Source organism: Anastrepha obliqua, chromosome 4 (genome assembly GCF_027943255.1).
Source record: "Anastrepha obliqua isolate idAnaObli1 chromosome 4, idAnaObli1_1.0, whole genome shotgun sequence".
NCBI lineage: Eukaryota > Metazoa > Arthropoda > Insecta > Diptera > Tephritidae > Anastrepha > Anastrepha obliqua.
The window spans coordinates 111,341,714-111,453,776 of NC_072895.1; the positions used below are offsets into that span (position 1 = coordinate 111,341,714).

Here is a 112,063-nt window from a genome sequence, read left to right on the forward strand (position 1 = left end):
TAGTATTACTTTTATTTATTTTTTACTGAACATTTTTTAAAGTCTTGAAAAAAGAAAGGAAAGCCGAAAAATTTTCTAAGAACTAAAATTACGCTCAAATATATATTTTTTTTTCAACCCATACATACATACATACACGTACTTATATCAACAACGCTCATCAATCAGTTTTCACTTTCATTATTTTTCTTGTATTTTTTTTTTTTTTTTTGTTTTTCAAAAGTGCCTTCATAATTCACTTCACTTCAATTCATTATGGAAAAGCAACAATAAAACCAATATCACTTGTACAGACAATCACTTCGCCAACTGATGACTTGTAAAAAAATTCCCATCCAATAACACAAGCAACAACGAAGAACACAGAAAAACGATGAAAATAATTGGAAGATCACCAGCAAGTGCTTTAAATTCTGTCAGTTCGTTTATTGGCGTTGCAGCTAAAAACTGATAGCATTGTATTTGTGGATACTCCCTCACTTACGTGGAACCTCACCTATTTCAGAGCATTTCAAATGCTACGTTTTTCCTTCTTTTTTTTTGCTTTTTTTTCGTTTTTGTTTGTTATTGCCTTGTGGAGATCGCGCACCTGACCTGCAACGCGCGAAAGAAAAATTCCATTCCATTGGCGTAAACTTCTGCAAATGCTTTAAGGGGATTCGATGAATCGCTATGGTTACTCTTGCCATTAGAATTGTTCATGTTTATGTCTTTTATTTTTCTTTTCAGTTTTGTTGCTATTTGCTGCTCTGACATTTCGCTTTATGATTTAATCGCATTGCGACTATTTATTCAACTTATGCTCAGCCCTTTTGCTTCACTTCGCAACTTGGGTTGATCTTCAGTTGAGATCATCAAAGAAGCTCAAGTCAGTGTGGCTGTACGCCACAATTATGTAGACGACAAATGGCAATAAAATCACATTTTCAAGCATAGGAACAGAGCTACCAATAATAATGATGATAGTAATAATAGTGGCGCTGGTAATTGGTGCATAAATCAGGTGATTGTAAGTAATGAAATATTCATTTACTTTTGATGAAAACAAAAAATACTTTTTGGAGCAAAAAATAGATAGAGCTTACATCGAGTATACTCTAAATAAATTTAAAAGTAAACACTGAAAGTTATTACTCCTAATAGTCATTAATTTTATTTTCCAAATGGTTTACTTTGTTAAACCAATAAACAATTTATATCTGATTTGATTGAAGTTTCAAATAAGAAATTTATTCAAATATGTATATAATAAAATCTAAGGGTTTCGAATGCAGCACGTAATTTCGAAGGTTGCCAAACCAAAAGAATACCCTTGCTACCACTTTGACAGGAAACAACTTTTCCATTTATGTTAACGGACCTCTAATGAATACCTGCACCGTTTTAAGATGGCAGACAGCCCTTTCTGTCCAAACTGCTGTAGTACTGACGAAAACGAGGAGCACGTGATTTTTTATTGCGACCGCTTCAGAGAAGAACGAGCTATTCTCGAACAAGCCCTGGGTCATCAACCATCCCCCAGCAGCCTCATACAAGGCATGTGCGTAAGCAGCGGTAAGGAGATAAGATCACATCGCGACTGTTCCATGTTGATTGGTAGCGCAGAGCGTTGCAGCAACAGCTACAGCAGCAGCAGCAGAGAAGTCGGACAGTTTCTAATGAACCGACGACAAGCACTAACTTTTGAGTGAAAGGCTCAATACAATATCGTACAGAAGACAAGACGCTAGTGGGTTAAGGGGACATATACCTGTAAACGGCCATATTTTCTCTGATTTTCATTAAAATTATTTGAAAAAAAACGTCAATAATTTTTTTTTCAAAATTGGCATATAGTTTATTTATACATTAAAATAATTAATATAAATTTTTTTTATTTTAATCATTTATAATGACAGATATACACTCAATTCTTCCAGGAAGGTCGCAGCGGGGCTTCTGAATCGGTGGGCATTGTAGCATCGGCGTCAGTGATCTGAATACAAAAAACCAAAAATTTTGTTTGTTTATTAATGTCATAATTTCTATTTATATGAATTAAAAAAAATAAAAAAACAAATTCGCGGAATAAAATGCTTCAAAAAAAAAGGAATTTCAGAGCGAATTTTCCTACTATTTTTGCTTCAAAAAAATATTTTTTCGAAAAATTTTCGAAACATTTTAAATTCACATAGAAAGCAATGTCATACAAAAGATGTGTGCGAAATTTCAGGGAGATCGGTCAATAACTTTTCGAGTTATCGTGTACGCCAATTCAAAAAATATAGTTTTGAAAAAAACGCGTCTAAAATTTGAATACATGAAAACTCCTCTCCTAGTGCTCGAACGCAAAGCAAAGAGTCGTCACGGTTGACGATCTATAATATAAGAAATACTTAAATTTACGTTACAAAATTTTTTTGACATATTCTTAAAGAATTTTATTAACATTTTATGAAAAAAAAATTGTTTTTTCGAAATTTTACAGGTATCTGTCCCCTTAATATAACACTACTGCAACTTTTCCGATGTCTCCTTCACTTTAGAACCACCTATAAACACAGTGGGAGTAATTGCGACTATCGACGGTGTATCGCCTTTAAATGCTTGCAAAAGAAAAACCTGGACGCAGGCACCTCTTGGGTATTCGGACATAAATGCGGCTGTATCCTGATGTTATACTTTTGTGGTCCCAGTGTAGAATTAGCCGAGGTGGAAGGAATGTTATAGTATTAGTGGTAGTGTGCCCCACATACCATTGGTGGGACAGCATCTTCGAGGTCTTGCTAGGCATACATTTTGACATAAATTAGACATTTTGATCGGAACCAACATTAACACCGATAACAATGTCAGACTTCAAATCCAACGGAGAATGTATCTTGCCAACAAGTGCTACTTTGGACTAAGTAGGCAATTTAGTAGTAAACTCCTCTCTCGATGAACAAAACTATCACTCTATAAGGCTCTCGCTTCGACGATGACAGTATTCGATGACACTTTGAAGTGTTTAAGAGAAAGATTCTGCGAAAGATATTTGGACCTTTGCACGTTGGTGACCGCGGGTATCGTAGGCAATGAAACAATGAGCTGCATGAACTTACAGCGAAATAGACATAGTGCAGCGAATAAATATCCAGTGGTTTCGTTGGCTGAGTCAAGTCGTCTGAATGGATACAAACGCTCCGGCTCTGAAAATATTCGATGCGGTACCAGCTGGTGGCAGCAGAGGAAGACGAAGGCCTGCGTTAGAAACAGCAGTTAGAGAAAGACTTGGCTTCATTTGGTGGCGGTTAGAGGAAGAAACGACTGGTGCGCTTTGTTGAACTCGACCAAAATCGCGTAAGCGGTTATCACGCCAATCAGGAGGAAGAGAAGACAGTTTGGTATCATTCCATTCTTCCACCATAGCCTTATACCTTATACCTTGCCTTGCTTACACTCTATGCCATAGACGAGCTGCAGATAGACCAAGCATATGTTTTCCTTAAACTGAGACCGACTGGCTACCATCAACGCATATTGATCAACTGCCTGATTAGCTCAAAAAACTAATTATAAACGGTATTCCTGTTAACTCTAATTACTCAGCTTGCCCTGAGTTGGATGAGACTGTAGATTGTTTTTTTATTTTTCTTTTCTGTTTAATACACTTTTGCTGAGAAAGAAACGTTCAGAAAAATAAAAAATATGGAAAACTACACTCGCGAAGTCAGATAACAAAGATGCTAAGGGATGGCATCTAAGGAACAATTAGAGATAAACCAGACCTTTGGGCAGATTTCATTACACAATGAAAGTTAGCGAGAAATCAAAGTTATCGAGAAAGGTACTTGAGGAATTATTAAACGAATTTCAGATTATTTTGGCATTGCACTGACTATCAAAGTAAAGAATTTTTAATACACGTAAATTGAGGCTCAACGCGGTACCCAAATGAAGAACAACTACCGGAACTCTATGGTATTCAAGCGAACTTATTGCTGAGCAATGCATGAACGGGTCATCCCATGGATTCAATCAATTTGAAGACCAAAGATGGGTAGAGGAACGCAAAGAAAAGCACTTTCTAAAAAGACCTGAAAGAAAGCAATGAAACTTCTCCGCGAGCTGTAAAGGATTCAGTTACGATCCTCGAGAAATTGCTCTTAAATGGACAAGCAAAAAATTACGATGCTTGGTTGTGCTGATCATAGAACAGGAGTTTGTTACGAAACACTTCTACGGTGCGAGTTCAGATTTCGCTAGATCAAAAAGGCAAATTTTTGAGTCAGATGTCTGCAGACTGAACAACAAAATTGGCATGACAAATTTTTCAGACTTTTTTAATGCTTGAGTAAAAGCAAGAAAAGTATTCCTTAAAATGTTAGCCTACTGTCAGTTGCTCTTCCCTCTAGTTTGTTAGATTTAGTGCCAAAAAAATCCTTTCACAGTTTCTGCACAAAATTTCGAGTCACAGCTGGGCACGCATCAGCAAATCTTAAGTTCCATAAGCACTTGATTTTGCCTCTCTCTTGTGTTAGTTTTATCAAAATAATCTCTAAGAAACTTTTATTCTCTAGATTTTAAATATTGAAAAAAATGTAAATAAAAGTAAATAAATCGTTAGGATTTTAATCGCCTAACTATGTTTGTATGTACATATTTTAAAAATATCTTTACACTTGCTATTTTCTTTCTTTTTTTCTACATATTTTCTTTATATTTGAAGGCACGCCCCTTTTAAATTCACAATTAACAAATAATTACAAAAATATTCAGTACTTTTTTTTTTTAATATTATCATCGTGCCTAACTACAGCGGCAATATGACTCTATTATTCACTATAATTTTTTATTTTTTATATCTCGAAGTATTTTTATTTTTTGTTTTTTTTTTTCGAAATTCACTGACAAACTTCACAAACTTCAGTATTCAGTTGGCTTTCGGTTGAGGTTTGACAAGCCCTTTTCCAATGCTTCGTCTTTCTATCCGGCTGGTTAATATGTCTTTAATGGCTCTTTTGTCTAATACCTTTTTACTATTTAGACTTAATAGTGTAACAGAAATTAATGCATACTTGCTAAAATATGCACATCTATCCTATCAAAAATGTTGTGAGCATTTTCGTGGGTAACAAGTTTTTTTCCACATACACACACACACACGAAGATGCGCTGATTTGAGGTGCCACAAACGCTGCATTAATTACTAGTAGAGCAGGTAACCCAGTGAGCCATTTTTTGCAGATACCTTTTAATTACTAAAATTGTATTTACTTTTATTTCGATTTGATTCATTTTATTTTATAAATTTTTTTATTTATTTCACATTCTTTAATTATTTTATTTTACTTATTTTTATCTTTCTTAATTTGGTTGTATATATTTTTAATTCATTTGGTTTTATTATGGTTTAATTTGTTTAATTTTATTTGATTTAGTTTTATATAATACATATTAAAAAAAATTTTTTTTTTCTGTTATATTTTATTTTTATCTTACAATATGTTACTTAATTTTATATAGGTATTTTATAATAAATAGTTTTATTTTAACTTTTCCATTCTCGTTTTTTTTTAATATTTAAAAACAATTTAATTAATTTTATTTAATTGAGATTATTATTTTATTTTATTTCTCTTCACTTTATTGTATATATTATTTTATTTTTTATATTTTTTTAATATTTAACTTTTTTAAATTTCATTTTATTTTATTTTTATCTTATAATCTTTTAGCATTATCACTATTTTTATCATTATAACTTTTTTTATATTTTTTAATTTTTTGTATTTTGTTTTGTTTCCTCTTATATTTTTTGCATCCCAAGAAAGGAGTGATTTACCTACATTAATTGGTGACAGCTTTGCTGCTAGCCAATCATTTATAACAGGTACAAAGATTACAATTAAATATATGTATATAAATATTATATAAAATAGTTAACAATTTTACAAACAAGAAAAACGGTTACTGTAAAAAGTTTCGGACTATATGACAAGAATGGAGTAAAGCTGCTTTCTGCATGTCGAAAATTAAATATTCTGGGAGTTGAAGAGTTTTCACGTTGTCTGCTAAGTTTTTATGCACTAGTCCGTGGGCTGAGATGATAATTGGTAGTATGTGCACCTTCCTTAGCTGGCGTTTGACATCAACTCCCAAGTCAGAATATTTGGATATTTTTTCTGCATATGTTTTTTGCATGTTTTTGCAATATCAACTATATAACCAGTCGCTTGAGATTTATCAATCAGGAAAATATCTGGCCTATTGTGGTCTCTTGCGGCATTTGTTAAAATTGTTCGGTCATAATATAGAAGGTAGTTGGAGTCTTCTTGAACAGGTTAGGGGTGTATCTTAAGTATGGTATTTTGCTTGGATTTAAGTTTTTCATCTGTGGTGCATCCCGCTAGCACGTGGTCTAATGTCTCACTCCGACTATTGCATCTCATCGACTGGCAATGGTCGACATGTGGGCTCAGCAAGTCTTTTCGATATACGCCGTGAGCCGTTGACAGCCATTTCAGACCATCTTTGGATCTTTTCATCTATTGTGGTTGCGTTCCTGATTTCTTAAGATTGATTCATCCGAATTGGTGTGTAATTATCATCCGTAGCAATTGCAGCCTTGTGCAGATCGGATTGGGAACACTTATGTTGGAAGTATGCTCTTATGTTTAAGATAAGTTTGTCATGCAATGCTCCAACATCAATCTGTCCCCTGCCGCCCGCTTTTCTAGGTAGCATCATTCGAACGACAGAGCTTTTTGGATGACGTGACTTGTATTTAGTCATAATTGTACGTATTATTCGTTGTAGATTTTCTATTTCAGTAGATGACCATTTTACAATTCCGAAGCTATACGATACCACCGGGACGACAAATGAATTAATAATGTGGATTTGGTTTTTCCCATTAAGTTGAGTTTTACAGACAGCATGAAGGCGTCTTTTAAATTCTGCTATCCGATTTTTCCTCATTTGCATCGTATTTATGCTGTTGCTTTGCATAACTCTAAGGTACTTGTATACCTCTCCTGGTTCCATTTCTGTTATGTCGAGTCCACTACTTTCCGCAGTTACATGTCGAGAAACCACTTTACCTTTAAGTATTGTGATCTTTCGGCATTTATCAAGTCCAATAGGCATTTTAATGTCATTGGAGAAGGTTTCGACACATCTCAAAAGCTTATCTAGATGTTTGGAATCGCTGGCGTAGAGTTTCAAATCATCTACGTAAAAAAGGTGGCTCAGTCGGAATCTTCCAGACTGTCGGTGTTTTAATACAAACCCATGTCCCGTCTCATTCAGGATGTAACTTAAGGGATTCATGCTGAGAACAAACCAGAGCGGACTTAACGAGTCACCTTGAAAGATGCCATTTCGAATGTTTATTTCGGTTGTGTAGTGAGAGCTTTCAGGGCCAGGTATTTTTATTCTTGTCCTCCAGCGTTGCATAACCTTTTCTAGAAAGAGTATGATATTGGGATTGAAGTTGTAAATACGAAGTCAGGAGTGTGGAACCGAATCGAATGCTTTCATCCAGTCAATATAAGCTGGATAGAGGTTTCTATTCTTCTGTTTAGATTGCCCAAGGCAACTTGATCTATAATCAGTTGTTCTTTCTGCTCTTCTGCAATCAGATTATGTGTTTCGATATGCTCATAAAAGACGTTAGTTATGCACGACGTTAGTATTTTGTAAATAACTGGCAGACAGGTGATGGGCCTGAATTTATTTTATTTTTTTAAATTTTTTTTTTTAATTTTATTTTTTTTTTTTAATTTTATTTAATTCATATTTTTCATTTATTTTATTTTATTGGGCTGTTTGGAAAGTAATTTTGTTTTTTTGTAGTGAAAATTAGATACGATCTTCGTATAATGAATAAATATTAAATTAAATTATACATTGGCCATTCTGATCCAACACCTTTTGCCATCTTTCTGGTAGTAGCATGATTCCACGCTCATAAAAATTTTGGTCTTTGCTGGCAAAAAACGGATCCAGTTGATTTTTGAAGTGTTCATTTGAAGTAAAGGTTTTACCGCCCAAAAAATTTTGCAGTGACCGGAACAAATAATAATCCGAAGTGGCCAGGTCTGGAGAATATGGTGTGTTTGGCAGTATATCCCATCCAAGCTGTAAAATTTTTTGACGAGTAACCAAACTTGTGTGAGTTCTCGCATTACCTTGGTGGAACACTACTACTTTTCTGTTGATTAATTCTAGCCTTTTCTGTTTTAGTGCATCATTCAGTTTGTCCAACTGATGGCAGTAAACTTCCGAATTAATTGTCGTGTTATCCGGTAAAAGCTCAAAAAAAGTGACTCTTTAAAATTCCACCAAGCAGACAGCATCGTCTTTTTTTGATGGATATGGGCTTTTGAAATGCTTTGAGCTGGTTCATCTTTTCTGCTCCATGATCTCTTGCGTTTGGCATTGTTATACTATATAACCCATTTTTAGTCCCCAGTAATGATGCGCTACAAAAATTGATCATTTTCGTGCCGTTTGAGGAGTGAAGCACAGATGTCAACGCAACGACACAAATTTCTCCCCGTGAGGACATGGGGAATTCATATATCGGGCTTCGAGGTTAAGCCCAATGCCTTTATCGCGTCTTTATCAGCTTCACGACCTTCCAGAACGTGGTGCATCTTCGACATCAAAATTGCCAGATCGAAATTTTGCAAACCAGTTCTGGCACTGGCGTATTGTCAACACATCTTCTCCATACACATCGGCTAATTTCTTTCTGGCTTGAACAGCATTTTTACCTTTTCTATAGTAAAAAAGTAAAATATGTCGAAAATGCTGCCTATTGCTCTCCATATTTAAAAGGGCACCGACCAAAAACTACTGCGTAAAATCAATTGAACTTGTTCACACATTAGCCTTGCTATATCAGCTGTCAAAACATATAATGATAATACGAATTAAGTGTGAAGTTAGCTGTCGGGAAAAAACGAAATTATTTACTTTCCGAACAATCCAATTTTTTCTTTTTTTTATAATTATTTTTCAGATCATTTCAATTAATTTAATTTCTTTTTTTTATTTACTTAATATTTTTAATTTTCCTCAAAATTTTATATTATATTTATTGTTTATTTTATATTTTTTAATTTATAAGTATAATTTAATTTTATTTTATATTAGTTTTATTTAATTTTTTCATTTCACTGAATTTTATTTATATCTTATTTTTTCATGGCTTTTTTATTTCAGCTCAATTCGTTTTAATTTATTTTATTTTATTTTGTTGTATTTTATTTTATTTCATTTTATTTGATTTTACTTTATTTGAGCTTAATCCATCGCGGCTATTGCCGGAGATTACATATCACGGATAAAATTTTCAAGGGATTGTGCTCTGGTGAAGCGTAGTCCAAGTTCCACGCCCATGCGATTACTATTGCTTAAATATTTAAAAATCTACGAACTATTGCACATGTGTCTAGTATGGTCGACTTCTGCATGTCTTCTAAGAGGTGTTGGCAGTCATACTTCTTCAAGTTTTTTATTAAATGCTTAAGCACTAATCCAGTGGACGATATAATTATTGGAATTATATTCACTTCCCTCGCTTTGTACATCCGTTTAAGTTCTATGGCCAAAGTTGCATACTTCGATATTTTGGTGGAGTATGTGCTTTGGATGTTGCGATTGAGGGGCACCGCTATATCGATTACTTCGATTGTTTTATTTATCTTGCCGAACAAGATGATGTTGTTGGCGGCTGCGGTTTGATCTATAGAAATAAATCTGTCCCAGTACTGTTTAAAATTTCCATTTTCCAATATTGCCTTTGGTTCTGCTTGTAAGAGACCGTGCTTTATCGCAAGTTGTTGGTGGAGGATCTTTGCTATATTGTTATGTCTCATGACATATTCACGGGGGGCAAGTACGCTACAACCAGCAAATAAATGGTCGATTGTTTCACCGTAAATGCCGCACCTTCGGCACCTATCTTCTATTGCCTCGCCATGTATCGACCTTCGGAAATTCCTGGTTGGAATAACTCGGTCTTGGATAGCGATTGCGAAACCTTCTGTTTCAGAAAATAGCTTTCCTCTTGTCAACCATAAATTGGATGATTGTGCGTCTATCCATTCCATTTCGAGATCATGCGGATGGGCACCGTATATTGTTTTTGCCTTCCATGCTGCGATCATTTCTGCAGGGGATTTGACCCCCTCAGGTACTGGGAAATCCTGCTCCATCAGACTTAGCGGGGTAAAGCCATTATCTGCCATAGCGATAGCTTTAAATTGATGGGCCTCGCTGCTTAGAAAATGTGTACGTAGCTTTAAAGTTTGCGAGAAGTGTAGACGCGCTATATTGATGATTCCTCTCCCACCAACGGGGGGAAGCGATATTCTTTCCACAGCACTTTGAGGGTAATGACTTTGGAACTTTGTAAAAGTGGTGCGTATCAGCGTTTCAATCCGAAGGATGTCTGTCTATACCGTTTTATTACTCCAAACGAGTATGTCAAAAGAGGTATGGCCCAGGTATTGATTGCTTTGCATTTATTTCCACGGCTCAAACTAGTTTTCAATACAGCTTTCAAACGTGCCTCAAATTTGTTAATGAGGCTTTGCTTTACTAGCGTGCGGTTGATTCCTTTAAGTTGCAGAAATCCTAAATATTTATAAGATTCATTTAAGATTATTTTATTTTATTTTATTTTATTTACATCATATTTTCTTCTTTTTTTACTCAACTTATTTAATCTAATTTTATTATTTACTTAATATCTTTTTTTATTTTCTTATTTATTTAAAAATATAAATTTATTATTAATTTTTTTATTTCCCTTTTTTCATTTTGTTTTATTTTATTTCTTTTACTTTGATTTTTATAATTACTTAATATTTTTTAATTTATTCCATTTATTTCACATTTTTTTTATTTATTTTATCTTTTTTAATATTTTTGTAAAATTTGTTTATATTTATTTCTTTTTTTCTAATTTACATCTTTTATTTCAGTTCAGTTCATCTAATTTCAGTTTTTATTTATTTCATTTAACATATTTTTTATTAATTTTTGTTTTTTACTTTTTACTTATTTTTTTATTTCAGTTCAATTCATATTAAATACTTTAATTTAATTTTATTTGAAACCATTTTGCTTTTCGAATTAAATTTTTTTTATTTTTCTACCTTTTGGTTTACGTTCATATATATTTAATGTAAAGGTGTAAGAAAAATTGATGAATCAATTAAATCTTTTGCGACTGTCGTCGAACACAATTTTTGTACTACATTGCTATTGTTTTTGTCACTTTGCATTTTGGTGACTTCATTTTCGTGGTAATTGTACCCTCAAACAATTTTGGCATTTAAATTTCCTGATATTTTTCTTGTGTTCTTTGATTTTCATTTGCTATTAAATACCAGTTGGTTGTTCATTTACTTATTTTTTTGTCATACATTTTTGTTCCTTAAAATGCCACTTTGGGTGTATGAATGTTGCCAATCATATGTTGATGTAGAAGCTGGCGCAGCTAAACAATTTTAATTGAAATGTTAAACCAATTTGGAAGTAAAAATTTATCAGTTATCGTTGGAAAGAAAAAATATTTTCAATAATTATTACTATTTAATAAACAGAAAATAATTGAGCCTCAACAAATTTTGAATACAGAGATTGGAAGAGTTGTAAATGATATTTAATTATTTGATATTTTCAAATTCATATAAGCGTGAGTCACATATTTGGGTACTGTTTTGTAGAATTGTTTGCGGAAAATTTTATTGTAATCAAACTTGTGAATTTAAAATTTTGTGGTATTGAAACTGTACTGGGAGTTTGGGAGTATTGCCAACCAAAATGTCGCCTTCTGAGCATTTTATCAGGTGGTTCTGTAAAGCGAAAATTCTTTAAAAAGTTTACCAACGCCTGCCAAGGAGCTACCCCACTCTTAAATATTCCTTTTTTTAAGTTCACTTTCAGCATCGAACCACGGATCTACTGGCTGTATGGCACGTTCAAATATTCTATGTTGGTCGTGAAAACATTTCCATATTACATATTACACATTACCATAGAGAAAAAAAACTTCACGACATGCTATTAATTCTAAATTTGTAAACAATTAAAAAGGCTTAGTAAAATGCAAAATCACCCAAATATTTAAATTTTATTTAATTTTCTTTTTTTTTTAGGCACTTCTTTATTAGTTCTAAATTTTTTTGCTACTAACACTGTTTGCAATTTTTTTGCTTGTCTTTTATTTAAAAAAAAAGTATGCGAATTTTATGCCACTAAGTTAGTTTCATGAAAACTAGGCTAGGTGAACCGATGTGTGTAATTGAGTTCGAGCTCCAAGACCGCAATTGTGTATGTGTGTGAGGGGAACCAAATACTTCCAACAACCAGGTAAATGAGCAAACCTTATTGTGCCTATTCTTATAAATATTTTTCTTTATTTACTTTCATTCCTTTTGTATGCTTATTAACTCTATTTAATTATTTGTTGTTACCGCCTCTTTGACCTTTGTCTGGCTATGTTTCTCTTCAATTCTTTGTCTTTGAATTACAAAAGTTCAAATGCGCCAATTCAAGGAAATACTTTATTGCCTTTTGTCTTTTTGTAGTTACTTCGATAAGCTTTAAATTTCGATTTCGTTTCGGTGTTGGCCAAACCTAAACCTTGCGCGTCTTTGAATCATTTATTTTAATTTGAAAATTTTACATTTTGGTAACTTTTGATTTATTTTTAAATATAATTTTTTTTAGTAATTGTGTTGAAACTTTAAGGCTTCCATTTTCTTTTGCCTTTCTTTATTCCTGATCAATGCCTTTCATTTATTTACCCTTTGGGAATTGCTACAAATTTTATTTGTATGATGGTGTTGTTGGTGGTCAAGATGAAACATCTGATTACTTTTTATGCCGGCTGGTTGCACGATTTGCTTTGGAACGACTACTTTTGTTTACTTTTTCATAAATATTGTATGTGCTGAGAGGTCCAGATACACAGTTAAGTTTACTTTTTAAAATCTTTTTAGGTGTAGAGAATACATTCAAGAGTATTATAGCCCCATCTATCCTAAAAATATGAAACTTACTTGGCATCGAATCAAAAGTTGTGACAGACGTAGATCCAATGCTGAGTTCCACGGTAGGACGAACTAAATTTGTGTAAGTATTTGTGGAATTTATGGAGGTAATGAACCGTAAATGGGTAAGCATAAGCTTAACCTTTACTGTAGATAAAAAGCATATCCTTCAAAGAAGCAGAGGTAGACCAGTGCAAACTCATCTCTGTACTGAAAGGTTAAGTTGAAGAAGAATTTGGTACGATATCTCGGATTATGAATGGAATTAGGTTAGGTTATATTAAAGGTTTGCACAAAAATTGGTCCCCGTGTTACCATAGCACAGAGAAAAGTTGTGGAAAGAGCAGGACAAGCATATAGGTGCAGAAAAGAGGGCTGTGAATGCAGTAGGTGACAGAATAGATGACAGCATACAAATTATTGGATCAAATTTCCAACTACCAATAGTGAAATAATAGTAGCAAAAGAGTTATCGCAAAGGAAGTATAAATTTTCGACCGCTATTGATGCTGAAACAGCTATATGAAGGACAGCTAAAGCGATACTGAAACCAAAACTCTATGAAGATGAGTATATGGTACTAATCGAAAAGGTAAACCTACTCTGAATTTTGAAGTCACTTGTGATGACAGAGAAATATTCACAAATGTTGACATTAGTTGGTCTAAATTCATACAAAACCCGATAATAAGGAAAAACTCACAAGTGAGCCTGAAATTACAAAAAAAAACGAAGTAAAATTGTGCGCACTGATGACTGTGGATATATTAGGTTCATAGCGCTTTTACCGAAGACATTTCTTTGAACAAAGAACAATAATTATATCAACAAATTAATCAATTACATACTCGCCGTTGCTGTTTACAATCTCTTCCCACTTCTCGACCAATTTGTTGATGCCGTTCCGACAAAAATCGCCTGGTCTGGTGTCAAAGAAGTGATTGAGCCAGTTTTTAAATACCTCTTTGTTATCAAAGGTAACGCCATTCATATAGTTTGAAGGGGTGCGAAAAAGATGGTAATCGGTCGGTGCAAGGACCAGAGAACACGGCGAATGCTGAAGGACCTTCCATTCGACCTATTGGAATGGGGGTTTTACGAATTGTGCAGCATGGGGCCTGGCATTGTTATGGTTTGATCACGTCGATCAGATATTTTCAGTTGAATAGCCTCATTCACGCGGTGTAGTTGGGCAATGTAGAGCTCCTTGTTGACCATGGCATTATTTTCGAGCCAGTGCTCCATGGCCTCCCAGTTTTACCAAACACATATCACCATCTTCTTTGGATGAAGATCCGGCTTGACTCTCTGCTGCGGCGTATCTTCTGGAGCCACCTACTTCTTTCCTTGCTTCATACTGATGTATAACCACTATTTCTCACCTCCTGTGACGCCGTTTATGACCGTTCGATGGCGGGCGAGATGCTGAGAAGCAATTTGAGGGTGACTTTCTATGTTTTTTCGTTGACCTCGCGAGACACCCGGTCTCCCACTTTTTCGGTAAATCCCGTTGAGCACCTTCTCAAGAATCGTTTTATATTCGTAGCTCTTTTTTTCCGCGTCAGTTCACGACTGGCTTGGCAAGCGTTCTCCTTTAAAAGTGATTTGAGGCATTCTTCATCGAATTCAGAAGACCTTCCGCTGCGGGACGTGTCATCGACGTCAAAGCCACCATTTTTGAACTTTGCAAACCATTACCGTGCTGTTGACTCGCCTATGACACATTCTCCATGCACGTCGCAAATGTGCCAGCTTTTTGACCTCGATGAAAAGCAAAGAATAGCAGGTGTCGAAAATGTTGATTATTGCCTCCTGGATATTCCATTTCTAAGCCTCAAAACTAACAAAATATTCTCAATAATACAATCAACATAATTTTGTAGTACAGAAAGAGTTCTATCGAATGAATACTTACCCTTTGCCAAACAGCAAAAAAATAAAATAAAAGAAAATATAAAAACGCTATGAACTTAATCCCCAATCCATTTTATACATCCAGCAGAGGCGGTTAATCTCTTGATTATTAGGTCGCAAGCGGGAATGTTTAAAAATTTTTAGGAAAAATATTTGCTAAGAGTAGTCAACACTTGGTGCCGATTGATAATAAAATATCGCGTAAAAACTATGAAGAGGCAGCTAAAAACTAAAGTTATGGGGTACTAAAAATGAGGCATGCAAAATCTTCTTCTTCTTAGCATCTCTATCTATGGCTACCTCCTTCCACCGCCGCATGTTTAGCTTTTCAAGGTTAATGTCTTCGAGTCATCTCTTTCTGGGGTGTCCTCTGCTTCGGCCTCCAACGGGGCTTATTTCAACTGCCTTTCAAGCATGCAAAATGCAGTGTCTGAAAACACATATAGGGTTTTTCGATAGGTGCGTTTCAGGGCGAACGACGCAATATTTTTTATTTTTCGCTTGTCATTTGTAAACTTCACTAGTATACATTTCATCGTGGAACGCTACACACTTGAGCAACGATTGCAAATCGTGCAAATGTTTTATGAAAATAATCGTTCTGTTGCTGCTACTTTAAAAGCATTACCGCCATTTTACGGTCCATTTAACAATCCATCCCGTTCAACAATCGACCGTCTAGTGAAAAAATTTGTATCTACGTTTTCGCTACATAATGTTCCGGTGCCAGTGAGAGCAAGAAGTGCACGAAGTGTTGAAAATATTGCTGCCGCCAGGGCTTCAGTTCAAGAAGACGCAAATATGTTTGTAAAAACTGCGCGAATGCCCAATTTTCATGTCTCAATGCTACTATCAAATATTTTTTAATGAGTTTTAATCACTTTATGTGTTACTCAAGGGTGTTATTTAAAGGGTGTGTAGGTCAACTACTTAATTTTATTATCTCATTTGTAATGAGTGTGTCGGAAATAATGCTCCATTTTAGTGGTTCATTACATTAAAGAAATACTTACCCTTTGCCAAGCAGACAAATCGTTGCAAAATAAAAAGAAATAAAGGGTGGTTAAGTTTCAAGGGCCGGTGTCGATTTTGAATAAAATACAATTTTTTTTAGAAAATTATTGTTATTTCTCTTTATTATGATAAAATTGGTATACTCAATTATGTATAGGGCAAAATATTGGCCAAATGGCCGCCGTGGCCTCGGCGGCACACCTCCATCCGATGCTCCAAATTTTCGATGACGCTGAGGCATAATTGAGGTTCTATGCCGTTAATGTGCCGAATTATCTCATCCTTTAGCTCTTGAATTGTTGCTGGCTTATCGACGTACACCTTTTCTTTCAAATAACCTCAAAGAAAGAAGTCTAACGGTGTCAAATCACATGATCTTGGCAACCAATTGACATCGCCGCGACGTGACATTATTCGGCCATCAAATTTTTCGCGCAAAAGAGCAATTGTTTAGTTAGCTGTGTCACAAGTGGCACCGTCCTGTTAAAACCACATATCGTCCACATCCATATCTTTCAATTCGGGCCATAAAAAGTTCGTTATCATCTCACGATAGCGAATACTATTCACAGTAACTGCCTGACCGGCCTCATTTTGGAAAAAATATGGCCCAATGATGCCATCCGCCCATAAACTGCACCAAACAGTAACTCTTTGTGGGTGCATTGGTTTTTCGGCAATCACTCTTAGATTTTCATTCGCCCAAATGCGGCAATTCTGCTTATTGACGAATCCACTGAGGTGAAAATGTACCTCATCACTGAAGATGATTTTCTTCGAAAATTCGTCATTCACTGTTGCTATTTCCTGCCACCATTCTGACCATTGACAACGCTTGAAATGGTCAAGAGGCTTTAGTTCTTGAGTCAATTGCACCTTGTAAGCGTGTAAATCCAAGCCTTTATGCATAATGTTCATTAACGACGAGCATGAGAGGTGCAATTGTTGGGCACGACGACGAGTTGAGGTGGACGGCTCTTCAACCACACTATCGCGAATAGCAGCAATATTTTCTGCAGTACGAGCTGTACGAGCACGCACTGGTGTTTTCACATCTCTACAGACCCGCTTTGCTCAAACTTTTGCACAATTTTTCCGATTGTATGCACATTTGGACGATTAAATTGACCGAAAAAATCTCGAAGTGCGCGATATGCATTTTGATTTGAACGCCCGTTTTATAAACACCCATAATAAGCCTGAATAACTTTAATGTGTTGCTCGATTATGTATCTTTCCATATTTTAAATCGAGTTAGTCTAAAATTGAAAAAATTTAAATGAAATGCAGGAAAAAGCTTGACGTTTAGGTGTGGTTCTCATTCTGCATCGGCCCTTGAAATCTAACCACTCTGTATAAAAATGCTACTTCAAAGAAATAATCCCCTAAACTGGAAAATGATTCCCAACTGTTTACAGAACAAGAAACTACTCATAAAAAGAAGTATTGCATTTTCTTTAAACAAACCTAACTACGCAAATGCTCCTACTGCCTTCATTTCATTAAATTATTATTTTTTTTTATAATAATTTTACAATTTACACCACCTCCATTACCATCATTTCTCACATCATCTTAATCATCAACAGCCTCTTCATCATTATCATTAAACCACAAACTTGCCACCGCCGCCAAGTCACGATCCATTGTACAAGCGTTGCTACGTGTAGTTGTTGCTGGGAAAGCAGAGGAAAAAAATTAAAAAAATTTACAAAGGCAAAAAAACAAAGTCACCATCAAAAATTGCAATTCGCCCGCTAGACAGTGTGTAACAAAGGCACGAACAAAACAAAAGCAGCACAAGTGACGGCAAACACCAATATAAAAGCAATAATAAGAATAATAACAACAAGGTGCCAACATATAAAATCAATGCAACAGTAACTGAAGCTCAGCAATAACAACAATTGTAAATAAGTGCGCATGCACAGTTCGCATCGTTGGAATTCCGGTAAATGATCAAATAATCAATATGTAATTATACACACACACATACGCACACATACTTGTAAAATGCCGTATAATTGCATATGTAAGTACTTAAAATAAAACATACTTACATTTACATATAACTGCCTATACTTATATTTCATGTAATTACGCATACAATGTGGTAGTTGCAACCATTTGACGGCGATTAAGCACAATTCATTTGTCAACGATCGCTCTTCGCGGCGTCGATTGCGGAAGGGTCCACGATTAGGGGAGTTGTGTAAATTATAATCGCCACTGTCATGGTAATGATGATTTTTTGTAACGTTTCGAAAATGCTGATTGGTAAATGTCACCGCTTTATTTATAAAAAAAAACATGTGTTATGTTTCGTTAACGCATTTTTCGATTTTAAAGGGAACTGAGACATACAAATATTTCGTGGTCACCCTTTAGTCACACGTAGGCAGTATTCAATATGATTTTTTTTATTAATTTCTTGTATAGATCAGACATTGAACTAATGAGAACACTGCCTCCATTTCTGGTCACTCAACTGAGCTCAACAGAACTTTTATGCTGATTATATACGAAATAAATTAGTGGAAATGAAAAATTAAAGAGATGCCAAATGTCAAAAGTAACATTTCCGCAGCCGTATTATTTCAAGTCTAATTGACTGCTCCGCCGCCGTAGCCGAATAGCCAATTCGTACGTGGCTACTAGACGATGTGGTGGCCAATGTGGACATGAAACACCAAAATTGTAGAAAAGACCACCACTATCCCCCGGTGGGCAATAGCGCAGCTCCAAGTGTATTTCTACCATTTTCTTATCTACATATTAAACGCTTCATTTGTTTGAAGGTAGTAAGTAGTCTCGTCAAATACTAATTTTTTATAGATATTTTTTATTTTTTGCCAGAATGACAAGCCTACAGAATAATAACACTGGTTTACAGCCAAAATGCACCAGAGACGCCGTTATGAAATTCCTATGTAAAATCACCGTCTGATTCCGAAAATCAAGGTTATTTTTTATTCTATGGTAACGTTTTTGAGATATTTACGAATTACCGTTATTTCAAAAAAACAAAAAATTGGGCCCACTTAATCATATATATCTCGAAAACGAATTGAGCGATTCCAAAACCGTTTAAAGCTTTTAAAAGGTAATAAAATTTCCTATAAACTATGTGTAAAACACTTTTTGCTAGGCCCTGCAGATTCAAAGATAACGAACTATCATAACGGATTTTTTAAATTTTTTTAGTAAAAATATAAAAAAAATTGTACTTTGAGAGAAAGGATCTCGAAAACTTTTTACTTTTTCGTGTATTTTTTGTTTTCACTCTAAGCTCTGTTTTATTACAAAAAAAATAAACTTTGATTAAACAAAATCGATGAACTAATACAAAAGTTACAAGCATTCAAGTAAATATATCCATATAGTAAAACTTAAGTATCCTACAAATAATAGCATATGTACTGTATGTATTCTGTCTTAACTCTATGATCTTATTTTATAATTGAAAAAGTTATGTGTCTTGTTTTGACGCTTATTTATATAAGGATCGGTTTCTCTTATGAGAAACCAACAGTAGTCACCCATCATAGTGACATCCCAGAATCCTTGATACCGACTTTCAATCATTTTCATTTGCTGGTGAAACCTTTCGCCATGCTCGTCACTTTCGTCGCCAAGATTTTGCGGGAAAAAATTTAAATGGGAGTGCATAAAATGAATTTTTAAAGACATATTTACTCCTGAAAGAAAATTAAAAAAGGAATTAGATAAATACGTAAGTGACACATTAGCATATAATTTTCTTAGGCTGGGTTAATCTTCCAATTCAGAACAAATTTTGGTCGTTCTTGTTTGTTCGGAGCAGGGCAATAAATTTAGATTAAGAGCTATATATTCTCATGTAAATTTAAAAATTTGCTTTAAAATTTTTTGTTTAGTTTTAAAGTTAACTGAGAAAACGGTCTTATATACATATATATATATATTGTATATATAACGGTCTTATATGTGTTTTTTATTTACCCATTTCCGCATTGTTTTTTATTAAATCGTTCTCTATCAGCTCGAAGGACTTTTGTGTTTGCCTAAAAAAGAAGTAACGACCTTTTCAAAAGAGTCCCACGCCGCTGCCTCCACTGGTGACAATAGTTCTTTGAAATGGGTATTGACCATTATTTTCCTTATTTGCGGCCCCACAAAAATCCCTTCCTTTATTTTTGCTTCTGAAATCTGTGGAAAGATTGTTTTCAAATAATGAAAAGCTTCGCCTTCTTTGTCCAAAGCCTTGACAAAGTTTTTGATAAGGCCGAGCTTGATGTGGAGCGGAGTATGAGTATTTTATGTTATGCACCCCAACTTGAAACGCGATTCGTTCTGGCCAATCCTTTATGATGTAGTGGTCTTGACGTGCTCGGCTATCTCATTTGCATAGAAAGCAACAGTATTTTGTGTATCCAGGTTGTAGACCACATAGCTTTCCAACGACTTTTAGATCGGTACATATTTTCCAATCATGTTCTTCGTATTTAATTAATTCAAGCAATTTTTGCATTGTCTCATATGTTTCCTTCGCATTTACTGCATGCGCGATCGGGATAGATGGCTTTTGATTGCCAATATGCAATAATACGGCCTTTAAACTTAATTAATTGCCGTCTATGAACAATCGCCACTCTTTTGAATCATATGGTTCACCAAACTGTTTAAATAGACCAGCAATGTTTTTGCAATAACAAACACTGTCCTTCTTCGTATAGTACTGGGAGAATTGTTCGTGACGAGTCATATAATATGTTACCTTAACACCGGATGAAACAAATTTAAATTGTTGCATACGAGAGGCGTGTAGTTTGGCCTTTTCTTTTGACAATTCCAAATCCCTTATCCAATCATTGAGTTGTGCTTGTGACAAAGGGTTTCTTTCGTTTTCCGTTTGCAATTCAGTACAACATGATGCCGCGTAATCAGATACTGCTGTTGACAATGAAACTGGAGCCGAAACTAAAGTTAAATTTGATTCTGGCAATGTAGCTTCCGTTGAATTTAGTTCTGGTAATGACACTGTAGATACGCTCGCATAGGTTACTTTTCTTGACTTTCCAACCCCAAATACTTTTGTAGTACAAATATAGCAGTCCGTTGAATGGCAAGTTGGTTCCCTCCACTTCATTGGTGTAATAAATTTCATATGTCGCCTAAATAGATAGTTTAAGAATCATATGTACATATGACAGAATCATATGTACATATGCTACTATTTGTAGGGTACTTAAGTTTTACTATATGGATATATTTACTTGAATGCTTGTAACTTTTGTATTAGTTCATCGAATTTGTTTAATCAAAGTTTATTTTGTTTGTAATAAAACAGAGCTTAGAGTGAAAACAAAAAATACACGAAAAAGTAAAAAGTTTTCGAGATCCTTTCTCTCAAAGTACAAATTTTTTTATATTTTTACTAAAAAAATTTAAAAAATCCGTTATGATAGTTCGTTATCTTTGAATCTGCAGGGCCTAGCAAAAAGTGTTTTACACACAGTTTATAGGAAATTTTATTACCTTTTAAAAGCTTTAAACGGTTTTGGAATCGCTCAATTCGTTTTCGAGATATATATGATTAAGTGGGCCCAATTTTTTTTTTTTTTGAAATAACGGTAATTCGTAAATATCTCAAAAACGTTACCATAGAATAAAAAATAACCTTGATTTTCGGAATCAAACGGTGATTTTACATAGGAATTTCATAACGGCGTCTCTGGTGCAGAAAAAAAGTTGAAATTTGTGATCCAGTGTAATCAGTTAAACTCTTTCATTTCAGATGTCCTGAAAAGCCAAAATCCTGTTGACAAGAAGCCTATATGTTTTTAAGGCGCTTACTTTGGTGCCACACTACTACAAAAAAATATGTAAAAAAAACTGTTTTTGTATACTATTTGATGTCAATAATAACATACTATAAAATCAAAACGATAGCATTTTATTCCCTTAAAAAAAATTCATAAAAACTATCTATAAAAAATGAGTATTTGACCAGACCACTACCTGAATCCCTTAGGATCAACTCCATACAGAAAATTTTTGAAATTTTCTCTTTGTTTTCTGAATTTTGAAACTCTTACGCTACTCCTAGTAGAAATCTTCAACTCTTCCCACTTGAAATCTGTTCCATTTTATAGACACAAGTCTACAAACTGTTTTCCGTCATCGAAATATAATATTAATAATTAATACATTTTTCTGCAGTATTGAACCACTTACAGTCAAACACTGTTTCTAATTGAAATCTGTTCCGCTTTATAAGTTCTTCACAGTTAAAAACTGTTTCCAGTTGAAATCAGTTCCACTTTATAAACGTTTCCTCTTAGAAACTGTTCCCAGTTAGAAACTAGTCTCAACTGTACAATTAGTTACTGTTCTCAGTTATCATACTTTACCTACTGACCACTTCTGCCCACCAAATCTTACTCAGCCAAAAAACTTTCTGCACTAACAAACTGTTTCCAATCCATAAATGTTTTCAGCGATTAAAAACAAAATCTCTTATTGGGCTTACTACTGATTTTATTTATTTTATTTGAGTTGATCACAGTTATTTTTTAAATGCCGATCACAGTAAAAAAAACGGTTCCCAGTTTCCTTTTCTAAATTGTTCTCAAAGCTAACAAAATGATATTCAGTTGTGAATATTTTCCAGTCATAAACTCTTGCCAATTGAAATCTTTTCCCCTTTATAAACTATTCTCATTAAAGACACTGACTCCAGTTCAAAGCTCTAGCCTAGTAACTGTCGCTTATCTACTGACTGTTTCTAGGTACGAAATCTCTCTCAGCCAAAAACTGCTAGCCAACAAGCTATTCCCAGTCAAAAGACTCTTGCAGCAACTTAAACCAAATCTCTTGTTCAGCTTTATCACTCCTTGACTACTGTTTTATTTATTTTATTCTTTAAAAACTGATCACAGTTAAAAAATTCCTAGTTAGAAATTGTTCGCACCTAAAAACTGTTCCCAGTTAAAATCTGTTCCCATTCAAAATCTGTTGCCAGTTAAAATCTGTTGTCAGTTAAAATCTGTTCCCCTTTGTAAACTGTTCTCACAATCTAAACAGTTCTCCCCATCGACAAGTTGACACTTAGTATTAAAACTTACAAAATTGTGTCCAGTTGAGCCTCTTTACAGCTAGAAACTGTTTCTATTTCCAGGCTGTTCCTCTTTATTAACTCTTCTGGCTTAGAAACTGTCCCCAGTTAAAAACTCTTCCCAACAATGAACTGTTCTTTTTCTACTTACTGTTCCTGCCTACGAAATTTCACCCTTCCAAAAATTGTTCTCAGTCACCAAACTCTTTCAGCGATTTAAAAAAATCCCTTATTCAACTTAATCATATTTTGACTACTATTTCATTTTGTTCTCACGACAGTCGGTACTACGTAACCGGAACGGCCCAGATTTATATCCGGCAAGGACTGTCACTTCAGCAGCATTACTCGTATATGCACGGGAGATGTTTATACTACAACAACAACAACAACAAAAACTATTTCATTTCGGTAAACTCAGTTTAGGGTATTGAGAGATTATTTCATTCAAATCCACATCCATTATATCAGTTTGCTCTAGATAAGGAATTTATATATAGATCAGCTTTAGTTTAAAATTTTCACTTTAAAAGGATCACAAGATGACTCAAGATGAGATGATCATCTTATACTGAGAGGTATTTAATAGCATCCGAACCTTTATATGGCATGTCACTTCATTGAGATCAGAGGGATTGTACAATAATAATATATCTCCGCCCTAATAGCAACTCAGACTGCTTACACACACTTACTGCACACTTACAATTTCTTAATAAACGGAGCTTCAACAGTCGTATCGGGCCAAATCGAGATCTACAAGGCAGCTGAATTTACAAGGGAAATAATCACTAATAAACACTCATAATTCTCTTGATAGTTAGGCAGCCACAGAAGCCACAAATGCCCTTCCAAATGGTTTACTTAAATTTAATAAATATCGAAAACTAATAAAGTCTTAAGTTAATTTCAGTATTTGTATGAGATTAAATTTTTATAGATAACACTTATTATCCCCTGACTAATACTTCTTCCTCAGCATCATCACGATGACGCACACATTCTCTCATAACTCAAACTCAGAACAAATCTAATTCAAATCATTTCATTCAAATCCGATCAATCGGATTCATTCAATTTTTATTACTCCCAAATGATGATTTTGCTCATTATGCTGTACTCGTAATTGAAGATTTTTAAAAATAGTTATTGTCAAACAAAAATTTTGTATAAATATGGCTTTCAAGGACCCACACCATATCCAGCATATTGCTAAAATTTACTAATGCTTATTGACAAAATTAATTGGCATTCCCCAGAGTGAAAGAAAAATAAGAGAGAGAGAGAGGGAGAAAATGCCCAGAGTACATAATTCAGAACAAACTACCTTCTTACTTAGAATTTTCAATAATAATAAGAATGAGAATGAGTGAATCTCTATGCAATTCGCAATGTATGTAAATTCATGCGCTTCACAGCACAAATACACCCATACATGCATGAATATGCATTAAGTATTGCACAACAGATAGTTGGCAACACTACCATTGTTATAGGCAATAAAGAGGAGCCATACCACTTGTGGCTGTGCGATGCTTTTGATGCAAATTCTATAGAAATAAAGCGCGACGCTTAACCAGGTGATTGAGTGGATTTTGCTATGTTTGCTATTGTCGTTGAATTAATTTTTTGCTGTTGTTGTTGTACTCGTAGGTGTGTTGCCAAGTTTTTGTTGCCAATTTAGACTCAATTTTCAAGTTGCCGTTGCTTCTGTTTTTATTTTGTTTGCGCGCTCACAACAATACTGATCTAGAAGATCAATTGTAGTGATCTTGCTTCTGCTGCTGCCACGGCATGTGTGTGTGTGTTAGTGTGAATGTGTGTGTGAAACTAAGTACCCCTACACACATGCATATGCTTATTTGAAAAACGAACGGTGCTTTAACGCTCACCATTCTGTAAGCTACGCTTGGATCAACGTCAGCTTCGAAATTGCAGTCGCCGTCGCTGTCGCTGCTGCTGCCAACTTCAATTGTTTGATACAAACAACGAAGAAGGCAAAGAAGAGCGCACCTACTATGTGAATATTTAGCGGTGAGATGCCTCAGCTGCTCCTACTAAGTACTGCTTGATGTTGTGTATGAATGTTGTTGTTGTTTTTGTTGCTAGCACTGTTATTGTTATAATCCCATTGTGTGGTGCTGGCATCATGCTTTGCTGTTGGCGCTTCGTTACACTTGTCGTTGTTGTTGGCGTTTTTTTATTTGAAGCTGTTTGCCGCTGCTCATTGTTTTTGCGGTTTCGTTTTTCGTTTGCTCATTTATTTGAGCCTCCCCACCCCGTTCAGGCAGCTTCAATTATTTTCATTTCATTTATTTGCTGCTAATATGTGAGCGATGCTCATCGTCGCAATTGTTTGTTGTTATTGCTGCAATTGTTATTGCTCTGCTTATTGTTATAGCAGTTGTAGTTGCTGCTTATTGTTGTTGCTATGCACATTTTGCTACTTTGCGCTTCAATTGTTGCCTGTCGCTTGCTTAGTAGCTTCGCTTGTCTGCCTGTGAAGATGAGTGAGCTTTGCCGCCATGTCCCGCCAAGTGATCAGTCACTATCGCAGCTCTAGATTGTTATTGCCTCTCTAAAAGATATACACTTTTTTTTGCAAATAGTTAGTTGGCAACGCGTTGGAGCTGTCGCCGCTGCATACAACTCAATGCTGATGCTTTAATTTATTTTCATTTTCTTTACCTCAGTCGCAGTCACAGTCGCAGCCGCAGTCCTAGTCTCAGCTGCTGCCTCAGCCGCTCATCTGCCGTTCTGCTTTTGGCGCTGTTGCAGCGTTTCTCCTCAGCCTGTTTCTGCTTTGATGCGTTGTCGGGCAATTGTCGTTATAAATAGCTTTGCATCGTCGTGTGGAACCCTAATTCATAGCGATCGTGTGTACTAAAAAGTAGCAGCGCTGCCAAACAAAAGACTTAAGTCGCAAACCCGGTAAAGAAAATAGCGAAAAACGTTGAAACTGGAAAAATACAATTAATTAAAATACAAATTTACACTTACATACTTTACTTGTGAACTGTGCTAATTTTGGCGGTTGCCGAAAAAATTGCAAATAAGTAATTTGCGTGAGAACAGTGAATTTGAACAAAGTGAAGTGAGGAGCTCAAACGAGTTTTGGCATTTAAACAAATCCAAGGATATTAGTGCAAGGATAATTTATTTTTTGCTGAAAGCGGACCTTCAGTAATATCTTGCTCGGACTGTTTGAAGTATTTCGTCAACACTTTGAAGTTGTTCCAGCATAAATTTCTTGGAAAAAATTAAAAAAAAAAACCTGAAAAAAATGATGTCGCTAAAATCATTGCTTTTTATTGTGAGTACCAAAGAATATTATTTATTATATTAGTTTTATTTCAATCTTGTTTAGGGTATAAAAGGTACTAGAAAAAGTTAGAAATTGTTTTTAAAAAATTTAAGTAATTTGTTTTATTTTTATAAAAAAAAGGTTTGGTTTTTAATGTGAAAAAGCAAAAATGCAACGAATTTATATCAATTTTTTTTTTCAAAACAAAAATGTTTGGTTTTTTTCTAATAAATTGAACTAATTAAAATTTGTAGGTAATGAAGTAATCTTTTTTTTTACGAGGGCCCCAAAATTTAGTTATAACAATATTTTTATGCACATTATGGAGTATTTTATTAAGGGATTAAAAGACACTGTAAAAAGTTTTTCTTTGTTTGTTTTGAAAAACTGAAACCAATTTTTTTTTAAATAATTGTATTTAATACCTGAAAGAAGTCGATGCTTTCGATTATGTGTACGCCAGAATGTCATCTGGAATAAGCGGATTGCAGGATAGACTACTTAGCGATTAAAAGACATAAAAAAATTCAAAGTTTTTGATAAAAATTTAAGAAGTTATAAATTTTAAACATTTTTTTTCAATATTCAAAAAACAATTTGAAGAAATAAAAATGCAATAAATTTAAAAATTACATATTATAAAATAATTATTTTTATTAAAAAAATGTATTAAAAATACATCAAAAGTAGTGTCAACGCTCAAAATTCATGATAATTAAAGTGTATATAAACAAAGTGGCGCAAATTTTTTCATCCCATTTTTTTTTAATAATATTTTTACTAAATTGAAGAAAATGATTTTGAGCGACTGAAATCTTTATTTTCGCCCTTGTGCACTCCATTGCTTGTCTAGCTATTTTTTCTTCTTAATTGGCGCATTAACCGCTTACCCGATTTTGTACGAGTTTAACAAAACGCACCAGTCGCTGCTTTTTCATGTTAACCGGCGCCAGTTGGACAGACCAAGTGAAGCCTTCTCTAACTGATTTTCCCAACACAGAGGAGGCCTTCTTTTTCCTCTGCTACCACCATTTACAAAAATTATTAATCTTCCGATAGGATGATTGCACAAAAATAGTTGAACAATAACTCAGCGCTCATTTGCAAATATTACAAAAAATATTTTTAATGACTTGAACTAAAATTTAACAAACTTACAATGATATTAAAAATTATAAATAAATAAAAATTGCGAATAAAAATTAAAGTAATCTTAAGAACAAACTTCAGAAAAATTAATAACAACAAAAGTTTTATTTCATTAATTATTGTAATAATAAAAGTCATAAATAACAAAGTCTTATAAAATGTCATGACAACAAATCATTTAAGGGGACAGATACCTGTAAACGGCCATATTTTCCCTGATTTTCATTAAAATTATTTAAAATGAAGAAGTCAATATATTTTTCCAAAATTGGCATACAGTTCATCTATACATCAAAATAATATAAGTATTTTTTTTATTTAAATCATTTAAAATGGCGGATGTACACTCAATTCTTCCAGGAAAGACGCAGCGGAGCTTCTCAATCGGTGGGCATTGTAGCATCGGCGTCAGTGACCTGAATACAAAAAACCAAAAATTTTTTTGTTTATTAATATAAAAATTTCTATATGAACTAAAAAAAATCGCGGCATAAAATGCTTCAAAAAAAGGAATTTTGAGGCAAATTTTCCTACTACTTTTGCTTCGAAAAAATAATTTTTTCGAAAAATTGTAAATTTACATAGAAAGTAATATCAAGATGTGTGCAAAATTCCAGGGAGATCGGTCAAAACTTTTCGAGTTATCGTGTAAGCCAATTCGAAAAATTTAGTTTTGAGAAAAACGCGTCAAAAGTTTGAATATATTAAAATTCCTCTCCTAGCGCTCGAACGCAAAGCAAAGAGTTGTCACGGTTGACGGTTGACGATATAAGAAATACTTAAATTCACGTTCTAAAAATTTTTTGACATATTCTTAAAAGATTAGATTAACATTTTATGAAAAAAAAATGTTTCTTTTTTCGAAATTTTACAGGTATCTGTCCCCTTAAAAAATATTTATTTTTATTGAAAAAAAAAACTATTATAATAACTCTCTTATTATCAGGAAATATCAGCGATTTTAATGAAATCAAATAATTAAATATCATAATTTTTTTTTATATAAATATGAAATAAAAATTAAAAACATTTATATGTTAGTTTATAAATATTCCAAATACAGCAAATACTATTTCCAATAGCTGAAGACCTAATTAAAAAAGTCAAATCGATGTTAAAAATTTCAAATAAACGGCATTAAAAAACCAAAAATAATAATTTAACCAAAAAACAAAGTTCGCTAAGTTTCAAAAAAAAAGACTACTGCTTATAAAAGTAGCTATAAAATAAAAACATAAAATAAAAATGGTTAAGAATTTCATTAGGACTATTGGAAAAAAAACTGAATTTTCAGTAAGACATATTTAAAATATTTGCAAGGCACATTAAATGAAAGCTTTTTTTAATTAGTTCCATATCTCTACGCTTCGTTTTTTGCTGCTATACATCAAAATGAATCCCCAAGTATTATAACCATTACGACCACAACTGAAGTACATCGTTGAGCATTCGGGGGTGTATATCGTAAATGTCGGTCACCATGTTGCTTCCCAAGACTGCAATAGTTGTTGCAGCGTATGATATTGTCTTCACATAGCTTCGCAAAAAAGATTTTCTAGAGGCATCAAATCACATATTACTTTAGCTTGGTATACAGGTTCATTTCCGGAGTTAGTTCTATCGCCGAACACTTGCTATAATAAATTTTAATAAGTCAAAAACATATTTTCAGTCTCCTTACTTCGCCTTTGAAGAAATAGAACCCAATGTCGCATTATTTTTGGCCGGCACTGAATGATCAAAGGGCACACAACTTGTTGAGGCAATTTATACAGAATGAGGGTACTAACGGAGTCCTAGACTATTGATAGTATGACCTCATACGCCGAGCCATGCGGAACTATTTCTATAGCAAATAATCCATTCAGTACTTCTGTGAAAATGTACTGTCCATCAATTAAAATGCTTCATATTTATGGGCACATTCTCGCTGGAAAGTTTGATTAGAGTCGTGAAATTATTTAATTGCATTAAGGATATATAGTGAATGAATAACGTAATTGACCTCTGTGGCTACCGAGAGAAATCCATCTAACTTAACCTATGAAGCGATTAAGCAATCGGTCAAAGAACCACAAACATCGGAAGGTAAACTTTGAAACTGAGTCCTTTATGGCTTAGTAATGCGCAAATTGTGGGCATTTTTTTATTTTCCTCTCAGTTTCTCTATTTCCAATTCGACCTTTTCTTTATAGCAAATCTGCTCCTCAAGCCAAGCAATAAATGCTAGACGAATACATTTATCATGTAATTCTGACCGAGATAGATTCACAAGTTAGCAAAACCGAAATTCTGGATAGTGATGGAACTTCTATCTTAACAGTGTTGAGGGATATTGTACTATATTCAGTTTATAGAGTTTATAGGCTCAACATAAATTCAAGTCACTACTGAGATAGTTATTTAGTGAGGATATATAATGGAGTGCACTTAGAATTTCCTACTCAGCTGTCGTGCTTTGGTGCTGCCGATATTCAGTCATTTCGACTCTAACTTCAATACCTCGAATACAGCGACAACAAGACAGTTTTTCATACTATTTGATTCATACTCGTTTCTAATTTACGTTCTTAATTTACGCTAAATTGCTTTCACTTATTACGACTTATTCGGAGAAATCTACACCGAATTCGTTAGTTATGCATGCATTTAGTTCTTTCTGTTTATTTCTGATCTCTTCCGAGCTATACCGAATTCGTTACCGAAAAATTCGGAGTTATTTCAAAATTCTAAAAAGCAAGAATATATATAAAATACGATTCGCCCATGCCAAAATTTTTACTCCTAATTTTTCGGAGTAATTTTAAAATTCGGAAAAAGTAAATAACAAATGATGTAGTGTTCATACATTAAAAAAAAAAGATAATCTCTTCCTAAATATACCGCAATCGTTACCAGTTAGAATTACTCCGAAGTTTTCGGAGCAATTTCCAAATTTTTATTTTTTTCAAATTTAAATGGAATACCATTCTTTGATTCCAAACATTCTACTTCTTCTGGGTTTTTAGAATTTTCCTGCCTCTAAGCTCTATAAAATCTAACCAGTTGTCTTTTTCATAATTAGATAAGTTAAAAATTACATTACTTATTCATTCCTAATTCCACTGTCCTTTTTAGCATATGTAATTACTACGGTTACACTCTGAATATTTTATCTACTATTGTATTCAAAACACGCAAAGTAGCTCTACTTGCTTTACTTCTAATTTGAGGAATAGAATTTATTAGTTTCTAAATTACTCCGAATTACATGAATCGAGATTTCCATATTAGTTTGAGTTACTCCTAATCGCAAAAATTACTCAGAGCCCTATGAAATAGATTTTTGTATTCCTGAGTACTAAATTTCCCACTTCAATTTCTTTCTTCAACTCACCACCTAATTTATTTTTCTATTTATTAAGTTTTACTCCTTGTATGTAAAGCCAATATATGTACATATACTCGTTTGTACACATTTCTTTTGAATTTTGGATAACTATATATGTTGCCAATGACATCCTAAGTAGCAAAGTGTACTGTGAAGATGGGTAGATATTATGAAGTACATGCGCCTCAAAGTATGTTACGTGCTGCTTACCTTTCTTTATTCAGTACGTGTCCTCACTACAAGTAAATTGAAATTGCACAGCTGTTGTACGATAAACGAAGAAAAAATCACGTACACTATAGCACAAAAAAAAAAATTCTTTGCTGATGACAAATGTCATTAAGTTGGAGGGAGGGGAAAAGAAAATAAATGGAAAAATTCTAGTGCATGAAAATTGGATTACGAAAATTAGGTGTTACTACAGAAATGATGCTTATTTGTGCAGCATACGGTTATTTGTAACTGAATTTATAAAAGGGAAAATCCGAACTCAAAGTAATAGAAATATATTCATCGAACTGTTTTTAATATGAACGGTTCAAATATATACTATACATTTAAGAGTTTAGCAGCGAACTATGACTGGATTTATTGTAACTCAGGAAAAAATAACTTCATTGGTTTCATTCATAACGGAATTTCACTCAACTTCCTTTGCAATGATTGCAGAAAGTGAAACTGTACAATGCTTTAGAAATTCTTATGCTTGTCACGTTAGTTATTAACTGAAAAATATATTTATTTTTAATATTTTAGTGAACAAAATTCATTCCGCATTTTTTCCGGAGCATTCCTAATTTATTAAGCATATTTATTTTTAATATTTTTATGAAAAAATTTACATTCCAAATTTTTTTGGAAATATTTTTATTAAAAAATGTTTATTCCGAATTTTTTCCGAAATATTTTTATAAAAAAATTTGATTCCGATTTTTTCCGAAACATTCCTAATTCATTAAGCATATTTATTTTTAATATTTTTACGAAAAAAATTGCATTCCGAATTTCTTCCGAAACATATTTATCCGAATTTTTTCGGAACCACTCCGAAACATTGCGAATGGAAATTTCTTACAAAAAAAGAATACTTTCTGAAAAGCGCATATCTAAAGCCGCTCTTATTTATGCATTGTACAAACAATATTTTCCAAAGCTCCTGCCAGAATCATATCATATTTGCATAGCATTAACCTAGTGTGCATATCTTTCTCATAACTGCACGCATTTACTTTCTTATTTCCTTACATATCTTCAATAGCTTTCCTTCACTCTAAAATGATCTCACAGCTGCTTATCGTTTTTTTCACTTATTTTCGGGCTACTTTTATGCGAAATTAAGCATACCTCTACCTCACATTTTTACGAGAAATCAATACTTTAGATTAAATAAGGAAACACACTATACAGCAAATATTTACGCCAACCCACTAGTATACATTTAGGCGTATAAGCAAATGCGTTTGTCGTTAAGTGTCAGAAGCAGTGGATAAATGATGCTTAGTGTGAAATAAACTTAACCCCAATTTTTATGTGTTATACGTACATAAAAAGCACCAATAAAAATGAGAAAAATAGAGGAAATATAGGCAACCGAAAAAATGTATGGTCAAGAATGTCAACAATAATATAAAAAATCGTCTGTATTTCACTAGAATTTCACTAACCAACCAACTCAACTTTTCAGCGAAAAACCACTCTGCAACAATTGAAGTGTCAGGTTGTGTGTGAGTGTGTGTTTTATGTCTCCTGTCATCCACTGCCAACAGCTGCTGTCACTACGCGTTATTGTGTTTTGGGGGGTGCTAATGTCAGTTAGATTTTTGTATTTTAGTTTATTACACTTTTTTTAGCAGGGTGTGAGCTTTTTATGAGTGGATAAGTATCAATATCGAATAGAACAAGCTTCGTATAAAAAGTTTACCGAAAAATCAACCAACAGGAAGGGACAACGACTGGTTGAGTATACACAATTGATGCCTGTTTGAACACTCGAAAATTTTGTTTGACTTCGCAGACCAAATATTTTATTGATATATGTACACTTAATATTGTATGTATGTGGGGGGTGTCAAGACCGTTATTCACTTTTTGTACACTTACATAGTGCTAGTATTTGTGCCGTTGACATCTGCTACACTCACACAGCATAAACGAAATTGTCATAGAACACTTATTTGTAGTGCCGACGTTTTATCGATTTAACCCACAAATACAAAAGCGTAGTTGCTAACAACCCAAATTAATTGTATTCGGGGCATAGACATCCAAAGTGGTTTCTAATTCCTATTTATGTTTATATGTTTAAAGGCCTCAGGAAAAAAAATACAAACTTTTTTTATGCAAAATCTGATTTCTCAAAACTCTACAAGTACTTGAAATTATTCTCACTGATAAATTAATAGATATAATATAAACAGGCTTTTCTAGACTGTACAATAAAGGGACTATGCGACCGCACTCTATCCTGGATACGTCAGTGCAGGTTTAACTTCTCTATCTTTATTCTGTTCTGTACTGTAAGCATATCTGAAAATCGATTTCAAAGTTAAAAGCATCTACTGGTAACCTGAAATTCTCACCGCTAGCGCAGTTCAATTTTTTGTGTGATAGCTGTGAAAGCTCCACCATCGACTTATGGGAAATGTCACTACTAGGACGATCCTTACACGGATCTAAGTCCAGCTCGTTTCGATAGCGTAAAATCGACTGTTTATCTCCGCCCCGAATGCAAATAGTTTTGCCTCCGTATTTCGCGCTCTCTCTCTTCTTTTTTACGTCTTAATACCGAGCGCGCTGCCTTTATCGCAGATGAAGGAAACATATTTACAAAAACCTTTTAATAATAAACTTTAATATTTTATAAACTAATATTAAGTGCATCCGGACCAGGTATTAGCTTGAACTTACAGCATATAAAAGAATTTTCAAACAATTGCGTCGAAACCTTACAATATTCTCATTAAATTTATACTTTTAAAATTTTGAAAAGAAGTTACTCCAATTTTGCAAGACATACAACATTCTCCAAGGCCCCTAACAAAATTTTAATAGAAGAGTTTTCTAGAAATTCATGAACATTTTCAAGTTGCAAATAGTTTTTTTGCTTAAGCGGTTTTTATTTATTTATTTGAGTCTGAAAATTATTCCGAAACTAGTCCGAAATTTTTCGGAATCACACCGAAAATTTAAATAATCAGTACTGAATTTATGTACTCCCATATAGACATTTCTCATACATATACGCGAATGCTGCTGAGGCGACAGTCCTTGGCCTTATATAAATCTGGGTCATTCCGGCTACGTAGAACCGACTGCCGTGGAAACGCACACATACCGTATTATTTTCTCTTTCAAGTAACATTTCTGTACATAGAACAAACTGTTAATATATGTATATACAAATTATTTATTTTAATTGAAGCGAAATATCATGAGAAGTTGTGTGAGAGAATTGTGATTACAGTTTTCTAGAAAAAATAAATACATTTTTATTCCTTAATTGCTTCTTTCAAGCCTGAAAATCAGTCCGAATTTACTCCCCAATTTTTCTTGTATTTTCGGAGTGACTCCGAAAATTTAATTACTCTAATAGCATTTGAATAGTCGAAAAGAACATCCTATTTTCTGTTTTTTACACTATTTAACTGCAATCAACAAATTTTTAACAGCTCAATTCAAGTAATTATCTATTTTAATTGAAGTTAGGTAATTATTTTTCCTTTTCATTTGAATTAGCTCAAAATCACAAATAGTTTTAGCTGCAATGAGGTAATTACTTAGAAAAAATTTAATACTCGCGCTAATCATTTGAACGGCACAAAAGTATGCAACAATTTCAATCGAAAATATCATAAAACGCTACTATTAATAAAATATTATTAGAATCTATACACCATTAGCATTAGGCAAAGCAAACAAAAGTATACGTTTTATTGCTCACATCCATACAAATGCGAGGGTTTGCGCATTTGCATTTGAGCGCCGCGGTTAACCGCCTAAAAGCATGCAAAAATGTTAACAAGCCACGCAATGCTGCTAATACATATTTCCCAACTAAACCGCTTCAAAGTAGAAACATTTTTGTGTGGTCAATATAAACATAATGCATTAACTAAAAACGCTTGCAACAAATATTTGTTGGTGGATAAAAATATGAAAATTCAACATTAGTTGGCAAAAAAACTGCTAAAAGTATATAGAAAAAGGTTAAAAACAAAATTCAAAAAGAGAAAATATATAAAAAAAGACCTTTTAAGCTGATTGGCTTGGCGAGGAACCGAGACTGAGTGTGTGTGTTGTTTACACTTTAGGCAGCCTGAGTTTAGTGCCACTAGTTAACCGGATGAGCTGTCAGATTCACTCACAGCTGTCTGCTGCTTAAGTAAACGCTTAACAGCTAAGATTTATGGGCCTTGCCAATTATTTTTATTGATTTGAAATGCGAGTCTTCGTTTAGCTGCTTAAGCGCCTCAAGGTATGCTAAAAATGCCGCATTAATTACTGTTGCGAATAGAACAAAAGCGAATAAACGAGAGGAAGTAGAAATTATAAAGAAGAAGATAAGAAGTGGAAGAGAATGGAAAACGAATGAGAAAAATAAAGTAAGCTATTTTTTTTTTCTATAATTTGCCCAACCGCAACTGTCACTTAAATTTTTTGTCGCGTAATTTTCTTCCACTCGGCTGTTGTGCAAGCTTCTGACTTTCTACTACTCGCTCACATCCTTTGCACTGCCTGCTAGTCTTACTCACTCTCCAAACCTCTTTGGCTTTCTTCCTTCCGCTCGACTTGCTTTCATTTGAAACTTATCTTTACGTGGCACTTTTACTTGACTTCTGCGCCGACTTTTGTAATACTTATTTCCGCAAACAATTTTCCGCAAGTTTCCAACAACAAAAACAACCACAAACACAAAAATAACAATAAATATCTTGCCTTGCAGCTGCGTCGTCGAGTTTGTCTAGACAGCACCACTACCACCAGTAGCTGCTGCTGCTGCTGATGCTGCTAGAACAGACAATTAAAAGTGCCCAAAATGCGCGTGGCATCACGTCTTGTTGCACATTGTTATTGCAGCAACGGCAACCGCAGAATAAAATACTGAATTTTTTTTATTTTTATATATTCTTTCATTTCTATCCTCTTATATTTTCTCCTCGATAACGAAGTAAACGTTTGCTGCATAGTCTGTTAGCACTCTTATTTACTTTTACTGAGCGCTTCCTTCGCCCCGTCTATACGTCCACATATAAACTCTTCTAAGTGTGTGTAATTATGTGTATATGTGAACGTACAACCATCGCCCCAAGTTGCCTTAACTATCTGCTCTTTAACGATATACACGTTTTATATTTTACTTTGCTGTGCTACTTTGAAAGAAAAAAAATGCAAAAAAAACTGAAATACCCAGTCAGAGTATTAATGGCGGCTGCAATTGGGCAGTCATCTGTTGAAAGAAATACCTTGATGGGAGAGTGTGTAGGCCTGTCTATTTGCACATTTATCTGAGTGCGTGCATGGAATTTTGCTGCCACTCGTTTTCCCTTTTCTCTCTCAGAATCTGCGTGCATTGGTGACCCTTCAGCTATGTTTCGTACGTGTGGCCTTTTATTTTTTGGTCAGTTAGCAACAAAAAAATGATGAGGTTCAAGGTATGTAGTGCAGTGTAGAATCAAATAAGAATTTGACTGTTTTAAGCTGGTCCGTTTAAGTACTAATGCAAGTCTTGTATGTTGCAAATCTTCAACTTGCTTTTAGCAGAGAAAATTTTTATTTTTCTACTTGATTTTCTTTGCAAAAATAAACTAAACGTTGTAGTATAACTTTGACTAAAATATCAAACAAAAACAATTAGCTGACTTTTCGGAGTGTGTTATGAAATGCAACTTAAGAGCATGGAGACGTACACATTTTTTTCTCAGGATATCATATACGTAAAGAAAAATTTATAGTTGTTAAATTTTCGGACTCAAACTCCCTTAAGGGTAATGGAAGACACAAAAGGCACACATATTAAAAATTTTGGTGTAATGGTTTTAATTTTATTTTATAAATCTCTGTTTTTTTGATTAAATGAAAATGGAAAGTTTCCGAAAAATTTTCGGAGTAAAACATAAAGAGAATGTACAAGACTTATAGTATTAGTTGAAGATCTTTTAAGTGCTCATGGTTTTACGGAGTTAAAATTTTTTCGGAGTAAATTAAAAACACTTTCTCGTTCAATGGAAACAATATTGGAATGATTTTCCGAGTACTTACTTCTAAAAGAGAACATTTACTTTTGGGAGTTACGTAAGTTAGGGACTTTGATAGCGCATTTAGAAGATATTAAATTTGCATTGCTAGTAATGCATACACAAAGTGATGCCAACTTTTCAGAGTTCAAAAATTTTCGGAGTAAATTAAATACACTCTCTCGCTCAATTGAAACAATATTAAAATAATTTTCCGAGTAAATATTTCTAATAATGGCATTTACTTTTCGGAGTTATGTAAGTAATCGGCTTTGAGTAATGAACCTATGAGGCGATGCCAACTTTTCGGAGTTGCACAATTTTCGAAATAAATTCAATTCACCTTTTCGCGCAACTAAAACATTATTCAAATTATTAAAATAGTCAGAATTCATCTTTCCCAAAAATTAATCGGCGTAAATTAAATTGGCGGCCGCCGTATCCTAATGGGTTGGTGCGGGATTACCATTCGGAATTCACAGAGCGATCGTTGGTTCGAATCTCAGTGAAAGCAAAATTAATAAAAACATTTTTCTAATAGCGGTCGCCCCTCGGCAGGCAATGGCAAACTTCCGAGTGTATTTCTGCCATGAAAAAGCTCCTCATAAAAATATTTGCCGTTCGGAGTCGGCTTAAAACTGTAGGTTCCTCTATTTGTGGACCAACATCAAGACGCACACCACAAATAGGAGGAGGAGCTCGGCCAAGCACCTAACAGAAGTGTACGCGCCAATTATTTATTAATTTTTTTTTTAATTAAATTGGGTGACTAAAATGTTGCAGATATCAGGCTTTCGGAGTACGAGTATACCCAAAGATATTTTCCGCTCAATTGAAGCATTACCGATATAATTTCCGAAATAACTAAGTATAAAAGAGCTCATTAACTTTTCGGAGTCATATGAGAAATGAGCTTTGATAGCCCCGTTAGACGATATCACGTGTACAATATCAGTCATACGCCTTAATGCCTTAATTTTTTCGGAATTATCCCTTTTCGGAGTAAATTCGAAACACTTATTCGCACAATTAAAACGTTGTTTGAATGTTAGTCGGAGTTATCATGGTAAAGAACTCAACTTTCCGAAAAATAAATCGGAGTAAATTAAATCGGCTGAGTCACATGTTTCAGTTATAAACTTTTCGGAGTGTGAGTATAAGGGACACTCCCTCCCACTCTATTGAAGCAATACCGCAGAGATTTTTGTAGTAATTAAATGTAATAAAACTCAATAAATTTGTCTAAATAGAAGATATTTTAATAAAAATTTCAGTTAGACGTATATTAAGTGCCATAATTTTTTCGGAGCTAACAATTTTCGGAGTAAATTCGAAACACTAGTTCGGGCAATCAAAACATTGTTGAAATACTTTTCGGAGTAATCATGATGAAGAATTCGTCTTTCCGAAAAATAAATCGAAGTAAATTAAAAAGCATCTTATTAAAGACTATGAAAATTTTTGTGTTGGAAAAGGCAAACCTCACTAACTGAAGATTTGGAGTAACAAAAAATGCTTAAGAAGTTATATTATCGAATAAATGAATAGATTGACTACAATCTTACAATTTTCAATTAAGCATTCCAAAATAATATGCATGACTTATAGAGCAATTTTAAAAGCTAAAAAAGTATAACTGAATGCCTTCCTTTATTCATACACTTAACATATGCACTTGTAGACATATACTCGTCTGGTATAAGCACTCATGTAATTCTACGTTTTTTGTAACTACATTCCCGCAATCTTGTAAAGCTCAATGGACCCACATTCCTTAATTTTTCAAATTAAAATCTTCCAAATTTCACTCTTAAATAAATTATCGAAATTTTTAAAACTCAAACATATTTTCGAAAGAATTTGCTCAACCGTAACGCATAAACGACATACCAAACAAATTACGGCGAAATGCTTGTTGTGTGATGCATCAACAATAGCAACACAGAAAACAGCAATGAAAATCACAAAATTTAACATATTCGTGCGTATGTATGTACTTGTGCATTTGTATGTATGTTGAGGGCTTGTAACGCAACCCACTTAAATGTGTTAATGCTGCGTGTAAAATTCAAAATTCAACAAGAAATGCGCAATTACGATAAATTAAATAAATGAAATCACAATTAATTAGATTACTAAAGTGCAACAGCAGCAGCAGCAACAGCAACAAATTTAAAACAAAATGCAAAATGCCAAAGACAAAAAGCAAACAAAATGCAATCGTCACACAGCGACGACGCAGTGCGCGCTGCAGCGATTAAATGAGAGTTAGACAAGCGGCCGACAGACAACAGAGGTCGGCGGGCGGACACTCTGTCAGTGAGGCGTAGTGACGAGCCAAATGTGGCGACTTGGAAAATAATTAGAAAACAAATGCGGGATGCGGCTCATGTGAGCAGGTAACACACACACACACATGCAAACTGGTTGGAAAATTTAGCATCTTCCAAGAAGCAAACAACAACAATAAAAACAGTGACGTTGCAATGCTTTGTAATAAAATGGCAGTTGGCCGCCTGGGATGCCGAAACATATCAGCTGATGACTTGCATCCTAAGGCGAAAATTGTTGTGTTGAAACATATAGCAATCTAAGCAGCCACAACAATAACAATAACAACAGAAATAATGCTAATAAAATCAACCGCATGTTGTACACATGCATCGCTAAGGCAACAGTAGCAGCATCACTGGCAGCAGCAGATGTGTTGCATAGATGGGATTTTTGCTTGCTGCAACGTTTTTGCATGAATTGCAAACAAAATTCCACATGCACTGTGGGTGATGGCGAGTAAAAAGTAGATTATATTAAAATTAATCAAAAAAATTGCGAACACTCAAGATTGGGTAATCAAAATCATGTGCTAACTATGCCATAGCTTTAATTGGGCATTTCAAATATTGTGTCCGAAGAAAAATTACTATTTCAGAATTAATTTTAAAAATTAATTATTACAAAATGTTTTTTGCTCGGAATAAACTTTCACTCTCTTAATAATTACACATCGAAATGTTTTTATTACTAGCAATTTCTCAATTTTTCTTTTAATTTCCGAGTCTAAAACTCCTTTTATTCTATACAAATTACATCTTTTGAACTATTTAAAAAAAATTGTATTCGGAGTTTTTTTTCATGACTCAGAAATCGCATGAGATACTTAGAAAAAATGTACGATATATCCAGTAATATGCTTTCTTAAAATAATAACTGTATATACAGTCTTTATTGCGGAGCTGATTTTCTATTTCGGAGTAGTCAAAATTCTCTTTTTTGAAATACTGAGATAAAAAAAATGTGACAAATTACTTGTCATTAAACCAAAAGGGGTGAGAAAAAAAGTTTTCCCAATCTCAAAACAAAATGATCGGAACTCGTCTTTTAAAATTGTATAATTTTGCGGAATACTAAATCTCCTCTACTTACTAACTTAAAGTATTCTGAAAGTATTCGATGCGGTACAAGCTGGTGGAAGGCCTCCTTTGCGTTGGAAAGATCAGGTGGAGAAGGACTTGGCTTCACTTGGTGTGTCCAATTGGCGCCGGTTAGCACGAGAAAGAAGCGCTTTATTAAACTCGGCCAAAATCGCGTAAGCGGTTATCGCGCCAATTAAGAGGAAGAAGAAATCTCCTCTACCCACTAAATCTCTTTCTCTTCTTAATATTAATACCCAATTATTAAAATGCTTACTTTCTAATAAAAATTTTGAATAACATAAAAAATATATAACTTTTTAAATTCATTCCCGTTTTTAGGAATAACTCCAGTACTCCGAAATAATCTATTTTAGGTTACCAAATATCAGAATTAAAATAAAAGTAAGCCGATAGTCTTAGTAACTAGGGCCTTCTCGTAATATACTATTATTATTTGTAATTGTATTTGTTATTACATTATACCACACAAATATTATGCCAAATAAGTAAATAAAAGTTCATTTGATCTTAGCTGCTACAAATGTTTCGGTGTAGTGAAATTCTTTTAGTGAATAAAGAGGCTCAAATTTTCTTGTACTTTTTCTGTGTAGTCGTGTAATCATTTGAGTAACGAGAAGAGATATAATTTATACTATTCGGAGTTACATATTTATGAGTCAAGATATTGAAATTTGCGCATATCACATTGAATAGTTGTCTGATAGTCTGAGAGAGCAAAAATATTTTAAAAAAATTTCGGAGCTAATTTTTTTCGGAGTAAGCAATTGGTATACATTTTTGCACTGCACTCCACAATATAAATACTTTGCACAGTTACAAATCTGATTCCCGTAAATAACAAATTCGGAGTAAATATTTTAGCATTATTAAATATGCATGTACGCATACCTTACAGATTAATAGCTAAAAGTAGTGCGCATGACTTAATAGCTTTCTGACAAATATGTATTAGATAATATAACACACTTCGGAGTAAGAACTTGCATTTATTTTGCTTCTTCATTTATTACGTTGGTACTATTATAGTAATGCTCTAATTTTGTATATGTTGCGCTATTAATACACATATTTTTGATTTTTCGGAGTAAATTTTTTTGCTCTTGCTCACGTTTTTTACCACAACTTAATTCAAGTTTTCTTCGTTTATAGCTTATAATCGTTTCAAAACAGAAGTTGATACTTCTTCACTTCTTCGAAATTTTCGGAGTGTTTCAAAAACTATTTATTTATAATTCTTCTTTTGGACTATGTGATATGCATGTAGTTCGTAAAAATGTCTACAAAAAACCCATTCGGAATAGCAATTTAAATTTTTTCTTTCGGAGTAAAGTTGTTATTTTTATAGATATCCTAGTTGAAGGAAATGCATGAATGAGTACGTGCGATTCTAACGTTAAAAAAATTTTGAGATAATATATGCTTTAAATTCCATGTTTCTCTTCGCATGTTTCGGACTATACTTTGTTTTCGGAGTTATTTTTATGCCAATACTTTTGTTTTAATATTAAACTAAGAAAGAACAAAGAACTAAACTTATTTATCTGTAACCATTTCGTAAGCTCCTCTAATTTTTTCCAATAGCAATAAAAAATTTCCAATACTGACTTTCCACATAAGTCCCACTGTACCACTTTTATGTGCAACCTCACTTCCAACAATTTTGTTTAATAAACGCATACTTTAAATTCTTGCGAGAGCTAATATGTAGAAGGCTGGAAATATGCAATGCTGGAAAAAGTGAAAAATCGCAAGAGGAAGAAACTGTGGCACAAGTATGCAAAAGAAGAAGAAGAAGCACCAAGTACAATACAATCAATGCCAAATTGTCTGACTGATGCAACAGCAATGAAATTTATTAAATAGAACAATAAATGAGTGAGTGCAGAAAGAGTGGCAGAGAAATTGCAACAGCGCAAAGGATTGTAAATGCATGCAGCCAATATTGCAACAAAGTAGCGCAGGATATTTCACAAAAACGAAAACAAATTATTATGAATTTTCTGAAGCGCAAATGTAAAGGGAATCAAATCATTCAAGTGTTTATTGATTGTTAGTGTTATTGTTCTGGATTTTGTCGTTGTTGTTGCCTCAGCTGCTTCTGTTATTGTTTTATGATTTGATTAGCCGTGTAGCTGTGCGTGTATAAGTGCCACACACTTGTTTATGCCACAGCGCGCGCAAAACGCACCAAAAACAAAACAAGAAACAACAAATTTCCAATTCAATGCGAATGAGAGATGGGGCGCGTGTGTGTTTATGTGCGCGCGTATGAGAATGAAGTGCCACCTCGTCATACGAGTTTTTGAGTGGCAATGCGCTTGTTTTGTTTTGTTGATTTGTCTGTTGCACGTATTGATATGCGTACCTCAAATAATCAGCGCCGCATTGTTGCAACAAAACAGCATTTGTTTTTTTTTACTTTACACATCACGCACCCCTAAAACTCAACCGCTCACAAAGCCACTCATAGATACTCATTTTTGTGCTTGGTGTTGTTGTAATCTATTATGGAGGCGCCGAGGCTGCTAATACTGCTATTCGAACTGATGATGGTGATGTTGATTTTGAAGTGGCAAGTGCAAATTTCAACATTTGCATGCATACACACAAACATACAAGCTTGTATTTGTATGACTCAATGTTGCCACAACCACACAATGGCACTTTTATGATTGACAAGTGGCAAGGCACGCTGGTGATGTGGTGGCGGCTCTGCGAAGGTGGGTGCACGGATTGCGTGGGTTTGTGGCGCATTTGAGCTGGTCTCTATTACAATAGCTATCAACATGCCTAGTACTCCGCGGTATTTGCGGTGTGGAATTGCATGGATTTAGAAATGTAGCCGTGGCACACACACACACAGATATGCACACTCGCTTCGGTTTTGCGAAAAAAATATGGCATACACTAATTTAGCGTTGCGTTGGAAAAAGGGTAATTCAAAAATAGTTTAAAAAACACTTACACGAATGCAACATTGCGGCAAAAAAATGTGTAAATGAGATATGGCAAATTTGTTTATAGGGCTGAGTGATGAATGAAGCAGGCAGGGAAAAAAATTTACATGCGCGTATACATGCAACATATTCAGTACCGATTTTGCATATGTGCTTAAAATGTTTTAGACATTCTTTTTCTCTTTTTATGGCCACATTGGCATTGGATGCCGACATTGGTTAGCAACTGTGTTGCAACACAAAAATAGATTTACAATTGCCGATAAATGCGTTTACGTTTTTGTGCAACATGGATGCATGAGGCATATTTGATTGCAGCTTATTGGGCGCAAGTGTTGTGGAGATTTAAAAAAAAAACACTGCACAGAGGCAAGTGAGAAGCCGAAAAAGAAGTGCTATTTGGAAAGGAATTTGCTTTTAATATTTGTACTGAAAATTATGGGAAACAGAAATTCGAGAGAGTGGGAAAATATAAATTTTGTCTCATATTATTTTTTTGTTTTTGTCAAATTTGGAAAAAATTGTTCTATTTTTTGCTTTGCTTAGTTTGATCAACAGAATCAAAATAATTGTAAATGGTTTTCCAGTAGCAGGAGTTATCTATCGCTATTGAGAGATGATTAATGATTTTTTATAGCCGAAATTGGATGGTATTGATCTGGACAACGTTTATTTTCAACAAGACGACGCTACGTGCCACACATGCAACGAAACCATTGATGTTTTGCGGGAAAAGTTTCCGGATCGTGTTATCCCTCGAAGAGGTGATCACAACTGGCCATCGAGATCTTGTGATTTAACACCTTGTGACTTTTTTCTTTAGGGCCACGGGAAAAAGAAGGTCTACGCCAACAGTCCAGGGTCGGTTCAAGACGTCAAAGATGGAATTCGTGAGGCTATCGAGCTCATAGGGCAGCCACTTTGCAATTCGGTTATGGACAATTTCATGAAAAGTATATTTTCCTGTAAGCGTGGTCGTGGTGGTCATTTGCCTGATGTTATTTTCCACTATTAACGGCATACCTTCCTCTTTATAATGAAATAAACATCCGATCATTTATATTAAAAAATAAAATTCTTCTTTGAATATCACAATAACACCTCTTATTGGAAAACCCTTTATTGGCAGGAAAACATTAATGGTGCATGGTGGGAAGGTATCTCTCCAATGACAGCTTGGCAGTCTAAATCGATCAAGATTTGACTGAGTTATTCAAGTCTTTTTTTCAATTTCATTTTTCGTAAAATGTGGGTATCTCAGAGAGAAATGACCGTAGCGAGAATTCAAAAAAAGCAAATTGAAGCTAAATCAAGCTAGTTGTCTGTATGGCTAGTTTAAGTCAGAAAAAGTGTGACAAGCCCGTGCAATCAAAAAAACAAAGGAAAAAATTTCGAAAATTTGTGTATCGCCCTTTAACTGACGATTACAAAGTAACCGCTAAATAAAAAAAATTTGCTCAAAGTTCTTAAAACTAGAAGTTTAAAGCTTCAAATTGCTTTTTGTCGGAACTCCGTGCGACTATTTTTCATCGAGATACATATTTTCAAAAATCACTAAGAAATTTAGGAAATTTTACACTTCCCTTAATTTTTGTGAGAAGTGTATATACATTTTTTTCTTGTTCATTCCACTCGGGAACATAGGGCCTCGACAAGACTCAGTTTTGCGTTGGTTTCGTTAATCTATTTTGCTTTCTGGCAGGGTAGGTGATTTCAGATCCAAGTATAGCAGCAAATTCTTGATCTCGATGTCTGAGATCTGATTAATTTTCTGTAAGAAAGGCTTACCGAAAGAGGGCACGACGCTAGCCATCCCTGGACATTCACCTAAGTAGTGAAAACGACTTTCTTTCACCCTTTCCGCTTGAAAGCTTCTGCAGATGGGATTGAAAGGGAGGTTGAGTGTGGTTCGTAGGAAAAATTTTTTGTTTAAAATAAACTATAAATTTCAAAGGATGCTCATAAATATTTTTCGGAATTATTTTTTATTTAATACTTTTTTTTAATTAAAAACCATACTGCAATTCTTTAGCTAAGACTAGTCACCGTAAATTAAACATTTCATAGTTTTCTTATATTTCTTTTTTGTGTTTTTTTCTTCAATTTAAACTTTTTTCAAAAAATTCAAACAATTGGCAGTCGAAAAAATATTGTATTCACCTTTGTACGCTCAGTTGATCCGAACGCACGAGTTATATATAAATTTATGTTAATTACAGTACTAATGTTAGTATCATGTTAATAACATGCGCTGTTAACTATCTAAATGAAATGCAAAGCAATGCAGCTGTTTGAGCAATGTTAAAAGTTAGTTGGTGGGGAAACCATGTTGGGGACTTTTAATTTAACAGTTTGATTAGCAGCAAATGAGTAAATGCTAATAAATAAGAAAGTAGTGTTTGATGGTGTGATCTTTTTAATTAACTATTTAATGGTTACTGTTTAGTGGAATGCTGCATTATTTTAGGTAGTAAGCTATTTATTTTTAACTGAACATATTCAGACTTAAGTTGGTGTAGATGGATAAAGACCTGTTTTTAAAACCGCTCGCCGTACTCGGTTTAATTAACGCACAACTCAAAAAAAGGCTCCATCGCAGGAAAACTGTGGAGAAAAAGTTTATATGAGTTGTGAATAACTCCTAAATGGTACCTTTCTTCTTTTTTTTAATTATTATTAATTAAAATTATTGAAACTTATTGTGAAAATTACCGATCTTTTAAGAGCAGCATATCGCAAAATTCATGATTTTTTGGTAGAAATAATCGTTCGAATGAGTCGACCATTTAAAGGTTAATGATAAAATTTGAAGTAACTGGTTCTGTCGAGTATATAAAAAGGTCAGGCAGACGAAAAATGATTGCTCTGTTGAAAGTGTTACTGCTGTAGCGCAAAGTGTTCCTGAACAACCTGCAACGTCGATATCTCGATATTCTTAACAAATAGGCATTCACGAATCGACGGTTTGGCGGATACTACCAGTAGACGTGCTCATTTCAATTATGTAATTTTTCTCATAAATTTTAAGAGTCATATTTTAAATAAAAATAGTGAAACCTTAAGGGATTTAAATTTTTGAAAGGCCAATCAAATTTTGATTTATTCATGGTGAATCTGAAAAGCAAGCTTCAAATTATGCTTATTTTTTCGGAAGCCACTGTAGTCCAATCCCTTGAAGAGCCTGAATGCGTCTTTCGTCAATGGCTGTATTTTGTAACAAGCCCGAGCAGAAAAATTTCGAACTTTCTTCTAAAACTTGGAAGAAAAGATGTTCTGTTGATGGTTTGTATTATTACAGGACACAATCTGTCTCCATGGACATATTACCCCAATTGGAATCATTAAAGACCCAATTTGCCTGTCTTGTGTAGAGGAAGCGGATAGCACTAAGTATTTCCTTTGCGGATGTCCTGCATTTGATAGAGCAAGGCTGCGAATTTTAGGTTCCGATGTCATGAGAACGAATAAAATTCGATCTCTTAAACTGGACGATTATTATTATTATTTATTAAATATATCAAAATGCTTATATCTAAATATAGAGGAGTACTAGCTGCCAGGGCTTACGACTCTTTCTTTAAGTATATAATACCTGTGTTGATTTAGTTCTAATTATGGACTTTAAATAATCTTTATTGACTTACATTGTTTCAGAAAGTTATATATTTTGTGAATGTTTTCAGAAGAAGGTCTTTCAAGAAGTGCGGAGGGTTTAATGTCGCCAAATATTTTGATCCTGTGGCTTCGGAGATTGGGGCATTCATCTAGTAAGTGGTCGACCGTAGTGATCCACACCAAGGACATGTGTTTTTGGGTTTCCCTGTGAGGAGGTGTTCGTGTGTCAAGAGGATGTGCCCAATGCGTAACCGTATAAAGGTAGTGGTTTGGCTCCGAGTGTTATTCTTTGGAAAGTGGGGTGTTTGTCCTGATGGGTTAACTTTGCTGTACCAGGATGAAAATTCTTTCCAATTCTTATCTTTCTCACTTTGAATATATGCTGCAACGGTCCTAATCGAATCGTGTTTTTCAAATGTTGCAAAAGTAAGGCAGGGTTGGAGATGGATTTGTTTGGCGGCCGTATCTGCTGCCTCGTTACCTGGGATCCCAGCATGACCCGGGACCCATAATAAGTTGATCTTTTTATGATGAGTATTTAGTGCTGCTTTAATATTTTGAATTAGACTACTGGAGGTGTTTACGCTTTAGAGTCCACTCAAGCATGATAAACTGTCTGTGCATATTCCGAAATTCCCCTTCAGTTTTGTTAGCAATTTTGATTGCCAGTGCTTCGGCTGTGAAGACTGAGGAGACTGAGGTTCCACCAAAAAGCCAACCATCTGACATGATTAACCCTGTGTTCGAAACTACGGCGAATGTGGCAACATTATTGGTTTTAGATCCATCTGTGTAGATGAAGCCCCAGTTGTCTTGAGTATACTTTTCAAATTGTTCGCGAAATAGAGCTCTGTAAACTTCAGGACTAGTTGCGGCCTTTTTATACTCATGTAGGCAAACGTTTATGGCTGATTTATTAAAGATCCACCAAGGATGACGTGATGGTTTGTTACAAGTTTTCAGAGCCAGAATATCTAATTTTTTGGAGAATGCTGCGCAGCGCCTTAGGGCGGATATTTGTTTATACAGCCGCTTGTGGGTTAAAATGTTAAACTGGGCGATATTTTCAGATTTACCAAACAATCAGGAAAATTCTCACCTCTATTTCTCTATGCTATCCTATATCTTTCCTTCTGTTGCTGCTCTCCTTTCCTCCTTGACTATCTACCCTTTAAATTTCCAGAGCTTCAAATTCAATAGGCTTTTTAGCCTGTGTGTTTTAGGAGTTACCAAATCTCTCGTTGCTTTTTGACTCAACTTTTACAAATTTCAGTTTTAATTAACAACATATTGACTTTTTTATATGGTGGCGCAAAATTATTCATCCAATTTTGTTTTTAAATAATCTTTTTACTAAATCAAAGAAAAATTATTTTGAAAGATCATTATTTTGTTCTTTATGCGCTCCATTGCCTGTCTGTTTGTATACTGCAGCTGTCTTTCGAGGGGGTGATTATTTTTGTGCCAGCTTGTAAAAAAATACGAAAAAATAATTTTTGTGATATTCAAAAACGTCGCGCTTATTCGTCGTACTTTGAGTTTGTTGAAGTTTTCTTCAAAAATATGTCTGCAAATGCTATTTTTACCATGAAGTTTTTGACATTAGTGCTACAGCAGTCAAGATTGGCTATTTTTTTTTCACCTATCTAAAGTGATGTAGTAACAAAATTCAAAATTAGTGCCACAGCAATCAAGGTTAGCTATGTTTTTATTTTATTTTAATTTTTCACCTATCTAAAATGATGTGGTAACAAAACGCATTTTCGCATTTGCCCAATTTTGTTCACTTAAAACACTTTTAGAACTCATGAATATTCATGTTTACATTCATGTACACTACAATACCAATTTTCATTGTACATAAATCTCTATGCAATTGGATAAATGAGTAGGTAGCTATGTAATTCACTTTGTTTGATATTTTTCTTCCCTAGACAAGCATCTAAGTACCTACTTGACATCTAACTCATAAAATATCTGCAAAAAAAAACCCAAAAAACTTGCAAAATTTTAGCATCAAAAACGGAAACCCAGAAGCAGCAGCTACCTACAGTGCACAGCCATAAAAAATGTAGAGCCAAAATGTAAGCCACATGTACGCGCTAATAGTGTGATGTACTTACAAATACACACACACGTATGTGCATATGGATGTGTGTAAGTGCTGTATGCATTTATGAGTGAATGCATTCATGCCTGTATAATTTATGCATGCATGCATTAATTATGCAACCATTAGTGTTCTTGATGTGAATTATCTCACGCATATTATTGTTCTAGAAATCGGCGCATACATACACATATATGTAAATATACATATGTGTATGTACATACATATACATGTGCATACACATTTATATTTACATTAACGCGTGCAGCAGCTTCTTTTTATGTTATTACAAATTTCTATGATGTAATTTCTGTGTAGCCGTTGAAAGAAATCTGATGCATGTGGCATGTGGCAATATTACGACGCTAATGATATGTATGCCAATAACAACTATGTACATATGAATATGTAAATGAGCTGCAGTGACCGCATTTGAATGCGAATGTAGAAATATCCAATTGGAATTAGAATTGGTGATGGTGCCTAAAATTAGAGTTCTGATTGAAGGCAACTGGTTGAGAAGGTGATATGTTTGATTGATTTTGAAAAGGTTGGTTTTGCAGCAGGAAAAATGCGTTGCAAGAATATAATTATCAATAAGAACTATTAACCCGTTCATCACTTTGGCTGCAGTTTCCTTGGACTCATTTATGCGGTCATGCTCAGTTTCTTTCAAGTGCGATTTTAGCTTGGGGACTAGGTAAAAGGCGCGTAGGGCGGTATATGCGTAAAATAGCGTGAGTGCGGCAATGAATGAAACTCCTGCCCAATGAAGGAAAAAGTAGTCAACGTGTTATTCGTTTTTTTCTGTCTTTCTCCCTTTTATTCTCACATTGGGCTACACAAGACACTTAATTTGAATTTCTCGTTCAAGGGCAACCATATAACCGAACTAACCCTAACCTGTCTGGTGCAAGACCCCTTCGTGCTTACAAGATTTTTCAGCGTTCCAGAAGTCCTACAAAGAACTAATCTGACACTGTTTCCTGCAGCAGAAACATATTCAGTATGAATCATACCGAGCATATTAGAAACATTTTAAAAAATAAAAGAAATAATTTACGCGTACACATCTGTTAGGTGTTTGGCTGAGCTTTTCCTCCTATTTGTGACGTGCGTCTTGTTGTTATTTCACAAATGAAGCGGCCAACAGTTTTATGTGAGAAGGTTTTTTATGGCAAAAATACTATCGGATGTTTGAAAAACCCGTTTCAATCGTTTTGCTATTCCATGCACGGAGATCACCCATTCGCTTTTTTTCTATCAACTTTCATTTTCCATTATTTCCCTTCCACTACTAACTTTGTTTGCGCGCTCTGGAGTCATACTTAAATATCCGCCATTTATAATTGGTTGGTTCCAAACTTCGACCGAAGCTGAGAGACGGGCTCTTCTCGTCTGTCTTCCAGACTAAATTCTTTGTTAACACACCTCGCATCTTATCCAATCTATTGAGCTTTCCCATACAAATGGATTTTCTTATCGATCGCACAGGCCGACACAAATTGTTAACCAAAAAACAGACAACATTTCGAAGGTTTTTGATGTAAACTATCTATAAAAAATTATTTCAATTAAACTCTAATTGTAACTTAATAAAATTAATCAAAAAATACTACTAAACCTCTCCTAAAAACCCATTTTATAAAATGTTTAAATAAGGTTTTTCGTTTAAGTTCTTTTTTAATTATCTGCAAAACTTTTTCTAAATATTTAATGAAAATTAAAATATTTTGAACAATTATTACAAAAAATTGTTTCTTTATTTTTTTTCTTTTTAAATGACCAAAATTATTTTTAAAAAAAATTGTCTTTATTTCTTGTTCTTTTTGAATAACCAAAATTGTTGAAAAACAATTTTTTTTTAATAATCAAAATTATTTATTCCTTATTTTTTGAATGGCCAAAATTATTAAAAAAGTTTTTTCTTTATTTTTTGTTCTTTGAATGACCAAAATTATTAAAAAAAAAATTTTCTCTTTGAATGACCAAAATTATTTAAAACCCTTTTTTCTTTACTTTTTGTTCCTTTTAAATGACCAGAATCATTTTAAAATAAAATTTATTAAAAAAACATTTTCTTTATTTAATCTTCTTTTTGATTGACCAAAATTATTTAAAAAATATTTTTCTTTATTTTCTTTTTTTTTTTTTTTGAATTACCAAAATCATGTAAACCCCTTTTTTCTTTACTTTTTATTCTTTTTAAATGATCAAAATTATTTTAAAAACATTTTTCTTTTTTTCTGTTCTTTTTGAATGACCAAAATTATTTAAAAAAATGTTGCTTTCATTTATTAAAAAAATGTATTTCTTCATTTTTTGTTCCTTTTAAATGACCAGAATTTAAAAAAAAAATTTTCTTTATTTTAAGTTCTTTTTAAATGATCAAAATTATTTTTAAAAAATTTCTTTATTTTCTGTTCTTTTGGATTGACTAAAATTATTAAAAAACAATTTGCTTTCATTTATTAAAAAAATGTATTTCTTCATTTTTTGTTCTTTTTGAACGACCAAAATTATTAAAAAACTTTGTTCTTTATTTTTTGTTCTTTTTGAATGACCAAAATTATTTAAAAAACGTTTTTCTTCATTTTTTGTTCCTTTTAAATGACCAGAATTTTAAAAAATAAAAATTTTCTTTATTTTAAGTTCTTTTTGAATGGTCAAAATTATTCAAAAAAATTTTCTTTACTTTTTGTTCTTTTGTATTGATCAAAATTATTAAAAATATGTATTTCTCGATTTTTTGTTTTTTCTGAATTATGTTAAAAATCTTACTAAAAATTATGACAATAAAAAGCTTTAACAACTTCATTTACTTCTCTTTTGTTTCGTAAACTATCTGGAAATTTTAAAAAAATAAATTAATAAAATATTCTTAATAAATGAAGCTTTTTATAAAAAACTAATTCAATAAATTGTGAATGACACGAAAACTTTTTTTAAAACACAATTTTATTAAAATGACTAAATAGCTTTTACTTTTCTTAGTGTTTAAAAAAAAATATTTGAAAAAAAAGAAATTATAAATATTTATGGAAAATCCAACTATTTTAATAAAATAATTGCTTATTTTTTTTTTGTGTTTAGTTTTTTGTTTTTTGAATGACCATTAAAATTTTCCTTAGCAACTATTTTAATAAATTGCTTAACAACTTTTATTTTTGTGTTTTGCTATTTTATAAAATATCTGTAAAAACCTATTTCTCAATATTTAATAAAAGTTAAACATTTCTTAAAATATTATTTTAATAAAAAGCAATAAAAGCTTAAATTTTTATTTCTTAAATTCTTTTTTTAGTTTTGTAAACTATTTGATTTTTTTTTTTTAATATTTAATATTTATTAAAAATTAATCTTATTATAAAAAAATTATTCAATAAATATTAAATATTTTTAATCTTTTTCTTTATAAATGAGAAGTAAACTTTTCGTAAAAAACTGGAAATGTAAAAGAAAAAATTATTTTAATTAAATACTTTTAGGTTTATTTTTTTTCATTTTTCTCTCTCTTATCTGCCACTCTATCTGTCGCTATTAGCGCCATGTTGCATGGGAACAATCAAATTTGCAAATGCGAAAATATTCTCTTGCAGCAGACGCGGGAAACTCTTGCCCTTTTTATTACTGCCAAAACGCGTCCCACCCGAAATTCAGTGCAGCCAATACGAATACATTTTTTTGCGCGCACAAAGATTGCCTTAGCAGATTTTTTCAATAAAGTGTTCGCATGTTTTGTTGTTGCTTTTGTAACATGTCTGCTGTCCAACCATATTTGTGTTTTGGCTGCTTGTCATGTTGCAAGCAGCGAGTGAAAAAAGATATGGGAAGCAGGCCAAAAAATCGAAACCTAATGCAAATACCAAAAACAAAAACAAAAGCAACAAGGTTAGCGATGAGCAACAGCTAGCGAGAAAACAAAAAACAACGCAAAACAAACAAAAAATCAATGCAAAGCAAATAAGGCAGCTGAAAGTCGTCAGAAGAAAAAAGCGCCGAACAAAATTACAAAAAATGCACTCACATGTGTACATGTGTATGTGTGTAAGTACGTATTTGGCGTAATGATGCATGCATGTTGCCGCAACAAAGTTGAACTAGCTCGCTTCGATGCTGCGCAAAGGTCACACAAGTGATTTTTGGCGCACTTGCAACACATATCGATGCATGCCACAAGCACACAAGTTCATATTTATGTATGCATGTAGATCTGTTTCATGCAATTTTGCCGTTTGAGTGACAAAGCATTTAATATATATTTTTTTTTTTTGTTATTTGTTGCATGCCACATCAGCGCGATTTTGTCAATATTTCAACTAGTTTTCATTTTTCAATATACAAACAAATATTTTTTTTTATTAATTTCATTTATTATTATTTTTTGTGCTGTCTTCAAATCATGTCAAAATATTTCTAGTATTTATTAAGCTGCATGCCACAAGCATTGGCATTGCATGCTGGCACGCCAAACTAAAATGTCGCCCAATCGAATCGGCGTGGAAATAATTGAATTAATGAAAAATAAAATAATGAATTTCGCATAAATTGCAAAAGGCGGGAAATATGCAAAGCAGCAGCAGCAGCAAAATAAAACAGTAAACTAAAGTAAACAAAAAAATTATGCTGTTGATACATTGCATTAACATTGGCAATAAATGTTGCACATGCGTGTTGCACACGTTTCCAATCCAGCTCTTGCTCACGTACTTAGTCATATATGTATATGTGTGGTGTATGTGTTAGTTTATGTTTGTGTGTGTGAATTTATGATTATTCGTGTGTTGCAAATGCGGTCAAATATTGCGTTAGAACAAAAAATGTTTGACAGCTTTGGTTTTTACTTAACTGACACTGTGGCTCAAAATAAAATAACTGCAACTCTACAATTTGATTGCGGCTTTTTCGGCATTATTTTACATGCGAATCTTGCAGTATGAAAATTAGGGATATACAAAATTTCGATATGCTGCCTTAAGTATTGAAAATCAGGGTTATGAATCCCGGTGAAATTTTGTACATAGTATTTTTTCAAGTCAAGGTATAGAAAATGATAAGGGTCAGGCCTAACCACCGAAACCCAATCTAACCTATAGGAAAGCTTTGGTTATTGGACTTAGATGAATACGTACTTTGAAGGGATGTCAATGCCGTGATCCCAAGTTAAAACATTATTTAAGAAAAATTCATTATAAAAAAAAGTAATTTACTTTTTAAATTTGCATTAAAAATTTTTTTTTTTTTGCTGGTCGTCTGCAAAAAAGTCCATTTTCGTATAAGCTTCGTCAAAACATTTTTTCCGAAATATTTACTCCAGATTCCTGCATCTCTCTTAAAATCATCCGACTTGAAGGATTTTTGTTCCAGACAACAGTTTGGACGATTTTGCGATCCTGCCTGGTTGAGGTGATGCATTCCGGTGACAATTTTGGCGATTGTTTGAATTTCCTGCTAAAACGTTGTTGATACTATTCCACTTTTTGTCAACATTTACCACAGACGCCTTAGATATTCCAACGGTTCTTGCTATGTCTGCATAGCTCAGGTTCTTGGCTTCCAAAAGAACTGCAATTTGTTGCTTTTGTCCCGATGTCAAATCCGACTTTCAGCCCATTTTCTAAAAAAAACTGGTTAAATTGAAAAAAAGTATAATGAACGTGACATAATTCATATTGTTATGTTTTAGATACATGAACATTCACTATTCAATTCTTTCACTTTTCAGACGATATCAATTAGTTTTTTTATGCTCCTCACTCTGGATCGAATTAATTCGCACTGGTACTTGCTCATTTAACTTTTCACTTATAGGCAAAAAAACTGTTCCTTTTCTAAACGTAGCAGGCAATTGACCGGAAATTCTTAAAAACTTCTAAGTACAGGTTAAAACCCCTTAATATATATTATATAGAATTGGCGCGTACACCCCGTTTTTGGGTGTTTGGCCGAGCTCCTCCTCCTATTTGTGGTGTGCCTCTTGATGTTGTTCCACAAATGGAGGGACCTACAGTTTCACGCCGACTCCGAACGGCAGATATTTTTAATATTTTTATGAGAAGCTTTTTCATGGCAGAAATACACTCGGAGGTTTTCCACTACCATGTTTTTCTTAATTTTGGATATTTCACCGAGATTCGAACCAACGTTCTCTCTGGGAATTCCGAATGGTAATCACGCACCAACCCATTCGGCTACGGCAGCCGCCTTAATTCCCTTTTTTATTTGGAAAAACCCAAATTAGATTGAAAATTTTACCTGATATTTGAAGTGTTCAGAAAAAATGCCATCGGTCATAATTCAATGGACGGATACTGTACCTTAGTGGCCAATACACAACTCTACCCAGAAAATTAAAAAACAATTTTTTTCTAAATTTAAAATATTAAAAATAAATTCTTGCAATTACATATTTTTGTAAATGCATTAAAATATTTTTTTTTTTTTGTAGCTTCAAAATATTTTTTTCCAAACCTTTTGGCCTTTTAAAAATATAAAATATATATTTTAGATTTTTCAGACCATTCTGTTTGCTGGCCTTTCTAAGCAGATTTCTCATGAATATTTTTCAAAATTCAAATAACTAATAATGCATGCAAGATTTCAAAACATATTAAATATGGCATTTTCAAAAAATTCATTCATTACACTGAAGGTTTAAACCACGTAATTATTTTACAAATTCAAAAAAAAAACTGATTATATCTTTTTTAGAATTGATTTTGCTTAAATTTAAATTTAAAAAAATATTATTCTAAAATTTATAATTTTTCTAAATTAATGTTTCTACTATTTTGAAGCTTTAATTTTTCTAAAATTTTAATAATTTTATGCAAAATAAAGAAATTTCTAAAATTTTAAAAATTATAATTTTTCTAAAATTAACAATTTTCTAAATAAATTTAAACATTAATTTTACTAAATTTTTCTAAATTTATAAAAAACTTATAAGTTTAAGAAAAATTTATTTAAAAAAAAATATAAATTTTAAAATAATACTTTTACAAAATTCTGCTACAGTGGTACGCCATCTAAAAATTGCCCACGAAATTTTCAGAAAATTCAAAAAATAATTCTTTCTTATTACTCAAGATTTAAAAATTTCTTTCTCCAAACATTTCGTCCTTAAAAAGAAAATTTTATATTTATATTTCTCTTATTACTCAAGATTTTTAAATTTCTTTTTTCAAAAAATTTTTTCTCGAAAAATTTTTTTTTAATATAAATTTAAATTTTTTTGATAAAAATGGTTAAATAAATACTTTATATATTATAATTTTTTTTTATCAAAAACTAAATATTATTTAAAAATTGTTTTTAATAAAAAATTATTATTAAAAAAAATCCTTTTTTTTAAGAAATATTAAGAAAAACCAATTTTTTTAATGATAATTTTTTTATTAAATAATAATTTTTTATTAAAAAAAAATTTTTTTAATAATAATTTTTTAGTAAAATTAAAAAAATCTTTTTTAAATAATAATTTTTTTGTTGAAAAACATTTTTTTTAATAATAATTATATGTATATAATAATTTTTTATTTAAAAAAAATTTTTAAGTAATAATTTTTAAATTAAAAAAAAATTATAATATTTTCTGCCTTTTTTTCTTATAACTCAAAATTTTTTTCTCTCAGATCCAAATTTTTATGGGCACTCTGTTAATTTTTGAAAATTCAAAAAAATACTTAATTTTTCTTCCCCTATTAAATCGTAAAATTATAAAAGAACTCAACTGATAATTTTCTCATTATTTGAAAACCCTTTCCTTAACCGTCCATTATTCGATAACTTTGTGCAATCACATACGCACATGCACACATACAAACGTTTTCATACATACAAACTCTGTCGAGGAAATAAAACATTATAAAATAGGACAAATACTAAAATTTATTGAGAAAGTTGGGCTCAGAGAAATACGCTGAGACCCTGAAGCGGACACAATAGGTTCCAGTGCTAAATACAACATAAAAATAAAAAATAATAAAAATATCATATCGAAACATCGCAAAATTCTATTATTCAGTACTCCAATCGCCTCAACTATCATCACACACCCCACCTAGCTCTCGTTCCCTCCCCCTGTTGTATAATAATATACAAAATTTCCCCTGAACTCTTCGCTCTTTCAACAGTATAATTCAATCGCTTTTCTACTCAAAAGCATCAAATTTCAACAATCTCGCCTGATTTAACTTATATTTTACATAAATTTAGGCAAACTATCGCACTGATATCACTTGCAAAAGGAAATAATGGATAATGCAAGGAAAATCCTATTCGTATTCCTTGCACACATACATTTATACATAACTCTCACGCTTGGAATCTGCATACATGCAATTTACATTATTTTGCCACGGAAATGGCTCAATTTTGACATGTTTGTATAAAAGGGCATATTTTTGCATTGAACATCCGTCATTTGAGAGAAATGCGCAAATGGTTGCGATTCATGAATAATTGATTGGCTCGAAAACATGTGCTCATATGCATATACACCAATCAGCTACGCACACAGGCTAAACGACGAGTAAAAATTTAAGGCTTCAGTGAGAAAAATATTAGTGCAGTTGATAAGATAAGGCAATAGAAAAAATATAATAAAGAAGACTTAATAGAATGATAAGCAAACTATTTATATAATAAATATTTCATTGCTAATTTTTCTATGCAATACCAAATTCAAGAATCTTTTATTATTGAATTGTTTTTAAACCTTCTGCGAAGTGGCTTCCTCAGATTTGTTGAGGTAATTTTTGTATTTTTCTTTTAATTTTTTCCCCCAAAAGTATCCACAAACTTCAACGAACCTGCACAAATCGTGCTCATCACTTAGCAATAGCTACAAAATAGAAGGAAAAATCACAAATGTGGCTACAAAAACCCACAAAATGGCAAATGGCTTTCAACAAACCTGTTAGCAAATCTCAACTGCAAATCGGCACTTTATCAATTTAAGACAAATCAATCGCAACAAAGCGCAATTAGTTAAAACTAACAAAATCTAAGTAAGCAATCGAAAAGGCAGCAGGTAAAAGTGAAAAAAAGATATGCCCAACAAGGCGCTGGAAGCATCAAAATTGAAAAAAATAGAATGTATAGAAAAAAATTGGGAAAAAGGAAAACACAAATGAAACAAGAAAAACGATTATATTCCCCTCAGTGGTAGTCACTTCAACTGGCTGGACTGGCAAATCCCATAACAAAAAATTTAAACAGAAAATCACCTTCTCAATTTATTTACTAGAATAGCTCGGCTCATATTTACTTAAGGCACTGCCTGGAAGTAGTCCAGCAGTGGCTGAAAACGTAGTCTATCTAAAATAAGGCTAAGCAACAAAAAACGCTCACTCTTTTCAATTACCTTCTCGCACCCCTTCAGATCATCACTTTGTGCCAGGCACAATTTTCTGCACGAGCTTCCCTTTATTTGCGTCAGCAACGACGCCAAAGCTTAAGTGGTAAATTGACATACAAATTATCCACAACAGTAAAAAACAGCCACAAAAACTATAATAAAAGACAAAATCAAATAGCAGCTTAACTTTTAAAATTGCAGAAGAGTACTCAAGTTGCATGTTGCATATGGGTACGGGTTGCAACAAAAGTGCTCCATTACAATTGCAATCAACGAATGAAGTTGTGTTGCAAGTACTAAAGTGTTGCTGTTGCTGTTTGGTGATCTCGAACATAGATTTAGCTCCGACTCTGGCACCTTTAAGCAAAATCTTACCTTTGGACTTGTCCCGAAATGTCTTTGGCTCGGGCTTTGCCTCTGCCTCTGCCTCTGCTTTTGTGGCAAATTAATGTGAATAAAATAAACATTTACACAGCGGCAAGAAAAATAAATACAAGCCCTGATTGTATGAATGCTTTTGATCTGACAGCGCTGCCATGCAGATGACTAAAAAAAATGAAAGGAACAGGGAAATAGAAAGGTAAACACCGAAAATCAATCAATGACGGGTGATGGCGCCGAATAGAATTAGGCACAGAAATGTATATTAATATATTAAAAAAACTGCAGTTTTAAGCCCTCTAAGGTCTTGCCAGACCTTTTTGACTTTGGTCGTGAATTTAATATATTTCTATTATAGCTAACGACTTGAGCTTTCAAGTAGCTTCCTTACTTTTCTATCGATTTATGCATTCTTTTAAACAGAATCCTCGAACAGGACGAAAAAAAGGCCCGAAAAAATAAAATAAATGAAAAACGTGCAAATAAAAATATAAAAAAGTTTAATTTTGAGTGTAAACATCTACACAAATATTTGTTTAAAATTGCTCTCAAGAGCTTGCTTAAAATATTTTAATATTAAAACAGCAACGTCAGGATTTGCGTAAATCTATTAAAAACTAGACATTAAAACTCAAAAACAAATTAAAAAAAAATTGGGTAAAGACAAATTTTAATTTTCATGCCGATTATATTTTTTACAAACTTTTTTAACAACAAAAAAATTAAATGTTCAGAGATTATAAGAGTTATAGAAAAAAAGGAAAAAAAATTAAATTTGAGAAATTTTAAGTAACAATGAAACTTAAAAAAATATATATAAATAAAAAAATGCGAAAAAAATCATTAAAAAATTAGAAAAAAGTAAAATTTAAAGGATGTAAAATTTTTCATGAGAAGTAAAAATCATGAGAAAAAATTGTATTTCTTCAATGAAAAAATAGTTATATATATTTTTTTTTTTAAAACATCCTTAAAATATTACAAACAGCTATGAAATAAGTAGGAGGTAGAATATGTAAACGAAAAATAATACAAAAAAATGTTTAAATGCAAAAATCAAATTTTTTACAAGAATAAGTTTAAAAAAAAAGTTTTTGAAAAAAATTCAACTTCCAAACTATAAATTAAATAAATAATAAAAAAATCAAGTTAAAAACTAAATTATATTATTAAAATACAAACCAAATAAATCAAAATAAAAAAAATTGCATCTAAGTTAAAAATAGTAACAGAAAATTACAAATGTAAAAAACTAAATATTTATAATTTCGAAGAAAATAATACTATAAAACTTTAGCCGAAAAAAATAAATTGTAGGAAATAAAATGTAAACAAAATTAAGAGAATAATAAATAAAATAAAATTCAACTTGACAATAAATCTAAAAAAAACTTCTAATTTAAAAAAAAATATTATTATAAATTTTTATTGGAAAAAAATTAATTGCAGCACATAAAATTTAAAAGAGGCTTTAAAATATAAATTAAAAATATAAAAAAATGTTAATTTTAAAACTGAAGTAAGCAAAGGTTCAAGTAATATTTAAGTTAAAAAGTAGGTTTGGAATGCAAAATATTTTCTTAAAAATTTTCTTCAAAATGTTATTGACGTTTTTTTTTTAATTTTTGTTTGAAATGATTTTGTATAGAATGAATATTTGAGAAAATATAAAAGTAGTAGTTGTAAATTTTGTAAAATAATAAGTGGAAAAAAATATAACAAGGGCGATTTTTTAAGAGCTATAGCAAAGTTTTTCATAAAAACACACGTAAAATTCAGAAAAATGCATGCAATTTTTATTATATCGATAGTACAATCCATATAATTTAATGTTTGAAGATTATTTCATGGAAATGTTGACCGCGACTGCGCTTTTTGACATACTCTTTCCAATGTTTCGGCCGGTATCTCACATATAAATGCTTTAATGTTGTCTTCCCATGCGTTAATTGAAGCAGGCTTGTCTGAATAGACATGAGCTTTAACATAGCCCCACAAAAAATCTAAAAGCGTTATATCGCACGATCTGGGTGGCCAATTGACAGGTCCTCTTGCCTCTCAACAAGTCCATTGTTACGCGTGCTGTGTGGCATGAGGCACCGTCTTGCTGAAACCACATGGCATTTTGGGCAAAAAAAGTTGGATATCATTTCACGGTAGCGCTCACAGTTAAGTTACGATTCGCAACATCTTTGAAGATGTACTGTCCAATGATACCTCCAGCCCATAAACCGCACCAAACTGTGACCTTTTATGGATACATTGGTAGCTCTTGCAATTCTTTTGGCTGATCTTCACTCCAAAATCGACAATTCTGCCTTTTTACGTACCCATTGATCCAAAAATGAGTTTCGTCGCTGAACACAATTTTTCGATAAAAAGTGGATCTTCGGCCAACTTTCCAAGAGCACATTCACCAAAAATTCTGCGTTGCGGTAGGCGGTCGTTCGGCTTCAATTCTTGCCCCAGCTGTATTTTGAAAGGCTTCACACCTAAATCCTTTCGCAAAATTTTCCACGTTGTTGAGTAACAGAGGCCCAATTGCTGCGAACGGCGACGAATCGATAATTGATGGTCATCATTAACACTGGCCGATACAGCTGCAATATTTTCTTCAGTTCGCACTCTGCGTAAACGTGTTGGTGGTTTGATGTCCAATAATGTAAATTTGGTTCTAAATTTAGTCACAATAGCTCGAATAGCCGCTTCAGTGGGTCGGTAAACTGACCATAAAATGGAAGAGGCGCGCGATGAACCTTCCTAACAGAACACGCATTTTTATAATACAATTCATTATTTGCAAGCGTTGTTCGTTTGCAAGGCGATTCATGGTTAAATTATAGATCAGACTGAAGATGTTTGTCAGTGAAACAAAACACAAAACGTGCTTCAGCTGTTTAAACCAACTATTTAAAAAGATAATAGCTAAAACATCATCCTTTATAACTATAATTTTATAATATTTTTCCGAATTATAAAAATTTTGTTTACGAGGGGTGCCTTTTATATGTCGGGATTAGAGAACAAAAACTAATTTTAATCATCGAGAATCACTTTATTGTTTTTCAAAATATTCTTCATGAAGATCTATACACTTTTGCATGCGTTTGAACCAATTGTCGAAGCACTTTTGCCACTCTGAATGAGGTACCTCCAAAACATGCATTCTGAATGCCGCAACCGCTTCTTCAGGTGTCGAAAAACGTTGACCTCTCAGTTTGTTTTTTACGTACGGGAATAAAAAGAAGTCATTCGGTGCCAAGTCAGGACTATACGGCGGATGACGCATTAATTCGATGTTTTGGGTGCTCAAACATGCAGTTGTTTGAGCCGATGTGTGAGAGCTCGCATTGTCCTGGTGAAGAGTGATCCGTCTTTGGCGATTGGTTTTCCTAATTTCTGGGAAGACAACTGGCAAACAAATGGTTGTGTACCACTCAGACTTTACTGTTCTGCGTTGTTCTAGTGGTTCGGTTGCGACATGTCCAGTTTTTCCGAAAAAACAGGCGACCATTTGCTTGGAAGTGGTTCGTGCGCGAACAACTTTTTTTGGATTTAGCTCATCTTGAAACACCCATACAGTCGACTGCTGCTTACTTTCGGGCTCATACGCGTAAATCCATGATTCATCACCTGTCACAATGTCATAGACGTGTTTCGAAGCCCCGCGATCGTATTTTTTGAGCATTTCCTTCGACCAATCGACACGAGCATTTTTTTGAGCGATTGACAAATTGTGTGGGATCCAACGCAAACAAATTTTTTTGACAGTCAAATGTTTATGCAATATTGAATGTATACTGGTCCCACTAATGCCTAAGATTGTCTCAATCTCACGATAGGTCACATGACGATCTTGAAATATCAGTTCGCGCACAGCATCAATGGTTTTCGGAACAACAACTGATTTTGGACGACCTTCACGAAATTCGTCTTGGAGTGAACTACGACCACGATTGAATTCACCATGCCATCGATAAACATTGGTCCTTGATGAAGCTTCATCGCCAAAAAATGAATTAAGTTCATCCATGCAATGTTGCTGAGTTAATCCACGTCGAAAGTTGTAAAAAATAATCGCACGAAAATGTTCACGATTTAATTCCATTTTTGGACCGAGATGAATCTTTTAAGTTACAGTAAACAACACAAATAGCGCTGGTATTTCAAAACGTTCTGAGTACGTAAAAGCCAAAAAATGTCAAACTTTACGATACAGCTGTCAGTTGCCAGATTGCAACACCAGGGTTGCCAAATCCCTAAATATAAAATGAGCCCCTCGTATTCATTCTTAGATTTTTAAAATTAAAGTTTTTTTCATAATTTTATTTACATTTAAAAGTTTTTTTAAATTTTATTTTCTACAATTTGTATAATGTGGAAAAGAATAATATATATTATAAAATTTATAGTGGAAAAAATTTATCAAATTTTATTTTTTTTTCTATCTTAAGTTTACTATGAAAATTTTTTCACGATTCAAGAATTAAAAAAAAACGCATAATATAAATGTTTTTCAATAATAATATTTCATAATTTACAAATCAAAAAAAAAGTTACTCATAATTTTTAATATTTGTACCATAATTCTTTCTTTAAAAAAAAGATTTTCAAAAAAAATTTTGCATCAAAATATTCTTAAAAAAGTTTTTTAAAATTAAAAAAAAACAATAATTTTTTTCAGAAAGCTTTTAAGAAATTTTTGTACATTCCTAACCTTTTTGCAACTAAAATATTACTTCAACTTTTGCTTATTTCAGTTATCAAAACAAAATTTTTATACTTTATATATACTATACTTTTTTTTCTGGAAAAAATTACTAAAAATTTTTTAATATTATCCCGGAAAATTTCTCACAGTTTAAGAATTTAAAAACATGTTGCATTATATAAATTTTTTGACAATTATAATTTTCCAAAATGTATAAGCCAAAAAATTGTTTACGTTTTACTTTTTATATTTTTTCAATCATATTTTTGAAACAAAATTTTGCACCAAATATTGTTAAAAAACTTGGAATATTAAAAACAAATGTTTATAGATTATTGTTGCATTCCAAACCTACTAAAAACTGAATTATTACTTACCCTTTTGCTTATTTCCGTTTTCAAAACAAAATTTTTATAATTGGGAAAATAATATTATGTATTGTAAAATTTTTGCTGGTAAAAATTATTTCATTTTTTTTGTTTCTTAATATTGCCATGAAAATTTTTTTTTCAATTTAAGAGTTAAAAAAACGCCATTAATTTTTTATGAAAATTATAATTGAAAAAACTTTGCCTTACACGTTTTTTCATTTATTATAAATTATAGAATTTCCAAACTAAATATATATTTTTACGTACTACTTTTCATATTTTTACAATCAATAAAAAATCGTTTTTAAACAAAATTTCGCATCAAATTACTATTAAAAATAATTTTTAAAATTTAAAAACTTCGTATAAACTTGTTAAGAATATATTTTACATTCCAAATCCACTTTTCAACTGGCCACTACTCAACCTTTTATCTAACTCTGCTTTTAATGATTGCATCTATTTCAGTTTTTGCCATGTTTTGCCTCCTTCCCTCTTTGCCAACTAATGCAATTTTATAAAAAACAGAAATTGTCTTCAATAGTAAATTGGCAATTTGTAATAGGATAATTTGCCACTAACTCGTTAACCAAGCACTACATATATTTTCACCGTTAAATATTTGCATATGTCTCTGCCCGTGTAAAGTACTTATACCAATACTAACACACTTATGCAACATCTTGCATGCATTCATTCGGTTTGGCTCCAAAGATCTAATAACTCCGCTTACTCGTAGTCACCTGAGCGTACCCTTTTACGTTGATCGCTTACCACGGCTTCATTCGAGCGGTGAAAGGAAGTCTTTTGTTGGCGTTTGATGCATTAGAGCTACGAAAATTTATTTTAATGCATTTTTAATACTGCATATTTACTTAAAGATTAACTGCAATTGCCATCAAATTGTGGTACAGTCAAATTATTCTATTATGAGCCACTCACGAACACGCTCATGTGTTTTGTGTGAGTACATGGCAGCTCATTTAACGGACGACCCGCGGCGCGAATGCTTAAGGGTGACAGTATTTCATCTTAGGAAAATTTGATGGCCCATTGAGGAAAGAATCGGAGTAAGGTGGGCGATAATTATTATTTTTTTGTTTGTTTTTTTTTTTGAATAAAATTTATGTTTTTTTTAATCAAATAATGTGGGCAGTAAATCTGTAGATAGGCAAATGAAAAAATCCTGCAAATTAGAATCGCATTCAAGCTATTTAGAGTAGAAGGGCTGGTGATAACTGGCAACAAGCACTTGGGGCTATAGATTACTAGCTTTTAACTAGAAATTCGCTCAAAATGAAATGGAACATCTTTTTAAAAAAAAAATTATATTCTCTTAGATCTTGCATCACACCGAATATCGAATATTGGTAGTAGACCCGTCATGCGCTCAATTGGGTCCCGAAAGACACGCTCTGGCATAAAATATATATTTCGTTCTTCGATTTTTAAAATCGACTGGTAATAGCTTCTGTTGGATCCCAGAGGATGTGATTTTGCATTACACCAGAATTTAATTTTTCGTTTTTTGTGGGTGGACCGATAGTGAGCTTAATTGGATCTCCAAAGACCTGCACTTATATCCAAATAATATTTTGCGCTTAAATTTTGTGAGTCTTCCGGGACAAAGAACTCGTTTTTATCCCTCAAGAAATGTTCTTGCATCAGATAAAAATGTCCTTTTATCATCCGCACAATATGAGTCTATTAATAGGTACTTAGAGTTCCTCACTTACTGTGGTAGATACCTTCATATATGACAAGCAATTTGGAATCCGGCATGCCGGTAAGATGCAGAGATCAAAAGTTACTTAAATTATTTCATTCACTTCTTGAACCATTGCCAGTTTACGAAGGCGTAGGCTCCGTAAGCTTCAGTCTTTATTTAGATTCAGCGAAATGAGAGTTAACACTGGCCACGAAAGAGATTCTTCATGCCTATTCTTAGCGTGTGCCTATTCTTGGGTGGCCTCGGTTGGGGTTGTGGGTTCGAATCCCACATAAAGTACGGTCCTCGCACTATTCCAAGCTTGCCTGCTTTCTCTGTCTCTAAAAACAAAAATCTCATTCATCAAACCCAAAAACTTATCCTTTCCACTCCCGCACAATAGTCAGCGCATTATTTGCATTTTGGGTGCTAACAGCAAGCAAAAACAAAGAAAAAGCACACAGTGGGCGACCGCGGTAAAATTGCAGACACACCACTTTAGCGAAGTCCTCAACCAACTGTGCGATCCTTCTGCCAAGAAAATGTGGCACACAGATGGCGCTCCAAGCAGTAAGAAGACGTTGTTCCTAAGCAACGACAAGTGGGCATCCCCTCTATTTAGTACTGATAGCGGCAGGCTAATCACCTACCCTGTCAGAAATCAAATAGATTAACGAAACCAACGCGAAGACAAGGCTTGTCGAGGCCCTACGCTCCCGAGAGGGTGTCTGCTTTTCGCTCTGCTTCTGGGATGAAGAAACCTAACCATCGCCATCAGTGGACTTTAGCAAAACTCTGGTGCGTTTGGTCCGCTTCATAATCATAAGAAGATAAGACACTTTTATTTATCATAAATCTGGATGAGGTCATTTGTATCAATCAGTAGACTTTTTCAGAACCTATACTGCCGCCAAAATGACTGAATGAATGAATGGATGAATGAAGACTTGCACCATCCATTGAATCCATCTATTTCTTTCTCTCATAAAAGGCTTGCATTTCCCCTTTAATGTTGCTATATACTTCAGAGAGTATACTTCCTCAGACCTTTTAGATGCCATTCAGAGAACTCTAATTACGTGAGATCTTCTTTAAGCAACCGGGCATGTGACCGGTTTTCTCGAAATATAGAACATATATTTAATGTAAGCAAGACATTTACTTCCTTGAGCGTTATTTAGAACGAGCTCCACAGTTTTATATTACCGCTGAGCAGAAAATTTTGGCGGGCAACTTAATCATGGCAGAAATACACTGGTATGTTTGGCCATACCTGGCATGAATGGTCGTTACTAGGAAAGACTCCGACTATAATTTTAATGTCTCATATCTGCTATATATTTTATGCCCATAACTGCACGACATAGTTAGCTATCACAGTCGCCTTACATAGATTTCTTAAGATGAATACGCAGTTGAACAGAAACTCCACTCAAAATATACCCAAATGTTGTGTTTCGAAATAATTAAAAAATAAACAAAAATCTGACCTTTGAACAAACCAATTAAAAATATTAATCTTAAATGGTTTCGAATTCTTATTAATTATTTGGTCATTAAATTTATGAATATTACTTCCAACTGTACTTCACATCTTATAACTGCGTTGAAATGCCTCATAAATGAAGATCATCCTTTCACTGACCTTCAAATTCTGTACTCAACAACTTACCAGAAATGCATTAACATTAACATATTAACGAAAAAATTAAACCACCACAAAATCAATTAAAGAAAATATCCCACTGATCTAATGCAGCAAAAATCTGCTAGCCCACTGAGCTGAAATTACTAACTCATTACTTCATTTTTAAAACGGCCATATTCTACCCACAGCTTACGTGCAGCAACACTTGAAACCACTACTATGAAAATGAGAAAAAAATAAAAAGTCATTTAAAACTACAAGAAAAATTAGAGATACAAAAAATTTTCTAAAAATATCAATGGCCACACAATCGCAATTCAATTAACCAACTCAAAAGGCAGCTCACTCAGCTAGCACGCAGTTGTAGTGAACAAAGTTGCAGAATGGATGTGCATACAGACAGTTCATGCTACGTTAATATAATACATAATATTCTCAGATCAGCAGCTGGCGAACGGAAATTGAAAATTAGCACTTAAAGAATTGGAAGCAGTACAAGAAATAGGAAATAAATTAATGCCATAAATATTATTGAATTTTAGTTAATTTGTTCAATTACAGTAATGAATTTTACGGAAAATTAGTCGGAAATAAACAGCATTTTATAACACATTATATACAATATAATAAAATAGAATATACTAAAATTCGGGCAAGTCACCCGATAGTAAGATTTATAATTTTTTTAAATTTATAATTTGCGTCGCACGTCAATCGCTGAACTGGGTTCCAATCACTCTATACCTTTTTTTCTTTTTATTGCAAAAGAAGTTCAAAAACAAAATTTGATGATTAATTTTGCACCACTTTTTGCTTTGTGTGGACAAAAAGCCGTGACAACTCAGCGAAAAATAATTTTCAAAAATCGACAGTATTTTGCACTAACTTGAAACTTGGAATGGGCTATAAAACTGCACCCTCAAAAGATGATGAAATTTTGAAAAATTGTGTACAAAGCTTGAAACTTTGTGTTTTTTATAAAAATATATAAATATATAAAAACTGTATTTGAATCTGGCGCCCATATCAACTCACTATAATACAAAAATATACTCAGAGGTATTCGAAAGTAATAGCAGATATTCCCTGACAAATTTTGAGCGTACCGTCAGTGAATCCAAGGCCGTGATTGCTGCTTGACTATCGAACAAATATTGGCTTCCTTAAAGCGTATTACTATAGGGAACAGCCGATTGGGCTCTATCTTTGCTTGGAATAGACTGAAATGAACTAAGAGTGTGGATATAAGATTGATGATACATTTTTAGTAAATTAAAATTGGAGTTTTGGCAAATTTCCTCCAGCTCTTCCATCAAACTGCTAAACAGCCGGGAAGAAGTTCATCGTAATTGAACTATACCAATATTATCATAATAAAGAGAAATGACAATAATTTCCTAAAAAAATTGTATTTTATTCAAAATCAACACCGGCCCTTGAAACCTAACCGCCCTTTATTTTCGCTGAATTTTTATAATTTTTTTTAAATATTGTGTGATGTTTTTTAATTTTTTTATGGGTTTGCTGTTAGAATATCAACTAAACAAAAAATAAATTCTTAAAACAACATATACAGGGTGGCGCAAAATTAATCTGCCTATCGGAAAATACAAAGCTCTATATCCAAAAACAAATTTACAAAAACATCGGATTGTACTTTTTGTATTTTTGATGTAATTTTATTATTTTTTTAAGTATTCTATTGTACAAATTTTATTACTTTTTATATAGCTTTTGTTTTGATATCAACTTTATTTTTATAATAAATTAACAAAATAAAAAAAAAATTCTAAAAAAAGCCATATCTATACAGGTTGGCGCAAAATTAGTCACTCTATCAGTAGCTTTATAATTACCTAAGCCCATCATATTTCATACAAATAAATTAGACAGCTGCAGTATACAAACAGACAAGCAATGCAGCGCGTAAAAATCAAAATAAAGATTTTCATCTCACAAGATAATGATTTTTTAGTAAAAAAAATATTCAAAAAACAAGATGTTCAGCATCTTCAATGACGCTCACGAAAATTCAATTCTACTTTTGCAAATTGGTTTAAATTTTTCTTACTGATTATTATGAATCTCTTGAGAAATAACAAATGTTCAACAATTATGTGAACAAGCACAGGCGAAGCACGCGCTCACTAATATAACCACCTCAATAGCACTCTGACATACACACATGTGCATTCACATGCTTACGACGCATGCTGCATAATTCCTATTAATAGAAAATTTAATCACAATCATAAATGTTTCTTTAATTGTTTGAAGTCTTCGTGCCTTCCTCCTTTGCTATTTGTAAACTATTACCATTTCCATTATAAATTTGGCTCAAGTGGCTTAGTAGAAGAGGCCATAACACAGCGATGGAGTGGATTCTTCAACAGAAAAAAAGTGTAAATTGAGCTATCAAGTGCTTGTAATTAAATGTGAGTAGTTTTTTTCTATTTTGTGGTTCTTTTTTGCTTCCATTCTCCAATGAAAATGATTTGCTCACACATACATGCATATGTACAACAAATCGAGATTAATGATGTTAATCCAATAAACATCAATTGCTTTTTGCTAAATTTGACACACAAAGAAATTGGTTTCTATCAAAGCGTGCGGGCAAGCATTGTGAGCCAGCGACTGAGTGAGTGAGTTGTGAATTTCAAATTTTATGTACGATTTTAGTTCCACGAAGTTTGGTTTTTTGTTTTTTTTTTTGTGATTTTATTTTACTGAAAGATTTTTGTATATCTGCATTTTTCAATTAACCAAAAATATTCGCAATAAATCGTTTCATTTCTATTTATAGCTATTTTCCGTATACCATTTGACTAAATGCGACACCATCTGTGTGTTTGTCTCTCAAAATGCCAAACACGCCACGCAAAACGCAAACGATTTCAAGTGCGCGCGCGCACACTTCAAGTGGCATGCAACATGCTGCGCGTTGCCGCACCACATAACCAACAAGTGTTTAAGCCAAATCGATTGGGCAAAGTCAGCTAAACGCGCCCACTTTAGCCACAATAAGCGAGTCGACTTGGAGTTACTGAGTTGCCACTAAGCCAACACTTCACGAAACGCGCTTAGCCCATGCGAAAGCCAAACAAAGTCATGTTAAGCGGCAATAAAATGGTTTTGCTGTTCTTGCATATATAAGTATAAGTATATTTGTTGTTGTTACCGAATACTGAAATGTTAATTATTGCGCCTTTTTATGGCAACAAGCGGCAGCCGTTGGAAAATATTGTTTGTCGCTTTTGTTGTGCGCTTACTTACTTAAGGTGTATGTAAACATGTTTTGTAGTTGTTTCTCAGTTACGCCGTTGTTGTAAAGCTGTGTACGGCACTCAATTAGAATTTATGGAATTTTATATGAGTTGTTGTATTACTAATTGGCAGTGTTGCGGACCGGACATAGAAGCGAATGCTGCAACAAGTGTTGTAGACATTGGTGTTTTATATAGTGAGGTTACTGTTGTTTTGTTGTATTGACACCCAACCGTTATACGCTTGCTTAAAGCATTCTCACTATTGCTCTTCGACATGTAATTTGCGTAAAAACTTGCGGTGAATGCCGAAATTGCTTATTTTTTGTTTTTTTTTTTTTTTTTGCTTTACTCCCACTTGGCGAGTTAAAAAATTGTTATTGTATAGCTGCTGCGTACTCTTCCAAAATAAAAGCAAAAACACTTCACGTCACTTGCCAGCACTTAAGTGGCATGTTTCCGCTGCGTTAAGCAGCTGTCATATTAGTCAATTTCGGCCTAGAAGTGGAGCAAGTTCGTTGCTTAAGTCTTTCGTTGGCTCTGCACAATGACTTGGGCAGTTTTACTTTTAAAGCAGTTTACCCTCAAGTAAGTACATACAAGTTGCGCGAAAAACTATTTTCGGTTTGTTTTGCTTTTGTTACTCGTGTAACTGATGGTTGTGGTGCTTACCAATTCATTCAAAGGCGTCTACCAGCATATTCAAATTAAGTTGTTGCCAACTTTCGATTTTTTCTCATTTTCTGCTTCCCCCATTATACTCATTTTTATTAGTAGACCGCACGCACAGGCACATTCTCGCACTTCTCTCACCTCGTATTGTTGCAAATTTTTCACACTTTACTAAGTTATAACAACTACTGCCACCGCTACTGCGTCTGCGCCGCCCACTCATGTCAGCTACTGCTTAACAGATGGGGGCAGCAAATGGGCAGGAAGGAGGCGGCCAAATTTGATGGCCACTTTTAGTCAGACAAAGGCATATTTGTTAAAAAATTGGCATAAAAACAATAACAATAAATATGAAGTAGGCGCTCATAAAGTAACATAAAAGACTTGCTACCTGCTGTGCGCGGTAATAATTTTCGCAAAATTGCCTCTTGACTGCACATCGGCCAAAGATGAGGCATCATAAAAATTGTCTAAATTATTGTGGGCTGGCACTAAATGCGCACTACCGTTGCGGGCAAGGCGCACACCCATTCGCAAAAAACGCATACGTGCATATGTGTGTATGTGTGTTTGCTTGTGCGCTATTGTGCGACTGTGCGGTTGTGCTGGCAAATGGCCATGCGCTCAACACATCAATCATTTATGCAATTATTCATTGATGAAAACAAAAGATTGCTTTGTATTGATTTGCGTTTGGTTCAAAGGCAATAGTAGCTACTTTGTGGCGTAAAAGAGTGAATTTTTTTCAGATTTTTTTTTAACAATTTATTTTTTTAACAATCGCTATTGTATGCAAAAATAAAGTACTAGACATTTTAATTAAAAATATTGTACAAAGCAAGCTAATGTAAGGTAATTAATTTTTTTATAGTTTAATAATTCAAAATTAAACATTTAAAATTTATTTTTCCAGTGAAAATATTATTGAACATTTATTTGAATGTTTTTTTTTTTAGCTCCAAAAAAATAATTATTTTTCTTAGAAACCAAAGTAGTTTTGGCTTTCATTACTTTTTTTCTAAATATATTTAAATTATATAAAATACTTTTGAGTGGTATTTTTTTTTAGTTTATTGATTAAAACTTAAATATCTAAATTTTTTTATTAAAAACTAGTTATGGAAATATTATTTAAAATTTATTTTAATAAAGTTATTGTGTTTTAATTAAACATTTTTTTAAATTCTCATAAAAATTCTTTGTTAAAAAACTTTTTAATTAAAAACCAAAATTTTTTGCCGAAAAACATAGCTTCACTGTGTTTTCATTATTTAATTTATTTTGTTGCATATTTTATATACCCTTTCGGAAGATTCCAAATTACTGCAAATAGCATCGTACGTCAATCCTATTGGACACTTGTGAACTAAAAAAGCTGAGGTAGATAAACAGGCAGGCAATGGAGAGCGTAAAGATCAAAATAAGGATTTCGGCTAATCAAAATCATTTTTATTTCTATTTAATATATTTATTAATAATATGTAATATTATTTAAAATGCTATTAAAATTTTTTGAAAGTTTTTAATAACAATTTTTTATTAAAAAACTTCTTAGTTGCAAAAGAAAATGTTCCGATTTCCTGGAAAAAAATTAGTTTTGTTGCGGTTCTCGTTTGTTTGCTTGACTGATGTCTGATAACTTAATGTTTCTGTTTAATTTACTAATAAAAAAATTTAATACTTTTATTTTTGGCTTTAACTAAACTTTGAAAATATTTTTTTTAATAATTTTAATAAAGCTTATGTGTGGAATTCCACATTTTGCTTAAACTAATTTTTTAGTAAATTTTTTATTAACTTTTTTATTAATATTTATGATTTTAAATATAGATATAAATGTAGATATCAATATAAATTTCAATACAGATAAATGATATAGTCATTAAAATTTGTATAAAAATATCGAAATACTAGAAATATCTTTATTAAAATTTTTATTAAAAATATCAAAAAACGGAAATACAATTTATTCAGATTTTTTATTAGCAATATCAAAAAACTTAAGCAACATTTTTTCCAACTTTGAAAATATTTTTTAAAAATAATTTTAACAATTTGCTAAAAAAAAAATTTAATAAATTTTTTATTGAATTTTTTTATTAAATGTTTTCTTAAAATTTTTATTTTTTTTTTTTAGAAAAATATCAAAAAACTAAACATGCAAATTTGTTAAAATTTTTATTAAAAATATCGAAATACTAAATACACATTTATTAAAATTTTTAATTTTTTTTTAAATATCAAAGAAAAGAAAATATGTTGTGTGTTTATTAATATTCTATTGATTTCAACTTTGTTAATACAAAAAATATATGCCATTCCCATTAAGGTTTTGTTTTTTTATTTGTTGGCGAAGCGATTGTTTCATGAGTATACAACTTCAGCATTCTTTTTATCGAAATTGTGTTTTTGCATGTTTGAAAAAACACGCCTAGCTTTTCTGTAGTTCTATTTTTTTCTTTTTCTTTCTATTTTTTTTTTATTTCTTATTATTTTATTCTAATTTTTACTATTTTTTTCTGTATTTTCTATTTTAAGCGATCATTTTCAATCCGTTTAAGCCATGTTTTCTTAAACTCGACGCAGCCTGTGCTCTTGTTCTGCCTTCTTCCTAGTCCGCTATTTTCAAATTCTTATACAAATTCCATAAGTTTCAGTCTGCAAGTCACTTAATGCATTGCTTACTAGAAATATTTTGCTTGGTTATACTTAAATTTACGTTCAACTGCCTTAGAGTTATACTCTGTGTCCCTAAGTGAATTTAAATATGTTCTGTTTAGCTTTGTGTGCTCTGTATTCTCCTGCAAAGATCGGCAATAGTGAGTGTCAGCTCTGAATTGAGCAGCTAATAGTTTATATCACACATCGCAGTTTGAATATGAGTAAATATGGAACCAGTATTTTATAAATACTCACACAGACTCAATCCTAAACAATGTTAGATTACTCATATAATCGAAAAAAGCCTCTGAATAATAGAAAAACAATAGACTATAAAACGGAAGCTGTTTCTGCTATCCAGCTTTTAAGCCATTTATGCACTTCATTATCTTCAATTATTAACATTAGAGGTCAACGTCAATCTTTTTTGAGAAGCTTCGATTGAGAAGCTTCACATTACTGTCATGTAAAAATCATTTTTCACAACCACTCACTCGCTTAAAAATGACTCGATTTCATTCCATTTCAACGGCTTTTCTCGGATGGAGATAAACTCCATTAAATTTTTCACTCACAATTCATGTAACTCCCTTTCAAACTGCTATATGTATACAACCTTTTTCAAGGAGTCCAAACGTATTTCGTGATGGATGATTGGTTCCCCAGTAGAGTAATGAGAACTCATGCGTTGCTCTACATCAATTTTATCCATAAGTTATACGGCATTTTCAATGGTACGGCAACCAGTGTGAGATTCAGCTTAAAGAGCAAAAAATTGCTGAAGAAAAGACGGCAAATCATTTCGGTTCTGCTTTTCTTATCCATTTCTTATAAGTAGTCATAAGCATTGAAAATGTTACTAGCCGCTTACCCTTTTTCACTTTTTAAAAATTAAAAATCAAGATGCTATTTTTTTACTTTTTACTTTTTTTTTCTTAATAAGATCGATCTGAATATTCTTTCTTGCAAGCCTCTTGTGGTAAGCAATTGTAAAACTATAAAACTTTTTTTAAAGGCCTGGAGCCTTCCGATATTTACTTTAGTTCTTTAGGGAGTACTAAAGGCTGGTTAAGTTTCAAGGGCCGGTGTTGATTTTGAATAAAATATAAATTTTTTAGAAAATTATTATCATTTCTTTTTATTATGAGAATATTGGTATAGTTCAATTACGTATAAAACAAAATATCGGCCAAATGGCCGCCGCCTCGGTGGCATATCTCCATCCGATGGTCCAAATTTTCGATGACGCTGAGGCATAATTGAGGTTCTATGCCTTTAATGTGCCGAATTATCTCATCCTTTTGCTCTTGAATTGTTGCTGGCTTATCCACGTACACCTTTTCTTTCAAATAACCCCAAAGAAAGAAGTCCAACGGTGTCGTTGACGTTTGGGTGTGGTTCACATTCAACACAGGCCCTTGAAATTTAACCACCCTTTATAAATACTTCTCTGCTGCTCATTTACACTTTGTAATCAATAAAATATCACTAAACACTTTGAGTAAATAACTTTTTCTATACTCAAGTGATTATTTTTTTGATAGCAGCTGTATATAGATAGCTGTAGATTTTATAAGGCAAGCGTGAACCATCCGTGTATTTTCGGGCAAAACAGTGCGAACTGTTGCTCTTTCTTACTGGTCTACAGTTCTTCAGACTGAGTGAAAACTCTAAGTCTCGTTCAAACAAAAAATCTCTTAGGCGTTTAAAGTCACCTTTAAAATGCATTAAATTATTATCAAATACAAGGCATACTCGTACTCCACCAGATTTTCGCACTCTAAGCCATCAAACGGCAATTTTACAGCGTTTTTTACTTAACTTAGTAACTATAACAGCTATTTTTGACTTGCGCAACAATCAGCAATTATTCTGTCACAAATTTCATTGCATCCGTCTTGTGTAATCATTTCCCGTAACAAAATTTTTTCCATTGCCATATAATATTTTTATGAACATATTAGTAATTGACGCGCACTAAAATCTTCCATTATCTTTAATTTAATTTCCATAAAAATTATCAACATTCATAAAAATCTATCTGCCACCACCTTAGCTCATTTTCTAATAAAAATCACTCTTTAGCTACTTCATGCCAGTAAATTTTGCAATTTGTCAATAATATGCAGCCCACACTTGAGACTGTGGCAATATTTATTAAAATTCATAAAGCTGCAGGTATAGATAATATTAGTTTTCGTTTTATATTTTCTTCTTTGTCTTCTCCTGCCTTTTGTTTTTATTTTTTAACGGTGTTTGTTTTTTTTTTACTTTGCGGACTGATCAATTCAAGAATTTCAATTATTTTGTTTAACCAGGTTAAACGAGCACAGTTGACAACTTAGGCTGGCATGTTGGGGCGTATACGCAATCTATGAATATAGGGGTTGTATTTTTAATATGCGATAAGACAGAAGAGACAAATATGCGAATTAAAAAGTGATATTAAGCAAAGCAGATTAAATTGGTAGTAGCAGTAGAGCAAAGACAACAAACGTAATATATTTTGTTTTTGTTGTTGGTTCGTAGTATAGAGATTCCTATGAACAGAGATTGGCTGTTTAGAGTGGCTTAAACAAAATTTGCCAATTTAAAGACCAATTAAATGGAAAAAAATTAAAATTGCAATTCTACTGCTACTACCTCTTTAATGCTTCTCGGATTTTACATATGTTTATGTAAAAAAAATTAAGAAAACGAAAAATATCTTGTAAATTTCGAGCGCTTAGGAAAACAGAAAACATCAGTTTACAAGAGGAAATCTTCGGAAAATTCTCGTAAAACTATTCGCTAGAAAATGATTGTTATAAAAATACATATATGAAAAATATCCAAAAATATTTTAACATGTTGGCTGCCAGAGGTCGTTCTTCCTATATGCCAGTGTATGATCCCATCAAAACTTCATCTCCAGCTACCAGCCATGTAATTGACTACCCTCCGTTCATTTTGTGATAAGTAATACCGAAATATTGCCTTGTAGAGTAAATATATTTTCTTATAATATAAATTTATAAGTTTCCTTATACTCTTTCCGCTATGGAGGTAGAGTCGGAATTGTAGAAATCACCAGTGAGACAATGTCACCTGGTGGTAGATTTTCCATGTGGTCAACGTTGATACACCAGCATATGGAGATCGAAGGTTGTGCAGTGATGCACTGGCAGTCCAAGTGTTAAAATATCTACCTTATGGAGAACTCGTATTGCTGTCACCACCAGTAACACACTGGCAGTCATAAGAAAGTGGGTGATCAAACTGTTCGCATCACTTAGCGACTCAATAGAACTATAAATACTAGGTTAGTTTATGGTGGATGCCGCTCTCCATGGAGTACAAAAAGGCACACTTAGATTAAAGGTGACTAATTCTGCACTTTTACTTCCCAATTTGGTATAACCAATAAGTTTCTTTTAAGCAACACTCGATGTTTATTGACTCCAAGTCTGTTAGGCCGTTGATGCCGTTTTCTTACCATGTTGAAGTAGTGGATGTTCAACGATCTTCAATTCACGTCATAGTTAAACCAATCATTAAGCAAGCAAAGATTAAGGAAGAGATATCAACTGATTCTTGCACAAGAAAAACACTAACTTTGAAATGGTGAAATGATCCATTGAAGCAAGACAGAGAGTCAATTGCAGGCGTTCACCAGATAGGTCAACTGATTGAGATACTCGTAATAACCGAGAGCATTGCCGAAAAACTCATTTACTACTTATAGAAGAGAAAATCACTATTAAAACAGCTTATTTCTATCATATGATTTTTCTTTTTCATTGGGGCATGGAAGCTCATACCCACCGGATGGTAGCCATGCACGAGCCCACCCGGCTGAATTTGTCGCTATATTAAAGTAGAACTGAGAAAAGATGAAGATTTCGCTGTTTAACTTTGGGTACAGGTCAATGAAGAAATCTGTATCACTTTTGAACTACTAAGTTAGAGACTTTATTTTTTTCTACTTTTGAGCCCATGAGTAAATGTTTGGGTCTTGCAGAGATTGGAATTTGTAAACTGCATTTATCTGCCAGATTAGTCACCGCTTTAGTATAGTTGCATCGAAGTCTGCTACAAAAAATTATGCCACCAAATTGGGTCAACGAATTCCCATTACCAAATTGTAATTAAATTTTAATGTCATACTTAACAACGGTTACAATCACCCGAATAAAACTAAAACTGACATTTACGGCCGTCTTGATTCGCACAACATGCAAACAAATATCAGATATCTATGGTATTCGCCTCCGAGTTATTTCGCTTAATTGAAATCAAATCACTAGAATCGATCCACACATACATATGTACATATGCGCAAAACATATTTGACTTGACCCCCGAAGCTGGGTGAACCACATGTGGCAGCAGCTTGCATGCTGTGATCGCCAGCACCAAAACGCACCTCAAACTTTGCTACCCAACAAATAACAGAGCAACAGCAGACGATGAGCATGTCAAGAATGCACACATCTTCATATGACTGTATATGTATGTGTGTAAGTCATATATGGGCAGCAGTAAAATGTTTAGCAACAAATTTTGTACTTGAGGCGCAACAAATGTTTCTATTCTAAGCGCAAGTGAATGACTGCGTTGGTTGGTGGAGTGTTGCTGGCAATTTATTTGACATTTTTGTAAGATTTATGAGATTTGAATGTGAATGGCGCACTTCGGTAAGATTTTGAATATTTACAAGAAGAATAAACGACGTAAGAAATAAATATATTAAAAATCCAACACTTGACTTATGCGATTATTTATATTAGACAGTTAATGAAGCAGTTAAATGGCAACTACATATGTCTGTATATGCTTATGTGAGTAGGTATGTACGCGTCTACACAGTTAGTCATTTTAATTAAGTTAATTGCTCTATCTGTGATACAGCAAGCGTCAAGGGGTGTACTTACATTGCCACATACGAGTACTCGTATTCAGCTTAAGGCGCCTTAAACAGCTGCCTGCCTGGTTGACTGCTCCCTGCAACTTGGCACTGTAGTCGAGTAGACAAAGAAGACCGCTTGCTGTGGTTATTACTTCTTCGACTGCGAAGTTATCGCGCACTTAAACGGCTAACAAATAAAGAATTTACAAAATAAAAATTACAAAAATTGCAAAATTTATTACTTTTTAAATTTATACAGAATTCATAATAATAGCGCAAATGCGCAAATGGAGAAGCGGTTTTTTATTGTTCCTTTTCTATATAAACTAGATGAAAAAAATTAGAAATTGTTGCTGGGTTGAAGTTGACTTGAAGACTGGCCTTACTACGTATTTACAGTATCTGTGCAACGAAATGGGAACGATAAGAAAATATTACACAGTCTAGCAACGACTAGAAGTGAAAACAAAAGTATTGGATGCATATAAAAAAAATTAAGGTTTAATCGTAAATTAAGATGAGATACATTCTGTCAAAAAAGTACCGGGAAAAGTTCAATAAAACGCAAAATAATTGTCTTATCAACAAAATTTATTTTGTCGCCTTCAAAATAGGCTCCATTCGTAGCAATACACAGTTTAGTCATCAAAGCATCTTTTAAACGCGTTTGAACAGATCTTCTTCAGCTTCTTCTGCAAATTGTCCTTAATGGCCTCTATCGACTCAAATCAGCGTCCGCAGAGTGGGAATTCAAGTTTTGGGAAAAGCAAAAAGTCACAGGGGGCTAAATCCAGTGAATATGGTGGTCGTTCGATGATATTTGTCCAATTTTTGGTCAACAAAGTGTTCACGATATGAGCCTTGTGAGACGGTGCGTTATCATGGTGCAAGATCCATAAGTTTTCTTTCCACAAATTGGGCCATTTCCTATGCACATTCTCTCTCAAACGTCGCATAACTTCCAAATAATATTTTCTATTTACCATAGAACCATATTTGGAATAAATTCCCAGTGCACAACAACATGATAATCAAAGAAAACGAGTAGCGTGACTTTCACTTTTGACCGACTTTGACATGGTTTTTTGGGTTTCGGCTCATGTGGGTAGCTCCATCCAGCCGTCTGTTGATTGGTTTGCATGTGTCAGACTCATATACCCACGTCTCATCACCTGTTATGATGCGCTGGATAAACGTTGTGCCCGAATTCGCTTGCTCAAGCATGCCTTCAGCCATCTTCTTCCGCTGAACTTTTTTTTAAAGAAATGCAACTCTCTTGCTCGCCACGTGTCTCACAATTCCTTTGACTTTGTCGACGTTTTCATCCATTGAAGATGCTGATAGGCAAATCTTCCATGACTTCTCGGCCCTCTGCAAAAGCTTTTTTACTAATCGCAGACCCATGTTTTTGATAAAGCACAATCGTCATAGGCTTTCTGCAGCATTTTCAATGATTCGGCACATGAAATCCCGTTCAAAATACAAAATTTAAGACAAATTCTTTGTTCGATATTTTTATCCGTCGTGAAAATCGTAGAGCATACCTGCGGTTGACTGATATAATTAAATGCCAAAAACAAGCTAATTGACAGATCAATAAAAAAGATAATTTAAGATAAGCTAAGATGTGGTAAGATAGTATTATATAATATAAAATAAACTGAAATAATATAAAGTAAACTAAAAAATATAACAAGAAATAAGACAAAACTTAATTAAATGAGATAAAATTAAATTAATAGAAATGCGCTTGGTAGAGGGACACCGCCACCCAAAAGTTATTTTACATACCAATATCGCATCACCAGACTCCAGAACAGAAGGCATCTTCGTTGTGCCCTCGTCCCATTTTTCCCACTTTTGATGGTACGGACGAAGATATCAAATCGCAAAAAAAAACCACAACGCCAATGTTCACACAAAATTGAGGTTTTTCAAATCCAACGTAATATCGGTTTTACTTTACGGTTTCTGCAAATGGAAAGTGACCAAATTCCTCACTTCGAATCTCCACGTTTTCTTAAATTGCTGCCTGAGGAATATTTTCCATATTTTTTGAGCTAAACGGATAGCAAATTCTAATTTGTTAAAAAAGGTGCAAATGGAGGCAGTCAACGTGCTCATAAAACGCCAAAAATGGAGGTGAATTGGTCATACTATACGCAAAGGCGAAAAATGCATTGGCCGAAAGGCACTGGAGTGGAATCGTCTTGTGGATGCTGGTCGCAGGTCTAGTAGACCAAGGGAAGCTTGGAGACGAACAGTTGGAAGGGAAGCTAGAAGTATCTGGAAGAACTGTAGTAAACTAAAGCACTTTTCCAAGAATCGCAGAAGATGGCGCGGAAGAAGGCGTGGTTGCTGCCGTGTTTTCCTCGAAGGATTGAGAGCCAAAGGAAGATCCGTCTGAGACTGTGGTAGGCGATTGTTTGCCAAAACAGATATATTGATTTCTTAAAGCACAAATGAGATAACTTTAGGACCCAAGAATTTTCCCTGATTTCCCTTTTACCATCATATATTCTGTTGGTATAAAGATTTGAAGAGAAATTAGCCCTAAAACAGACACCAGCACTTGGAGAAGTTCTCATTGATCCTCCTAATCGCTCAACAAGCTAACTTTTTTGAGCTAGCCTCTCTTTTTTATTTTATCGGAAACTCTTATCGTTCATAATTCATTGAACGTACACTGTACATGCCTATATCTTTACCTTTAACCATATACAGATATACATATTAAATATATGAAATATAAAAAATTCTCACTAAATGTGTGCGCGCATTCTGCAGTGTAATTACTGTTGCAGCAACACCCATTGCCACAAAATATGCATAAAACATTTATCGATGAGCTCGGGATAAGAACCAGTGATTTCAATGTGGGTGTTGGTGTCACTTATAAATTAGCCAACAAGCTAATGAAACCTAAAACTGAGGCTACAAAAAACATCCAAACACTAAAAAATGTTTAATTGACAAGCATCGTAAATAAATTTAAAATTTTACACACCTATAAATTCTGAAATGATGCAAAAGTATATAAAAGTAAAATGATTTACATGCAAGTGCATTTTTTATTTAATCAACTTTCCTAAAATGCAGCTCACAGATAGTTATTTATGTAAATAGTTTTATAAGGCTGAGAGTTTTGTAAGTGGCATGGCAGTGAAGCTAGCCAGAGAGTGGGTATAAGTCTCGTTTTGTTTGCAGAAAATAAAACAGCCTGAATTGTAACCCAATTTTTTTAACGGCCTGAATTGTTGTCAAAGGTATTTTATTGTAGGGACACTGTGTGGTCTTAAACAAATTCTTTTATATTTTTCGCCCTTGTTTACTCCTTTCGGAAGTATAGGGCCTCGACAAGACTTGTCTTGCGTTGGTTTCGTTAATCTATTTAATTTCTGACAGGGTAGGTGATTAGCCGGCCGCTATCGGTCCTAAGTAGTGGCATTGCCCACCTGTCGTTGCTTAGGAACAACGCCTTCTTACTGCTTGGAGCGCCATCAGTGTGTCACATTTTCTTGGCTGAAGGATCGCGCAGATGGTTGAAGACTTCGCTAAAGTGGTGTGTCTGCGCTATTATCACGGCTGCCCGCTTCCTCTTCTTTTATAAATAAATATAAGTAATTTTTTTTTTTTGTAAAAAAGTTATGTTTCAATATTAAAACAATTAAGTTTTCAATGAATTCATTTTTCATTTTATTATTTTTTATTTAAAAAATATTTTATTATTCATTTTCTTGATTTTCTTATTTATTTATAAAAAAAAATCGTGAATTTTATTATTACTAAATAATTATAAATAATCATACTTTTTTATTAAACAAAGCACTGCTACACGCTACTCAAAATATTGTCTACTGCAAATACTTTGCCTTATAATTTTTGCTGCAGGGCAGTGCCAGGTGAAAACAGCGATATGAAGGCCGGTGTCCAATTACAAAAGTACTATGCCATGTTGCCTTTTTTCATTAATTTTTCTGAAATTTACAATATCAGCTGGAGCTAAATTTACTTTCAACAGGACACCCGATCAAAAAACATATCTAACAAACAATCTTCTGAGCATTAAGTATTGTCGGCAATCGTCTCTATAGCCTCGGAGCTGGGACTAGAATACGTAGAAATTTTCTTTTACGTTATTGTTGTTAAAAACTGTTAGTATGTAAATGATTCTGAAGCGATCTATTCCGTTATGAAAAATATAGGGAGAGTCAGTTATGAGCTAGAACTGGCAGCCGTCAGTCCAAATAGCCTAGGAAAATCAAGTTGACCACGGTAGTTTTTTAAATAAAGGTGTATTTCACAATCTATCGAATCTTATCCCTTTTTATTATTGAAAAATATTTAATGAATGATATTTTTTATATAATTTCGAAGAAGATACTGGCAACTAACCTATCTTTGAGATTGAATTCTCACCTTCAAACATTCAAATGAATTCTAAAAAGAATTGTTGAACAAAACTATGACGCTAAATTTTTTGTATTATTCATTTACATGTTTAGGAGCTCAAACTACCTAAAAACCCCTATGCAGAGAGTTTGTAATGAAAAATTTTATTACTTAGCAATATATCGACTATAGCACATTACGGCAATTAATAGGGTCGATTTTAAGCGGCCGTTTACACTAAGTACCATTGACTAACATGAAAATTTCTTCAAGCGTTTTCTTCAAAAAAAAAATCTGGAAGAAATGTCGCTCAACAGGCCTCCATCTTTGCTTCTTAAGCATGCTGTTGAATTCAGTGCGTTCTACTAAAACCTAGCCAGAGGGTTACCTAAGGCTAGGTGAATAAATTTTGAATAGAAAGAGAGAGAGAGAGCAGCATATTCGCAAAGAATATATGCCGACATTTCGTAATTCAAAGTCGCAAATTAACAGGCACATTTTGCTTCAACAAGCAGTTTGGTGAGATGATTATGGAGACAGCAAGAAACATATTAATACCAAGTTAACTTTGCTAGGAGCTCTAAGCCTAAATGCAGCAATCTCTGTGTTAACTTCTTTTAAGCAATTGCAACCCACTTTGCTAACCTTTGTATATGCAATTCCTCCAGCAGCCGCTATTTTGTTCTGTCTCCCGATTACCATTTTATATATCTCATAGCTGCACTTTAGTGAGCCCACAAAAGTGTTGTTGATTAAAAAATACTGATTGTACGTCTCATTTTATGAGCTGCTGCATCTGTTCCTATCGTGCCACATACATATAATTTCTAAAGTATAAAAAACTATAAAAAATCCTAGTTTTTGCCTAGCAGAACATTTAGTACAATAAGGTAATTAATACCACAGCTGAGTCTACAAAGTTTCAAAAGCCTCATGGCTGTGCTACTGTTATGAATTTCTATTACACCGGTACGATTTTTATACACCTTTCGATCTGTTTTTACGCCTTAATCCATTTGTATAAAATCGTATATTACACCTTCAGGCAGGTATAGATTTCTCCTATCTCCCAGTGAGCTTGAAATTTCTCACATTCCTACATATCTCTGTGTTTCATAATATTAATTAGCACACAAACAAAATATATTAGAAAAAATATAAGGCACTTGCTGACCTTTACAAAAAATGTACCTTTCACACAAACAATGGGACGCAATTTTCTACGCTCAAAGATTAACTTAGAAATATCAAGCGTTAATTGATTCCACCAGCCATTAAATAAAAAATATTAGGCACTAGCAACACGTTCGCAGATTGACAGCTGAGCAGACTTCGCTTCGTACCACCTAAGCACTTGCGTTTGATTCATTAACAGTTCGATCAGCTGTGCAGCAGGTACGACGCTGCGTATGATTAACATGTAATTAGCATATCGCGATGCTTATTACTTGCAACTGCACTTTTCTACTATTATACGATTCGAAGTACTCTATGGGATAATTTGCATAATTAATTTAAGCGTTGCGAAGAATATCACATGCATACATAAGTGTTTATGTGTATGTGTATGGGTGTTTGTATGTACGTATTCATGTAAGCATGCAAATCATAGGCGACATAGAGCTGCTTAAAATAGAAACATGAATAGAAATAATAAGTCGATGATAGTAACAACTTTGTTATCGTCATTGATTGAAATTTAATCGCAGCAAATCATGCTTCGCTATGGCGAGCTGTTAATTATGCAATAAAATACATTAAGTAAATAAGTAGAGAAAAATTACAACTAGCAAATGGTAATAAGTAATTATAAAATATACTATTCACCCGCTTATGGTGGAGATGCGTTAGATTAGAAGTTAGGGAATAATAGAAGCGTGCAGAAACGAAAGAGAAGGCATGAGGAAGAAATGTTCTTTTTTGGTTTTTTTTTTTTTTGCTGAAGCATATTTTTTGCAATTATTTTCACTGACTCTTTTTGTTACTAATTGTAAGACTTTGTTACTTAACTTACTTACTTACTTACAAAATTTCGGGGTATCTTAGCCACCAATAAGGTGGGGCCATAATGATCCCTTAACTTATCGGCCTTCTAGAGTTCAGCTTACTAAGGTAGAGAGAGAGAGAGAGAGAGAGCGAGCAATCAAACAGAGCATGAAATTCACTTACTTTCTCATGGCAACTTCGGGGGCAGAAGTGGAAGAAAATATATGTATAAAAATGTGAGCGAAAAACAAACCTCAGCCAAGCCTACTCTGACCAAATGATATATCGCGTGCTCTGTTATCCGAATCAGAGCAAATCTATTATGTTTATCAACGTATTTAAGACGTTGACTGCTTTTAGAATTATTTTTGACACAATTTAGGATTTGTATAGACACTGGGTTTTTATTGAATTAATACCAACTCCTTCCAATTTAACCAAATTATTTTTTTTCAATTTTTTTCATGCAACATTCTTGCTTGAGGGCTGTCATGTCTAAACAAGTAGTTTTAGTTAGGAAGAATGAAAAACGGGCGCACAACGCATACGAATTTTAAAAATCCACTACCAAAATGGTGATACATTGCCGAACACAGTTCAAAAATATCGCTTCTGAAATTGTCAGGATAACGCCATTCGATTTCACTAATTGCAGTTTTTTTAAAAGAATAACTCAACAACCCAAAAACCAAAAAAACTAATCGGCAATCGTAGCCGAATGGGCTGTTATGTGACTACTATACGGTAGTGTCTGGGCTTGAAACCCTTCCTTGCAATCCCAAATAATAAAAAAGTTCTTTTCTAATAGCGATCGCACCTTGGTAGGCAAGGGCAAACCTCCGAGTGTATTTCTGTCATAAAAAAAGTTCTCATAAGGAGCCATTTGCCGTTCAAAAGCGGTATAAAACTCCAAGCTCCACCATTTGTGGGAAAAAATTAAGACGAACACCACAAATAGGAACAGGAGCTTAGCCAAAAAGCCAAGAACTAATGTGGGCTCTTATTATTATTTTATTATTCTTGACCTGAAAGGCACGCCTTTAGCACACCCTTGATGGAATTGTGTGGGAACTATGGCAAAGTGTTACCGGAAATATGCTAAAAAATCGGCTAAGTGAGACCCAGCTACACCAAAATAATATCACAAAGCACATCAAAAGATACAAAAGTATTTAAATAAAAATTTAACAAGCCTTAGCATTGTAATCCTTACTTATTATTCACTTTATTAACAATGAAATATAAAACTTCTCAAATTAAAATCTGACCTTTTCTTATTTTCAAGATTATCGGCCTTATAAGGCCCCGCCAATCCTAACTCATGTTAGAAAGTACTTTTCCCATATATGTACCATTGCCAAAGCACACTCAAATGCGGCTGCCAATTTCTATCGAATATTAAAATTTGCATGCATTTACCTCATGCATCACAAGCTACTCAAGTTTTTTCTCATAAATGCTAGTTTTCTCACATCTAGTTTTATTACAAAACGCCGGAAGAATTATTCAACACAGCGCCTGCATTATAAATCATCTCCGAAAATCTCATCAATCAAACAATCAATCAAACTTTACTACAAAATACAAAATATTAACAACCCAACGCTATTAGTCGCTCTTCATTGCCTGCCGCTGAGTGGCAATAATCCTAAAGCTAATGAATGCGCTTCCGTTACTTTTTCTCAATAGTTCGTTGTTTTTATTGTGTCTGGTATCATCAAGCATGCCTCACCAACTCACACACAAATACTCCTACGCCGCCAAGTGCAACTCCAACTGCGCTTGACTTTGACTTTGGCCTACAAGCAGGTGACGATTTTATCACACACGTATTCAACGAAGTGCATACTCACCAATACACATGCATCTATGTGCACTCATAAGTAGCAGCAATTATTTGCATATCATTTGCTGTATTTATTATATTTTTTTACGGGAATTATTTAATCCGTATAAAAGCAAAAATTACAAAATCATCATCTCGTCTGTAAAAAACTTTAAATTCATATTCATTGCTAAGAAAGAAATAGTTGCTGATGCGTTGAGTGCACAAAAGATGCTGTGGCTTGTGTGTTGTCATCGATCATTAGTGATCGTTGCTTACCGCTGGCCGGTAGCTGTCCTTCAGTTTTAGATTTCCGTAATGGGCAAAAGAAAAACAACAGCTTTGCATTATTTTGCTTAACTTAAAGCATTTTTCTGATTTTTACATTTTTGCTCACCCTTTTTTTTTTGTTTCATTTTGCTTTGCGCTGGCAACAATGACATGCTGCATGCATAAATCAAAAACACAATCAGCCATTCAACAAGTTATGAGTTGAGCTATCGACCGATCAGCCGTGGTCAACAAGTGGCAATGCGCGCATGCGATCGCTCCTGATCGTCTGCTGATTTTGTCGCACATTCCGCATGCCAATTACGACGATACGCGATGGCGATGGTGCTGATGATGAGAGTAGTTACTATTATGGAGAATAGAACAATGATGAAGTGCACTGTGATGATTATTAACTTAAAGATGATGACATTGACGATCGTGCAGATGGTTCTCATGCTTTACGGTCATGCTCTTTTTATGGTTACTTCTGATTGATGAGTTTAACATTGTGTCAATTAGAGGCAAAGCACATAAGTAACCTTAGCACTAGAGGATTTTGGCCAATGAGTGCAAGAAATTCAGAGGAGTTGATGTGAGAGAATGTGAATTAAAAGTTAAAGTATCAAAGAATGGTGGATTTTTTCCATAAATGGAGCAGACACTAGATATTTATATTTTACAATGAGAGTATGGCAGTGGTTTCCTCAGATGAAGCGTTGTAATTCTAAGAATTTTTGGCAACTCTGTTCCCAAAGCAATCATTGAATACCAGGCAAAAGAGAATAAAACTTAATTAAAAAAAATAAAATTTTTGCAGAAAAGATTTTTTTGCTTAATTTTTAGCAACGCTAAATTTGCATTCCTCAATAAAATTCTGGAGACTCTTAACTTTTTTATAAGTTAATGTGTTAAAGAGCAAAAATCCATTTTTATTATATTTTTAATTTTAATACAGTCGTAAATGAGAATGAAATTTAATTGAAAAAAATAAAATTTTTGAAAACATTAATTTTATTTTTGTTTTAATGTGTAAAATTTTGGCAACGCCAACCTTTTTCGTAAATTAATATGATAAAGAGCAAAAATCCATTTTCTTTATGTTCTAAATTTTAATATGGCCGTAATATGAGAACAAACATAAACAAAATGTTTTTAAAGTTTATTTTAAAAATACGACAACATCTCTTTATTCCTATAAGAAAAAATGTATACCTACCAAAAAATATAGCAAGCGGCGCAAAAATTAATATGTATATAGAATAAATTATATTTTAAAACAATAAATTCGATTTTAATCATTTTTATATACAACAACGGTAAAAATTTCAACAAATACTTGTATTGCTACCAAATGAAATAAGACATCAATAAACTTTAGAACCTCTTAAATGTTAAAGATTTATATTAAAATTTTATAAAATAATTCATATTAAAAAAATTTTTGGCAACCCTATAAATATTTTAAATAACTTGCACCACTTTTACTTTTTATATTATATTTTGAAATATTAGCCGTTCAAATATTATATATTACATTTTCAATCATTGAAATTCAGCAATCGATGGTAACCCTGTTAACAAAAACTGACAGTTATGAATTAGAGAAATGTAATATTACCAAGTAATCGCATTCTCTGTTTAACTGAGCTCTTTGGGCCTCTTATTTCATTGTTGAGCTAAGTACTACATATAAAATGTTTTAAGTTTTAATTTTTCTCTGCTTTATAAACCGTTTACTTTGAAACAATAAATATAGTAAGGAGATTCCAATATTCGTATATCAGCAAGGTATGAAAAACTATCGAAAAACATATTCTTTCACGACACTTCACTTTTTGTGCTTCGCATAAAAATTTTGCTGGGAAAATATATGTGCATATGCATATGGCAACTCTGTCAAAAAATATTATTCAATGCAAGGGAATACGCTTTCATTTATTGTTGATGATGGCGTAGAATTTATCTATATGTTATTTTTAATTTTCTAACGACTATATCTCAGTGCATAAATGGCAACCCTGTTTTTTAATTAATTTATTTCTTCATAAATAATTATTATGTGCTTCTGAATTAAAGTAATTACACAATAAACTTTAAGTGTATAAACTTTTCTTTAATAAAAATGTTATACGGCAACCCTATTTGAAAAAAATTAAAAAGGAAACGGTTTTTCGCACATAATTTCGTCGAAAAGAATTGTATACTTCTAAATGAAAGCAATTGCACGATAAATTTTTAGTATATCAACTTTTTTTTTAATAACCATATGGCAACCCTGTTCGAAAAAATTAAAAAAGCGTTTTTCAGACACCTTATTTCTGTTGCTCACATGAAAATGCTTTATTAAAGAAAATAGCGCGCTACAGTCCTGCGTTCATGTTGCGAATTGCGTTTGTGTGTTCATATATACATGCATGAAATTCACAAACCGTTTGCGATAGCAAAATGATGTACACACAAAACTAGCTAAAAGCTTATAAAGATTTTGAGCACAATTTATGTTTATATGCACACTGTATACATACGTACATATATAATATTTTTCCCAATCATCATCTCTGCTCCACTTAGCCATGTTGCCAACGCGGCCACAATCACTGCAAACTAACAAAAGTACTACACACATACTTATATATGTACATCCATTCAAGCATTAATATAGTATTTATTGTCATTGCCCGATCTGTTGTCTTCTGTTCTGCCATACATCAACATATCGGCTGCGCCCTTTTACGAGTGCAGCACAACATTCTCAAGCAACACTGGCAACAGACATTCTACTTTTTTCACAACTCGCCAATATTTTAGTGTTAGCCCACAAAATTCACCATTTATGGCGCTGCACCTGCATGTTAACAACATGGGAGTGATTGTTGTTATTTTTGTTACAAATAGTATTTGTAATTCTTTTCGTTATTCGTTCACCGGGAGGCGTTGAATGTCAAATGCGATGCTATCGCACGTTCTTTTTCCAACATTTTCATGCCAACATTTTTGTGACTAAATACAATTTATTTATTTTTCATGTGCAACAGTACTTTTATTTGCTATTCCAGCAAAAAACAAAAAAAAGCAATAAAGAAATAGGCATTCACGTCTATTTATTACTTTGTTATTTGCCAAAAAATAATTTGATTGCAAATTTTTGATTTATTTAACCTTTATTAGCATAGCAGCCGAACAATGAGCGACGCTGCTAGAGAATTTGCATAATTTTGGAATATTCATTTTATTTAGTATTCATTATAATTTTTTGTTTTTTCTTCTGTTACTATTTTCTATTAAACTGTCCGTGCTTAGTTTATTTCTAATATTTTTTTAGTACCTATTTTGTTTTTTTTATTGTTTATTATTTTTTATTGTTATTTTCCCCCTTTCGTTATTTGCTACTATGAGTACCTTCAACTTACTTCTTCAGCAATAGATTACTAAATAATTTTTAATCTACAATTCCTTTCCCTTTTTTCGTTTTGCTTTTGTTCCTTTGCAGAGCTCCACAATCGCCGTCATCGCCTGCGTTTGCGCGCAACTCGCTCCCGGCTCAAATATGTACCTGCCACCAAAGCCAAATGGCTACAATTATCCAGAGCCCACCAATCCACTGGTAAGTAAGCGAATATGAATGGGCGGATTAATCACTGACTGACTGACTGTGTGAGACTCACTAACACGTATACAAACTGATGCTCAATTATATGGTTTGCAGATCGTTAAGTCGTTTTTTTATGCCAGTTTCTACTAATGAATCGAATGAATCCCTTTCGTTTTCATTTCGTAATGTATTTAATATGCAATTGCATGAAAATTAATTAGGAATTAGGTAGGTAATACATTTCGTAGAAGCATGCACGTACATACAAGGGTAGGCCAAGAAATTGAAGAAAATTTAAATACTAATACAAAAGACCGATGGTGCGGTCTAGAACGCTACAGAACTGCAAAATGTTTTGAGACAAGTCCGAATAGAAAACTGTCAAACTTTTTACTAAAACTTGGAAAAAGTGGGGGGACCCAATGTGCCTGTCGTGCTTGGAGGAGGCGGATAGCACTGCGCTCTTTCACTGTGAGTGTCCTGCCTTTGCTAGAGCAAGACTACGAATTTTGGGTTCCGTGTCTAAAACTGGAGGATATTTACAGATTTGCCAAAGAATCTGGAAAATTCTCACAGGACTAACTACATTAATCTCTGTCTCTATTGTTTCCTATCTCTTACTCTGATACCTTTCACCTTCCCTCCTTGACTACCTACCCTCTTTCCAGAGCTCTAAATACAATGGGCTTTTTAGCAGGAGTGTTTAGGAGCCACCAAATTTCTTGGTGCTCCTTGCCTCGCCCTATTCAAATTTCAATATGTTAGGATTGGTCTGACAATTGCCAGTATACGATAGATGGGGAGAGACTCCAACTTAGTCCTAGCTGTTTTCAAAAACAAAAACCAAACAATTTTTTAAGCATAGTCCACTTTTAGTTTAAAAGTTCCTGTAACTCTGCCGATTACGAATTGACGCAAAATCTCATTGGAGTTGAACATCGCTAATACCTCAAGTTATAATAGATACTGAGCTACTCAACTAAGAACTGCAAACAAATTTGCCACAATTTACTACAAAATTAAACTAAAAGAAACACCTTTGACAGTTTAAAGGAAAATTTGTGACATTGATAACATTTTCTCAAAATCAGTCTAATGCAAACAGTGCAATATTTCTAATGCTCGATGACCGCTACAAGATATGACCCATCTATTGGTCATGCGCCCTTACGAACTGATAGAGAGACGATTCAGATATGCGTTGGGAATTTGCATATTTTCTTAAATGATTTTCATATGAAATTTATGACTCATAATGGAAAGAATTTACCAATTACTATTAACTTATCACCCATGCTATGTGCTTCATCCAAGCCCAGTTGCCTAGAGAGTTCTTGTGAACAGTGGAGGCTCACTCTGTCGTTATTCCGTGCAGGAACTTCGTAAAAGCGGTTGGTACCTTCGTGAAGGTGCCAATGCACTGTAGAAATTTAATCAGGCTAATAGACTCTGTAATAGAGTACACAATTACAGAGTATTTCCAAGCCAAAAAATACACGTGCGTGGTATGTAGTCACAGGCTTTAGTTTGTAAAGAGCTCTTCCATGGAACTTGTATAAGAAGACACGAAAAGGAACGGGAAATGAGAATGAACAAAAACTTAGATCAGCATTAGCAGTAGCTGCTCCGCTCAATAGGAAAAAATATTTTCTTTTTATAAACCTAAAAAAAAAACTTTAGTCGCATTATAACTTTTTTTTTAACATTTCTAAATTTCAAAGCATCTTTCAAAAAACTATAAAATCTTTACTTAAATGATCTATATTGTGTGTACGAGTATTAGTAGCGCGCACTCTTCAGGTTTTTAAGCCAATCACGCTTTTATGCTCACTATTTCATTCTCCTAACAAGCATTTCTGAAATTCTCAACAGGCTTATGCAAGAATTATTATAGTTAAAAAGTTTAAGCGCATTACTGCTGGATAATTTATAAAGATGTTCTTGCCCTACACTAGTGGTCCAAAACTATCGTTAGTAAGGACTATCAATAATGGGCAATAGTTGTTGGCTTACCATTGACAAACTATCGATAACTTCCGTTAGGTAGTAGGTTAAGTAGGTTAGGTTTTTATGGTAGTCAGTTTAGAATAACCGACTCACTTCAACCATGTAGATCCGTTGTGGTACTACTGTGTAATAAAATAGCCTTACTCTTTATTTATCGTCAAACCATTTAGATGCTCTTATGACGCGTAGGATAGGTTTTATCCCCACACTAGGTACTTCCGTAAGAGAGTCAAAATGGTATTTTCCTAACAACCTTCATCCACTCCTAGGTAAAGCTGGACAATTACAGAGGAAGTGCTCTACTATTTCTTCCTCTTCCTTGTCTCTACAACTGCTGCAGTATTCATGAGAAAACACTCCTAGCCTAGAAGAGCACCTACCTGACAGCCATTGACCGGTGACACAAGCCACGACCTTCGAGATGTTGAAGCACTCTCCTGACCTTTTCTTATCTATTTATGGTCAAATTAGCCTAGTTGTAACACAAGGATTTTCTTCTCCCCATGACATATTGGCCTCCTGGAGAATTTTATTTTTTATCCTTAATTTGCAAGTTGTCATAGGAATTCCAATATTGCCTCTGTTTTGAACCAGTGTCTAGCTCATCGGCCTTGCAGTTGCCTTCAATATCTCTATGTCCCGGAGCCCAAATAATGCTGGCCTTGAAGTCGGTGCTAATATCATTTAGAGTTACCACGCATTCCTGACCAACTTTGGATCTTAGTGTAACTGCCTCCATTGATTTTATGGTCACCTGGCTGTCCGAGAAGATATTTCAGATAAAGTAAACCTACCCTTAAGCTTACTAGCTAAAACAATTTTTGTGATTTCACATATACTTTACATACGAAATTGGAATAGATGGAATAATAGATAAAATGATTAACATTATTTTTGCTAAAGCTCTTCGTCTATGACGGGTAGAGCTTGGACTCCCATGACGGTATTCAGTATTCCCATCTCAGCCGGTTCTATTCACTGTGTAGAGAATACAGAAAGTGTAGCCATCATCAGGCCTTTAATAAGCTCTCAGTGATTTTGAAAGAACCAGCTGATTTGCTGACGTAACAGGGAATATAACACCTGTTTTTTTACAACAGAGATTGGCGAAAACGGATTCTTTATTGCACATGAACAAAAAAATTAACGCAGTTACTGCCCATGTCTGAACAGCGGCTAATTGGAAGACTGATTGTATTCAACTAACCTCACTTTACTCATTTTGTTAGCATTTTTTGTCTCTCTGTCTCTCTCTCTCTCTCTCTCTCTCTCCCTTTCTATCTCTCTCTAGCCAAAGTTACTCTCAGTTACCCACCTCAGTAAACTTACCCCTATTTAGTGCGCTGAGCCCTTACATTCTTATCTTTATGTATAAATAAATAAATAAGATTGCAGTGATCTTTGAGAATACTCGTATTGTCATTGTCTACTGAGAGCGCACTTTCTTATATTAGAAATGTGTTTCTCCCATATTTTTCGTATTTCATACACTCTGAAAAAAAATCGAAGGTGCCAGCAACAACTTCACACTGAAGGAAAGTGAAACCATATACAGTGGCAGTGCCAACAATTGCATACCGACCACTCACCTTGTGTGTGTATTTTTAAAGCCACTCAATTCAACAAGAAAACTGCAAACAATATGGAAACAAAGACAGTGCCACAAACCCGTACAGGCGTAGTTTGCTACCATAGAAATGTCTGATGGAAGTGCAAAGGGTAGTCGAAGTTATTGAACCCAAACCGCCAGCAGAGTAATTGGCAGCGCAGAAGAGGCACGGCACTCCAGAGTACCCAGTAAGCCAGGTACTTAGTAGGAGGTATAGGCACGTGGTGTGACGATCTGGCAGTAACCAACAAACAAATTCACACAAGAACCGTTGGCAAGCAATTTTCCCCACCAATTTTGTCGGCATTTGCCAAAGTTAGCAACCAAAAATAAATATACCAAGCCAACAAAAACAAATATCAAGTCGCGGGCGTCATTCGGTTAGTAGGCAAATGTGTCAGCAGCAACAGAAGCAAAAACAACAATAAAAATTGACTGCTACACAAGCTGTGCTGCTGGCAATTGTATTGAATTTGTACCTTTGCTTTGTGTGTGTGTGTGTGTGTGTGTCGTTAGTTAACAGCCACACAAATGCGTCTTTCCAGTCGCTACTTGCTGATGTAAAATCAGCGCTTTCTTCCACACAGCCGCTGCCTTTTGAAAAATAAAATAAAAACTATCGGCTTCCACAAGCTTCCTATTCATTTCACTGGTTTTATTGACTTTTCATTTCGGTTGCCTAAAATTTAAGCAGAAGCAGCAGCTGGGTAGGTAAACTTTTGTCTGCCTTTTTTTTGTAGTTGCAGCACTCTTCATGTTGCAAGCACCGTAAAATGCAATGTGGCAACTTTAGCCGGCTTTGTATGGCTTAATTTGACGTGTTGCAGTGTTGCTGGCTGGGCGAGATTGTTGATGTGTTTTGTGCATGCAGATAGACAGGCAACTAGCGGAGAGCACATACTCGCCTAATACATACCAACAACTTCATTTGTGTTTTGCAACAAATGAGATTAATAGCAGTTTTAGTTGATGTTACGAAAAGTAGCGTTTCAGAGTAATAAAAATTTTAATTGTTAATTAACTGATTTGCAAATTATTGTGCAATAAGAAGCGATGGGCTATAAAAAGGGTCTTTTGACATACAAAATGGCATTTGGCAACAAAATAATGCAGTTGAATATCTTGCAAATCCAAGCTTTCGCCTTGTAAATCCAATCCAAGAAAAGGACGAACCTGCTGTTGACGCCTTTGTCTGGAGGTTATATAAATAGCACTGAAGCACAGATCAGATTTTCGCATGCTGTCATATTCTGAAAAAAATTTTGAGAAGCCGATGATGACATGATAATAAACAGTACAATAATTATTTTTTCTTCAATCTTAATACAGAAAAATTTTTTTTCGGTATTTCACGGCTTTATTTTTTAAATTTTTAAATAAGCCTGCATCAGTCATCCTTTCCCAATATAAATCATCAATCATAACCTGATTTAAAAAAAACAAAAAAATTTTGAAGCAGTGATCAGTTTGAAAAGCATATATTTTAAGCAATTTTCTCTCCAAAAATGTAAATCAATCATGTCAATCATGTCAATCATGTGTGACCATCTCTAATTAGAATAATAAAAAGTCATTTTATGCTTTATTAATCGGTTTTAAAGTAATATTTGAAAAATTTGTCTTTTGCAAGCTATGGATCAATCACATCAATCATAATACTTAAAACAAATTTAGTTAAATTTTTGTAAAGACATATTAAATAACTCTAAATACCAGACCTGGTATATCAATTCAATTTTCAACACCCTTATACTAATTTTACTTCAAAAATGTGTGTCAATCACATCATCAATCATGTGCGAACAACACGAATTAAAAACCTATAAAGTTCATATAGGGTTTATTAAATAGTTTTAATGTTACATTTAAAAGTTTAGCCATTCAAGATATATATCAATCAAATCAATTATTATACTTTTTTACAAAATTATCATATCAATCCATTCAAATTTTACCTATTTTTCCTTTAATAATCTGCCTGACACCCTTATTACTCCTTTTACTTCAAAAATCTAAGTCAATCACATCATCAATCATATACGGACATCACCAATTGAGAATATATAAAGCCCATATATTGTTTTATTAAAAGGTTTTAAGGTTACATTTAAAAGTTTAGCCTACAAGTTACGTATCAATGAAATCAATCATAATACTTTATAAGAAAATTTAGTTCAATTTTTCAAAAAATCATTTTTAACACATAATCCATTTAATTTTTAGGTACTTTTCAAGTATCTGTACCATACTCTCTATTTTTAGCGGCTAACGCCCTAGTTATTATTTAACTTTAAAAATGTGAATCAATCATCAATCATGTGCCAACATCACCATTTAGAAAAATATAAAGCCCTTATGTGGTTTATTAAACCATTTTAAGGTTACATTTAAAAGTTTAGTCCTCCAAGTTATGCATCATTCATATCAATCATGAAACATTACAACAATATTTAGTTAAATTTTTGAAAAGGCATACTGAATAACTCTTAAAATATCTTTATCATAGCAATCCATTTAATTTTCAACACCCTTATTTGTAATTTTACTTCGGAAATGTGAATCAGGCATATCATCAATCATGTGCGAAGAGCACCAATTAGAAAAATATAAAGCCCTTTTATGATTTAAAGACCGTTTTTAAGGTTGCATTTCCATGTTTGGCCTTTCAGGCTTTGTATCAATCAAATCTATCATTATACTTTTTTGCAAAATTTAGTTAAAGTTTTGAATAAATCATTTATAAAATCTCTACGCATTTAATTTTCAACTATTTTTTCATCAATCATCTGAATTCACATTCATTATTTTTAGACTCTGACCCTTTTATACTAATTCAATCAAATCAACCTTGTACGAAGACAACCAATTACTTGTTTACAAAATCCAGCAAAATTTTTCAAAAAGTATATTAAATAACTGTAAATAATACTTTTTTTTCATCCCAATCATACGACCTTATGATTCATTTTTATTCTTTCCAAGTAAACCCTGTAATGGGCTTGATTATTGAAGCTCTAAAATAAACTTGTATCCATCATGATTTTTGTAAAAAAAAGCGTCAATCAAAACCTGATCTTTATGAAGCAATCTATTTATATGCCACAATTGTCAATGCTTTGCAGAGAAAAGTACATTTGCTAATAAATTTTACTGCAAAAGCATCAATCAATCATATAAACCATTTACGATTATCATCTATTAGAACAATTTTAATTATTTTTAGAGATTGTTTAAAGGTTTTTTTGAAATTTTTTTTCGTTCAAGCTTTACATCCAGCAAATCAATCATAACAATTTTTTTACAAAATTCAGCTAAATTTTACAAAACTCATATTAATAACTGCAAATAATAATTTTTTATTCTCAATCTGTTTATTTTTCTCCAATTTTTCTTCAATCAACTGCATCCTATTTTCAGACGCTAACACCCTTATTATTTATTTTCATTGTTTCAAAGTTAAAGTTGTAATGTGCTTTATTACTGAATAATTTTTTCTTTTTTGGTTTAAGCATCAGTCAAGTTTCGATTTTTATGAAATAATCAATTTTATCATCAATGAATCATTTGTTAGTCCAATTTACAGAAAAAACATGAAAAAATCATATCAATCATTTACGTTCATCATATTTAGAACGAATTGAATCACTTTTAGGGCTTGTTTAACGTGTTATTGAAAACTTTTTCGTTCAAGCTTTGCATCAATCAAAACAATCGTTTACGTTCATCATCATTTAGAACGAACTGAATCCTTTTTACTGCTTGTTTAACGTTTTTAATGTTTTATTGAAAACTTTTTTCGTTCAAGACTGCATCAAGCAATTGCAACTGCATTTACGTTCATCATTATTTAGAACGAATACCTTTTACTGCTTGTTTAACGTTTTTAATGTTTTATTAAAAAAAATTTTCATTCCAGCTTTGCATCAATCAAACCAAAAGATATGTTAAATAGCTATAATCAATCATTTCTTCTCCACAATTCCTTTAATTCTTCACCTATTTCTCCTTCAATCATCTGCACCTACAACTACTACTTTTAGGCACTCACACTTTTGTTACTCATTTTCATTTTTTCCAAGTGTAACTCCAACAAAACTTCCACTTTCGACCTTTTTAACAGTTAGTAGAGCAATAGCACTAACAACAACAATAACACGAACATCAATATTTACGGCCCCAACTACTGTACAACTACAACAATTATCATACTTTCAAAATTGCTCGTACGACGTTTTTTGAACTTTTGACATTGTAAGGAGTGCACGAGTAAACGAAAAGCAACATGAAAAGCACAAGAAGTAGAAATATAAGTAAAAACCGCAGAGTACAAAACAAAATTCAGATTTTGTGGCATAAAAGGCAAAAAATTTGCTGTATTACAAACACAAAAAAATTGTTTAGGAAGAAACTGGAAAAAATTGCTAGTAAAAAAATGGAAAAAGCGGTAAAAATGAGAAAAAATGTTAAAGAAGAATAAACTGCAAAAGGAAATTGAAAAGAGAACAACAAAATAAATTTGGTAATAAAAAGGGTAGATCTCTGTGAAGTTTTGCCAAGACAAAAAAACTATGGAGGTAAACGAGTAGAGACATATGTACGTATGCATGTGGTCGTGGTCGAAATGCACAAACGTCGATAGTTAGTTATGTGCAAGGTAGTACGTACCAACACCAACAACAACAACAAGAACAACAAAGACCCGCACCATTGCACATCACGACGTGCCACAAAAACTCTTGAACTTTAAATTAAAGCGACCAACAGCAAAAACCGCTGCAACACGAGCAACAACAAGAGCAACAAAAAAAAAACCAAAAAACACAAAAACCAGCCATAAGCGCAATAACAATTGCAACTGGAAGAGTAGCCAGCCAGCTAGGCAGTCAGTCAAGCCAGTCACCAGCCAATGGCCCAAAAGCATCCGCAGCCGAGCAGCAGTCGCAGTGGCTCAGCTGGCTAGTGGCTGACGGATGATGGCTGCCTGCAAAAGAATAGTTGTCATTGTTCTTGCTAGTTTTGTTGTTCTGTTTGCTGCAAGACAGCCAAAGCTGTAGCAGAGACAGCAACAAACAAAAAATACAGCAACTGCAAGTTCTCCTCTTCTATGCTGCCGACTGCAATTGATGCTGACGATCGTGGCTTACAACCTGCTGGCTGCCAGCACCACCAACACATCAGTCCATATGTATTTGCACCGCTCCCCGCCCTGCATATTCCACCATAATTTCCACGTTCCTTAGGCTACCAACCAACCTACACACACACACGAACTTATTCTCATACATAGCATCGGCATTCTTTTCGAGTGCGCAATGCCGCACCTCCGGTTTTTGACAAAAACAAAAGCAAAAAAAAATTGTTTAAGATTTTTTCATGTGCTCCTTCTTCTCTGCAATTCTTCTTCGCTATGCACTGTAACCGGCATTTTTCCTCGCATTTTGCATTGCATTGCAATTGCCGCAAATTGCGGCAAGCAAACGGCAATTGAATGTCGCCATTCGCCTACGACACATTTCAACTTGTTGGTAGCTCTGGTTGTTGTTTTTGTTGATATTGCTATAAATCCACTATTTACTGTTCTCTGTGTGAGCGCGTTGACTTTGCTGTCATTTTGGGTCACCTCACTTGCGCCGAAAATGGGTTGTTGCTTTACTTTCTGCCATTCCGATTGTCGCTTTTAGTGTTGTAGTTGTTGTATTTTTTATTATTTCTTTTTGTTGTTATTGTTGGTGTGGGTGTTGCGTGTTGTGTGTTGCCACTGGTCACTGTTGGCATTTCTAATTTGGCTGTGAGCTATTTTTTAGGGTTCGCTTACTTTGGCATTTACTTAAAGTGTTGCCGGTAATTGAGTGCTTACGAAATCCTTTAATGAATGCAACTATGTATTTTCAAAGTTCCCTTTTTCATATGAAATGTAAGCGTATACACTTTTTCTATTTACTTTACTTTTATGCCAGATCAAACAAATGAAGAGGAAAATGTGCACTCTGCATTACCAACTTTCAATGCATTACGCCAGTTAGCTATCGACTATCGATACTTTACGCTTACTACGCTTAATTTTTTTGAAGCCCAAGACACTTTCATGTTTTTTTTATGAAGTGAAACTTCTTAGGCGTCGATGGATGAGCGAGAATGGAGAGTAAAATTTCAAGGCCGTGCAACGTTTTGGGCATTTTCGTTCCGCGAGAGAGAAAAAAGATATAACGTAGAGGAAAAGGAGAGAGAGAGAGCTATACCCCATATATTTGATAGTAATTTACTATCATAAATCCATCCATGTTCGGTTGATTATTTGCTGTTGGCCGCCTGATTGTTGGGGCTTACTGTGCACCTTTGAGCTCTAACATATGTGTAGATGAAAGTGAAAGTGAATGGAGCCAACAATTCCGCAGGCTATATTAAGTCATATAAATGGAAAAAAATACGATCCTGACCTAAAAGTATTTGCTATAATAACTGAGGGTAATAGCAAAGGAAGGAGTTTTACCATATTGAGAATAAGAAATGAAGAAAAACTTAATGTCCCTTGTAATTTCCAAATGACGTCAGCTTAGGTTTGAAATAAAAACTTTGGTGAAACCATTTGAGCTCAGTCAATGTTGCTTTAGTGGAAGTAGGATACTTAAAAAAATAGAGTTGTGTGGCATTTAATTAATAGCCCCGCTAGCTCCAACTAGCCCTTATGAAGAGTGGCAACTACCCTAACCTAACCTAACCTTACCTAACCCTAATAATATTTAATTGTCAAACAACTCTAATTTGTGACCTGTATTTTACATTCTTCTCTCATTTTTAGCGACCTGGCACACCAAGCGGCCCTGGACCCCGCCCACCAGGCCCACCACGTCCACCAGGCCCACAGCGTCCATCGCCACCAGGACCTGGCGAGCCTGTAAGTAGAAAAAATAGTATTAAAACAAACTTAATTAATGAAAATTGTTATTATTTATTAAAAAGAAAACTTTAAATATTTCACTACTATCCAAAAATTTTTTTTTATTTTTAAAAGGTATCACTTGTACTAGTACGAAAGCTTTTATTGCATATTAAAAAGTCTTTATATAGATTCAAAAAAGCAGAGAGCTTTTACTTCCAAAATTGAAAGCTTCAAGACAGAAAGCTTTCACTTTTAGCTAAAAAAAACGATGAAAGCTCGGTTTCAGGAATCAACTATAAATTTATCAGACTCTTAAAATTTAAAATAGTTTGGTGAAAGCGGGCAAATGAACTCATAACTGTGGGTTTTTTTTTTGTTTTGGAAACTTAGATTCTAAATTATTTAAAATTCTGTATTGGCTCCTAAAAGCGCAATACATTTTTTTTGCATCACCAATTTTATTTGGATTCGAATGTGCCGATAGATAATTAACTAAATTCGAAAACCGAAATGCGAAAATAAAATTTTAATTGAATAACAAAACATAGCTCATAAAAGCACTAACTGACTTGGAGTTTTCGTTTTTAATAAAAATAGTTTTCTTCAGCACAAAGTTTTCAGTTTAAAACAAAACCTCAGAAATTTTACGTAAATTATATAATAATTATTTTTTGTATTTGGGCGCTTTCTTAAAAATTCTATGTAAAACTATTGACATCAATCTAATTAACTTCTTTAGAGGTTTAATTTAAGACTTAACTCAGCGAATGCGAAAAAGCTTTTATTTTCCTATAAAATTTCGAGTTTAATGAAATTTGGTATTATAAAAGCTTTTGCCGCTCAAAATATCGTGGCATTTCCTGAAAAGTTTGAGGCTGCAATATTTTAAGCTTTCCATCAATAAAATTGTCATTACTGAATTGTTTTAATTCCACTTCTTTAGGGTCACGTCCACGTTCCCGGCATGCCATTCGACTTCGAGTACGCCGTCAATGACATTGACACCGCCAACGACTATGCCCACAAGGCTTCAAGCAATGGTGATGTGGTGACTGGCGAATACCGCGTCGCACTGCCCGATGGCCGCACACAGGTCGTGCGCTACACAGCCGACTGGAAGACGGGCTATCATGCGGATGTCAGCTACCAGGGTGAGCCGCAATATCCACAAGGTCCCGGTGGTCGACCTGGCTACAAGTATTAAGCAACAATGGACATTGGAGCGACTGAAGCACACCTTTGCACGGACACAAAAACACTCACACGACCGCACACACTCAGCTGCAATACCTGCTACAGCAACTGCCACAACAACAAACTAACAAACTTCCCCTAAAGAAGATGCGATGATCGAGCGACGAAATTTTGTTTTTTGGAAATGAGAAATTTTTTTACTGCCAATTTTTGGGAAATTTAATAAACTTATGAGAATTTTTATTTTTAGTTTAATTTTTTAATGACTTTTTAGTATTGAAATTTTGTATGCGTATTTTTAACTAATATTAATATCTAGTAGTACATACTTATACATATTTTTCGAAAGGAATGAAAAATAAAATTATTCATATTTAATTTTTTGTATTCGATATTTAAAATGTGCAAAATCTTTACGAATAAATAAAAAGAATGTGAAATGAAAGCGAAAAAAAATTATGACGAATTTTTATTTATAGAGACTTTTGATATTAACAGTAAACTCAAAAATAAATATATAATATAAATATAAGGAAACAAAATTTACAAAAAAATATATTAAAAAAGCGCCTTAGCAACTGAGTAAAAAAAATTATAAAAGCACTTATATTTTTTATTACCAATGCAATTCACTATTTTTTCTGAAAGCTTTCAAGCTTTTGAAAAAGTCCCTTTTCAGTCTTTTATTTAAATTACTTCGAGTCTAGCTTTAAGTGCAAACAGTCAGCAGCTTAATTGCAAATCTCTAAAGCGTTGTGAAAAGTTACTTTTCAATTTAAATTACTTTGAGTCTAGCCTTAAGTGCACAAAGTTAGTTTTTCAAAAAAGTTTTTTCTAAAATTTCTAAAGCTTTGCAAAAAGCTCCTTTTCAGTGTTTTAAATAAAATTACTTTGAGTTAAACTTTAATCTCAAGCAGTTAGCAACTTTAATAAATCACCAAAAACCAAAAGCTCTAAAGCTTTTTAAAAAGCTTTCATTTCTTTTTAAGTTAATTGCTTTGTGTTTAGTTTTAAGTGGAAACAGTTAGTAGAGTTTTTTCCAAAAGCTTAAAGCTCCTTTTCGGTTTTTTTATTTAAAGAAGTTCGAATTAAGCTTTAAATCCAAACAGTCAACAACTTAATTGCAAATCTCTAAAGCATTGTCAAAAGTTACTTTTAGATTTAAATTACTTTGAGTCTAGCCTAAAGTGCACAAAGTTAGTTTTTCAATAAAACTTTTTTCTAAAATTTCTAAAGCATTGTAAAAAGCTCCTTTTCAGTGTTTTAAATAAAATTACTTTGAGTTAAACTTTAAGCTCAAGCAGTCAGCAACTTAAATGAATCATTTCTGCTCAAATCTCGAAAGCTTTGTCAAAAGCTCCTTTCTCTGTTTTTATTTAAATTTTTTTAAAACCAATCAATCAATTGGTTATGGAACGTATTAAATGTATTTTTAATAGAAAATAAATAAAGCTATGAAGGTTTAAGGCTCTGATATGAAAAATTATAAACACTTGTTTAAAAATTACTGCATTCCACTCTTTAATGGCGAAAGCTCTGTTCAACTCCTACCTGGTCATAAAGAACGACATTTTTTTTAAGAGCCTTTCCTAATTAAAAATTCTCCAAGCAAATGTGGAATTCATATTTCAAGTGAAAGTTTCAGCAATTCAGCTTCAGCTTGAACTCACTATCCCTGCCAATCTTCGCCTATATTTAATCAAAACTTAATTTTCGGTAAGAAAGCTCTTAAAGCTTCCCTTATAAGAGTTTTTAACTTATTTACAAATTTCCATTTTTGAATGCCGAAAGCTCCGTGAAATTTATAGCTGAATATAGTAATTAGGAAGGACATTTTTTAATAATGACTTTTTCTATTACAATTCACAATTCTTCAAGCTTTTATTTCATAGTTAAAGGATCTAATATGAAAACTCTTAAAAATTACCATTTTCCATTTCTGAATGGTGAAAGCTCTATGAAGTTTATAGTTGAATGTGGTAATAAAGAACGATATATTTTAATTACAGCTTTTCCTAATTTATAGTTCTTCAAAGATCTATTAAAATCGTATTTCAAGTGAAAGCTCTACAACTTTTTGAATTCGAAGTCCATGCTTTCAAGTGACCGCTTTAAACACTTTCCAAATTCACTGTCTCTACTCGACTGTTGCTTATATTTCATTAAAAGCCAATTCTCAGCTCGAAGACTCTTAGAGCTTTTTTATTTCATTTAATTTTATTTAGAAAACATATCCTTTTCTAATTAGAAAAATTTAAAAAAAAGATGTATAATTAACCAACTCTAAGTAACCAAAGTCCAAAATTTTTTAAACGAACGTTAAATTTTTTATATTATAACTTATTATTAACTTAAATTGTTTAAGAAGCATTGCAATCCCTTCCCAACATTGCAACTCTTCTCTGACATTACAGCTTCTCGAAACTTTATATCCTTCTAAGAATTTCATCGTCCGCTTAATGAAATCCCATTTTATTGAAACATTTTTCTCTTCTCGGTCCGCCATTCCTTCTATTTTTAGCGACAGTAGCAACTTTTACTTTTAATGAGTTTTTGTGTTGCAACTGCATTGCTATCGCTAGACACTGCTTTACTTTTAGTAGCCACATTTATTTTATTTTTATTGTTGCTACTTTTTCACTTCGACTTGATCCCCAAGTGGTCTGGTTATTTATGACTTTCACATGTTGCCATTAAAAATCGTCTAGGAAGACTTGTAGAGGGGGAAATGTACAGGAATTTTCATGAAAAAAAAGAAAGATTTTAATCTCGACATTTTATTTTGCGTAAGTATTTGAGAACTAAATTATTACGAGTATAAGTACATATGTCCACCAAGCATTCAAACGCCTCTGAAATGATGTTGCACATTTGCCGCAACTGGTTACATATGTTTGTATCCATATACTGGTACATCTGTTATGTCCTCCAAGAACGAACTACGCTGCATTCCCTCAACACCGTTATAATCGCACCTCAACAACTACAACAACCTTGCTCATTGCCAATAGCATTTGCCAACTACTATTACGGCAGCTGTCCGTTGCTGCCGCCAACAGGTTGTTGCTATTGATAGTGTCGCCTTAACAACTCAGCTTTTGGCCGCAAGTAACCTTGACCGCTTGGTCAGCCAACAACGCCAATAGCACCAAAAGCAACTAAGATTGCAACATCGTCGCTTTCGGTCATAATTTGTTAGCTTTCGTCGCGCGGCTTTCAAATGAAATGAGCGTCGCCCCGGCTTATGAGCGCTCAATGCCATCGCGAAGTGGGGGATTTGCGTTTGGACTACACGCAAAAAGTAGTCGAGTGTGCAACTTCAATGCGTCTTTGTTTATACGAGCGCGTACTTGTATGCAACATTGCTTAATGGCCATTGGATCTAATGAGGCAGTTTCTAGTGTCAAAAGTACATTTTAGACCACACATCGAGGTACGAGTATTTTGCGTTATTAGCGTCGCATTGTAAGGCAGTTGTGATGACTGGCGGCATGCAAAATCCGTTCATAAATTTAAACTAAGCAGAGGTTAGGAGTCTTCTTCTAATAGTCCCTTTTAGTTCCATACAAACGAAGTCGAAATTCAGAACATGCAGCATTTTTCAGCGGAAGTCTTTGCCAACGTTATAAATTGCGGAAGGATTTGTGCTGAGTCATAAAAGTAAAAAAGATGAATATAGTTAAATAATTAAAAATAGTTAATCGTATAGAGCAAGGTAAGTCCCCTAGTAACTGCGAGCAGCATTGATCTACTTACTGTAGAAAACTATAATACTATTTGATTAAAGTTCTCCATTGAACCACGTAAATATCATTAAGTTCTCTCGTAAGAAAAATAGGGCGAGATAGTATTTGATTCCTTATTCTGGGGATAATTTTTTCTACTTCTGTGAAGCTAAACGGCACTACCAATCCGAAACCCTTCGTTGCGGTTCCATTTTGGTGAAGCATAATGGTTTTAGTAGCTTTTTCGCCTCCGAATTTTCTCCCGTAATGATTTTTGTATTAAAAAGTAGTGGTTCTTACTTGTTTACGATATGCAAAGAATGTAAGTTCAAAAGTGCCTCAAGTGCCATGGTGGGTGTAGTTCGGATCGCCCGGTTTTACGGCTATTGAAAAGGAGTTCGCACGATTGGCTCCGAGGGCAAAACCAAGATATACTGGCGTCCTGCAGGGAGTCGCGGCTTCTTGAATCACACGAACACCTATAAATTCTTGCGGTCAAGGACTTCTTTTTTCTTGGTTCCGTTATTACCAGCAACGACGAAATCAAGCGAAGGATAACTTTTGGCAACAGTTGCTACTATGGGCTAAGTACGCAATTGAGTAGTAAATCCCTCTCTCGATGAACGAAAACAACATTCAACAAGACACTCATAAGCACATTTCCAGGTGCTTATCCATGGCGCTGAAACCTGGAATGTCAAGCAATCAGTTGAGCCCGCTCTTGGAGTTTTCGATAAAAAAGTACTTCGCAAGATTTTTGGCCTTGCTCGCGTAGATGACGGTTACCGCATTCGAATGAACCACGAGCTGTATGAGCTTTACGCAGATATTGTCATAGTCAATCGAGTCATCCTGCAGTGACTACGGTGTCTGAGTCACGTCGTGCGTAAGGAACTGCTCTGGTGAAGAAGAAGTCGGAAACGGTAATTGACGGCCGACGGTGAAGAGGACGTCCTCGTGTCCGGTGAAAAGACCAAATTGAAGACGAATTGGCTTCTCATGGCTTAAGAAACTAGAAAAGGTGTGCGAAAAACAGAAACACCTGGCGAGACATATTCGGCCAATTAAGTAAGTAAAAAGGCTGATACAGCTTGAAAACATTTTAAATTAATAAAATAAAACGTAATATGCAAAACATTTAAATGATTTTATTGACAAAAATTCTCAAATGAAAAGAACTGGGTAGTGTTCTTAAGTATTTTTCAACGATTGTAGGTATGTATGTACTTATATAGACTTGAAAAACGATTTCTGTAGGAAGTGTTGAGTTGAGAAAATGGCAAATAAAATACAATCAACGCTGAGCAGATGATCTGGGAAGTTTAAGTATGCATACATATGTACAAGGAGGCGCAAAATTAATCATCCAACTTCGTTTTTAAATAAAATGTTTAGTATATGAAAAAAAAATTATTTTGCGTAATGAATATATTCTCTTCTGGTGAACTCCTGTAAGGATGAACTAAAATGTTTCGAACGTGCAGGAAACATTTCCCTTATCTGGGTTCCTGGGCACAGGGATATAGAGGGAAACGTAATTGCCGATGAGCTTGTCAGGAAGGGATCGACAGTACCGGTTTCAGCTGTCCCCTTCTCAGTCATCGTTGTCCCCTTGACCGTTGAAAGAAACGCAAGACAGATGGCAATCTGTCTCATCGAGTGCTATTTCGAAAACACTATGGCCTCAATACGATAGAAACAGAACGCTTAAGGGTTTGGGAGTCCCCCGCCATTCATTTTTCAAACTCATTGCGGTATTCACTGGTCGCTGGGTGATCGGTACTCATGCGGAGAAGCTTGGAATTTCGTACAACCCTTATTGCAGAAGCAGTGGGGATCCTGCAGAGAAAGAGATTGCTGAACACTTTCTTTGCAAATGTCCGGTTCTGGCGTTTGAGGTTCCTTAGCGTACCCTTTGGGGATGACTTGAAGAAATGCCCCAGCCTAGATTCCTTTCCTCTCGTCCACTGCATCAAAAGCACTGGATGGCTGTAGACGGTTTGCTCTGCCCTAAACCTTTTCACAGATAGTGGTCCACATTATGGTATCAAAATGGCACGTAAGTGCTACTTGAAGTGTACCTGGGGTACTCTTGCCATCTAACCTACCTACCTACCTAATGGTATATTTATTTCAACCTTTATGCGTTCCATTGTTTATCTGTTTGTATACCTCAGCTGTCTACGACGAAAGTCTCAAATGTGATTCACGTACGATGCCAAAGGCAAAAATATAAATAAAGGTGATTAATTTTGCGCCACCCTGTACAAGAGGTTCGGTGAAAAGAGCTGATCTGCAACTTGCGTACACAAGTTCGGTTTAGCTTATGAACAAGTCTTTCCTAGGCATCGCAATGAGCTCCTTTGTCCAACAAGTGAACTGCTTTTAACAGCAGTCCACCTAATCTAACCTACCAGCAACCAATTCATTCACTTAAAGGTTAATCTTGTTTACAGCGACATCTAGCGAGCACTAGCTTTGGTAATAAATCAAGCACAGTAGCTGCCAGCAGGCGAATAGTAACGACATTGGTGTGCAATGAAAACAACAACCCTCCAGCTAATAGATACTTGGGTGAGCAGAAACACAGCGCCACGAGTGTAAGTAAAACGAATTGGTTATATGTATTGAAATATGTTTTTATTTATTTTTTTTTTTATTTTTTTATACTTTTCTCAGTTATTTAATATTATATATATACGGTAACATTTTGGGACAACACAAAATTTTTTTGCAACAAAACGCAACGGCTTATGCCACCTTAAACTTTTTATGAGTTTATATATTTTTTATTTTTATTTTTGTATTCCTTAATAGTTTTTAATTTTTGATCTGTCTTTTTAATTTTTTTTCCAGTTGTTCTGATTACAAAATATTGACTTAACTGGGCATAAAAATATGATTGGTAATTTTTTTTAAGAATTTCGTTTTTTTGTGTTGTGTTTTTAATGCTTGATTTTTACTGACTTCCCGCTTTGCTTTTTGTTTCGTTTCGGTATTACTTTATATTATTTATTCTTAAAATATTTCTTGTACGCTTACTTAAGACTAATTGCATACAACAATTTTTTGTTATGGTTGATTTTAGTTTAAATATATTTATTTTTTACTAATTTATGAGATAGCCGTTCATCGTAATGCACGTTTAGTTACACGTATTTGCTTAAAATATTAAATTGATTTCATTACAACGTTAAAAAATTAAAATATTTATTGCGAAATACAGCAGATTTGCTTTGATGTTCGCTGTCTTCGAATTATGCCATTAATAAATTTCCAAACCCAACCATCTTCTGTTTTTTTCTATAATTAAATACATAAATATTTCAAACTTATTTTTGTTTTTTACATTTGTGACGATTTTTTCGCTGTGTACTTAACATTCTAAATAAAAACTATCATAGTTTGTAATCTTTTTAGTATTTAGTATTTTTTTCCTTAGTTTACTTATACGCTTTTTTAAAAGCTTTTTTTGGTGTTTTTCTTATTTTTGTTGACAATATGTGCATTTACAGGTTTAAACCAGTTTGGAAGATTGCAGATTTCATTTCTTTTGTAAAATTTACAATAGGGGTATTTTAATTTTAATTATAAATATTTGCACTTTAAAAAATATTGTATGAAAAGAATATTGTATAAAAATGTATGCTAAAATAGGCAAAAATTAAGAAAATATGAAGTGAAAAATGAAAAAATGAGCAAAAATCAAATTTAAAAACAATAAAAAAAAACTTAAAAAAATGTAATAAAAGCCATGAAATACCACTTATAATGTAAATGGAAAGAAAAGTTTTAATATATTAAAACAAAATGTTTTTTAAAACATTATTTAACCCTTTTGCACCACTGCTCGAAATGCGCGGAATACTCAAAATACCTTCCGCCCATAATACCTTGCGTCGGCAAGACTTTTGCAGTTTGTTCAGATGAAAACGAATCTTACAGAATTACAAAAATAATAATAAATTTAAGAAAAAAAGTATTGCGGATTATTCCGTTCCTGGTGACAAAAGATAGTTTTTGATCGCGTATTATTCCGTCGAATGCTGCAAAAGGGTTAAAAATGCTCATAAGTAAATAAAAACAAAATGTTTAACCAAAAATATGTTTTAAATATAAATTTTAAAGACTTATTTACGCGATTAAACAAGTAGTCTAATAAAAAAAATTTATTTGAAAAAAAAAACAAAATGTATTTAAAAAAAAATATTTGACAAACAAATATTTGGAAAAAATTTTTACTGGAAAAAAAATTTATTTAAACAAAAATGTATTTAAAAAAAGAATATTATTAAAAAAAAAATTATTTGGAGAAAAAAATTATTTCAAAAAAAACCTTTATTTGAAAAAAAATTTATTTGAAAAAAATTATATGAGCAACAAATTTATTTGAAAAAAATTATATCAAAAATAGATTTATCTGAATAAAAATTTATTTGAAAACAAAATTTGTTTTAAATGTAATAGAAAAAAAAAATTATTTGAAAAAAAAAATATTATTTGAAAAAAAATTATTTGAAAAAAAAATTATTTGGAAAAACAAATTATTTGAAAAAAAAATTATTTGAAAAACAAATTTATTTCAAAATATTTTATTTGAAAATACATATTTAAAAAAATTAAATTTTTGGAGAAAAATATTATTTCAAAAAAAAATTTTGTTTGAAACAAAAAATTTATTTGAAAAACAAATTTATTTGAAAAAAAAATTATTTAATAAAACAATTTGTTTCAATTTAAATGAAAAAAAAAAATTTATTAATTTTAATTAAAAATTTTAAATATAATTTGAAAAAAAATTTTTCGTGGATAAAAACAATTATTTAAAACAAAATGTGTTTGAAAAAAAAAATATTTCAAAAAAAATTAAAAAAAAAAAAAAAAATTATTTGGAAAAAAAAAATTATTGCAAAAAAAACAAATTTATTTGAAAAAAAAAAATTATTTGAAAAAAAAGTATTTAAAAAAAATTTATTTGAAAAAAAATTTTATTTGTAAAAAAATATGTTAAATCTAAAATAACAAATTAATACAAATAAATTAAATAAAAAATATGTAAATGAGCAATTAAAAACAAAATCAATGAAAATCGTACCTATATTAAAAAACTATAAAGATATTTATGAAAAAGTCAATCAAATTAATTTGTGTAACCTAACAAAATTTTCGCGCAGAACCTAAAATTACTGAAATCTTCATTTGCCTACTATATGTCGCAATACCCGCGCTTAAAGTTATGCCAGTCGATACTCGATAGTTGGCACCCTTAAATACTGTCTTTTTTCTTGATTTTTAACCATTTTTGAATCAACACTAACTTGCAACACGCAAGTCGCACAACTATAAAAAATAAAAGGGCACAAAGGCCCATGAAGCCGAAGCTTAAACCTCATAAAGTATCTATAAAAACTAAAAATATTTGGTGCAATATAAATTCGTTAGTCAAATCGGCTTTGTTGTGCGCAGCAAGTCAGTGAACAATTTTCAAGTATGTTTACGTTCACAAATTTTGTAGCTTTTGGCACCCATTTGGCATAAAAATGCGGTTTATATCAAATTTTGATATGGAGCAAAGTTGGGTAAATAATATTCCATTTAATTTTGCTAATAATAAGAGAAAACACTTTCAACAAAGTCAAAACCAAATAAAAGAAAACTGGCAAATATGCAGCCATCAAAACTG

The 112,063-nt window shown here is 33.3% G+C and overlaps 1 protein-coding gene across 1 annotated transcript; it reads left to right on the forward strand.

The window, feature by feature from the left end:
• The first annotated feature begins 25,935 nt into the window (after window positions 1-25,935).
• Window positions 25,936-103,023, forward strand: LOC129245993 (pro-resilin). The gene is made up of 4 exons (XM_054884468.1): window positions 25,936-26,371; window positions 90,864-90,977; window positions 101,381-101,476; window positions 102,405-103,023. The coding sequence occupies exons 1-4, from the start codon at window positions 26,342-26,344 to the stop codon at window positions 102,663-102,665; spliced, it is 501 nt and encodes a 166-aa protein (XP_054740443.1). The 5' UTR covers window positions 25,936-26,341; the 3' UTR covers window positions 102,666-103,023.
• Window positions 103,024-112,063: the final 9,040 nt, after the last annotated feature.

Bases quoted from the DNA above. Each gene is read 5' to 3' on its own strand.
- LOC129245993 (XM_054884468.1), top strand. From the start codon at position 26,342: ATGATGTCGCTAAAATCATTGCTTTTTATT. The intron at 26,372-90,863 runs GTGAGTACCAAA...GTTCCTTTGCAG, and splicing joins TAAAATCATTGCTTTTTATT to AGCTCCACAATCGCCGTCAT. The intron at 90,978-101,380 runs GTAAGTAAGCGA...TCTCATTTTTAG, and splicing joins CAGAGCCCACCAATCCACTG to CGACCTGGCACACCAAGCGG.